The sequence below is a fragment of the Salmo salar genome, chromosome 04, assembly GCF_965601325.2.
Source record: "Salmo salar chromosome 04, fSalSal1, whole genome shotgun sequence".
Taxonomy (NCBI): domain Eukaryota; kingdom Metazoa; phylum Chordata; class Actinopteri; order Salmoniformes; family Salmonidae; genus Salmo; species Salmo salar.
In genome coordinates this window covers 46,280,769-46,417,951 of record NC_138294.1, presented here as the reverse complement: position 1 = coordinate 46,417,951, position 137,183 = coordinate 46,280,769, and the positions used below count along the sequence as shown (strand labels likewise).

Here is a 137,183-nt window from a genome sequence, read left to right as displayed (position 1 = left end):
CTGTTGTATTTATACGTTCCAACTGAGTTATGTGTATTCATTAATGTTTATTGAATGACTCTGTAGAATTCGATGCGGGCCATAGTGGAGCTTCATGAGAACAGTAGTGCTGGACTCCCCCCAGTGAAGGCCATGGTGACGCTTGGAAAGGAAGACCTCTCGATCAAGGTCTGTTACTGGCACGGACACCGGTCTGGTGTTTTTAGATGACCTCATGGTTGTCACACGCCTGTCCTCTCCCCTCAGATCAGTGACAGAGGAGGGGGCGTGCCCCTCAGGAAGATCGACAAGCTCTTTAGCTACATGTACTCCACCGCGCCCACCCCGAGCCTTGAACCAGGAAATGGAACTCAGGCTGCACCACTGGTAACACATCCCAAATAGGTGTATAGAGACATTTTTTGGTTTACAAGCAAGCATCACGTTCGAGTGATAGCTAACACTGATGCCGGGACCTTGACAAACTTAACAGGGAGTGAGTGATGACCATGAAAACAGACCAGACGGATGGCTATAGCTATCTATATTCAACAAGTATATTATTCTTCTGGCTTTATCTAGCTCTATTTGTGACATTTGACCTTGCTTCGCTGGCTTGGTAATCAATCCTCTGATGACATAGCGATGTTATAGACGATAACCATCTGATAATGTGTTTGTTAACAAGCACAAGCTGCATTTGAAGTTGCATGTTCTCGTATCCACTGCATAGTAGAAAAGAGCTGGTTTCTGACGAGGAACTGCGCCCGCAACTTTTCATGACGCGGCCAGTCTACTAACCCGCAGTTTGTAGTATGAACCACTCTTTCTTCTCCCTCCTTAGGCTGGCTTTGGGTATGGTCTCCCCATTTCTCGACTTTATGCACGTTACTTCCAAGGAGACCTGAACCTCTACTCCATGGAGGGGGTGGGTACAGACGCTGTCATCTATCTGAAGGTGCGTTAAGGACTTGCGTTTAGTTAAGTAGCATACTGTCGTTATCATCTGGCTGTGGTTTCATATTTGTTTCTCTCTGACCTCCAGGCTCTGTCCAGCGAGTCCTTTGAACGTCTCCCCGTCTTCAACAAGTCAGCGTGGAGACATTACCAGACTGGCCCTGAGGCAGATGACTGGAGCAACCCTAGCAGTGACCCACGTGATGCAGCCAAGTACAAGATCAAATAACTCTTGAGTCTGGCCTTCAGGCAACGCTGCATGCCATAGGTCATGACTAGTCACCTGACAAACAAATTAAGTTACCTTCCACTCCTACAGTGAAGCACAGAACTAAAGCACAGCACTGACTGAAATATTGTCTGAACAGGTAACATATTTATTTCCATCAGGCAGGTAAAGCCAAAACACAGTTTTAATCCAGATCATCTTTATTTCCTTGTTTGCTGGTATGTTATTATTGACCACAGTTTCCATGGTAGCAGATTGCGATTGGTGACCTCCTTCGTCAGATAGCATGACTCTGTTATTAGGTTTAATAAGTGTCACGTGAGAGTGACACCACGGGAAATAATGTACTTTTCCCCTTAATGCAAATAATGGCCTTGCGTAACAGTATACTGTGTCAAACAAGAATATTAGTTTATAATCTTATGGCAGTGTGCAATGGTTTTCAATAGATTCACCCAGTGGGCATTTTCCCAGCTTAGAAAAAGGGATTAGGTTAGTATGTATGTGTTTGTGACATGTGACATGAAATGTTACTCAGGATGGTATTTGAATGCATGATGATGCAATCTGGTACTGTATGTTTATAAGAGATTATGATCACTTTGGATGCTTATGAAATGCATGGAACAATATCTAAATCATTTGAGACATATCTTACTTTAGATTACTTATTGCATGACAAAATACTCTCCGAAATGATTGTTTTGTATTTAATATTTCATAGAAACAGTGTATTATTTTAAAAAGAAAATGTCCGAAATGTTTTGTTTTACTGCATATCGTAGACAACTGAATGCAAATTTGAGTGTTTCGCTAAGTATTTCTAAAGAAAACTAAAGCCTGGTTGATGCAAAATGCAGACAGTGAAATAGTGGTATTATTTTGATGTATTTGTGTGGTACAGGAATCAGAAGTGAGAATGGAGTGAGTCAACTGATTGAGATACCACAGTGCATTCAGTTACCTTAACAACATACACAATCAAATAACACAAATATGGTAAACTGTGGGCGACATCTTACATACACGAAGTGCACAAAGTAACCATGTACACTGAGTGTTTGTGTCTGTGTTTGTTTGGGAATGACAGTGCCATCTCTACTCGTCGTCATCCCCCTCACTCGTGCTGCTGAGGGAGGTTAAGGGATGGGCAGAGGCACCCTTGCGAGAGGAAGGGGAGGTGGGAGAGGAACGAGGGGATCGGGAGGAAGGGGATGTGGGAGAGGAGGGGGGCGATGGGGAGCGCCCTCTGGTGGGGCTGCTACTGGGGGAGCCACGGGGCGAGGCAACGGGTGACGCGTAGGGTGACAGGGCCTGGAGCATGCGCCCACTCTGCTCCTGGATCACATGCTGCTCAGAGAGGGAGAGAGAGAGTGCAGGACAGAGAGAGAGAGAGAGAGAGAGAGTGCAGGACAGAGGGAGAGATAGGGAGGGAGAGAGAGGGACAGAGAGAGAGGGCGAGACAGAGAGAGGGAGAGATAAAGAGTGAATGAATATTTTTTTGTTGCTTTACTAAACTACTTGTTCATAATGAGTGGTCACTTGCTTAGAGGAATGAGATCAATACTAACTATCTTCCCCTATTGACCGTTAACACTTCCTACTATAGTATCTATTGTGGGCTAAAGGTAAACTCACCCACGCTCCATCTGGACCAAACAACTCCAGGAAATTCCCAATGAACTCCCGTGACTTCTCCTCCCACTTCTGGATGAGGTCGTGGCTCTTCTCCTCCACCTTGAACACAAAGTGCTTGGACTTCTCCTCCACTGTCTTCACCGTCTCCTTCATACGATCCACCTGGTTCTGCAGACGGATTTTCTTCTCCTGCAGAATAAATCAAATGTGTAGCCTTTACTCGAAATGCTTACTTATGAGCCCATTCACAACAATGCAGAGATAGAAAGTAAAGTTCCAGAACTGAGTCAATGTGCAGAGGTACGAGGTAGTTGAGGTAATACAGTGTGTACACGTAGGTAGGGGTAAAAGTGACGAGGCAATCAGGATAGATAATAAACAGAGTAGCAGCAGTGTATGTGAACTGTGAAAGTGTGTCTATGTGTGAGTGTGTGTGTACGTAGCTTCAAAATACGTGTGTGTGTGTGTGTGTGTGTGTGTGTGTGTGTGGAGTGTCAGTGTAGTATGTGTAAGTGTGTGGGTAGTGAGTGTGCATAGAGCCAGTGCTACAGTCAATGCAAATAATAAGGATTAAAAATAAAATAATAAAGTCAATGTAAATAGTCTGGGTAGCTATTTGATTAACTGTTCAGCAGTCTTATGGCTTGGGGGTTGAAGCCGTTCAGGAACCTTTTGGTCCCAGACTTGGCGCTCCGGTACCGTTTGCCGTGCGATAGCAGAGAGAACAGTCTATGACAAGTCAAGTGGTCAGCTATAAGGCATCAACTAAAGGTGGTCTTCTGTTTATCAACCACCAACACTGTAACAACCACTTCACTTCCTCAAATACAAACTATTGTAACAAATGGTTATTCCAACTTAATTCATTGTTCTAAGTTAATTAGGTGATGCCGTTCATACCCTGATGAAGCTAACGTTGAGGTCTCTGGCTGTGTAGCCTCTCTGCAGGTTGCGTCGGACATAAAGGTCATAGTCTCTCACTATCCTGGTGATGAGGTCGGATGTAGAGATACCGTCTGTCCTCTGTGTGGCCACAAACATCCCTGAGACCCAACAGAGAGAACACAGCTCAGCCAAGATGGCACAGGTAAGGGAATAGGCGGTAGGTAGCTCAGCAAACACACAGAGACACAATCTCAAATGGCTACAAGTTCATGTCTGTTTCAGAGCAGATTTGTTTACCTGCTTCCTTGATGTGTTTGTAGACATCCTCTGATCCTGCAGAGCTGTATGGGATATCGTCATGGGCCACAAAGTCAATCTGGTGAAATCCCAGAATAGCACTAAAATGATTTTATGTGGAAGAAAGCGACATGGGCTATGTACATCTGTATCATATTTTAGGACTGATCAAATCAAATATATTTATGAAGCCCTTTTACATCAGCAGATGTCACAAAGTGCTTATACAGAAACCCCAGCCTAAAACCCAGAACCGCAAGCAATGTAGATGGTTTGTAATATTGAGTGGTGTACTGTATATGACCCAGAAGTGCTGACCTTATGTTTCTTCAGGAACTCAGGGCTGAGGGTCCAGGGAGCGTCCCGTACCACCTCATCCACATAGCGACAGTGTATCAGGGCTTCGTAGCGCTCCGACTCTGTCATCACCGTGTAGCCCTTATACTTGTGTGTGAGTTCGTCACTGCAGACTGCAAGGACAGACACACAATGACATTCTCTCTGTGTGTGGTTTATGTACATGCTTGTTTGTACAGTCTTTGAAAGGCACTTGAAATTCAAAAGATATTATTTACCTCCGACTATAAGATGTGTGTTGGGGAACAAGTTCTTTGCTTGCATCAAAGCACGCGCGTGTCCAGAGTGGAAGAGGTCAAAGATCCCATCGGCATAGACTCGCACTGGCCGGATTGCTACAAGAAAAGCAAAAATAACTGTATCTATGTCTCACTGCGTTCTCCTTGTCTCACCTCTCACGTTCACATCCCTCTCTCTCTCTCTTGACTGGCCCTTATCTCTTCTCTTCCGCTGCCCATCCTTCAATATTCCCAGTGAGGATTGATAAAACTGGTGGTGAAACTGACCTATGATCAGTCTGACTGGTCTGTGATTGGTCTGACCTGTGGAGACCTGTAATGAAGACTGACCTGGCGTGCCTCTCTTGGCCTGGGCGATGGTCATCTTTTCATGAGGAACTTCTGACTCATATCCTGTTTTCTTGGCAAATAATGCTGGCTCCCTCAGAGTCTGAGATGACACAGAAAGAGTTAACCGACCTCATGGGAGGGGATATTGGTACATAAATGATTTGGGGATAATAAATACTCTATAAGTAAAGTATTTTATGTTTACAGTGATGGAAATCATCGGGGCTGTGATAAGTGTTTGGATATGTGAGGAATTTCTGGCTTCATTAGTGTTTATATCTGCATGTGAGGGCTAGTGGGTGTGTACATGGTTGCTAGGAATAATCTGTAGAGTTGTCAGTATACTTTGAACTCTGAGCTGTTTGACATCTGTACATGATTTAAGAATTGACTTCAATCCCTGCGGAAGAAAAAGTTTTCATTGAAGGTAGAGATCAATTTACCATGCGAAGAGCTATACCACAATGCTTTAACATTACGACATTTACAGCAGTGACGGTACCATGACATTTATTGAGGAATCGTTTGTAGCTGCCTATGTTATACAATATACTGGGGAACAGAGTCAGGTATAGCCTACCTTTGACGCATGCACTCCCATACTGTACACAGATTCACTAAAGCGTACAATAAGATCATATTACACAAGATTTATTTCCAGAGCAACATAATAATTGACTGCTGTTGGCTTCACTAGGCTATGGTATGATTATTAGTAATGATAGATCAAATATAGAATTGTAGAAAATGCAACATTTGCTGAGTCAGCAATGCTGGCTGCATATAGGGTTTGTCATTGAGAATGAAGTACTGAAAAATAGGCTGAAAATGTGGATCAGTAGTCTCTGACTGTAAATCACCTCAGTCCTGGCAGAGATTAGACATTATATGCTACATTTTATTTTTATTAACCGTTTGATAAGCCTCCTATAGGTAGTCTAACTCACCTTGCGGGGTCCCCCACTGCGTTGCTGTTGGGGCTGGTGTGGTCCGCCGTTGGCTCTGGAGCCACGTCTCCTTCCCACCATGCTGGATATTCTGTTGCCTTGTTTACCTGTCGACTGGCGCCTCGTCCGCTTGCTCGTACTCCAAGCCTGTCAGTGTTGCACTCCTGCTATCTATGAGGGAGTTTGAAAGTTTGCATGTTGCTGGCTGGTCTGACCCTGGTGACAAGAAAATCTAATGTGCAAAGTTCAAGGCAAAGGGTTGTTGATACTTCAGGCTCTGTAAAGGAAAGGAGGTGGACCAAGGGTTCCCCATGTAGGCCTAAACAGACATTTACAATCTGACTGCCCTCTTATTTTATGGTCTAAGCTTATAAATGATATGCAAATGTAATCATGCTGTTATGAACTTTCTTACACGTGTAAAGTAATAAGTGGCGTTTTTGGCGTGTCTACTGGAAACAGTCGTTCAACTTGGTCTCGTGGAATACTATAATTTTATTTTTAACATGATTTTTCCGAGTTTCATGAATAGAAACTGCTCCCAAAAATTATCTGACTGGGGCGACCTTTGGACCCAGACATAGTAGTGGGACAAGCTGTTCCAGTGGGTCAAGAGGAAGCTTAAAGTTGCCTGTCTATGTACTCCACTGCAATGTTTACTGAAAGCTCAATCAATCAAGCAACGTCATTAATGGCCCACACGACACATCAGTGACTGTCATTCCGCTTGATCATGATTTCCAAATCACCCCATGGACATTGACACTTTGCCCTTATGCCTGAATCAGCCCATGGACATTTGGACTATAACGTAAGACTGTATTATCCCACTGAGCTATAGGCTAGGCCTTCCCTTGCAAAAATACACATGACAAATGAGCAATTTTTGTAAATATAAACGTACACTGCTTAGCCTAAAAACATGGTTAAAACTATCATTTGAATATCATGGACGGTCAGTCCCTGCATCCGTAGTGTAGTCTATGGATTTGAGACTACACTACTACTACGCAACATTCTTAGTATTGCAAACCAAAATAATTAAAATTGAAAGAAAAACATCAACCCAAAATAATTGATTATTATGAATGGATCACATTTTATGATACTCAATGAAATAAAACGACTCCCTCTTTCCTGTCTTTGGTTGTGTTACCTTGGCCTTTGCTTTCGCTGCCTTTTTTCTAGTTGGAAGTTTTTTAACATTTGTTCCAGCACCCTGCACCCCACTGCTGGTTTTCCTCTGAAGATAAGCAGGGTTGATCCTGGATCGGAGGATGAGGACCAGATATCGTTGGAAGTGGTGAATTGTTTTATTTAAAAAAAATCACGTTATTTATTCACAGGTGTGTTCACGTGTCTGAAAAGCATGTGCTTTTTTAAACGTTTTTTTTTTTGTAAGGGTGAACTCGAGAAGCAAGATTGGGGAAAGCCTGATGATCTGAAAATAATATTTGAGTGGTAGCAAATCATTGGCAATAGTGAGAAGTTTAAGGAACTGTTACCCAAAGCCTTTGTTTTGACCTACTCTCCGCAACAAGTCTGTGGTCAATTCCATTTCTGTTGTCAAGCATGTTATTTATCAGTAAAGACTTTCAGCTGTTCAGAATAATGTCTAGGGTGGATGGTTATGTGGAATCAGAAAGTATGTCATGGAGGTAGACATTTTTTTTTACAAGCATTTCGCTACACTCGCATTAACATCTGCTAACCATGTGTATGTGACAAATAACATTTGATTTGATTTGATGTTGTGTCCTGATCTCCATCATGCTGTAATACACACCATGGCGTCATACTTTTCCTTGAGAGTTTGTAATTCAGTGTTTATGAGACGGTTGATAAAATAACAGTTTCTGCAAAGTGCAGACCATATTATGTATCTGTCACAGTTAAGCACACTATTCGCTGTGTTGAATTAAATGTGCCAGACGTAAATCGTGTTTTATTCCCTTGGAGTTTCAAACCAGTGGAGGGCAGTAGAGTACTAGTTTATAGCGCTGCAAAAAAATAATGCTTTCCAAAATATTGTGCCGACTGCGCATTGGAAACATTGGAAAGACTGGTTGAATGCTCATTGAGACTGGTTTAACATTCATTGAAATTTTGAGATCTCAGAAAAGACATACTGATGGGTAATGAAATAAAGCAACTGGTAAGAGGTCCTGAACATTTGCGCTGGTCCCTGCTGCCGACATAACCGGGTTGTCAGTCAGTCTTGGGGTCTGTGGGGGTGACATCACACAAGTGAACACCTGTTCTGTCGGGGACGGTGGGTGGGGGGAGGGGGGGGGGCATGCGGTAATACCGTGAAGAATCCTTTTATCTGCTCTATTGGGTTGGGGGGCCCTGAGAGGGAGGAACGGGGGTGTCAAACAGCTGCGCGTGTCTCCTTGATTAATAGATGGCTTATGGGGGGACAGACAGTACTGGGGCTGTTGCGCTGGGATCAAATGGGACAAATCAAGTGCTCTGGGCCTCATTATGTGACTCATTTGGAACGCTACTGGTCACCCTCTGTTAGTTCAGTGTTCTCAGCAAAGCGTTCTGTGGTGTTATCAGATCATATAAATGAACACTGTCCATCGTTCCCAGCTTTCCCAATTATCAGCTTAGCACTCAAATCAACAAATTATATTACCTTAACAGCCGGGCCATTTAGCTAGTGTTCTGAAAGGATACCAAATCAAATTCTATTAACCTTTTACTGCAGTGGGATAAATCAGGGTCACAATCTACTTGAAAGAAAAGAATACAACTCACACACATGGTTATGGGCCAAAAAATATAGATATTTTAAGTTTGCATCCCAATATTACACTTTATAGACTTCACAGAAGACTGAAATATAACAAAACCGTTTAACATGGAAACACCGGATTTTCTGCAGTTTAAAAAATAATAATGTTTATTAATTATGAAATGATACAAAAGATGAATAACATTTCAACCATGAGGCCACTAGGTCATTTGACTGCAGGAAAGGGCTACTAGGATATATCTTAACCAATTAATAGCCACTGCTCAATGAGATGATTGAATGGGTCCACTCCTCCACAGTGTCCCCGCAATATCCCATCCTGACATACAATAGTCACGGAGAGGTACTCACGACAGGACCTTTCTTGAGAAATGTGACACTTCCAAACTAGACAGCACCCAGCCGCCAAGCTCTCAACGACGGTTCTCATGTATCGGCCAGCCTTGTTCACGGTATGGCTTAATGGGTCCTGGGGAAGGGGATCTGTCCCTCAGGACCAATGTGTGATTGTAGAGAGGGAGATGTTGTTGAAGGAGATGCTAGGCTTCAGACAGACTGTAGGCCACTGTGGCATGTTGGCCATCAGCTGGCTGTCAGAGTGGCATTAGGTCTGTACCTCTGAGGATAGTAAGTATGGGTTATCCACTTCCAACCCTTAACCACATGAATCCTTTTCATTGTATGGTATTGTATAGAACGATTTCTATGTGTTGAAGGAACGATGTGTAGAAGGAAGTTTTTTTTGTGGCTATGTACTCATATGATGGTTGGCATCAGTGAGTGCACGGCTACCCACATGTTCTGGGCATCAGTGATTGTGTAGTGTGGCATAGGGATGTGCATGTACTATTTGTCAACCAGATGGTGCCCATATCTCAGAGAGAAAGAGTTAGTTACATGACATGGCGTTGGCAAAGGCTGGTTTGTAAAGCAACATTCTTCCGGTGTGTGTTTTAAAATGGAGAGAATATAGACCGTAGGGCAATAGGGTTGGCTCTAGCATGTCTGGCTGGTGTTCCAACAGTGTTTGTCTTCTAAGAAGGCCTGGCGCCACACACACATGATCTGTGGCCTTGTGGAGTTTCTGAGTGGAGGTGGCAGGATGCCATGTCCCTGTACCGCTGAAGTATGCCCGTAATGTTGGGCATGCAGGGCAGCAGATTATCACACTTACCTTCTATTGTTACTCATGAACCAAATCTGTTCTGGGTGTTTAAACCAAAGCGGGTCCCTTATTTTATTAATGGTGGTGCCACTGGCTTCTTGGAAACAGGTTAAATGGTAGCCTGCCATCTAAGTGAATTGAGTGGCCTCTTGCCAGGGTGGGGGGGTCAGCTGACGTGCAACAAACACCTGCGCTATTTGGAGGGGGCTGCAGATGGAATTCCTTCTAAGAATGGCCAGGTCTTCCCCAGAACTGAATGGTTCCCCGATGACATGGCCTACTTCTGAAGGCCAAAGGTCTGTTTAGCAAAGGCCAAGAATACAACACAAACAACAATGATTATTGAGGCATTGTGACCATGCTCCAATTTCTACTGCTTAGAAAAGGTTCCGTATGACACAACTAGCACCTGATAGGATAACCCTCTCTGACCCAGCAACACAAAGCTGTTGAACTAGCCCACTGCCTAATTAGATACAATAACCATCCATGAGCACTCCCTGTGTTGCAGCACACAGCCAACACCCCCAGGATCTACTTCACCACGCCAGGCTCTATGTACCCTGATGTCTCCAGATAAAGGGATCAAGCATTGACCTTTATCTGGTAGACTTGGTCTAGCACCCTGGTTGAGTGTAATCCCTCCAGGGTAATGTGGGTCAGAGTCATTTCTTCCCATAGAGGGCAGTTTGGTGAGGCTTAATTGAGTTAAGTTACCGACTAGTGGCTCTGTGCCACTGGTTTGTGGAACACTGTGAGGAGTCTGATCCCTGGCCTCTTGGCAACTGGCCACCGGCCTCAGAGTTAAATTAGACCCATTATCTGCTCCGTGGATCCGCCTCGTGTGAAAATGTGGACCATGCCTGTGGCCGTAACTCACTCACCCAGGGCTGGGAGAGAGGGGTCTGCAGGGATGGAGCCAGAGGGTGGAGAGGGGTGGAGGAGAGATGATCTGAGTAAACATTCTCCCCAGCACATGCTCGTCTGCACTCCCAGATTATGTACTCTCAGTTGTCAGAACCACAAAATGTGTCCTTTGATTTTCCAGGAATAAGACATAATGGGAGAGGTGCATGCGTTGCATTGTGACAGCCTCCCACCTTCAGCCCTTTCCACCAGTATTCATTGGAAGAGGGGGGGACTGGAAAATCACGGTGCCAGTATGTATTTGACATCTCTGAGATACACTACTACAGAGGAATGGGGTCAGACTCATTAGGGATCAGGCTGTCGCTTAATGGGACAAAATAAAATAAATAGATTACTTTTATAGATTAAATAAAGTGTGATTTACAACTTGATTGTTGTCAGGTACGTATTTTAGAGGTTGTAATTAAGAGTTATTGCAGGGATAGTATTAATGGGGGACAAACCTGAAGAGCAATACCTCTGTTGAACAGCACTGCACGGTGAAATAAAGACTGCAATTAAACTAACTCAAATACTTTATTTGTTTATGATAACACTGAACAAAGCCTGGCAAATGGGGGTTTGGGGTGATCAATAATGTGGTTGTAAATGGCTGATGGTAATTGGATAGTGCTGGTGCTTGTATGATATGAGGTGGATGTATAGGTTATACCACATTGGTAGGTGATGGAGTGATGGTTGTGTGTGTCTCTGATGTGTTGGGGTATGCACCAGACAGCCCCAGCATTGTCAAGATGTTTGTTCAGCGGATAACAGGCCAGGCCAGGAGAGGGGTATGTTTAGGATGGGGATGAGGTAGGTCTTGATTTACAGAAGTGTCAGGTCCAGAATGCTGCCCTCACAGGCTTCTGAAGTGATTTCAGGCAGTTGTATTAAATAAGAGGTGAGATTTCTGGGGACTTAGGGGTGCAGAGCAGGGTGAGTCTCCGTTCCATTACCACAGCACTGAGGCATGCGCCTCCCGGCCTGGTTAGTGACCTTCAAGTGACATCAGATTGAGAGAGCCATGCTCACAGAGGCTCAACTGCAAATGAGACAGAAAGGAGCAAGAACGAGAGCAGTTAAAATGGGCAAAAAACATGCACATTTATTTCCACAGGGCTGTGGGGTGTGACAGGGATGCAGATTGAGCCCCACCTTCTTCAACATACAGTACAAGTCGAAAGTTTGGACACACCTACTCATTCAAGGGTTTTTCTTTATTTTTACTATTTCCTACATTGTAGAATAATAGTGAAGACATCAAAACAATGAAATAAGACATGGAATCATGTAGTAACCAAAAAAGTTACTTCTTCAAAGTAGCTACCTTTTGCCTTGATGACAGCTTCATGAGGTAGTCACCTGGATTTGTTCAACACTTTTTTGGTTACTACATACATTTCATATGCGTTATTTCATAGTTTTGGTGTCTTCACTATTATTCTACAATGTAGAAAAACTACAAATATAGAAAAACCCTTGAATGAGTAGGTTTGACCAAACTTTTTACTGGTACTGTATATATCAACGAATTGGGGAGGGCACTAGAACAGTCTGCAGCACCCGGCCTTACCCTATTAGAATCTGAAGTCAAATGTCTTCTGATGATCTGGTGCTTCTGTCCCCAACCATGGAGGTCCTACAGCAGCACCTACATATTCTGCACAGATTCTATCAGACCTGGGCCCTGACAGTAAATCTCAGTAAGAAAAAAATAATGGTATTCCAAAAAAGGTCCAGTTGCCAGGACCAAAATACAAATTCCTTCTAGATACTGTTGCCCTAGAGAATACAAAAAACTATACTTACCTCGGCCTAAACATCAGCACCACAGGTATCTTCCACAAAGCTGTGAACGATCTGAGAGACAAGGCAAGAAGGGCCTTCTACACCATCAAAAGGAACAGACAATTCTGGCAAAAATACTTCAATCAGTTGTAGAACCCATTGCCCTGTATGGTTGTGAGGTCTGGGGTCCGCTCACAAACCAAGAATTCACAAAATGGGACAAACACCAAATTGAGACTCTGCGTTCCATCCAAGATGGAGCAGCAGTAAGACGTGTTTGTTTTCGTCCCATGTAAATATTGTCTTTTTCATTTTTTTTGTATACATTTCAATCTCTTTTTCCATTTTCAAAATAAATATACATTCCTGCAACCCGCCTCACCCTTTGTGGTATGGGTCAGCTATTTCTTTTAGACCTTATAACTGGAACCTCCATCAGAGGCTAGCCAGCTAATTAGCTACTAGCTATTTAGTCATTTTTAGCCTCTGCTAGCGGTCTTTACCTTTAGCTCGGACTCTTGCCGCTTTAGCCTAGACAGCCCGGATAATACCTGCCAGTCTGCACAGCGCGATACCAGCCCTGAGCATATCGGACTGCTCTTTTCCACTACATCACCGGATTCCTGCCGCAAGCTCTGGACCATTAGACCAGATCTTCGCAGCTAGCTAGTTGCTACCGAGCAGCTATTGTGGCTAACGCCCTTGTCCAGAAGCATGCACCAGTTAGCCCCGAGCTAGGCCCATCTCCCAGCTAGCAAACGAAGTACACCAACTACAACACTTCTCTTGCCAATTCGCCTGGACCCTTTGTCGTCACGGAGCCCCTCCGATCCATCACTGCTGGTCTGCTGACGTAACTTGGCCGATGAGCTCTCAACCGGCCTCTGCGTCGTGGATGTTTGGTGATGATCCATCTGCTAACCCCGGCCTGCTAGCTCCCTGAACGCCGTGTCTCCCGCTTGCTCAACGTAGTAATCGACTACCGAACTCTTCCCTGTTTATCTAGTGCTGCTCATTGGACCCTATGATCACTCGGCTACACAGCCGATGGCTGCTGGACTGTCCATTAAAACGAACCGGAACCCCCAACAGAAGCTAGCCAGCTAACTAGCTACTAGCTAGTAGTCAGTTAGCCACTGCTAGCAGTCATCAGCTAACCTTAGCCCGGTCAATTCCTGCCAGTCTGCACAGCGCGATTCAACCCAGAGCATACCGGACTGCTTTTTCTCCACCAAATCTCCATATCTCCTGATTCCTACTGCAAGCTCTGAACCTTTTCACCTGGATCAGCGCAGCTAGCTAGCTGCTATCCGAGTGGCTACTCCTGGCTAACGTCTCTGTCCGGAAGCAAGCACCAGTTAGCAGAGAACTAGACTCGTGCTAGGCCAATCTCCCGGCTAGCTGAAGAGGTCCATCTGCCACTCCTTGGGCTACAATACCTATTTTGCCAATTGGCCTGGACCCCTTTCACTGCCGACACGGAGCCCCGCCGATCCATCACGACTGGTCTACCAACATAATCCACCCGAGGGGGTTTCAACAGGCTCCTCCGTCGCGACGTCCCCTGAAGGCCCATTCGCTAGCCTGCTAGCCGTGGCCCGCTAGCTGTCTAGAGCATATCATACTGTTAACTGAAGAGGTCCATCAGCCAATTTCTTGGGCTACAATACCTATTTTGCCAATTGGCCTGAACCCTTTTACTCCCTACACGGAGCCCTGCCGATCCATCTGCCGACGTAACCGTCAGAGGGGGCTACAACAGACTCTTCCGTCGCGACGTCCCCCTAAGGCCCTTCTGCTAGCATGCTATCCCCGGCCCGCTAGCTGTCGGAATCACCGTGTCTCCAGCTCGCCTAGCTACTCACTGGTCCCTATGATCACTTGGTTACGCATGTCTCTCCCTAATGTCAATGTGCCTTGTCCATTGTTGTTTTGGTTAGTGATTATTGTCTTATCTCACTGTAGAGCCTCCAGCCCTGCTTAATATCCCTTAGCTAGCCCTTTTGTTCCACCTCCCACACATGCGGTGACCTCACATGGTTTAAATGGTGTCTTTAGAGACAAAACCTCTCTCATCGTCACTTAATGCCTAGGTTTACCTCCACTGTACTCACATCCTACCATACTCTTGTCTGTGCATTATGCCTTGAATCTGTTCTTCCGCGCCCAGAAATCTGCTCCTTTTACTCTCTGTTCCGAACGCACTAGACGACCAGTTCTTATAGCCTTTAGTCGTACCCTGTCCTACTCCTCCTCTGTTCCACTGGTGATGTAGAGGTTAATCCAAGCCCTGCAGTGCCTAATTCCATTCCTATTCCCCAGGCGCTCTCATTTGTTGACTTCTGTAACTGTAAAAGCCTTGGTTTCATGCATGTTAACATTAGAAGCCTCCTCCCTAAGTTTGTTTTATTCACTGCTTTAGCAGTCCTAGCCGTGTCTGAATCCTGCAGAGATAGCCTGCATACTATCCAGGTCTGTGCCCAAACAATTCAAGCTTCTACTTCTAAAAATCCACCTTTCCAGAAACAAGTCTCTCACCCTTTGCCGCTTGTTATAGACCACCTTCAGCCCCCAGCTGTGCCCTGGACACCGTATGTAAATTGATTGTCCCCCATCTATCTTCAGAGCTCGTACTGTTAGGTGACCTAAACTGGGACATGCTTAACACACCGGCCATCCTACAATCTAAGCTAGATGCCCTCAATCTCACACAAATTATCAATGAACCTACCAGGTACAACCCCAAGTCCGTAAACACGGGCACCCTCATAGATATCCTCCTGACCAACCTGCCCTCTAAATGCACCTCTGCTGTCTTCAATCAGGATCTCAGTGATCACTGCCTCATTGCCTGCGTCCGTAATGGGTCTGCGGTCAAACGACCAACCCTCATCACTGTCAAAAGCTCCCTAAAACACTTCAGCGAGCAGGCCTTTCTAATCGAACTTGGCCGGTTATCCTGGAAGGATATTGACCTCATTCCGTCAGTAGAGGATGCCTGGTTATTCTTTAAAAGTGCTTTTCTCACCATCTTAAATAAGCATGCCCCATTCATAAAATGTAGAACCAGGAACAGATATAGACCTTGGTTCACACCAGACCTGTCTGCCCTTGACCGGCACAAAAACATCCTGTGGCGTACCGCATTAGCATCGAATAGCCCCAGCGATATGCAACCTTTCAGGGAAGTTAGGAACCAATATACACAGGCAGTTAGGAAAGCAAAGGCTAGCTTTTTCAAACAGAAATTTGCATCCTGTAGCACAAACTCCAAAAAGTTTGGGGACACTGTCAAGTCCATGGAGAATAAGAGCACCTCCTCCCAACTGCACTGAGGCTAGGAAACACTGTCACCACCGATAAATCCACAATAATTGAGGATTTCAATAAGCATTTTTCTACAGCTTCCCATGCTTCCACCTGGCTACCCCTACAGCAACTTTCCCAAGCCTCCCCCATTTCTCCTTCACCCAAATCCAGATAGCTGATGTTCTGAAAGAGTTGCCTGAGGTAGGACCCCTTTCTAATCAGCTTCGCTAGACAATCTGGACCTCTTTCTCTTTCTCTCTCTCTCTCTCTCTCTCTCTGTCTCTCGCTCTCTCTTTCCCTCTCTTTCTCTGTGTGTGTCTACCGCTCTCTTTCTCTCATTCATCCTCTCATTCACTTTCTATCTAAAATTATCTGCCGCAATTGTTGCAACCCCTATTACTAGCCTGTTCAACCTCTCTTTTGTATCGTCTGAAATCCCCAAAGATTGGAAAGCTGCCGCGGTCATCCCCCTGTTCAAAGGGGGAGACACTCTAGACCCAAACTGTTACAGACCCATATCTATCCTACCCTGCCATTCTAAGGTCTTCGAAAGCCAAGTTAACAAACAGATCTCCGACCATTTCTAATCCCACCATACCTTCTCCGCTATGCAATCTGGTTTCAGAGCTGGTCATGGGTGCACCTCAGCCACGCTCAAGGTCCTAAACGATATCATAACCTCCATCGATAAAAGACAATACTGTTCAGCCGTATTCATCGACCTGGCCAAGGCTTTCGACTCTGTCAATCACCATATTCTTATTGGCAGACTCGACAGCCTTGGCTTCTCAAATGACTGCCTTGCCTGGTTCACCGACTACTTCTCAGATTGAGTTCAGTGTGTCAAATCGGAGGGCTGTTGTCCGGACCTCAGGCAGTCTCTATGGGGGTGCCACAGGGTTAAATTCTCGGGCCGACTCTTTTCTCTGTATCCATCAATGATGTCGCTCTTGCTGCAGGTGATTCTCTGATCCATCTCTATGCAGACGACACCATTCTGTATACTTCTGGCCCTTGTTTGGACACTGTGTTAACTAACATCCAGACGAGCGTCAATGCCATACAACTCTCCTTCCGTGGCCTCCAACTGCTCTTACATGCAAGTAAAACCAAATGCATGCTCATCAACCGATCACTGCCCGCACCTGCCCGCCCGTCTAGCATCACTACTCTGGACGGTTCTGACTTAGAATATGTGGACAACTACAAATATCTAGGTGTCTGGTTAGACTGTAAACTCTCCTTCCAGACTCACATTAAGCATCTCCAATCCAAAATTAAATCTAGAATCGGCTTCCTATTTCGCAACAAAGCATCCTTCACTCATGGTCCCGTGTGGCTCAGTTGGTAGAGCATGGTGTTTGCAACGCCAGGGTTGTGGGTTCGATTCCCACAGGGGACCAGTACGGGGGGAAAAAATGTATGAAATGTATTCACTACTGTAAATCGCTCTGGATAAGAGCGTCTGCTAATTTACTAAAATGTAAATGCTGCCAAACATACCCTCGTAAAACTGATTATCTTACCGATCCTTGACTTTGGCAATGTCATTTACAAAATAGCCACCAAAACTCTACTCAGCAAATTGGATGCAGTCTATCACAGTGCATCTGTTTTGTCACCAAAGCCCCATATACTACTCTTCACTGCGACCTTTATGCTCTCGTTGGCTGGCCCTCGCTTCATATTCGTCGCCAAACACACTGGCTCCAGGTCATCTATAAATCTTTGCTAGGTAAAGCCCTGCCTTATCTCAGCTCACTGGTCACCATAGCAGCACCCACCCATAGCACGCGCTCCAGCAGGTATATTTCACTGGTCACCCCAAAGCCAATTCTTCCTTTGGCCGCCTTTCCTTCCAGTTCTCTGCTGCCAATGACTGGAACGAATTGCAAAAATCACTGAAGCTGGAGACTCATATCTCCCTCACTAACTTTAAGTATCAGCTGTCAGAGCAGCTCACAGATCATTGCACCTGTACATAGCCCATCTGTAAATAGACCATCCAACTACCTCATCCCCATATTGTTATTTTTATTTTTTTCTCCTTTGCACCACAGTATCTCGACTTGCACATTTATCTTCTGCACACCTATCAATCCAGTGTTAATTGCTAAATTGTAATTACTTTGCCACTACGGCCTATTTATTGCATTACCTCCCTAATCTTACCTCATTTGCACACACTGTATATAGATTTTTTCTATTGTGTTATTAACTGTACGTTTGTTTGTTCCGTGTGTAACTCTGTGTTGTTCTTAGTGTTGCACTGCTTTGCTTTATCTTGGCCAGGTCACAGTTGTAAATTAGAACTTGTTCTCAACTGTCCTACCTGGTTAAATAAAGGTGAAATAAATTTAAAAATTAAATAAATAAAAAATGCTGAATTCTGCAAAAACGTCCTCTGTGTTCAACGTAAAACACCAAATAAAGCATGCATAGCAGAATTAGGCTGATTATCAAAATCCAGAAAAGAGCTGTTACATTCTTAAACCACCTAAAAGGAAGCAATTCCCAAATCTTCCATAACAAAGCCATCACCTACAGAGAAATTAACCTAGAGAAGAGTCCCCTAAGCAAGCTGGTCCTGGGGTTCTGTTCATGAACACAAACAGACCCAACAGAGCCCCAGGATAGCAACAGAAACACAATTAGACCCAACCAAATCATGACTAGAAGATAATTACTTGACACATTAGAAAGAATTTGAACTGAGCAAACTGGAATGCTATTTGGCCCTAAACAGAGAGTGGCAGAATACCTGACCGCTGTGACTGACCCAAAATTAAGGAAATATTTCACTATGTACAGACTCGGTGAGCGTAGCCTTGCTATTGAGAGAGGCCGCCGTAGGCAGACCTGGCTCTCAAGAGAAGACAGGCTATGTGCACACTGCCAACAAAATAAGGTGGAAACTGAGCTGCACTTACAAACCTCCTGCCAAATGTATGACCATATTAGATACACATATTTCCCTCAGATTACAGAACCACAAAGAATTTGAAAACAAATCCAATTTTGATAAACTCTAATATCAATTGGGTGAAATACCCCAGTGTGCCATCAGCAGCAAAATGTGTGACCTGTTGCTACAAGAAAAGGGCAACCATTTATTTTCCTTTTTGTACTTTAACAATTTGTTTACTGTTCATTTTTTATTTTTTTATTTTTTATTTATTTTTTATTTCACTTTTGTTGATTATCTATTTCACGTGCTTTGACAATACAAATATATGCTTCCCATGCCAATAAAGAGAGCGAGAGGGAGAGAGAGAGAGAGAATTAGAGATAATGTGCAGGGGGAAACTGTACCTCAGCCCTTTCGGATATCACTGATTGGGATAAACCAGGTATTACAACTGACATACTAGAGAAAAGCAGAGATTGTGGCAGTTATGTCAGAGTATAAATGCAGTATATTTCATACATATGTAGGAAAAACACACATAATGTATATAGTTGGAAGGCCATACAGTATGTTAGCGTCTGAATATCCCTTGTTTTGGAGACAAGGGCATTTAGTTCTCCCATTGGATTTTGTGTTTTGAAGGGTATTTCCTTGTGTGCTCCTTGAGTGGTCTGAACAGGGTGACAGATTAAGTGAGTGCAAGAATAGAGTGCAAATCTTCTTTGTGGTAGAAACCTGTGGTAGAGCTCATGTGAGTATCCAGGGCCAGTATGAAGAGGTCAGTCTGTCTTCTTAATGAAGTAACACAAAGAGGGGTATCTGTGTATGAGCTTGTGTTCCTACATGAAAAGGTGTGGGGGGGGGGGGGTCAACGTCGCAAGGGTTATGGGACACGTGTAGATACTGACATCATGCCGTTCTATGTTTTGATTGGCTTGGAATGTGTCAGTTGGTATGCGTTTAAAGTTGAGCCCCACCAACCTCTACCCTGGGGAGCATTCCTAGGTCATGGTCAAAGTGCTTGTCTTTCACCGATCCCCCCCCCCCACACTCCCAGCCCATCAGCTGTCAGTCCTGTCAAAACACTGTCTCACCCTCTGGCCTCGGGGTCAAAGGTTAATGAGCTCTGTGACAAACTCAACACAGAGAGCAGCACTGAGAAATCTAATTAGACAAATGGAACTGTAGCCTTGTAGTCTTCACTTCTCTCTCATCACTTCCTATTCATTAGAGGGGGTAGAGATGTGTTTCAGTCATATCTCTCTCTTTCTCTGTATGTGTCTACCGCTCTCTTTCTCTCATTCATCCCCTCATTCACTCTCTATCTATATATCTGTCTGTCTGAATATCACCTCTTAGACTGCACCACGTGATCATGCTAAGATGGTGTGGAGAGGCAGTAAACCATGAATGAGAGAGCTGTGTGGAGTATGTAGCCAAACGGTTTCTGTAGACAGGTAGTAAAATCAGGAGTAATCAGGAATAATAACTCACAGCTCTGCTGTGGCGGTCTCCCGCCCCCCGGGGAGGTCTCCTAGAACAGTGTTCAGAGACTGTGCTCTGAGGTGATAATAACGGTGCTAAGTCAGCCCACCTGTTGGAACAGCAACAGTCACACAGATCATTCAGTTCTGTTCATGACCCCAGACCACAGTCACTTATCACAAGCTGAGTAGGGCCCCGCCAGATCACTGTGCAGGCAGCAGTCTAATGAACTCTGGGCATGTTTGCACAAAGTTGATAATGATTCATTTAGATTGGAATCTGCCTCGTTATTTATGGAGATTGTATTTTTGCAGTTTTCCCTGTAATCTCTTTAAACTGAGACTCATGACCCCCCCCCCACCCCCCCGCCACTATGACCATCCATATCCTCTCGCCTAACCTCAGAATCCATGCTAACCTTGCGAGGAAGAGCGACAAGCAGTGCGAGAGGGCTTTTCTGTCATTAGATAAGACCCCTCCTCCCTCCCTGCCCCCTCCCTCCACTTCCAAAAAATTTGTCACCTCATAAAAGGGACCCATAAGCCGTTCTGTGGAGTCTCTCCAAGATGAGATTCACACAGAAATAGCTGCTCTGTGTCCTTGTCTCAGGTGGAGGGGCTGAGGGGTGAGCTAGGGGTGGGGCTTGGCAGATTGCTGTTGACAGGACGCAGAGCGTCCGCGTCTCCGTTTGCAGGCCCAAGATTAGCGCCCTTATTTCTGAACCACAGAAACCATGTCACCCACCTGTCCACATCCCTCTGCTGCAGAGGTCACCCCCACACACACGTACACACACCATGACACATGCTCTCACACATACACACACACACACAGTACACGTACTGTACGTAAATACACTCACGTTACACAGAAAATATTACGCCAAATTTTGACACACGTGCTTATCATGTGCACCAAGAGTTACACACCGCACACTTTGTAAGCACATTATGTACACACACATACATACACTTTTCCACCTCTCCTGCCACTTACGTACGTGTCATCACATGTATCATACAGCTGAATATGAGCTTTTTAGTCAGCTTTCTTACATGTCTTAGGTAGTGGTCCATTCTATGATTATAACCCATATTTAACTGCATAGTCGTATTGCTGCCCACACATTATAATGGTCAAATGGTGCAGTCCAAAATTAAGTTACGTGAATTTATCTTACAGTCAGAGTTCCCATCATCAAAAGTCTCTCTGTCTCTCTCTCTGTGTCTCTCTCTCTCTCTCTCTCTCTGACCCTCTCCTCCCTCTCTTCCTCATATCTCCCTGTGTGTCTATCTCAGTCTCTCTCACTTATTGCAGCTGTTGGGGTAGAGAGGGGGCCCTGTCTGCCACACAAGCGTCTCCTGATTAGCAGTCATTAGTGGTTATTATGACTCCTCCTGTGTGTGGATCTGAAGTCCCATTTAAATGCTGTTTATAACCCTCTCACTCAATTATCCTCCATTTAAAGGAAATCATAGTGGCTTACTCTGATGCAGAGTGTTGAATTACTGAATAAATTTGCTAATTAAATGTGTTTTTCCTGAGGTTGTCATGAATCCTGGCAGCAAGTCTCTCTCAGCAGCTGTTAGAGTTCGCCACAGTGCACACCATTTCCCAGTTTCACGCAGATACAGAGAAGTTGGAAAGTTGTGTGTGTGTGTGCGTGTGTGTGTGTGTGTGTGTGTGTGTGTGTGTGTGTACATGCGTGTATGCGCTGTTCAGGCCCCTCATGGATATCTTAACAAAAATGCTGTTGTTTTAACCCCACTGCGACACAAAACCCAAACTGCACCATCTGTCTCACCACCACTTTAGCACAGGCCCATTACCCGTTCATAGAGAATGATGTGTAAACATTTTGGAATTCCTCCATCCAATTAAGAGAGCCCTTTGCAAAACAGTGGATTTAGGTTTCCTCTGCACTAACAGCAATGATAATGAAGACAGCTCTAAATGTCCACTAATTAGCCAGAGAAATAGAGGCATCTGGGAGATAAACGCAGTAGCCCACTGAACTTGGTCTGGCACACAGCGGAACACGTCACTGATCTAGAGGATTACACGACACTCATAAAAGGCTGTCAAATCATGTAGTGGGCCCGGAGTTTTTCATGACCACGTGACCGGACCCACGGGATCTAAAAACTTCTGACCCTACTTAAAGAATATCCAGGAATCTACAAAGAAGACTAATGAAGCTCTCGTCAAATATCTGTGTTTTTCTGCATCTCCCATTACATGGACGACAGTGATATATGTATGTAACTTTACAGAGACACATACCCCCATGTATGAGCCCTGTTTGCATTGTTGTCTGTAGATGGTGCTATTAATAAGCACTAGTTTACTTGGTGGCGTCTTGCGCTGTAAAGGGGTTACTGTGAATTTGACAGTAGCTTACAGGCAGCTCGGTGGTAAGTAAAATAATGTATTTCATATTGCAGTACACCTGCTGTAATATGAATATGGTATCAAAACAAGCACTGTGTAATGACACCCAGTACAGTACTGTAAAATTGACTGAGTTATACTGTAAAAAAACGAAACGCTACCGTAATCGGAAAGAATGAATAAATGAATACACGGACAAATGAATTACAGTTATTGAAGGGAGGGGTTTGTATTTCACAGTAATTTACTGTAATTACATGGGATTGGTGCAAGCAGGTTGGCTACTAAGTGTCTACACATTAGAGTATATTCATCTTCCAGAGGCCTTAACAAAGACTTTCAAAATGGCAGCGACTACAAGGCACAATGCTTTAACCATTTAAGGTTTAAGACTTTCTACCTCTCCAATCTGTCCCCTGTACATGTTCTCACTCACGGATTCAACAAATCTTACAAGGCACGCCTCAAAATATGTTAATTACCCAGAAACAACAATACCAGGCACCCAATAGTCTTCAAAAGGTTTTTGGCGCGCTGAAGATACAGTATGGTACTGTATTCTGTGGGGTAGAATTACAGTGTCATTCAAAATACAGCACTTTCCCCACAGTGTACCATAATTTACAGAATGCTGCAGTAAAACGTTTTCAAGTTTTTTGCTGTGGATAATACCTAAAATTACCATATAAATTACAGTTTTCTGTTACAGTGTATCACATAGCACCCTGTAAGTCCATCTACTCCTGCACTTTAAGTACAGTATTTTTTTGAATAAAATATACACTTGCTGCATAATCCAATGTCTACTATTACATCCATTATTACTTTGTTCACAATAACAAGAGCACACATTATAGGGATGCCAAAGGACGCTCAGGACAATGCCTTGAGCGTTGAAATTATTCATGTTTAGCCCACTTTTTGGTAAAGCACCCTTAATAAGAGTCTAGTTTGAACAAATACATTGTGGAAAACAGAAAAAAACACCTTAGAAAGCTGGTTGTAACCCAGGCCTCACCTGTCCAAACTCCTCCCAAGCCATTATTGTTTGGAATGAGTGAAGCCCCCAATCCCCACCCCTGTAATAAAGAATTCCTCTTAGCAATAGAAGACTGGACAAATACAGTGGGGCAGTTTGTCTTTTAGTAGATGGAGGAAAGTAAAGATGGGGGGGTGGGAAGGGGGGTTGAAGCTAACATGGCTACAGATAAGAAATTGGTGTTGTTTGTTGAGAGTCCTGTCCAAACAGAGGCATTAATCAAGACGAGAGATGAAGAGTCTCGGACACCTCGCTACTGTTCTCATTAGCAGGCTTACATTCTCAGGGGGCAAAAGCAAATATACATTTACACATTCACTCCCCAGTCTGGCCCAGCGTCGCTAGCAGAAATAACAGTGTGGCACAAAGACCTAGTAGGCTATTTACCCCGCTTTAATGGAGGTTGCCATGGCGCTTCACAAATTATTGCAATTACGCTCACCACGCAGGTCGCCCATGGTAACCGGCTGGTGGAAGGCTAGGATGGAGGGGGGAGTGATAATCTGTGATAAACAATAGGTCAAATTGCTGAATAGAAAGCCCTTGATTAACCAGAGCATGTAAAAGAAGGCTTATTTGGTGCCTTTTCTTTGGACTAACCCCTCATCGCTTAGAGCCAAGGTGGGAGACGGACGTTTACAGCTGCACAAAAGACTACCAAGGGAGAGAGAGACATATAGAGAAAAGAGCAACGAGAGACATTGTAGGTTGGTTGCTTTAAATGCTGTGCCCATGGAGCTTTGCTCTGTTTTGTTAAATGACCTAGAATTCATTGCGGAGGTGTCTGTGTTCATCACATTAGAAATTGACTGGTATAATTATGCAATTGGGAGAGCTTTATATCCTTGGAATGAGCTGTCAGCTGCTAGAATAGATGTATTTCCTTTCCCCACCTCTCTGACATCCTAATTTCTCCCCATAATAACTGACTAAATAATGTAGGCTGCAGTGCCGTCATACGGCATCTCTGCATTTAAGTGTTCCCTTTATAGTAGCCATGAAGAATTTCCACAACAACAACAACAAAAAACATGTCAAATGTATAATATACTCACAGCCTGGACTTACAAAGGTAGAGTTGAGTAACCGTTTTCTAGAAGAAGGGACGCGTGAGTCCATTATAGGCAGTGGGATTGTAGCTGGTGGTCAGATATCCAGTACACTGTAGGTGATGACCCAGGTCAAATGAATGGCAGAGGAACCTGTCAGATTGTCTGGGAGTTGAAGAGATCATCATTAGATACGAGCGAGAGATTCATTCCTCATTTCGCTTCATTCACATGGAGTGGCACTGACTTCTCCTCCGCCGAGTAATTTGCCTCATCAGATATTCAAAAAAAGGACAAATATTGCTCAGATCAATTTGCGTTTCTTCCGCTGGTTAACCATGAAAGGTGCATGCTGCTGCACACATACCTGTCTAGGCATAGTGATTTATTAGTGCGGTGGTGTGTGATAATGTCATACCAGTGTGACTTTAGCTTATTTCGCCAGGGGAAAGGCAGCTGCCAATTAAGTCTGAGTAGGAACTGAGTAAAGGTACCGCTATACATGCACTTCTGTTATGAAGGAAAGTAAATTAAACCCCATCACAGTACAAACAACCCCACCCCCCGTCTGCCCTGCCCACTATCATGATGGACCAAAATTGCTCAAAGTAGACGGGATTGATTCACTGGTTCCAACTGATTTTGAAAGAAACCTCTGGTTTTATAATGATTCTATTCAAGCTGTTACAATGGATGCTGATTTGCGCTCGATAGTTGAGAGAGAGAGGGAGAGAGAGAGAGGGAGAGAGAGAGGGAGAGAGAGAGAGAGCGAGAGAGAGAGGGAGAGAGAGAGAGGGGGGGGAGAGAGAGGGAGAGAGAGCGAGAGAGAGAGCAAGGGAGAGAGAGCGAGAGACTGATTTGAGGTCGGGTTATGGGGTCGTTGAGCTGCATGTTTGTCCAAGAGGGCTGGGATTTCGTGTACAGTGACTTTCCACCGAATTTTTTTTTGCTCTCCCTCCTATATCTCCCCCTTTTTTTTTATCTCCCCCTCACTTTTCCCTTTTCTTCCTCAGTTGTATTGATGTACATTCAGGCGTCCATTATAGTTTCCTTTTTTCTCCCGTTCAAATTGCAGCATGTTATTTCTCCCACAAATTACTGCAATAGCAGGTATCTCTCTGTGATACATTATAAAGGGGAGCAATCAGAGATAATTGAGTGCCTTTCAAATGGAGCCCAGCACATTCACTCCATTTCAAAGACCATCCATTTATTGCCTAATCGCTCTTTAAGCACTGAATTTCTGGAACACAAATTCATGTCATAATTTTGCATAAGTGTATTTAGGAATCACAGTCTTTTGAGCAAGGATAATTGAAATCAAATCCCTTTCATGAGAGCTGACATTTCTACATTTCCCAATTGAAATTAATTTCTAAAATTTAGAATGAATAACTTCAAATTGCAGACAATTATAGCTTTCAATGGGAACAAATTATGCGCAGCAAAAAGTGGAGACATCAACTGGTGCTTCAGTTAAATGTCTTTGTTTCCCACAGTGTTTGCCTTGTAAAGATTTACATATTGACTCAGGAGGCGACCCTGCTCTGTGGATTGCTTTTCATTCTCATTTTTGCCCATCAAATTAACTCAAATTGGCTCTTCTTGTTAAGCTTCATCAAACCTGTTTGGGATTTTATTTTTTCAACGGCAGCTGCAGACATAACTGTTGAAGTCTGTACAATGGAAGTTGGAGGACCAGAATCATGCTGCTTGAGCAACAAGCTCTCACAGTCTCACTGCAGAATTAGACGTTCATCCACGTTCTCCAAACGTCAAATTTCGAAGTTGCTCCAAACGTCAAATTTCGAAGTGTTTTTGTTGCTCCTGCTGCTCTGCATCATTCCAATTCTCCAAACATCAAATGTTGAAGTTAAGGGTTAAGTTTAGGTACTCATTCTGAATGGTTAAGGTAAGCGTTAAGGTTTGGGATAGGGTTCAAACATTATGTTTAGGCACTCATTCTGAATGGTTAAGGTAAGGGGTAAGGTTTGGGATAGGGTTCAAATAAAAAACTAGTGTCCTTGACTGGGATCAAACATGCAACCTTCCGATCGAGAGTCCACAACACCCTAGCAATACCCAAGCCTACTTGATGGCAATAGCTCTCACTCTTGCCCCTAGTGGCCGGTTTTGAAGGCATTTTCCTCAGGACATGGATAGATGTATTATTTCAGTTTCAATCCCGAACAACCTGGCTGGATGGAGCTCTAATCATTTGCTTAACTGTTGATTTTAGGTGTAGCAAAGCATTCTGTTTGAACTACTAGACTGGACACCAATGTGGACTGAATAATTTCAGGTATTGGACAGTAGTTTTAAGGTGTGTCTTTTCCCTGTTGGCCATTGTGCATGTGTGTGTGGGTGGGTGGGTGGGTGGGGGGGGGGGGGGGGGGCTTGTAGAGGGGGTTGCAGTCAAAGGAGGGGGAACATTGAATTGCTCTGATAAAGAAGTAATTTCACAGATGGTTTAGTCCAGCGTTGCTCAGGCTGAAAAATCTGCAACTTTGTGGTGAAATGGCTTTTAGCCTTACAACAAAATAAATCAACAAAGAGGAGTCATGGGGTGTCATATTGTGTGTGTGTGTGTGTGTGTGTGTGTGTGTGTGTGTGTGTGTGTGTGTGTGTGTGTGTGTGTGTGTGTGTGTGTGTGTGTGTGTGTGTGTGTGTGTGTGTGTGTGTGTGTGTGTGTGTGTGTGCGTGTGTGTGTGCGCGTGTGTGTGTACTTGGTTGGAGGTGAAGGGTTCATTATAGTGCATTGTGCATTACTGAATTGACAGGCTACAGTGCATGGGTCAACAGTTGCCAAGCCAAACGAAAGTATTGAGAGCAATTAAAACCATTCCCATATCTTCTTAATTCCCCCCCTAAGTGTTATTCATGCGAGGATTGCATGACTTCTATGGTGACACACAGTGGCGCAGGCCCAATAATGACAATTAACAGAAAGAATAGCGCCTAATCAAATTGACAGTCACTGCTCATCAGCTCCGCACACAATGCCTTATCAAAACAGACTATTATGAAGGAGGTACTTTCTCCGCTTTTCTCCGTGGCTCGTGTGTATGACCGGAACAACAGTGGCAGGTGTTGTGTTGGGTTAGGGCAATTACTGACACATTTACAAACAAAACAAAAGGTTTCCACAGCTCTGTTCCAATCTCTCACAGATAACACAGGGAACGGCGCAGGATACATCTTTGCTCCTCCATAACAATATTTCTCATGATACATTTCTCGTGATCTCTTTGTGGGTGGCAGTTTTGATGATGAAATACTTTGGAGGCTAGCTCTGATAGAAGCCCAGCTATTTGTCCAGTCACTCCTGTAGAATCAATTTCTACAATTCCTGACCCCCTCAGACTGTCAAAAAAAAATTCTCCAGTAAAGCCAGTTGAAATATTTTCAATAGGGAGGGGGTAGAACAAATGATGTTCCTATATATTCCTCTCAGGTCAAGACATTTTGACAGCGCTCGTTTTAGCAGTGGATGCAATCAAGACGCATCCACAATGCAAAGTGGACCAATCACTGTCCTAGGAGCCGGGATGAGGGCGACCGAGGGAAGGAGGAATACTCTGCACCATCGCGGTGCTTGGACGGCCCATGTTGATTGAAAACAGTCCTCAGACTCAGGGAATTGATAGGGAGAGTAATTGACGAGAGGGCAAAAGGATAGCCCTTCATAAATAATGGGACATGGAGCATGTGTTTGAGCTGGCAGGCTAGGCCTCGTTTGGAACGCTCACGTCCAGCTCCAGGCCTGGTATTTTCATCTGGAGCACTGAGGGACCTAAGGGATCGTTATCATCACACGTTGCCGTGATTGATGTCACTTGATTGAAAAAGGGGACCCTCTTACAATGGATTCGTTTAAATGTGAGTGAACACTTTGGGAGTTTGGAGTGAAAGGCAGGGAGGCTGGTTGGTTGTGTAATCAATAGATGAACGCTCATCTGTCTAAGCCGGAGTCGAGGGGAGAGGCTAACGTGATTATGTCTTCGTCCTCCGTTCTTCAGACACCACTTAGGCATTCATGAACTATTGCTGTATATATTTATTCATCACTTTATTTGTATTCCCTCAGATTCAGGGGCCACTGTTCAGCGCGCGATAGTTCACCCGTATAATTTTGTGAAAACACACACACATCAAGACAAACAAACACACACCTCTACTGACAATAAAATCCATTTGCATGTTAAACTCCCTTCAATAAGACATTGTAGTGATTCCCTCATACATTTCTACATAACTGAAAGCATGCAATACCCTATTGCAATACCTACTACAGAAATATGTGTAATCATGCAGTACCAAACACTATAAGCTGCTTGGCTAGAATTAATGATAAATACATTTGCATCTTTTTTCAACCACTACACTCAAAATGGAATACACAACTTGGTCCAACATGAAAGGCAAGCCAGTTGGAAATTTGATTCATTCTTCCCTATGAATATTTCTGCCAATGCTGTACGGATGAGACCATAGAACAATGATTGGACTCAGTTCTGTGGTTCACTGATCAGGCCCCTGTAATTTAGTACCTACCAGATTTGGCCCCTGGTCATCTGCAAACAGACCTACAAAAGCATAGTTCCCTGAAGAACGTGTTCTCTCACCTGCATCACATAGAAACCTTCTAAACCAATTTCCCCTTAATCATTCACAGGCACATTTGTTCCCTTTTCCTCTTAAAACACAATTGCTCAGGAATAAGCTCTGATTTATGAATAGGACGGGCAAAAGCGAAGAGAGAGGGATAGAGAGAGAAGTGGAGGAAGGAGTAGAGGAGTACATATGATTGAGATTCAGGGGACGGCGTTCACAGCTGATCTACATGTAGACCACAATCCTCTCTGCCTGATTGCTGGCTACCAAGTTAAATGTGGAGACAATTTGAAACACAGTGTGAGCTATTCAGTGAAACATAAAAACATAGACAACTGAATATCCGATATCAACAGATTCTCGTTAGACTTTGATTCTATTCTTATTAGAAGAACTTTTCATTTCCCGTCTCGCTACTGCTCTCTATTTTCTCTCATGCCCTGTATCTGTAACTCCTCATGTCATATAACGTGGTCTGTGCGATTACATGCATATTTACGTGTAATTTACCACATTGATAACTTAAAATGGTCCTTGATCCGCTTTGCTCATTTTCTCTCAGCCTTCATGTCTACCCGGTACTCACTCAGCCCACCTACCACCCCCTGAGCCCTGCAGCATTGTGAATCCACTGGTACAATTGTCAAATTAATTATTCATTCTCTGCAATTACCCTTGCACAAAGAACTTTCCTCTGCTCGGAGTGATGATTAAATTAACAGCTATTCCAGCTGCCTAATAACATCTAATAGAATATTCATAAGCAGCTCAAATGGAATGTGTTATCTCCATTAACTTCATCATGCTCACTTAATTACATGCTTGTTATTGTATTTACACCTTGTTAGCACTCACTGAAGCTGATACACTCACTGACTGGCTGTACGCCTGTAGAAGAGATTATCACAGCATCTCTCTCTCACTCTCTCTCTCTCTCTCTCCTCATCTCTCCCTCCTATTTTCCTGTCTCCTTTGGTGGTAGTTTTCTTGAGTTCTTATGCAATCTTCCGTTATCTTTTTGTTTTGCTATTTCTCATTTTTTGGCCCAGTCATTTTAGGTCCCATTTAAAAAAAAAAAAAAAAAAAATCATTATCTTTTCTCTTCATCTTTCTCTTCATCGTCCTGTGCTGTAAGGCATGCCATTTGACTTGTGATACGACCCCTGCTGTGCTCGAGCGGTTCTCGCAGGTGAAAGTGTTCAAGGGAAAAAGATGCCGCATACAGCCCCTACTGCTTTAAAGTGATCTATCTACCTCTCCACTCCTCACATCGTGAAAATACAAATCGGAGAGAGCGAGAAAGGAAAAATATCTCATCTTGAAGAATTGATGCCATGTTTTCTTTTAGGTTGATTACCTTTAATCGTCCTCTTTATTCTTTCCTGCATTCTCTTGTATTGGGATTGGTTGGGGCACTCATCATGTGCTCATCTCTCAGGTTTCACCCCTGACCCTCAATCCAGTTGAGCAGTATTTGTCCAACTCTTGGTAAAAGGCCTGACTGTGTGATGGCCATTGTCACAATCCCTGTTACTCAGCGAGGGTCATTAATAGTGTGTTTGAAATGATAAACAATGATCATCTTTGAATAAAAACTGATTGTTAAACGTGTTATTACGTTTTCAATTTACACTCCTATACTTACACTCTACTTATTCTTTGCAAATATATTTACCTCTTTCCGTATTTTTCTCTTTCCTTAGATTCTCTCTCCCTCTGTCCTTTACCTCATTTCCCCCTCTATTCATCTCATCTAATTTGTACCTTCAGAATACATAAATGGAAGAATAGGCATGAAATGGTCTTCCATGGGAAGGTTTGAATTATGTCGGGAATACTCAAGAAAATGTTTTTCTATAGCAGAATTATAATGATGTTTTGTAAATCTCCCTCTGTCTCTGAGCTACCTACCCAATGCCCACCCTTTCTCCTATTTTCGCTCCCTCTCTCCTTTTTCTCTTCTAGTTGCCCACATGGCAGTAAATCAAAGTTTGGTTATCACTCCCCTACAGCTGTGCGGTGGAGTAAATGGTCCCCTTTTCTCCAGCACGGTGGGAAAAGTCAATAGCCCATCTACAGAGTGGGTAAACCCTCTCTCTGTCTCTCTTACTCTCACTCTCTCTCACTCTATTTTCTCTGAATTCCAAGGATGGGCTTTCCACTGCAGTCCTATTATAGTGCACTATTGTCCATTTGATAGCGAGTTACTTTTTTATGTTATTGATGGACTAATTTGTAGAGCCAACAAAATGCCTGGCATCTGAGGCAGAAGTTGCCCAGTGACAACTTCCACTTGGTGGCTGACGCTGGCTAATGCTCATGCTGCATTTATTAGCCCCTGTTGATCCAAATTATAACGTTCCATTATTTCATGGCCTGTGTGGCCTGTTGTCCTATTGTCGGAAATAACACAACTTGTGTGTGGTTACCCAAATGTGTTCAAATGCGTCTTGGCATTCAGATGAGTGTTTTAGCAAGGCCTGTTTTCCTCTTTGAGGCTACGCCAAAGACTGTCGAACAACCGTCACAATGTGACAGGTGTTTGGCTCTTCTTAATTTTCTTCTTGCCTCCCCGTCTTTTTTTAATGCCTGGATTAGGCTAGGCCTACTCAGTGAAATTCGATGTATTATGTTGCTGATAGGCCTTTGAAGGGGGATTGGTGTAGGCCTAGTCCTGCTCTATGATTCTCTCACCGTTATTCATTACATTGTCGAATATGTAAGTAGCCTACTTCAGGGAAATAATGGAATCCCCAGCCTTTTGACAGACAAAGTGATTTCCTTGTTGCTCTGAATGGAAAGCTATGAGATGACAAACCGCTTAATAAAGTCGTCTAATTTGATGCAGGAGAAGGAGCTGCAAAGGAATTAACGCAAGTCACACAATATTAGTGCCAGATTTAAGTCATTTAATGCGTTTCAAACTCTTATCAGTCCTTATCCGGGGACAGGCTTCGTTAATCGGTTTATAATCTATTTTTAAAGATTCTTTCTCGAGATGCAGATGAGTGGCTTCTATGTTACTTTTGGAAAAATTATCAATTTTATACATAGAAATTGACGTTCTAGGTAATTAACCAATCACAACCGTCCTGCATGATTGCACATTCAGCAAATCACGAGCAGAGGAAGTTCTCTTTGAATCCAATTTCCCATTAACTCTGTTGGTGGTGCTCATAAAATATATAATAACTTTAAAAGTAGCAGAGAGCCTACTCTGGGCTCGTACTTGTAGACTATATTGTTTAAAACAATATGTTTAAAAATGAACAAAATCAGAAAGGGTGCTTTTGAGATATTAATATGAATCGTTTTAATGTTAAATAAATGAATGTGTAAAATTGTATTTCAGAATGTAGGTCTACTTGATATTTCAGAGCACACTATTAGGAGCATAGTGACACCAAGCAGTTGTCTGTATCATGTATGGTTCATGAATCATTGGGTCTTATAGGGGGCATATATAGGTCTTAAAACTTAAAAGGGCCTAAAATGGCCACTTTCATCGTGATTTTTTGTGTTACAAATGTAAAAAGCATATCAAACATCCTTGTAAAAACGGTAAATGTAATAACAACTATAAATGTAATAACTTTTCGATTTGTAATAACTTTTCGATTATGTAATAAACCCAGTAAATTAAATAACTTACCTGGAAACGTAATACAATGTTGAACGGTAAAATTAACTTTTCCGCTAACTGTAATAAGATATTACATCAACCAGTGATTATTACATTAGCCAGTGAGTAACAACTTTTTATGAATAATGTAATCTGATATACCTTTCTTGGCCTTTTATAAACACATTTCATGCAATTCTACTAGACTTTATATGACTGGAGACAATAGCGGAATCTTTTTTAATACTACAAACATTACATTGTAGCCTACACTCTAAGAATTAGATGTTCAATAATGAACCTTGAAATGTAAAAAAGGTTATTTTCATCTGGAGAATTCCTCTTTCTTATATTAAATGGTTCTTGGAGGAACCTCAGGGCGAAAAGGTTCCTCAGGAAACGTTCAATATGCTCGCGCCCTCTTATTATCAATAGCTTGCGCACAACTACTGTCAACAAGAAAAAAACGTACACTCAAGTTTATGCACACTTCATTATATCATGTGGTATAACGTCCACTGAAGACACCAGACGCAATTTTATGGAAATTCAGTTATTCATGTACGAGTGCAATTCTCATGGAGTGCATTCAGAAAGTATTCACACCGCTTGGCTTATTTCACATTTTGTTATGTTACAGCCTGAATTTAAAATAGATTAAATTGAGGTTTTGTGTCACTGACCTACACACAATACCCCATAATGTCAAAGTGGAATTATGTTTTTAAAATTTGTACAAATTAATTCAAAATGAAAAGATGAAATGTATTGAATCAATAGGAATACAAACCCTTTGTTATGGCAAGCCTAAATACGTTTGTGTGCAATAATAGTGTTTAACATGATTTTTTGAAAGACTACCTCATCTCTGTACCACACACATACAATTATCTGTAAGGTCCCACAGTCAAGCAGCGAATTTAAAACAGATTCAACCACAAAGAGGGAGGTTTTCCAATGCCTTGCAAAAAAGGGCACCTATTGGTAAGACATTGAATATCCCGTTGAGCATGGTGAAGTTATTAATAACACGTTGGATGCTGTATCAATACTCAGTTACCAGATAGGATGGAAACCGTTACGGAATTTTACCATGAGGCCAATGATGACTTTAAAACAGTTACGGAGTTTAACGGCTGTGATAGGAGAAAAGTGAGGATGGATCAACAACATTGTAGTTACTAACACAATAGTAACCTGACTGACAAAGTGAAAAGAAGGAAGCCTGTACAGAATAAAAATATTTAAAAACATGCATCCTGTTTGCAATAAGGCACTAAAGTAAAACTGCAAAACAATTGATAAAGAAATGTACTTTATGTCCTGAATAGAAAGCATTATGTTTAGGGAAAATCCAACACAACACATCACTGAGTACCACTCTTCATATTTTCAAGCATGGTGATGGCTGCATCATGTTATGGGTATGCTTGTCATCGGCAAAGACTAGGGAGTTTTTTTTAAATCATAATAAATGGAATAGAACTAAGCACAGGCAAAATCCTAGAGGAAAACCTGGTTCAGTCTGCTTTCCAAAATACACTGGGAGACAAATTCACCTTTCAGCAGGACAATCATTTATCATGACAGGATGACAATGTGAGTGGCATAGTCACTGTTTTGACTTAAATCGTCTTGAAAATGTATGGCAATACTTGAAAATGGCTGTATAGCGATGATCAGCAACCAACTTGACAGAACTTCAAAAAAAATGTAAGAATAATGTGAAAATATTGTGCAATACAGGTGTTCAAAGCTCTTAGAGACTTACCCAGAAAGACTCACAGTTGTAAATCACTAGCAAAGGTGATTCTAACATGTATTGACTCAGGGGTGTGAATAGTTACATAAATGACATATTTCTGTATTTCATTTTCAAAAAATGTGGGTTTCACCAAGGGATTTTGTGTGTATGGGAGAGAGAAAAAAAGATTTCACCCATTTTGAATTCAGTTTGTAACACAACAAAATGTGGAATAAATCAAGTTTATGAATACTCTCTGAAGTAAGCATTATATCACAATGATATAGGAAAGAAGATCCAACTAAAGATTGCAACAGAATATAAATTATTGCTCTAATCTGTCACATGCACTTATGTTAGCTTTTTCAAAAACTTTAAAAATGGCAATAATGATGTTCAAAGTAGACCAACCTACAGAATAAACCAACAGCCCACAACAATAACATTCTCAGTAATGGTTACATATATGTTTTTGATATTGCTATGACTGTGATATGTTGTTGTTTATCTACCTTAGTTGATTGCACTGACTGTCAGTCACTCTGGATAAGACCATCTGCTGAATGACCAAAATGTAAATGTAAAACCAACACTTGCAAAGCATGTTGGGTATTGTTCTAATGAACCATGCCCCCAAACAAGTACAAATTCGGTTGGTGCTGACCAGATCCAAATCTGAACGAGTCATAGACTTCTAGGCTATGTTTCACACGTTTGAACATCACATTACAGTATGGCAGTTTAGTACAGTAGATCACAGTTGAGCACCGTAGAGTATATTACAGTATGGTACGGTATGGTATGGTACAGGACAGTCACGCTTTATTCAGTAGAGTAGAGTACAGTAGAGTATGGTACAGTACAGTAGAGGTTAATTCAGTAGGGTAAAGTGCAGTAGAGTACAGTACGGTTTAATTCAGTAGAGTACAGTTTAGTTCAGTAGAGTAGAGTACATTATAGTAGTAGGGTACAATACAGTACACTATACTTTACTTTATTGTACTCTACTGTGCTCTACTGTACTGTACTCTACTGTAGAGGACAATATAATGTGGTCCTCTGTTGCTCAGTTGGTAGAGCATGGCTTTGGTGCTTGCAATGCCAGGATAGTGGGTTTGATTCCCGGGACCACCGATATGTTAAATGTATACACGCATGACTGTAAGTTGCTTTGGATAAAGGTGTCTGCTAAATGGTATATGTATTATAATTTTTTATTTATATTTTATTTCACCTTTATTTAACCAGGTAGGCCAGTTGAGAACAAGTTCTCATTTACAACTGCGACCTATTACTGTACTAGGTTTCTTTACTGTACTGTGTACTGTAATGTACTGTACTCTGCTGTGTTCGGCTGAACTGTACTGTACTGTGCTGTCCAAACTTGTGAAACATAGATGTCTATGATTGGTTCTGATTTGGTCTGGACCAATTATAGGCGTCTATTTTTGGGCCAAATCAAGACCAGACCAAAAAAATACTTCCAAAAGATGATTTGCCTTATTAAATAAAGGTTAAATAAAAAAAATACAAAGAAATGGCAAATGCTTAGTGGGTTAGGCCTATAGGCCCTATAAGAAAGTGCTCCTTTTATCTAAATTATTTCCTCAAAAATCCACTTGATTGTGTCATTAAAATGAGACGAGCTTAGCAAGTAAAAGAAATTAGGGGTTTTCAATGAAGAACAATACATTAATTAATTAATCCAAGAGGTCATTTCACACGATTTGGTTCAGCACCATGGAAGGGGTCAAATGGGGGAGAAGATTACTTTTTTTTGCAAGGAGTAGTAGGCTAACTGCTATCGAGTTAACTTTAATGGGAGGACTCGCGGATTAAGACGTGAGCTACGCACTGTTTTACCGGACCCACCCACAGGCCCCGCAAGGCCCACGAGCTCTGGGGGCCATTGCGCCTGTCATCGATGTCTATATATATATATATATATATATCATTTGTACAGTAACCCTTCCAAAAAGTATTTGATAAACCTGTTTAATGTCCACATGTACTAGGAAGTTAAGTGTTTGTTTCTTGGGCTTCAAGAATGTGACGAATGAAAGTGCCTCAAGCCTTGTAAAATAAATAATTGAACTGAAAGTAAGGGGATAGCGGTGAACAAATGCGTAGTCAAGGTTACGAAGGCCCCAGTGCAATGAGTGGCATGAGTCCTGTGTTAAAAAACGCATATCAGAACTAGAGCCTAATGCTTCTTAGGTAGTTCTTTATTAGTTTTAGTTCAGTTAACGATATCTTCGCAGAAGCGACAGTTACCAGGATGGTTAAAAACGGCTTGATTGCCGTAGCAACATCAGGGAAAATGGTCAGAAGGAGTGGTGCTTCAAATAAGCCGTTCTGCAACATATTTAATTCAACCTCTCGTTCTCCTTAATTGCCGGCCTCAACACGTGAACCAACCAGCGTTTGAGTTGTGTGGTTGCAGTATCAACAGCCCCTTTTCTCCTGAAAACATGCATCATTCAATATTAACTTGAAATGGTGTGAAGCGCAATGGACATATCATGCAAAATGTCTCAGGAAAGACTGTATGGGTTATCAAAACTTAGTATATAGAAAACAGTCGGCCCCGCAACCTTAGGACTAGGCCTTCACACAAAAATGTACAGCCCCCTACATATAAAAAGGAGAGAGACAACAGACACAGATACACTTTTTTTAAGAGAAAGAAAGAGAGAAAGAGACAGACATGGAGAGAGCAAGAAATACTTCAGGAGAATTGTTAGGCTATTTAATGTGTAATGTCTATAGAAGAAAAGTGTATAAATAGCAGCTACATAGCAGCTTAGTACTATCTATATATGGCTATAGATAGCATTGGCTACACTGCACAATAAAACAATCCCTTGTAAGACAGTGTTTTGAGGGTGGACTGGCTCTATTATTTGGCATCCAACAAATGTAAATGCCAGGGGTTTGCTAAATGGCATTGGCTTTTGGATTGAAACCGGTGCTTTGGTTAGATGACTTGAAAATAGAGCTCTTTGGCCACACCAGTGGTGGGTTTGGTGTCAATGAGAATGCATGAGCAGAAAATAACCCACTTTCTACTGTGAAATATGGTGGTTGATGTTATGGGGCTATTTTGCTTCCACTGGTCCTGGGGCCCTTGTTGAGGTCAACGGCGTCATTAACTTTACCCAGTACCAGGACATTTTAGCCAAAAACCTGGTTGCCTCTGTTAGGAGGCTGGAACTTGTGGATCTTTCAGCAAGATAATAACCCCAAGCACAAATCAAAATCAGCAAAGAAATGGTTAATTGGCAACAAAAATCTACATTTTGCAATGGCCATCTGTCTCTGGACTTGAAACCCATTGGGTTTGGATTAAAGAGGGCAGTCCATAAGGACAGACGAAGGATATCAAGGATCTGGAAGGATTCTGTATGGAGGAATAGTCTAAGATCCCTCCCAATGTTGTTCTCAAAGTCATAAAACATTTAGGAAAAAGGTCTTGAAAATAGGGGTGTCAATCATTTTTACCCCTACCTTTTTGAGAAAAAAAGTATTACTTCTTAAACAAAATACATTTTTCTGAGCAACTGTATTAGTATAAAAGAATATCATTTCCCAAATGTTTTTAGCATAGAATATAGCTCAGTATTTGAACTATTTATTTTATACAGTAATTTTTCCTCATCTTTATCAAAGTTTAAATCATTTCGAACTCCACTGTATGACCATATAAATCCTTAATCCACACCTTTGTCCCTGAATCCAGCTCTTGAGATCCATCAGTGAGACTGTAGGCTACACCAGTATTTGGAGAGACCACTGTTTATGTCGTCTGTTGCAAGCTTGTTATTATATTGCTTCATGCTGTTGAATACACCTCTCAATTCTGTCCACAGAATTATTTCACTTTTAATTTTTTATTTCACTGCAACACAGTTAAAAGCAACGAACGGTGAAACGTTTTCCATTTGACAGTTTATTGTCTTAGCTCTTTTCAACTGATTCATCTGAAACCAGGAAATAATCTTTAAAATAAAATTCAATTTTCCTCCTGAAGACTTCCTTCTGGCTCATACAGGACTGATCATAAATACAAACTTGAATAACCAACTAATTTAAGAAGACTGCGAAAATCTATCAACAGACACCATGTTATCAATACATGAAATGTACATTATATGATATTTAAACTTACACAGTCTGTAGTCTACTGCATTTCTCTCCATTTGAACCTCTCCAGAGTCTAGATCTATCCCTTTGGTGGCTTGTAGCACAGTGTTTTTCCAACTCCGGTCCTCGATTATCCCCAACAGTACATGTTTTTTTGTTGTGGCCCCGGACAATCACACCTGATTCTAGTTGTCAACTAATCGTGAAGCCCTTGACAAATTGAATCGGGTGTTTTTGTCCGGGGCTACAACAAAAATGTGTGCTGTTGTTGATACTGGAGTTGGTAAACACTGCGTAGCACCCTGTGAGAAGCTGCTAACGGGTCATTCCTGAGGGTCAAAGGGCAGGGAGTCCACTTTTTATTTAATTTCTTCTCTCTTCTTCAGTTGATGAGAAAAGCATGTTTCACTGTTGTGGAGAGTGTGGAGTAACAGAACTTTGGGACAACTAACTGGGGAGGAGTTTAGACAAGGTTAAGTTGTGCTATACCACTTCTAAGCTGCTATTCCTTTGGTCATGACTCATGCTCCATGTAGGGGGAATTGGAGGGAGTTTGATGTCTCTCAACACACCTCCTTCCCAGTCATGCTGGAAGGTAGGATGTTGAGTTGTGTCAGCTGAGCTGAGTGCTCTTTAGCTTTGAGCCGCAGTGCTGCGATGCTGGAGGCCCGGCGGTCCACAGGCGAGGAGGGGGAGGGCTCTGACAATGCCATCGGGGGCTGGACTGGAGTCTCTACAGCGGGTATGGGCTGGCGTAAGAGTGTCAGAGGACCCATGCTAGAGAAGAGTCTGCCGATGGAGGAAGAGAGAGTGAGAAGGTTGGACGAGAGAGGGGAGATACAGAAGATGACAGAAGGGAACGAGAGAAAAGTGAGAAATAGTTCATTAGACATACAATCCAGATGGCACCGATCCAATCAGATGCAGCCTTACTAATGTAGAGCTGTGGGCAGTGCTCACCTTCCAAAGGAGGGGCTAATAAAGGTGGGGTGTCTAAACATGGCTGCTCCCAGAAAGGGGCCAAATCCCAGGGGGGAGGCAGAGCTAGCAAGGGGCTGGGTCAGACCCTGGAACGAGGTGGCTGCAGCAGTCCAGGCAGACTCCAGGGAGGGGTGAGAGTGGGGCGAGAAAGGACTTCCCTCCAGGTAGTGGCTCAAGTGGTGTGCTGCACCCAGGGGTCCAGAGAAGGGGTGTCCTGGGGGGTGAGTCTGAACCCCGGCTTTCTCCCGCTTCCGCCACTTAGCTCGCCGGTTTTGGAACCACACCTTAGAGAGAGGGAGGAAGAGAAAGACCATTAAGCCTAGGATTGGGGTTAGGTTTCATTTATTTAAAAATGTTTGGGAACAGTTGTCTATTTATTAATTGTTTTACTTATTACAAATTGGGCATGACAATAAAGCACATTTTGTGCAAATTGAAAGTAAATCAACTTGTGTGGAGACAGTGAAGAGAACAGAGAGGGAGAGAATGTGCAACCAGGTTCCCCCTCCCATTCAGACTTGACACTGGCTATAAAATGAAACATATGGAATTTACAAGGTTTTATCACCTCTCCAACGAGTGATTTGCTCATCTACATCTGAAGTGAGTGACATGTGGGAGAGGTAAATGCGTAGTCTGGTGTCTAAGGTTGAGACTCAAGTTTCAAAATGTAAGCAATGTTCTAAATGAGGATGGTAGGGCAGCTAACCTACAATGGCGTTTATCTCACTTAAGGTGTGAGAAATCCGATCAATGCGCGGCTATTATAATAAGAAGATGGGAAATCAAATAGCATTACCCCGCCACGGCTATGCAAGGAGTTCACTTCCGTCAATACTGGCTCTGTTTGCGCTGTTAAGATCATGATACGGTCATGAACGCCCTGAAGCAAATTCATTTTTCTGGTGTGTTTGAATAATTTCACCTCTCGCTGCATGTCTAAAGTGAACTGTATTACACATGTATTACATATGTATTACACTTGTAGTAATAATACTCCTAATGTATAATTATGTCTATAATATACAATGTTATTATAATTAACGTTATTAAAGGCTACCCTTTAATTTTGTTGCATGTAATCGAAATTAAATATGATAGTAGAATGACTAGCACTAATAGGCTATTGTAGCCTGGTCACAATAATGTAAAATATAAACTAATAATAATTGACACTCACTTGCACACGAGCCTCAGTGAGATCCAACCGCATCGCTAACTCCTCCCTAAATCGAAAGAAGAAAACAATTGCACATGATATAATACAGTTATCATCACAGATTTCGTCGTACAATTCCAAATCCAATGATGACAATAACACAAGCCTAAATGATAACAATACAAATGACATTATATTAAATCAATATCGTCGTTGGATTAGGCTATGTGCGTAGGCTTCTTTGAAAATAAATAATATAAATTGTGCCTACATTATCTCTACCAATAGCCATAAATCTTCTTCCAAACGTGCTTTTGAGAATCAAGCAATAAATATCCTATCTCACAAATATGTTTTTGTAAAGATGCAATTATGCCAACAACATTTGTTATCTGTAGCAGCCAACTTCAATTGACATCAAGAATTGAAACGTTTTGTAAAAATCTTTTTGGGAAATCTTTTTGGCAGCCACAATTAGGCGATCAATAATAAAAATCCACAATAACAATTCATAATAATTCAAATGAGAACGACTATGTGCAGATCAACATTACAATTGGTCTCAACTGTTATTCTATTCCTTGATAGGTATTGTTGCGCGCACACTTCTTTTAATATTTCGTTTTGTTGTGTGTGATTTATATTGTTAGTGTATTACATGTATTATTATTATTATTGAGTAATTATCATAATGAATAATAATAATGTAATGAATAATATTACTCTTCTGACAATGCTCAAATATAATAATAAAATATGTTTCATATTCTTACATTTCTAAGCCAAACAATGTCCATATTATAATATTTTTTTAATCACCTCAATGCAAGAATTGACTATTAAGAAAGGCTCACTTTCGAATCATATCTCTAGACTTCCTATTTGTATTATCATTTTTTAAATTTTATTTAAGAGCACAGTGTTTATTTTTATGACCATAAACCTATAGGCATATATGCAACAGATTTTCAGAGTGTTCAAATAACTGATAAGTGCAGGCAAATGAGACTTCTACCTCGTGAACACATCGGGGTAGTGCGTCTTCTGGAAAGCTCTCTCCAACTCCTCAAGCTGATAACTGGTAAACGTAGTCCTGTATCTCCTCTGTTTTCGCTTTAGCATCCCCTCCTCTGAGTCACTGCCAGCTGAGAGGCACACGCTGTCCTCTCCGTCTTTTACATCTCCATTGATGTGCAAACTCTCTCCGTTCTTTGGGGACATTTCTGTGTCTTCGCAGATAAGCTCATTGCCGGTGTCCTCCTCGAACTTCAGTGCGCCAAGTTCCGCGTGCTCCTCTGTCCGTCGCCCGAGGTTCCTATCTTCCTCGCTCTGACTGTGGGACGCGTTTTCCCTATATGATTTACTGCGGCTGATGCTAACTTGTGGCGCCTGAGTGATTTTCAGATTTTCGTAGACTTTGTCTAGAGGACGCTCCCTCTCTTCTTGCTCCTCATTCAAGTGAATTCCCCGTCTGGAATCCATGAGCTTTCCCCCTGGGCCATACAGACGTTGCAATTTGGGGGGCAGGTGCATGTCCGCATCTTTCTGAGAGGCTGCAAAGAGAGATAGTTTATTTTAAGGAATTTATAAATAATCAACAGCGCAACACGCAATATGATACGTTTCATCACATTATAATAGCCCTTTTTACAAGGCAATGTTGTTTATAGGACATAGGCTTCTTTAAAACCCCTTAGGCCTAATGAAATGTACTTTAAATGCAAAGGACATTCGCCACATTAAATAAAATGCAAGTGTGTTTAGCTGCAAATGCAGTATACATGTGGAGCTGTTTTCTATAATTGCATATGGGTTACAGAGAAAGTTAGCTGTCAACCTACAATATATTGTCTTACCTTCCAAAGGCGCATTATGCTCCGCACTCCCAGTCAGTAGCATTGGTAAACTTTGCATTCCTGTGAGTCTGACTTTGAGGGGACTTCGTCGGCCGAGAATGCTTTCGATGCAGTATGATGAAAGCATGGGCGATTTAGGTTTACTTTCGATTGTGCCCGAGGCATCTTTCTCATTTGGATGGCTCATGTCTTGCGCCTAACAGGTGAGCCTCTAGTCTGGACAGAGCTTGAATTCGTAAACGCCTACTCTTCGACCGCCCTGCCTCCCCTCTCTCTTCCTCTGTCTACACTGACATCTGAATGCTACTTTACTTACCACAGTTTCCAAATCTGTCGCATCCACGTATCCTTGGCTTCCTATTGGTTGCCAGATGAGAAGAGAAACATCATAGCCCCGGATTAATTGTCAGTCAAGTTCAATTTCAAGAATCAGGCAGATCATAGCCTATCTTTTTTCAAGAGCTGTTTCCATACATTTCCATGTTTAGATCAGATGGCACTTTGAGATATGGATACAATTGTGTTATAGAGCAAGGTGAGGAGGTGCTATCTAGAACCTACAAGGGTTCTAAGGCTGTCCCCATAGGAGAAACATGAAAAACCAGTTTTGGTTCCAGGCAGAACCTTTTTGGGTTCCATGTAGAGCCTACAGAGGATTCTACATGGAACCCAAATGGGTTCTGCCTGGAACCAAAAATGGTTCTCCTATGAGGACAGCCAAATAAAGCTATTTTATAAGAGTGTATAGGCTATAGGTTATAGGACAGGTAAAATGGGGGACTGACATTTGAATATGCAGAGATCAGTGCAAAAGTGTGTGTGTGTGAGAGAGAGAGAGAGAGAGAGAGAGAGAGAGAGAGAGAGAGAGAGAGAGAGAGAGAGAGAGCTGTTAGGCTGTGTGTCGTTGAGCGGTCCTATACATGTAGCATCAACTGCGAATTGAATATGCCACCTGCTGTATTTGTTTTGCCATTGCAGGTTCGGAAATGAACAGTTCTCGTTTTCTCTCTCTTTAATTTCTCTCTCTCCATTCAATGTGCTATATTTGCTGTGAAATACACAGACAAATAATGACATTAAAAAATCACATGAAATACATTCACATACGTGTCAATGACATTAGATATGGTTTATTTATATATATTTTTTTATTCGCGGGCCTCATGTGCGTAATTGTTGTAGTTGAGGAATAAAGGAGAGGGAAATGTAAGTATTTAAAAAAAACATTTGATTCAAAATCATCCCCATTGCTCTAGCGGCCTGTAGGCCACGTGTGAAACTCATTCCTCAGCGGCCCTGTGTCTGCGGGTTTTCGCTCCACGCTTGTACTTGATGGATTAATTAAGGTCACTCATTAGTAAAGAACTCTCATCACCTGGTGAATTAATGAATTAATGATATTTTATTTTCTCGTCAAATCGCCAATTTGCAACTCATCCCTTATGAGATTAATTGACACATAAACAAACATTACAATAATTCAATGATAATTCTTCTTCCGGTGTTCTCTGCATTGCGCATCGCATAAAGACTGAAGGTAAAAATCAATACATAATAGTAAATAAGGTTATCCAAACAATAATTATATCCCTACAGCAGTAAAATAACATACATACATACATACATACATACATACATACATACATACATACATACATACATACATACATACATACATACATACATACATACAGTACCAGTCCAAAGTTTGGACACACCTACTCATTCAAGGGTATTTCTTTGTTTTTATTTTCTACATTGTATAATAATAGACATCAAAACTATGAAATAACACATATGGAATCATGTAGTAAACATTTTGTTTTTACACAAATCAAGATAACTGTTATATTTTAGATTATTCAAAGTAGCCACCATTTGCCTTGATGACAGCTTTGCACTCTTGGCATTCTCTAAACCAGCTTCACCTGAAATGCTTTTCCAACAGTCTTGTTAAAAGTTAATTTGTGAAATTTCTTTCCTTCTTAATGCGTTTGAGCCAATCAGTTGTGTTGTGACAAGGTAGGGGTGGTATACAGAAGATAGCCCTATTTGGTACAAGACCAAGTCCATATTATGGCAAGAACAGCTCAAATAAGCAAAGAGAAATGACAGTCCATCATTACGTTAAGACATGAAGGTCAGTCAATATCGAACATTTCAAGAACTTTGAAAGTTTCTTCAAGTGCAGTCGCAAAAACATCATCCACAGGTACACCTCCAATTGACTCAAATGATGTCAATTAGCCTATCAGAAGCTTCTAAAGCCATGACATAATTTTCTGGAATTTTCCAAGCTGTTTAAAGGCACAGCCAACTTAGTGTATGTAAACTTCTGACCCACTGGAATTGTGATACAGTGAATTATAAGTGAGTGAAATAATCTGTCTGTAAACAATTGTTGGAAAAATTACTTGTGTCATGCACAAAGTAGATGTTTTAACCGACTTGCCAAAACTATAGTTTGTTAACAAGACATTTGTGGAGTGGTTGAAAAACGAGTTTTAATGACTCCAACCTAAGTGTATGTAAACTTCCGACTTCAACTGTACACACGTACTATTTACCACATATAAGATTCATATTTTTACAATGTAACTGGTTGTCTAGGTCTTAATTGAAAGGGGAAAACAAAAACCTCCAGACACTCCGCCCACGGTGGAATGAGTTTGACACCCATGCTGTAGGGCTATCACATTCCATGTACTGTCACGTTCTGACCAGTAAAGGGGTTATTTGTTATTGTAGTTTGGTCAGGACGTGGCAGGGGGGTATTTGTTTTATGTGGTTCGGGGTGTGTGTTTAAGTAGAGGGGTGTTTGGCTAGTGTTTTCCGGGGTTTTTGGGCTATGTTCTATGTTAGTATATTTCTATGTTCTAGTCTAGTCTTTTTAGTTCTATGTTTAGTTTATTGATTTGGCCTTCAATTGGAGGCAGCTGTTCCTCGTTGCCTCTGATTGAAGGTCCTATATAGAGGGGTGTGTTTTGTTTAGGTTTTGTGGGAAGTTGTGATTGTATAGCTGTGTTTAGCCTGGAATCCTGGTCGTTCGTACGTTTTCTTTTCTTTTCTTGTTTTGTTTTCTTAAGTGTTCTAAATAAATATATAATGAGCACTCAACCCGCTGCGCTTTGGTCCACTTACTACGACGACCGTTACAGAACTTCCCACCACAAACGGACCAAGCAGCGGGGAAAGGAGCAGCAGGTGGACTATCGGGAGTTTTGGACTTGGGAGGAGATAATAGCCGGAGAGGGACCATGGAGAGAGGCTGAAGAGGACCGGGAACGCTACAGGGGAACACGGCTGGCAAGGAAGCCGGAGAGGCAGCCCCAATAAAAAAAAATTGGGGGGCACACGGGTAGTTTGGCTGGGCCAAGGGTGAGCCCTAAGCCAACTCCCCGTGCTTATTATGGGGAGCATGTGTTGAAGAGGGCGCCGGTGTATGCGGAAGTGCACACGATCTCGCCCATGCGCACGCACAGTCCGGTGCGAGTGATCCCAGCCCCTTGCAAGTGCCATGCTAGAGTGGGCATCCAGCCTGGAAGGAGGATGCCTGCGCAGCGCATCTGGCCACCAGTGCGCCTCCTAGGCCCAGGCTATCCTACGCCTGCTCTACGCACGGCAACCATCAGGCCTCTGCACAGCCCAGTTCGCCCTGTGCCAACACTCTGCTCGTACAGGGCTACTATGACCATCCAGCCCGGACGGGTTGTGCAGGAGGTGCGCTCCAGACCTCCAGTGCTTACCCATGGTCCAGTGTATCCTATTCCCGCTCCACGCACTAGCCCTGAGGTGCGTGTTTCCAGTCTGGCACATCCAAAGCCAGCACCACGCACCAGGCCTCCAGTGCGTCAGCCCAGTCCAACTCGTCCTGTTCCTGCTCCTCGCACTAGCCCTGAGGTGCGTGCCTCCAGTCTGGTACCTCCACTACCAGCCCCACGCATCAGGCTTTCAGTGCGCAGTCCCCGTCCAGAGCTTCCGACGACAGTACCCCGTCCAGAGCTTCCGACGACAGTACCCCGTCCAGAGCTTCCGCCGACAGTACCCCGTCCAGAGCTTCCGACGACAGTACCCCGTCCAGAGCTTCCGCCGACAGTACCCCGTCCAGAGCTTCCGACGACAGTACCCCGTCCAGAGCCTCCGGCAACAGTACCCCGTCCAGAGCCTCCGGCAACAGTACCCCGTCCAGAGCCTCCGGCAACAGTACCCCGTCCAGAGCCTCCGGCAACAGTACCCCGTCCAGATCCTCCGGCAACAGTACCCCGTCCAGAGTGTCCGGAAACAGTGCCCCGTCTAGAGACGGCCCACAGTCCGGAACCGAGTGAGACGGCCCACAGTCCGGAACCGAGTGAGACGGCCCACAGTCCGGAACCGAGTGAGACGGCCCACAGTCCGGAACCGAGTGAGACGGCCCACAGTCCGGAACCGAGTGAGACGGCCCACAGTCCGGAACCGAGTGAGACGGCCTACAGTCCGGAATCGGCGCAGCCAGAGTCGCCCTACAGTCCGGAGCTCCCAGAGTCGCCCGTCTGCCCGAGGTCTACAGCGAAGTGCTTCAGCCCGAGGTCTACAGCGATGCGCTTCAGCCAGAGGCATTCAGCGGGGGTGGACAAGTTAGGTGGGGGACTAAGGCCAGAGCCTGGGCCACCTCCACAGTAGGAGGATTGGAGGGGGGGGGGTGTAGCACGGAAACCGTCGGTGACGGCAGCCACCCTCCCTTCCCTCCCTTTAGTTTGGGGGGTTTATTTTGTGTTTATTTTTTTGTGTGAGGTGCACCCGGGGTCTGCACCTTTGGGGGGGGGGGGGGGGGTTACTGTCACGTTCTGACCAGTAAAGGGGTTATTTGTTATTGTAGTTTGGTCAGGACGTGGCAGGGGGGGTATTTGTTTTAGGTGGTTCGGGGTGTGTGTTTATGTAGAGGGGTGTTTGGTTAGTGTTTTCCGGGGTTTTTGGGCTATGTTCTATGTTAGTATATTTCTATGTTCTAGTCTTTTTAGTTCTATGTTTAGTTTATTGATTTGGCCTTCAATTGGAGGCAGCTGTTCCTCGTTGCCTCTGATTGAAGGTCCTATATAGAGGGGTGGGTTTTGTTTGGGTTTTGTGGGAAGTTGTGATTGCATAGCTGTGTTTAGCCTGTAATCCTGTTCGTTCATACGTTTTCTTAAGTGTTCTAAATAAATATATAATGAGCACTCAACCCGCTGCGCTTTGGTCCACTTACTACGACGACCGTTACATGTACACTGTGCAGACTTAGGGTGTGTTCGTAAATTCAATCTGGAGTGCCAGAGTGCGCTCTGGGCGTTCATATATTCCGAGTGTTGTCAGATTGTCCGTTCGTAAATTCATCAGTTATTCTTCGTGTCTGGCACACTCAGACTAGAGTCCTCTGAAACCGTAGTAGATAACCAAAGGGAATTTACGAACACACCCTTAATGCTGCGTAAATTCGTGACCATGGAGAAGGGTAAACAAATGCAGAAAGGGGTTGTTGGAAGAATGGCTGCGACAAATGAAACAACGCAAGAATCTGTCGATGGGCCATATTACCTAGAAAATGTGTTGATACCAGATGACAAAAGACGATTATCAATATGAGGAAGTTCTGGCCTATGAAGAAAGGAGCATGGCAGAGGGGGATGAGGATTTGGAGGCTGCGATAAGAGCATTGCGCGATGCCTCAGATGAAACGGGGTCCGTGTTACAGAGCAGAGGCTCAGCTAAGCAACCCATCTCCCACATTCCAGAAGTGGTGGATAATTTTATCCGCAACTTCCTTGTCAAAATGGGCATGAGCAGAACTTTGGATTGCTTCCAAGCAGAGTGGTACGAAATGGAGCTGAGGGGGTTGTTGAATACCGAGCTGGTGGAGTTTGTGCCTGACGCATATACGCACAACAAATTTATAGACAATGAGCTGAAGAATGTGCAGAGAGAGTGGGACAGCTTAAGTCAGGCAGCTTTCAAAGCTAGTGAAAGACTGGTCAAGCTTCAGAAAGAGAGGGATTTCCATCGCCTGCAGCATAAGTGTCTTGTCCAAGAGAAGAGCAGGCTTGTTTAATACATCAAACAACTGAAGAAGCACTATGGTTCATATGAGCCTGCACTGAAGCAGCTGAGTGATAGGTACCAAGTGGCGCTGAAACAGAAAATGCTCATCAGTTTAGAGGGACAGAACATGTGGCCAACAGCCTGGAAGCCACCCTGCGTAATACACACTGGTCTTCCCCCAGAATAGGAGAAATACCAGAGTCTGGGGAAAGAGTCCGACTACAGAATGATGGAATTGCCCTCAATGACCAAGACAAAGACCCAACCAAAAACACAGCTCAGAAACACCCCAAAGACTCTTGAGTTTCCTGTCAGCAACTGTGTGAACCCCTACTTGGGCCAAATTAAAGCTCTGGCATCACAGGGCACCAAAGCATATGAATTCCACCTCACCAACTCACTGAAGGCCCATACCCTGCCTCGCCCTGCACCCCGCAAATTTATTGAAGCCTCCTCCAGTGATGACCAGCTCTGGAGGTTGTGGGGTATGTCTGTCGGGGAGATGATCATGACTGGGGAGGGTCAAAGTGATTGGCTCTTTGACTGCAGCTTTCACCCAAATGGTGGAAGCCTGGGCCACCTCCAGTGGAGACACAACAGTAAGGATCTGGGATTTCTCCCAAGGCCACTGCATCCTGACTCTGGATGGCCACACCCATGCCACATGGTGCTGCTCCTTCCACTCATGTGGTGACTTTGTTGCCTACTGCTCAAAGGACAATACTACAAAGGTGTGGGACCTGAAAAGCTGCTGATAAAACCCTGTCTTTGTGGGAAGCCCTTTTATGGCCACCAGCATTCCTGCAACCATGCCACCTTTAATGCACTGGGCGACACTGTTGCCTCCTATGAATTATACGGTGTGGTCAAACGATGGGATATGAGAAAAGTAGCAGTTATGATAACCATGGAAACTGGGCCACATCCTAGCAACCAAGTGGCCTTCCACCCATCAGGCCGGACACTGGCTATCGCTAGTAATGATGGCTCAGTTAAACTGGTGGAGCTGGCATCAACTCAGGTGTCCGGTTTATTGTCCATAGCGTAATCTATGATCACAAGGGGGAGTACTTATTATCAGCAGGGTCAGATTCTCACCTGGTCATGAAATTAATAAATGCTAAAAATGCTTTCTTGCTGATTATAAATGTCAAAACGCCTTCTTATTGCGGACATGTGTTTTTGACATGTGTTACATTGTTTGATTATCTTATTTGTGAAGAACATTTACCACTTTTCCAGAATAAAATACGATTTTTAAAATAGATTACTCATTTATTTCTGAATTGAGGCATAAATAAATAAGCTTTTAACAACATATTTTATATAAATAAACCTTATTTGTCTACATGATGCACTTTTGCAAAAAATATATCACTAATTGACTTCATACAAGTAGCCTAGCAGTGGGCCAAAAAAAAACCGATTAATTTATCTAGAATGGCCGGGAGAGGCGCTATGATTTTAGAGGCCATTTTGAGTGGAGGGCGGGAGTCTAGAGCGGAAGTGGGAAGAAGCACACGACAACATCAACAAAACAAAACAAAAGGTGCACACGAGATACAATTCGATTTTTTTTTAAAGGTTCACCGTGGTTAAAGCTTGGTATCAACCCAGATCAACGTTGTTTACATATGATTGTGCGCATTTTTTTTTTTAAATTAGCATGTTCTGCATCTCACATTAGCTAATTGCTAGCTAGCCAGCCAGTATTGCCAACGTTATTTAACGTTTATTTGGACTGTTAACTTGACAACACTGCGTAAACAACAATGGAAAGCCTGTACAAGCGTAAAGTGTTCGCAACGTTGCGAAAAAATAAAGCTGAAGCGTCGAAGAAAAGGGCTCAAATCGGTTTGCCGTCGTCTATCCTTGATGACAGTGACGAGGAGTCCTGCGCGAGCACGACCAGCATCAGCGCTTCAGAGAGTGACTATCAGAATTCGGACAGTGGGAGCGAAAGTACACCTGCCAGTGGGGAACAGAGCCCTGCCAGCGATGGTAGTAGCTCCAGCGAAGGTAGGTCCCGTCCTCGTCGGAAGCGCGTCCTCGCAGACAGCTCCAGCGACTCTGACAGCGACGTAGGAACCAAGCCTAAAAGGAAAGTCGTTCCCAAAAAACGCGTAAAACAACAAAGCCACGATTCCGATTCGGAGGACGAGAGTGCTGCAGAAAAGGACAAAAAAGTTGCCGAAGCTAAACAGACCGCAGCTAAACGAAAGCAACGCCAGTCTAAACTCCTGGCATTATCCAAGAAGATGAAGTCCCGCGTTCCGAAACGTAGGGGCACGTTGGAGGTATCTTACCACCATATCATGTAAACGAGCATGGCATAAGTGTTGATCCTTTGGGCAGAATCATGTTGCATATACCCACAATAATCTGTCCATATATGGACTGAGGAAACATTCTTTGTTGTTGAACATTGTTTTACAACCCATGTATTGCTGTGGTTCTCTTGTAAATATCCAGGATTCAAGTGATGAAGACAAGGGTAAAGTAGCTGAAGGTGTTAGTGGCGATAATGATGAAGAAGAGGATACCCCCGAACTATTGCTGGGCAGCAGTGAAGAAGAGGCAGCAGATCACAGCGACAGTCTGAAGGACTTCATAGTTGAGGATAAGACAGGGGACAAGAATGAGGAGGTGTCAGATGAAATAGCTGTTTCTCTTCCACGCCAGTGTGAGTCAGCTGACACTTTATCATGGGTCAATATTCACAGGTAAAAGCACGCTGTGTTGTATGATTCTTTTGCTTCTTTCCTCCTTTTGCTAGTCATCACTGGGTCTCAGCTCAATCACTTTCAAGTGGTCCTCAAAGCCCTTATGATCAACGTCCTGGATGAAACCTTTCTCAAGTCTCTTTATGGTAAGTGTTTTTAAACAATAGCGGTCTCAAAAACCATCCCCAATCAACTGCATGATCCAAGTGTAGGGAATCTATTTGGTTGATAACTGTGAGCAGGCGGTGATCGGACAAAGCGATATGCTCAGGAGATGAAGGCGTCGCTGTTCCACTTTGATGAGCGGACAATCCTCCCTCGCTTGGAGAACCTGAAACAGCGGAGCCGCTGGACCGACCGGTACAAGGTGAAGAACCATTTCACAGAGAACTTAGACAGGAGTTTGTGTGTAGTCATTCGACGTTGGCTTCATATTCACTGATCTCATCTGTATACAGCTATGCTTGTACTTTGGCTAAGTCGTCCATTCTTATAATATGTTCAAAAACAGTATATGCAAACTGGTATGTGTTTTTGTGTGTCCACGTGCAGGAGCGTGTGGAGTGTTACCCCAAGGTCCGGCTTTTGAAGTTAGGATTGCATCGGAGTGTTTGTGAGGCATGCAAGCTCCAGAGACAATGCAGTTTCAGTGTGCGTCTCTCAGGGCAACTGTACGACCTCAACAGCCTCGAAGAGGACCAATTCATGCCCGATGACACACAGGTACTACATCTGAGAAGAAATCAACACTGTCTTTGTTTTATCCATCTCGGTCCCTAGAAGAAAGCATACAGTACGTGTAACATTGGCTTCCCATAAAATCCCACTAACAAAAAGTACATCATCAGATGAAATAATTTTGTATGGGACCTTGCACCAATTTTGTGAAATGTCAGGTTTGTTGTTTGAGTGTTTTCAATGACAGGTCACCTTGCATGTGTCTTTCCTAAATGGCAGGCTTTCAGTGTGGGCTCCGTTTGTGCCAGCCGAACAGAGGTGTATCATGCTCTGAAACACTTCAAGTACCACTTGTTTCAACACTGCCGGACAGTGATGGAGGAGGAGGAGAAGAATGGAGAGGAGCCAGTGAAGGAAACAGTGAAAAGGGTGTTCACCAAACTGGAGGAGAGGGGCTGGATCTCAGAGGTATGTACCCCACTTGCCCTCCATAAAATAACAGTACCCCTCATTGAATTACCATCCACATCTGTCTGTTTCAGAAAACCCTCTGATTTGTTCCCCCACACTGTCATTTTGTGGAATAGAAATCAATACTCTGATTTTTCTCACTGACACTCCCTCACCACTTCACTCCCACATTTCTCTTTCAGCAATATGAGAAGTTCCAGGACCATCTCAATGATGCAGACTACTTCCAGGAGGAGAAGCTAGACTGAAGGATTACGACAAACAGGATAAAAGATCCATATCTACATCCTATTATAGGCATCCATTTAACAGTTTTATGGTTTATTCTGCACATTGTTAGGGAAGAAGTATTTGATTTATATATATATATATATATATATATATATATATATATATATATATATATATATATATATATATATACTGTTTATTTGACTTCTTCAATTCAATGTTAACGTTTAAGATTAGTGAGAAGCTTTTAAAAACCATTGCCTCTTTTTGTTGTTACCATTTAAGAAGACATCTATTACATCTGTATTATATCAACCATTTTATATCATGCTCATAACTCTTACAGTATATACTATACGTCTGCACTAAATGTATCTGCAAAGTTTGAGAGATGAAGCAGAATACTCTGGTACTGCTGTAAATCAAAGAAATGTTACTCCTGAGTTCTTTAAACTATCCTGGTTACCTTCCCTACTTAGTTGAAGCAGTGTTGTCCGTCCAATAGTTAAGATAATGCCAAATGGAGTTTGCAACGACAGATGACCTCAAATGACATGAGTAATGTTCTATATTGCGGATTACACTATCTAGTGTAGAAAGATGGTATGACTCTTCTGAGTTTTGCTTCATTTCTATTAAAAAGCTTGTGTGATGCTTCATAAAACAAATAATAAAAACTCCATTAAACAATATCTTGTCCAACAGCGCATAATTCAGTATAAAATATGATTGTCTTTAAAGACATGCAAGAAGCCAACCAAAAGTATTTAAAAAAAAAAAAAAATAAATAAATTAAACCACATACATGACAAATGTAACATAGGAGACTTCCTTTTTCGATTCTACCGCACCTGCTGTCTCGACCTCTGAATGTTCGGCTATGAAAAGCCAACTGACATTGACTCCTGAGGTACTGACCTTTTGCCCCCTCTGCAACCACTGTGATTATTATTTGACCCAGCTGGTCATTTATGAAGAACAATCTGGCCTTAATGGCCATGTACTCATAATCTCCACCCGGCACAGCCAGAAGAGGACTGGTCACCCCTCAGATCCTGGTTCCTCTCTAGGTTTCTTCCTAGGTTCCTGCCTTTCTAATGAGTTTTTCCTAGCCACCGTGCTTCTGCATTGCTTGCTGTTTGGGGTTTTAGGCTGGGTTTCTGTATAGCACTTTGTGACATCTGCTGATGTAAAAAGGGCTTCGTAACTAAATTTGATTGAAAATAAATGTTATTGACCCTCACATCCCAACTTGTACTGCATCATGAAATGTGGCTCTCCCATCAATTCACATTGGGCTTGATCTGCAAGAAAACACATATGACCACAACGTTAGTTACACACCCAACCTTTTGTAAAACAGCTGAATGACAGCAGTATTCAAATACTCACCATTAAGAATGTCCTCGAACCCAAAGCTCTCATCCCTCCCTCTGAATGTGTCAAGAGCAAGTGCTGAATCAGAGAATAAGATAAAAGCAGAATAACTACACAGTAAATGGGAAAGACTGATATTACCACATGCCTGTGTAGTCCATTTCAGTGAGTGGATGGTTTTACATGTCTTATTGCCATGTACTTCATTTTTAGTTTAAGAGGGGCATGGAGGCCCTGAGTGTACCTGAGAGTTGGACAAATTCTTCTTGTCCTGGTTTAGCTGGAACTGTATTTTTTTTAATTAACGTATAATCAGGTTTATGCACACTTCATTTTATCAGGAGGTATAGTGTCCACAGAAGACATTAGATGCAATTTTATGGATGTTCAGTTATTCATGCATATCTCTTGGAGCTACAGTGTCTTCAGAAATTATTCACACCCCTTGACTTTTTCCACATTTTGTTGTGTTACAGCCTGAATTTAAAATGGATTAAATTTAGATTTTTTTGGTCACTGGCCTACACACAATACCCTATAATGTCAAAGTGCAATTATGCACAATTTGTACAAATTAATTAAAAGTGAAAAGCTGAAATGTCTTGAGTCAATAAGTATTCAAACCCTTTGTTATGGCAAGCCTAATAAGGTCAGGAGTAAAAATGGGCTTAACAAGTCACATAATAAGTTGCATGGACTCACTCTTTGTGCAGTAATAGTGTTTAACATGATTTTTGAATGACTACCTCATCTCTGTACCCCACACACACAATTATCTGTAAGGTCCCTCAGTCGAGCAGTGAATTTCAAACACAGATTCAACCACAAAGACCTGGGTTTTCCAATGTATCGCAAAGAAGGGCACCTATTGGTAGATGGGTACAATTTTTCAAAAGCAGACATTGAATACAGCGGTGGTCAGTGCCATTTAAGATGAGGGAGAACAATTTATTTTTTCATGAGCATGGCCTTGTTTCTATTACAGCATATTGGATGACTGTCATTCATATTTCATTCACTCAGTTTAATGTAACAGCGATAGGTTTAGGCTACTACATGATACTCTAATTTTCCCTATACCCATCATGAGGTTGCTAAAACCTAGCCTAGGAATGACAGTTTACATCGTAGGTGCACGCAGGTCGAGAGACAAATTTGAGGTGACACTCTTGCCTGCATCTAGCTGAGTTAGTGTGTAATCATTAGTCCAACAGTTGCAAACGAGAGTTTCTATTGGACACATTCAGGTATGTTTATCCTCGTTTTGTTCCGTTTGCTTGCGTTTAAGAAACGTTTTTCAACATAATCGGCGGAATGAATACACCCGATCACGCGCAAACGCAGTTCACTTTCATAGCAGCCACATTGTATTCCTTCTCTCATCTATGTGCTCTCCTCCTCTCACCTTGTCCCTTCGCATCGTACGACTCTTCTGAGTTGCTTAATTTCTATCAAAAAGCTTCTGTGATGCTTCATAAAACGAATAATAAAAACCCCATTAAACAATATGTTGTCCATCAGCATATAATTGCAGTGACACATGGACAGACAATACTGCCTTGCACACTCTTGCCTGCATCTAGCTGATATAGGGTGTAATCATTAGTCCAACAGTTGCAAACAAGAGTTTCTACTGGACAAATTCAGGTATGTTTATCCTTATTTTGTTTTGTTTGCTTGCGTTTAAGAAACGTTTTTATAACATAATCGGCAGAATGAATACACCCCTAATCACGAGCAAACACAGTTCACTTTCATAGCAGCCTATTGTATTCCTTCTCTCCTCTATGTGCTCTCCTCCTCTCACGTTGTCCCTTCGCATGTGGACTTCAATGCACAACACATCAGCTGTATGTGACCAGGCGAAAAAACCTTTCCAAGCTAAACTGCTACACACAGCCTACATCATTGTCACCCTATATAAGTAATGTCATAGTCAGCATAGCTAATAGAACTAACGTGTTAGTAAACCCGCTACAATCATGCAGTAGAGTGTACAGTCAGTAAGCAGTTACACCGGTGGCAAAACATTTGTAAAACCAAAAGCTTACCTTGACTTGGAAGAGTTCCAGTGTTGTGTTGGAAAGTCATAGCCAGCGAGCTGATGTAACATCCCTCTGTTTGAGCAGGGTGTTTCAGTAGGCTAAACTAGCTAAGTGAAACTGAAAGTTTAAAAAATGATGAAATCTCTCTCTATTTCTCTCTTGCTTCTCCTTCATTTTGGAAGAAATGTATTTGTTAAACTGTTCAACTACTGTGTTTCTCTCTCTTTGAGTCAACTACTCACCACATTTCATGCACTGCAGTGCCAGCTAGCTGTAGCCTATGCTCTCAGTACTAAATACATTTTCTGATTGTTTGATTGGGTGGACAACATGTCAGTACATTCTGCAAGAGCTCTGGTAGGTTGAAGGACATCCTCCGGAAGTTGTCATAATTACTGTGTAAGTCTATGGAAGGGGGTGAGAACCATGAGCCTCTTAGGTTTTGTTTTGAAGTCAATGTACCCAGAGGAGGACGTAAGCTAGCATTCCTCCAGCTACACCATGGTGCTACCCTACAGAGTGCTGTTGAGGCTACTGTAGACCTTCTTTGCAAAATAGAGTGTTTAATCAATTATTTGGTGACGTGATTATATTTAGTATAGTTTAATCTAAAAGGATAACTTTAATGTTTTACTATTTTTATTTTGATGAAATTCCCTGAGGAGGATGGTCCTCCCCTTCCTCCTCTGAGGAGCCTCCACTGATTGAATATCCCTTTGAGCAAATTACACTTGGATGGGTATCAATACATCCAGTCACTACAAAGATACAAGCGTCCTTCCTAACTCAGTTGCCAGAGAGGAAGGAAACCGCTCAAGGATTTCACCATGAGGCCAGTGGTGACTTTAAAAGGGCTACAGTGTTTAATGGCTGTGACAGGAGAAAACTGAGAATGGATCAACAACATTGTAGTTACTCCACAACACTAACCTAATTGACAGATACAACACATTACGTAGTACCACTGCATATTTTCATACATAGTGGTTGCTGCATCATGTTATGGGTATACTTGTAATCATTAAGGACTGGGGAGTTTTTCGGATAAAAATGTAACGAAATTGAGCTAAGCACAGGCAAACCCCTAGACAAAAACCTGGTTCACTCTGCTTTCCACCAGACACTGGGAGATGAATTAACCTTTCAGCAGGACAACAATCTAAAATACAAGGCCAAGTCTACACTGGATTTGGTTACCAAGAAGACAGTGAATGTTCCTGAGTGGCAGAGTTACAGTTTTGACTTAAATCTGCTTAAAAATCTATGGCAAGACCTGAAAATGGTTGTCTAGCAATTTGACAGAGCTTGAAGAATTTTGAAAAGAATAATGGCAAATGTTGCACAATCCAGGTGTGGAAAGCTCTTGGAGACTTACCCAGAAAGCCTATAATCCCTGCCAAAGGTGATTCTAACATGTATTGAGTCAGGGGGTTAAATACATATCTAATCAAATCAAAATCAAATCAAACTTTATTTGTCACATGCGCCGAGTACAACAAGTGTAGACTTTACCGTGAAATGCTTACTTACAAGTCCTTAACCAACAGTGCAGTTCAAGAAGAAGAAAATATTTACCAAGTAGACTAAAATAAAAAGTAATAATAAAAAGTAACACAATAAGAATAACAATAACGAGGCTATATACAGGGGGCACCGGTACCGAGTCTGTGTGCGGGGGTACAGGCTATTTGAGGTCATCTGTACATGTAGGTAGGGGCGAAGTGACTATGCATAGGTAACAAACAAACAAACAGCGAGAAGCATCAGTGTACAAAGGGGGGGGGGGGGGGGGGGTCAATGTAAATTGTCCTGTGGCGATTTTATGAATTGTTCAGCAGTCTTATGGCTTGGGGGTCGAAGCTGTTGAGGAGCCTTTTGGTCCTAGACTTGGCGCTCTGGTACCTCTTGCCGTGCGTTAGCAGAGAAAACAGTCTATAACTTGGGTGACTGGAGTCTCTGACAATTTTATGGGCTTTCCTCTGACACCGCCTATTATATAGGTCCTTGATGGCAGGAAGCTTGGCCCCAGTGATGTACTGGGCCGTTCGCACTACCCTCTGTAGGGCCTTACGGTCAGACGCCAAGCAGTTGCCATACCTAGCAGTGATGCAACCGGTCAGGATGCTCTCGATGGTGCAGCTGTAGAACCTTTTGAGGATCTGGGGACCCATGCCAATGACCCACATCTAATCTAGATATATTAACATTTAAGAATATATATATTTTTTTAGTTTCTTCCACTTTTACATTACAGAGTATGTTGTGTGGGTCCTTGACAAAAAATGACAATTAAATCCCACTTTGTAACAACTAAATGTGAAAAAATGCAAAGGGTGTGAATACTTTCTGAAGGCACTGTATGCGTGTTTGTGAGCAGGTAGGGCCAGTGTGGGTAGGGCACCAGCCCACTTTAAACCAGCAAGTCTCATGTTTTTCTGGGGAGCTGCTCATTCCTTACGCTGGAAAACCTGTGGGTACAGCAACACAAGACATATCGTGCTTATCACTGGGTGTCAGTAAATGGGCTTTGGCCGATACTTTTTAAATTGGCATCAGTAAAAAGGTGTCCCTGAATATGTGTGTGTCCTGGACACCATAAGGTCCTGCATGGGGACATAGACCTGTGACTGGAACAATGTCCTTTAGTTGTGCATATAGTCCACGACAATTCTGCAATACAGAGAAGTCTTTTCATTGTCATACAGACACCAGGCTGTAGAAAATGTACTTCAATGTAGTTGCCTCTGAGTGCTGATTAGGTTACGTTGCTAGTTAATTAGCTATTGTATTGAAAAATAACCCAAGATCTGTGTTGTGTTTAGAGGCAGCCTGCACCTCTCTACTGTACAGACTCCATTCCTTTCCTATGTAGAAAAGGAGCACAATGACTTTCTCAATTTCTCCATCTTTGGGGAACAGATAAGGACAGTCCCGTTACAATCAAATACATTGATAACTTAACTCAGCAAAAAAAGAAACGTTCTCTCACTGTCAACTGCATATATTTTCAGCAAACTTAACATGTGTAAATATTTGTATGAACATAACAAGATTCAACAACTGAGACATAAACTGAACAAGTTCCACAGACATGTGACTAACAGAAATTGAATAATGTGTCCATTAACAAAGGGGGGGTCAAAATCAAAAGTAACAGTCAGTATCTGGTGTGGCCACCAGCTGCATTATGTACTGCAGTGCATCTCCTCCTCATGGACTGCACCAGATTTGCCAGTTCTTGCTGTGAGATGTTAGCCGACTCTTCCACCAAGGCACCTGCAAGTTCCCGGACATTTCTGAGGGGAATGGCCCTAGCCCTCACCCTCCAATCCAACAGGTCCCAGAGGTGCTCAATGGGATTGAGATCCGGCTCTTCGCTGGCCATGGCAGAACACTGACATTCCTGTCTTGTAGGAAAGAGTACCACATGAGGGAGGAGGATGTCTTCCCTGAAGGACCCTCCACCTCCAAATCGATCCCGGTCCAGAGTACCGGCCTCGGTGGAACGCTCATTCCTTCGACAATTAACCCGAATCCAACCATCACCCCTGTTGAGACAAAACCGCAACTCGTCAGTGAAGAGCACTTTTTGCCAGTCCTGTCTGGACCAGCGACGGTGGGTTTGTGCCCATAGGCGACATTGTTGCCGGTGATGTCTGGTGAGGACCTGCCTTACAACAGGCCTACACGCCCTCAGTCCAGCCTCTCTCAGCCTATTACGAACAGTCTGAGAACTGATGGAGGGATTGTGCGTTCCTGGTGTAACTCGGGCAGTTGTTGTTGCCATCCTGTACCTGTCCCGCAGCTGTGATGTTCGGATGTACCGATCCTGTGCAGGTGTTGTTACACGTGGTCTGCCACTGTGAGGACGATCAGCTGTCCGTCCTGTAGCGCTGTCTTAGGCGTCTCACAGTACAGACATTGCAATTTATTGCCCTGGCCACATCTGCAGTCCTCATGCCTTCTTGCAGCATGCCTAAGGCACGTTCACGCAGATGAGCAGGGACTATGGGCATCCTTCTTTTGGTGTTTTTCAAGATCAGTAGAAAGGCCTCCTTAGTGTCCTAAGTTTTCATAACTGTGACCTTAATTGCCTACCGTCTGTAAGCTGTTAGTGTCTTAACGACCGTTCCACAGGTGCATGTTCATTAATTGTTTATGGTTCATTGAACAAGCATGGGAAACAGTGTTTAAACCCTTTACAATGAAGATCTGTGAAGTTATTTGGATTTTTACAAATTATCTTTGAAAGACAGGGCCCTGAAAAGGGACGTTTCTTTTTTTGCTGAGTTTATATGTGTGTGTGTGTGTGTGTGTGTGTGTGTGTGTGTGTGTGTGTGTGTGTGTGTGTGTGTGTGTGTGTGTGTGTGTGTGTGTGTGTGTGTGTGTGTGTGTGTGTGATGTATGTATGTATGTATGTATGGACCTATGCCATTTAACTAGATGGTAACATATAGCCAGCTGGCTGTAAGCCCCCTTGTGTTCTCGAGAGCTAGTATGGACCAAACAAAACTCGCTTGTGTTAGCTGCTAACGTTAGTTGTGTAACATTTAATTAACCTTTATTTAACTAGGCAAGTCAGTTAACAACAAATTCTTAGGACTCCCAATCACGGCCGGATGTTATTAACAGTTAACTTAACTAGATAGCTAACTGCAACATTGTCGTTGACCTCTCAAAATGGGGTCAATATAGAACGTGTTTTCTATAGTAATATGCTATATGGCACTGGGTTCGAATAATTGTAAATAACAAAGCTAGCAAACTACTCGAAATACGCACCATGATTTCCACTAGTTACCACAGCCGCAAAATTGGCCATATTGTAAAAAGGCTGTCTATTCATTCATGATGGCTAACGTTACAGTACTTCCGGTCATGGTGCCGAGGCTCTGAGTCGTAAGCTACAACCAAAATGTCTCATCGATCTATCTGTGCTACTACTAGCTTCCTGCTAGATAGCTACTTGGTTTATGGTTTGTCTCTTAACTGTAGCTATTGACTACAGCCAAAACCAAAGTACGTTGTCTAGGAAAGCTAATCACAAGCAGTCGAAAGTGACGCACGTAACTATATATGTGACTGTGACGCACATAGCTATATATTCTAAAACATTCCCGGTAACGAACAGAAGGGGGTATAGCTCAGTGGTAGAGCATTTGACTGCAGATCAAGAGGTCCCCGGTTCAAATCCGGGTGCCCCCTCTTTTTTGTTTTATGCCACACGTGAATTTGAGCCCTAGTTATAGACATTTCTGGTCGTCCATCAATGTTTCAATAACATTTTATTTTTTTCACAACAGTACCGTCCGTGAAAATAGGTCGTTAAATTGCACAATCATAGTGGCTTTAGAAGAATCCAAAAAGAAACCAATCTATACGGCAACAACACATTTATAATATTGTACCCATCCAATATATATTTTTAAAGTTATGGTAGTGAATAACAAAGAAAGGACATGATCATCTTGGTCAATAAAAGGTTAACGCAACATCAACAGCAATCTTTTATACAAACGTAATAATGGTGACCATCAATGATCATACAATTACACCAAATTCAGTATGAAATATCACTCAGGTCAGTGAAAACAGATGATTCTGCATAATGGTCTTGTCGATAAAACAGTCATATTCCAGGCCCAGTAAAGTGAGCTGTGACAAGGTCTGTCTGGCTCAAACCACATTTTATATTTGATCGTCTATATGAGTGTTGGTACATCCACTTAGAAGTCCTGGTCACACAGTACTTCTTCATTGCATAGAATCTCCATCAACAAGCAAGCAGAAGTCCAAGGCACTTTCTGTATTGAAATAGCTAGTGTCTCTTCCCTTTCTTTTCACAGTGTTGATCAGAGTTCGTCCTTCTCCAGGCTGGGATCATCTCTTTGTGGCTCTTGCTGACAGCTGCAAAGGGCACTCTGGTCGGATGGCTGGGGCACCAGCTTCATGTCTGGATGCAGTGTGGGCTGGTTGGTCTGACGCTCAGAGTACATCTGTTATGGAAAGAGACAACTTTCCTAGCTGGGTTTCTTTTTCTCATACACAGTACAGTATCTGAGTTGACACTGCAGTAAAAGTATCAATGATAATGAGAGTACCTTCATTTATCTGAGCTGATTTAGCATTGGCATGCATAGCAAATAAAGACAATTACCTGTAGCGCACTGTAATAGTAACAGCACAATCTGTTAGGTTGTACCAGCTGTCGTACAATCATCTGGCCTGCTTTAGCTATCCTTTGTGCTTCATCATCATTCCCCTGTAGGGAAAATAAAGAAATCCATATCTTAATCAAATATCCACAAAAACCTGGCTAGATCCTATTCATTACAACATGCATTTGCATTTCAAGTATCCAAAAATGTACATGGTAGCAAATACATATTGACACAAACATTGGCACTCTTTCTCTTTCATACTGTTGCCCACTCAATCTTTTGGATTAGGTCAGAGACTCCTCTTCACAGGGATGTAGTGGGTGCCTGGCTTCAGGTGGGTGTAGAAATGTTTGTAATTTGGTGAATTCTACTTCAGCACCAGGCTGTTCCCCAGTACCAGCTAAGGGAACCTGTAAGGAGCCACTGTGCCATCCACGTTCACCTGATACTTATACTGTAAATGGGAAAGGGCCGTATATTACCCCAAGGTGTGAACGTTTAGAATTCACTTTTATTTTATTGTGGTTACCAATTTTTTATTTTGGGAACCTGCTGGCTTTGGGTGGAATGTTCAGAATGTTCCCCCACCTTGAAGAAGTCAAAGAATCCAACAAGATTTGCTTTGCCCAGATCCTTCTCCCTTTCCCTGAAAAAGAACCAGCCAGTGATTCTGGCGTCTCGCAACTCTGGGTTTTTCTTGGACAGAGTGACCAGGTGTAGGCGCTCTTCACGACTGTCCCGGCCACAGAATAAGGCCTGTTCTGTTTTGTTGGACCAAGGGGGACCTAGAGGCCAAGGAAACAGAGTAATGTGCATGTGAGTAATGAGGTGTAAGAAAGCAGAATTAGCTCAAGGGAGAATGTAAGAAGTAATGTGTCTTACCTGTGTTGCCCTGGACTGACAGCAGGTCATTGGAAATGCCACTCAGGGTCTCCAGGGTGGAGTGAGTGTTGTCATAGGTGGGGAGGATGATGTCTCGGGTGTCTGTGGAACCGCACCAGGAGATGATTGGAACAGCCCCAGGAATGTCACCTGCTTCCTTGTTTCCATTGGCCAGTCTCCCACATTGATGTAAAATTCCACATCAGGAAGCCTCACCTCATATTGAAAATATGTTATTATGTGAATTTCTGGCGAGGGGCAAATAAGTACCATCGGACAGTTAAGAAAGGACCATGATCATACTTATTGATGAAAGGACAGAGACCAGCACACACAAACTCACCTACAACTAATAGTGCACATATACAATGACACAAAATTCTTCAATCTCTTGAGGATGAATAAATGTGTCTTGGCCCCTAAGACCCTCATGAACTTCTACAGATGAACCATTGAGAGCATCCTGTCAGGCTGTATCACCACCTGGTAGTGGTGACAGTCTTCCCTGAGGCTCAGTTGGTAGAGCATGGTGTTTGCAACGCCAGCATGGTGTGTGCAACGCCAGGGTTGTGGGTTCGATTCCCACGGGGGGCCAGTACAAAAAAAAAAGTATGAAATGTATGCATTCACTACTGTAAGTCGCTCTGGATAAGAGCGTCTGCTAAATGACTAAAATGTAAATGTAAATGTAACAAAAAAGACAAAGCAACGCTTTACCTTCCTGCATAGTGAGAGGAACATTTCAACAGAGAACTAGTTAAATAAAGGTTAAATTTTTTATTCGAAAAAATTATCTTGAAGTCAATGTATTTTCCCAGGGAGCAGCGGTACACCTGGTTGTCGATTACAGCGGGAACCTCCTGTAGGAGGCGCTGCAGGTCAATGGAGGGGAAGGCACTGAAGTCTGAACAAATATTTATATTGACTATGTCCGTCCTAGCTCGCTCATTAATGTCAATCGAAATTATTGATTGCCTCTTATCTATTTACTCGTCCCCCCCCCCCCTTATGCCATAGTTTGTACATCTCAATTGTCAGTAAAAACCACATTTGTTTAAGCAAATCAGCCATGGTTTTTTTTAAAGGCAGTAAATGAGGCTGAATTAGGGTTGCCAACTTTCTCACTAACAAATAAGGGACAAATGGTGGCGTGCCAGTGCACGGTCACACGGCGGTGTGGGTATGGTGTTATGGGAATGAATAAACAGTGTATATTCATAGTCTTATTCAATTGGAAAGGCAAAAGTCATTATGAGTTATGTGAGCTGGGCAATTAGCTTTCAGAATGCGATTGTTGTCACTGCTCAATAACTGGTAAACGGAGTGGTGTATTCCAAAGTTAACATTGGCATTATCTGCTGCATAGGGCTGTGATGTGTCTAATATCAAGTTCATGATTTTCCAGACAGTTCATCAGAGCTTGATGTATGCCATTTGCAGTTTCATCACTGTCGTCATAAAAGTCAAGTAACTTGCACTGCACTCCATCAGACACAGAGAAACGCACACTGGAAACATTTTTCTATTGCCCTTGTTTGAGGCAACTGAGAAATACACAGGCTCACCTTCCATAGGAGGCAGATCATCATTTTCCGCAGTAGACGTCACGAAGAATGCACCGATATTGCTAGCACCTTTAGCTAGCGTGGCCTTCTTGTGCATTTCTCTGGATGCATGCTGAGTTTGGTCACTCTCCCCTCCATGACCAATTGTGAATTCCGGACAGCATAAAGTACAGAAAGCTTTCGTCGAGTCACCACTGACAGCCTTAACCCACGTCTTGTTTGCTTCCCATTGTTTGTTGTAGCTGCACAGTCTTTTCTTTTTTGCAGGTTTATCCATATTTCCATGATATGCCAAACCGACCGAACAACAACAGAAATTACTTTGCAGGAATTGGCGCGTTTACGCTATACTGTGATTGGATGAATATACGAGACAAGGGAGATCCCGTATGGGACAAACCAATTCAGCCCAATATAAGGGACATCCCAGCTAATACGGGACAGTTGGCAACCCTAGGCTGAATGAACTGTTTCGCTGCCAGACAAGGCTCCGCTGATAGCCAGGTGTAGCAGTGGTAAGACGTTAGGACTGCTGTTGGGACAGCTTTATGTAGGCCCTGTATATCACTGTTATAGTGCAATTAATGTATTGTTTAGTGTTGTGTTGTGTAGTGGCTTTGCTGGCATGCATATACAAAAAAATGTGGGGGCACCGAGATTTACATTCTAAAATCGCCACTGCGCCCTGAGCAGTCACAGTACTCATGATAGGCCGGGCCTGAGGACATAAAACCAACAGGATGCAGCATCACGTGGAATCAGTGAATAGATAACAGATCAACATACTGACATCTATATTATTCAAACAGGCAGACTTAGATGATGAGTTAACTGATATTTTCTCTCAAGCGATCACACTAATCTGCCAATGCAGACGGTACCTCATCAGAATGGAACCATCGCCTCTGTCCTGGGGAAGGTGGTTGTGGACGCGGACATGCTGCTTCTGAACGAGTCTTTACCTGCATGTAAAGAGGAGATCAAAAGTAGTTAAATCACATCAATTATAGGAACAAGAACATAACCGTAGGGACAATTGGAGTAATGTTCAGCCCGCAAATATTAGGCTCTATAGGGGAATAAAGGGGTGCCCAATCGTGGACATTGTTTAAGACGTTAAGAGTTTGATTTTGTGCATCAATTTAAGACGTTAAGAGTTTGATTTTGTGCATCAATAAAACATAGGCTACAGCAACAAAAACAAGTAGTTTATTTGATGACAAACTCCCCATTGTATGAGATCTCAATTGATCTTGGGGTGAAATGCCTTCAAAGGGATGGGTTACTAAACAGTTTCCCCAAAGATAACTTCAGTAAGGGACTGACCAGCGGATGAAGAAATTAAATTCATGAAATAATTGACATAGACAAAGAGCCTCATCCTCTCTGCTTTAGACAAATATTAATATTATCACAAACACTTACCTGGAGAGAAGTTTTCCCGAGCTGAGTTGACAGCCTGGATCGAACGGGCAAAACGACTTTAGGGTCTAGCCCTGGACCCCAAACAAGACATTTTCAGGCCTGACTTCACTAGCTTGACAAAACGGAAAGTTACTACAAGTAAATAATATTAAAACTATACAAACTAACGGAAATACACTCTGTATAGGGTTGAGTAGATTATATTTAAGAGTCATAGTTAGCTCCTTTCTAAAAGTAGCTACCTAACTAATACTTATTTTTAGGGTACCAATTTTACATGCAGCATCTCATCTTCAGAAGGGAATGAATTTGTGATTTGGCCTAATGCGATTGCACAATGTATGGACTTGTGTGTATTGAGGAAGTTTGATGAAATACACACAGGAAAAACGATTTGTTTACAGAGACCAAATATCGATGGTATAATACAGAAGAATGCCGTATATTAGTCCCTTTTAATTTTACCATAAATCCCTTTTCTTCTTTCAGGGTCCGTGTTAATCAGAATCCTAGGGATGTCCCCACCCCCATTGAAGTTGAAAGTTACCATTTTTATAAGGGTTACGCAAAGATAAACCAAGTTAGACCACTACATGTCGTTTCCAATGGGAACAAATGAGTCATAGTAGGGAGAACAAGCAAGAGCTAGCGAGATCCTATTGGAAACGTTCTAGCATTAGCTTGGTAACGTTACCTAGCTAGCACCAATACAACCAGCCTGAAAACAAAGACCAGTACAAACTGCAGTCATTTTCATTATTCTTAGCAATTATTTAGGAATCCTTGTGAGTAAGTATTAGCTAGGTAGCCACATGTTGTTCGCTTATTTAAATTGAACTTCAGTTAGCTAGCCAACTACTTAACCCTGTCGCCCAAAGCTAACGTTATAAGCAGTCAGCTAGCTTCATCTGGCTACTGAGGCTCGACCGGACCAGGTTATGTGTTGTGACGCTAGCCACAATAAGGATTAGGCACAATAGTGGAATTTGCGGCTTGCCTTCAAAATAAAAGTACCTATTTGAAAGTGATGCAGAAGGTTACAGTTGGTGGAATCATGCCATATTTAGAATAGATAATGTTAAACAAGGTTGGAATGTGAAATGGGGTATCAGTCTACTCGGTGACACCCACAGAACACAACTGTAAAGAGTTTACGCAAACATTAGTGTTGTAGCTCTTATCGCGGGACTGTGACAGTGTGAAATCACCTCCCCAGTCAGCCTATTGTGTGTATTGACATTCATATTGCACTGTACAGCATTACCTAAGGATTGGGGATCAATGAAATGGGGTATCAGTCTACTCAATACCCAATATATTTTTTCCCAATGCCCTCCTCAGTGTTATCAGACTCCAAAACATCCACTCAGTATTGTTTTCCCTCAGGAATAATGTTCAATACACACAGTAGGTTGACAATAAATGTGGCTCAATTCAGTTGTTTCAGAGTCTTGCGATTAGCGCTACGATGCTAATGTTCTCTGGGTGTCAGTGAGTAGACTGATACCCTATGTCATTGATCCACAATCCATAGGTAAGGCTGTACAGTGAAATAAGTATGCCCCCAATGCAATTCTAAACTCTAATACATCCAGTGTGATTTCAACATATTTTTGTCAAATTAACAAATTATTGTATTTTGTTGATTTTATATAACAATATTCCAACCTCGTTTATTATGATCTATTCAATTATGGCATAATTCTATTATTTGTGGTCATTTGCATCACTGTCAATGACATACTTTTATTTTGAAGTCTAACTGCAAAGGCCACTATTGTGACTAATCATTATTGTGGCTAGCTTCACATAGATGGGTCAGACCACCATTAATCAAATAAGAACTGTTTTATAAATTAAGGTTATTTTAGATGACACCTAAACAGATTATGTCGTTTTGCTATGTTTTGGGGGAAGAACATTGTTTGCATCCATGAGTTAGCAAGCTTTTTTTTATGAACAGCACTGTAGGTGCGCGAGACAACTTCACCAGCATCATAGCATACGTAGCGATGAATCATTGTGACATATGAAATACGAGTGATGGTGTAATCAATGTGTAATAACTATGTAAAAAATTAATGAACGCGTTAAATTATTATGTGAGGTGCAGTCATATTCAGGTCCTGATTGGGCAACAAGCTTATTTGACGCGTCAAATAGTGTTATTTGACATGTATATTTTTTTTGACACGCAAAGACCCAAACGGCGTTCCATATTCGTCTGCATATTTTCGTTAGGGAACGCCTACTCTGTGAAATGCGAGTGTGCAATAACAAAATTAAACAACTTTGGCAAAGGGTAAAGTCTACAAAACTTAATCCACTCTGTTCATAAAATAAATGTTTTATCGATAATAAAAGTTGCAGAATGTCGGCCAAAATCCATCTCCTTCCATCTTCTCCCACTGCCAACCACTGAGCTTCCTCTCACCTACAGTATATTACCATATCATCAACATGGAATCAATAAATGTACAGATTCATTATTTGTTTTATTAATGTTTTTCAACTATAAATACATAGGCCAATAAGAAATGATTTTTACAAAAATGTTAAATATCTGCACAATGTTACTCAAAACGGTCGTCGCCCTTTGCTAGAGTATTGACTCTTTCTCCCAATCATCACTGCTCAAGTAGTACTCGCCATCTGTAGTTGTATCTGAGTCATACTCCTCAAAGTCTGACAAACTGGAGCTAGAGATGGGCAATAGTTCCATGGGGCCTTGAATGACTTGCAACTTCTGATCAATGATAAGTGAGTTTAAAATCTCTGTGGGCAAAGTCGATGACTCATTGAACCGTAGAGGCAATGTCAGGCTCTTAGGGCTTAAGATGCTGTCTGTTTTTATTAGACTAAAATAGGTTTTCTGAGTGCTAGAGAAAGCTCTGGAAAGGGTCCTGGGTGTGCGATCAAGGTCCCCTGGCACTCTGATATCCTCCAGACTCCTTAGGTACCTTGTGGGGGCCATATCAGTTCCTGTGGAGATGCGCCTGTTTCTTGACGTTCGGTTTGAGTAAATGTTGGTGACAGAGATGGAGCGGCCATGTTTCAGGCCAAAATCAGTAGTGGTTGGAGAGTTGTTGGAGTATGAGAGCTGTGTGGGTTTAAAACAGGCAGTTCTACTCCTATCTGATCTACTGTCCTTACCCATTGAGCTAGAGAAGACATCTTCATTCTTTGTGTTGAGGCTAAAATGACTGGTTCTAGAACTTCCAGAATCCTTATGGGATTGACTACTAAAATAGGGTGAATGTGGATGATTTGTTCTACTTAATTCTTCTTTTGACAGCGATGGGTTTCCATTTTTCTCAGTTGATATTGTGTTCCTCTCTTTGTCATGAATATCTAACTGTGCATTCTTGGATGCTAATTTAACTGTGGAAATTGTCAGCCCATTGCAGCCTCTGTTTTGTTGTCTTAGATGACATGCCACATTACGTTGAAGGTCAATGGGTTTCAGCACTTCTTTGACCTCTGGAGACCTCTTCCCTGTCCGTCTATTCTCACTGATGACACTAGCTCCCTCAAGTGTTGATGGCACCGTTTTCCCCTTTCTACCAAACAACACACTCTTTTCCTCAATGCGTTTGCTACTGAATATCATTCTGAGGCGATTCAGTATCTGATCTACTTTCCGGTTGCTTCTGTAACCAGTGGGCTCTTTTTCAGTCCTATCAGAGATAAGAGTTGCGTCCTGAGCAGGCAGACCCAAGCAATTCTTTCTAATCTGAGATTCAAACAAATCCTTATTTGAAGTCTGACATTTAAATTCACTGATATTATGTATTTCACTATCAATAATCTCTGAACCAGTCACTTTTATTTTGTCCCCTATCATCAACTGTTTTGTGTCTGCTGGGGCACTGTGTGTACCACCATAGGATCTGGTGAGATCAGTCATATGATCTGGTGAAACTGGGGGGCTGTGAAGATGTGACTGAAGCCCGTGAGAGGCCCTGGAGCTGAGGCTGGAGAGAGAATGAGTCTTAACTGCCAGACTGGGACCTGTGTCATATACACCTGAATCATATGCATGGTGCTTGAACATTCTTTGGTTATTAGATTGAACGGAAGCATTCGTCTGCAGAATCCTCTGTTGGCTGATGGCTTTTGATAAACCAACCTGGGCTGCTAAGTTATGCTGCTTCGCCAACATGTGGATTCTCTCAGAAGATGACATCCATCTTGTGTTACTGGGTGGCGAGTAGGGGGAGTGATTGTCACCAGTGGTATCCATAGATACAGCCTTGGTTAAATGTGTATCAAGTGACTTGGACCTGTTAAGGTATTTTGGACTCTCAGTTGCTGTATCTAAAGTGTTCTTAGACATGGGGAGAGAGTTAAATATCAAAGATGAGCTTAATCTGGTCTTATATCCAAGAGGGTAATGAGACAGTGTAGTATGAGGCAGGATTCTGTTGAGGCTCTGGGGTGGGAAACATTGTAGGTCAGAGGCAGGGAACAAGGTGAGATGACTACTTGAAATGTGCTGTCTCAAGGTGACTGGACTCTCTCGGTGGCCAGAGGAGGAGGGGAGGTTGGAGGGGAGGTTGGAGGGGAGGTCGGAGGAGAGGTTGGAAGGGAGGACGGAGGTGAGTTTGGAGGAGAGGCCGGAGGCTTCAGCCTGGGTCTCTGCATAGTGGGAGGTGGGCAGTGTGGTGGAGCTGCTTGGTCTTAGCAAGGAGAACATTCCTGGTGACTTCACACTCCATGGCCTGATCAAGGACAAATGGCGAGCTGGTGTTACGGCCCGACCAGAGGCCTTCTGAAGCTGGCTCCTCTTCAAGATAGAAGACTGAAGTTTTGGTGGTCGATGTGGGCTGTGAAGGGGAATGTTCGTAACCTCAGGGGAAAGACTCTCCACAGTGTCAGTCCTGGGCAGGGACTGCTCTTGAGGTACAAGGAAGGGGGAGGAGATGTCAGAGTGGTGGGGGCGGATGGGGCAGCAACGTATGTTCCGATTTGGGCTAAAGGGAATAGACGTTTTCAATTCAGCTGATGGTTGGATGTGTTCTCCTTTCCGAGGGTTAGATGTAGGATTCTCATGCTTCACTGGTGGGTGGCTGGCTGACTGTGGTGCTGACGCTGGTCCAGTCACTCCAGAACTTTCTTGGTCCTCTCTCTGATTCTGACCTATGGCCGGCCATTGAAGAGAACAAGATTGGTACATTGACCTTTGACACAGTTGTTTACATTTTTATTAACCATTTATTTGCTTGGAAACCAGCCTCTTTGAGAGACAATCTTATTTCTTTATTAAGTATGTTTCTACTTTATACCCCTCAATTTGTCAGGCATGGACTCTACAAGGTGTCGAAAGCGTTCCACAGGGATGCTGCCCCATGTTGACTCCAATGCTTCCCACAGTTGTGTCAAGTTGGCTGGATGTCCTTTGGGTGGTGGACCATTCTTGATAAACACTGGAAAATGTTGAGCATGAAAAACCCAGCAGCGTTGCAGTTCTTGACACAAACCGGTGCACCTGGCACTCACTACCATACCCCGTTCAAAGGCACTTAAATGTTTTTTTACCCTCTGAATGGCATACATACACTATCCATGTCTCAATTGTCTCAAGGCTTACAAATCCTTTAACATGTCGCCTTCCCTTCATCTACACTGATTGAAGTGGATTTAACAAATGACATCAATAAGGGATCATAGCTTTCACCTGGTTTCACCTGGTCAGTCAATGTCATGGAAAGAGCTGGTGTTCTTAATGTTTTGTACACTCAGTGTATATCAAATCAAGGATAACAGAAGTAACCACATCTAAACATATACGGCTCCATTTGTGTGTACATGGGTTACAGAATGCTCAAGTGAACTGTTTAAGTGTCTGTTTCACTCCCCGTCCAAACTAGGAGCCACCATAGCTGCAATCATAACACACAGTTTACTATCTGTCCTTTAGTAAAGAACCAGAGGAGGACTGGAGCCATTACACACCTGTGGAGCTCTCCTGCTTTCCACCTGTTTCCAGTAGATCTGTTCTCCTCTTCTCTGTTTCACCCTCAGGGAAGGCAGCAGGTCCAATCACCTGTAAATGAGAGAGAGAGAGAGAGAGAGAGAGAGAGAGAGAGAGAGAGAGAGAAAGAAAGAGTTTAAGATTGCAAATCATGTCTATTTTTAGACATCACCTGCTATGCTTGGCGCAAACATACAATAGAGGGATTTGAATCAATATTTGCATTTAACCTTTGATCCATGAGTTCATCAGAAGCTATGGACCAATCTCATAATAACTCAACAATAAGTGCAACTCCCAATTAATCAATATTTTGGTTAATCAAATAAACGTGGTTGTGAATGCAAACATGCTATCAAGCTAAATTACATGACAGAGAGATATAGGAGAATAGGTTAGAATATGTTCTCAAGAACTGTCACAAGCCGCTGAGTTTACCCAAGCGTGTGTCATAGGCATGCAAACCTGCTGAGGGTACACCCAAGCTGTTGAAAAGACTCCCTGAAGGGGGGAAATACGACAACTTTGATGCAGTGCGGAAAGCAATACTTTACAAGGAGATTATAGGCCCAAAGGTGAGGGGAACACCCAGGCTACTGGTTACTACACACCTACTTAGGGCCATTATGCACTAGTCTGTACCTTATTAGACTCCACTGAGTGATCCTCAATGGGCTCCTCCTTTGCAGGTCCCTCTGTGTGCACCTCCTTGGTGAGCTCCTCCTCTGTGTGCACCTCCTTGGTGAGTTCCTCCTCTGTGTGCACCTCCTTGGTGAGCTCCTCCTCTGTGTGCACCTCCTTGGTGAGCTCCTCCTCTGTGTGCACCTCCTTGGTGAGCTCCTCCTCTGTGTGCACCTCCTTGGTGAGCTCCTCCTCTGTGTGCACCTCCTTGGTGAGCTCCTCCTCTGTGTGCACCTCCTTGGTGAGCTCCTCCTCTGTGTGCGCCTCTTTGTTAGGCTCCTCTGCAAGCTCACCTATTTGCTCCTCCACATGCTTTGCCTCAGTACTCTTGTCTTCGCAGCTTTGTCCTCCAGAAGAGTGGACGTTGCTAACCCTAGGGGGTGGGGATAAGCCTGCATTAAAATATCACTGTACCCTAATTTCATCCTCTGAAGGCTGTTGTAACAGTAATCTGCATGTTTCCACCATGTTTGTAAGTGTACTAGCTACTTATTTGTTACAAAGGCTCACCCATTGTTATGGCTGTGGCTGTTGTTTTTCCCTCCCGGGTCTCTGCTGCCCCTCAGAGGGACCCTGAGGCTGAACATGGAGCTGAGACGGGCTCGTAGAGTTGTATGTCTTCCGCTACCGTCATCCCTCCCTTTTATTGGTTTACTTCTCACAGTTTGCTGCTCTGTAGAATGACAACGTGTTGAAATATCACTCAGGACAAGCAGCAGTGAGTTACTAACTATTATAGCCAAAGATAAAGAGTAGGACTGTTTGGGCTTGACTGACTAACCTGACCCTGCAAACCTCATGAGTAGCAGCAATATCTACAGTTAGGTCACCAGTAGTGACCTAGTCATGCTCTCATTGGAGGAGTAGCGATCAGATTCCATCTCTTACATCTTATTAGTCAGCACTTGTCCTAAGGGCAATTTCAGGCCATTTCTGGGTCAATGGCTCACCTTACATTTGGCATTTCAGTCATTTAGCAGACGCTCTTATCCAGAGCAGTTAGTGCATTCATCTAAAGATAGCGAGGTGAGACAACCACATGTCACAGTCGTAGTAAGTCCAATTTAACTCAAAAATGTAGTTATTAGCAAAGTCAGCGCTAGTAGGAAAGTACAAGTGCAGATTAGTTTTTTTATTTTTTTGTGAGATTTATTTAAGATATATTTATTTGAAGAGGTAGGGTTTCAGGGTTACAGTTCATGTTAACAGTTACATGTAATACATTACCGGTCAAAAGTTTTAGAACACCTACTCATTCAAGGGTTTTTCTTTATTTGTACAATTTTCTACATTGTAGAATAATATTGAAGACATGAAAAATATGAAATAACACACATGGAATCATGTAGTAGCCAAAAAAGTGTTAAACAAATCAAAATACATTTTATATTTGCGATTCTTCAAATGGCCACCCTTTGCCTTGATGATAGCTTTACACACTCTTGTCATTCTCTCAACCAGCTTCACCTTGAATGCTTTTCCAACAGTCTTGAAGGAGTTCCCACATATGCTGAGCACTTGTTTGCTGCTTTTCCTTTACTCTGTGGTCCGACTCATCCCAAACCATCTCAATTTGGTTCAGGTCGGGGGATTGTGGAGGCCAGGTCATCTGATGCAGCACTCCCTTACTTTCCTTCTTGGTAAAATAGCCCTTACACAGTCTGGAGGTGTGCTGGGTCATTGTCCTGTTGAAAAACAAATGATAGTCCCACTAAGCCCAAAACCAGATGGCGGTTGGACCCAAAAAAACAAAAACGCAAATTTGGACTCCAGACCAAATGACAAATTTCCACCGGTCTAATGTCCATTGCTCGTGTTTCTTGGCCCAAGCAAGTCTCTTCTTAATATTGGTGTTCCTTTAGTAGTGGTTTCTTTGCAGCAATTTGACCAAGAAGGCCTGATTGACACAGTCTCCTCTGAACAGTTGATGTATGGACTTGGTCTTTTCCAAACAGGGCTATCTTGTCACAACAAAAATGTTTGGCTCAAACCCATCAAGAAGGAAAGAAATTCCCCGAATTAAGTTTTAAGAAGGCACACCTGTTAATTGAAATGCATTCCAGGTGACTACCTCATGAAGCTGGTTGAGAGAATGCCAAGAGTGTGCAAAGCTGTCATCAAGGCAAAGGGTGGCTATTTGAAGAATCTCAATATAAAATATATTTTGATTTGTTTAATACTTTTTGGGTTACTACATGATTCCATATGTGTTATTTCATAGTTTTGACGTCTTCACTATTATTCTACAATGTAGAAAATAGTACAAAATAAAGAAAAACCCTTGAATGAGTAGGTGTTCTAAAACGTTTGACCGGTAGTGTACATAATAGTGATTATTCTCCCTAACATACGTCTAGCCAGTCATAGACAGAGCAAGTTAACAATTAACCACAAGTACATATTTACAGATAATTACAGTATAAGGAAAGTCATGTTATGAGACATCTGTTAAGTTATGAGGACACTTTTAACCCTGTAGAACCAGAGCAATTCCTGGCGTAAGGGCCAGGAGCTTCATAATTTATAATGCAACATATGAAACACAGTGAGCACATTTACATACACGCAAATCATTTGATATGAAGCTGATTATGGCAGTAGGCCAGTTATAGCATTAGTCATGTAAACAACGTTTATTTTGATTTGTGATTTTCTGCATTTATCAAAGTTTCATCAGGTATTCTGATTTCAGACGTGTCCATGTTAACAATATTATTAAGGATTTGTTCTTCTTGCAAAGCATGTAAACATTGAAATCAAACTATTATACTAATCTGACTATTCCCAATAATCGTGATACTATACAGGTTTCTGTGCCTCTGGGAATGGAAGTTTTCTCCATCTCAGGTAGGAATACAAGCCTTCTCATTTACTGTGGGAAAAGCTCTGTGTCCCTTCCCACAGGCAAAGCTGAAACTCTATAGCACTGTGTTCTGCCACACATGTGCATACACAGGGGCGCAACTTTGGTTTTAGAAGTGGGGGGGACATAATTATTACACAAGAAAAATGTTATCCAGTCGGATAAACACCACAAACAGCCTACCCGACCACTTGGAGGCGTCCGCATGGTCCTAAAGCACACCGTCGCCCGTTTTGTATCACATTCCAATTATAAAATTGGGGGGGGGGGGGGGGGGGGGGGCAGAAATGCAATTTCAGAATGTGGGGGCAATATATCCATATATCAAATAATCATACGCATAGTTTACATTGAATTTGCACCGTTCCGGTATTATTATGAACCGTTCTCCCCTCAGCAGCCTCCACTGGTGTAGACAGTGTATCTGGTGGTCTGCCCTCACCTATGTTAGTGCTGTGTGGTGCCTGGGATGGGTGGACACTGATGTTGTTAGTCTGCTGGTTTCTCAGGTTCTCCGGCCATCCTAACACAGACTTTCTGTCCCCCCGCTGCTCAAGCAGACGTCTGGTGAGCACACAAGTATAAATGATTAGTTGGACATAAAGTATGTAGCTACACACACACACACAGAGAAAAACAGACAGAAACCCACGATTCAACCAGCTTGCCTTTTCATCTCAAATCCAACTTTTAAAAATCAAATGCAGTTATTTTTTACGCTAAAGTATACGATCTCTCACTTACCCAATCCTCTCCTTTTCAATCTCCTTTAGACGCTTGTCTCTCTCTAGAACTTCAACAACAGCATGTGCCTCTTCATTGCTTAGGAAACCTAGATCCAAGTTCAAATTATACACTGTCATAGTTCCTAACTTGGCAGCAATCACTAACTGATTCCACTACAGGTGAGGTGATAAAGGAAATAGAACGTAAGTTGAAAGGAAACTGAAAATCAGACATTTAGATAACCAAACCACTGATGTTCTCCAGTCTGCGTCTTCCCATTGCAGAGTACTCAGTGTTTTAGTCTGTCCCTCCCTTCATGCTAGAAGAACAAACATAACTCTATGCAGGTGGATCCACGTCGCTGGTCAGCTGAGAACAGAGCAGGTTACACCCTCTCACTGCCAGCACTCTATTTGTCTCCCGGGCAGTTTGCTGATGTTATCTACAATCTGCCAGATCCTTGGGCGTGTCGTCTAGCCGTGGCGAGAAGCATAGGACACATAATCCCTGTATTTTGCACCTGACGTGCAAGGCACTCCTCTCTCAGAACAGTGACAACATACACTGAGAATACAAAACATTCACAACTGCTCTTTCCATGACATAGACTGACCAGGTGAATTCAGCTGAAAGCTATGATCTTTTATTGATGTCTCTTGTTAAATCCACTTCAGTCAGTGTAGATGAAGGGGATGAGACAGGTTAATAAAGAAGAATTTTTAAGCCTTGAGACATGGATTGGGTATGTGTGCCATTCAGAGGGTGAATGGTAAAGACAAAAGATTTAAGTGGCTTTGAACGGGGTATGGTAGTAAGTGCCAGGCAGATTTGTGTCAAGAACTGCAATGCTGCTGAGTGTTTCACGTTCAACAGATTCCCGTGTGAATCAAGAATGGTCCACCACCCAAAGGACATCCAGCCAACTTGACACAACTGTGGGAAGCATTGGAGTCAACATGGGGCAGCATCCGGGCGCTTTCGACACCTTGTAGAGTCCAAGCCCTGACGAATTGAGGCTGTTCTGAGGACAAAAGTGGGGTTGCAACTCAATATTAGGTGTTCATAATGTTTGATACACTCAGTGTATACAGTACATGAGCATTCTAATTATTCAGCCCCAACTTTAACCATTCAGTGACTTGAAAAGGAATAGGAAATATGTAAACATTTATTGACAGTAAGAAGGTTTGTCTCTAGTGTTAAGATCAAATGCATACAATATCACTGTAATTCACACGGCATTGTGGTGTGAAAAAAACATATAATCTCCAAAACATAATATGCAAGATACTGCCATCTTGTGTCATAATTTCACAACATTTAATTTATGCTTCAGGGCCAGCCAAGGGAAGTCTCATTTGTGTTGTAGGCACAGCCACTGATTTTTTCTTCAGGCCCAGCCATGGGAAGTATAAGATAGCATAGATTTGCAAACAATTTTTTTTTTTACAGATTTTGAATATCCCTGTAAAGCTGTGTTACACCACTGTACTTATTCAAACGCATTGATTGATTTAGTAACCAAGACTGCATATGATCCTAATTCAGGACTGAATATTCTGTTTCCCTGGAGTCTGTAATCCCAGTGTCCCCCAGTATCAGTAGAGCCGTCTGGTCTGGACGACCCAGTCAGCGAACTGGGAGACCAGGGCGTACACACCAGGGCGCTGGGGGCGGCCACACCCCACACCAAAAGAAATCACGCCCACCTGCACCCAGTGGCCATCCTCCTCACACATGAGAGGACCTCCAGAGTCCCCCTAAAACAACAGGAAGACACAGTCAGTGGACATAATTCTCACACACTGTACATGCATACTACTAACTGTGGATGGCATTGCGTACAGCTAGCATTGTACTGTACAATACACAAATACCCACAAATACACAAATACCCAGTTCTTTCACAGACATGTAGCGTGTTCTGCCCACAGAGGGTTACGACCATTGAAATCCATGTACCTGGCAGGAGTCCATTCCCCCCTCAGAGTAGCCGGCACACACCATCCAGGCTGTAATGTTGTATTCAGGCAGCAGCTTCTGACACTCAGAGCGGCTCACCAGGGGCAGCACTGCCTGCTGCAGCACATGAACTGCTGTGCCTGGAGGGAATAACAACATTTACAGGCACATACATCAATTATAATGATCAATTTCAATTGTATGGCGCTTTTCATCAACCACATCCTCAGATTAACCTGTTCATGACAACTAACTCAGGAGGCTGAAGAAATTTGGCTTGGCACCTAAAACCCTCACAAGCTTTTACAATTGAGAGCATCCTGTCGGGCTGTATCACCGCCTGGTACGGCAACTGCACCGCCCGCAACCGCAGGGCTCTCCAGAGGGTGGTGCGGTCTGCCCAACGCATCATTGAGGGCAAACTACCTGCCCTCCAGGACACCTACATCACCCGATTTCACAGGAAGGCCAAAAAGATCATCAAGGACAACAACCACCCAAGCCACTGCCTGTTCACCCCGCTAGTACAGGTGCATCAAAGCTGGGACCAGGAAACTGAAAAACAGCTTCTATCTCAAGGTCATCAGACTGTTAAATAGCCATCACTAGCACATTAGAGGCTGCTGTCCTATACATTGACTTGAACTCACTGGCAACTTTAATAATTGGAATGCTAGTCACTTTAATGATAATGTTTACATATTTTCCATTACATCTCATATGTAGATACTGTATTCTATTATATTCTACTGTATCTTAGTCTATGCCGCTCTGACATTGCTCGTCCAAATATTTATATATTCTTAATTCCATTCCTTTACTTTAGATTGGGTGTATTGTTCGACATTACTTGTTAGATATTACTGCACTGTTGGAGCTAGAAACACAAGCATTTCGCTACACCTGCAATAACATCTGCTAAACACGTGTATGTGACAAATAACATTTGATTTGATGTGATTGAGTGACACCAGAGTCCTAACCTTGCTCTTCTTCTGCTCCCCAGCCTGCAATGAAACACTTCCTCCCAGCCTCAAACTGCTGGTCACTTCCTGGCAGACAGATGGGTTGAATGTAATCTGTAAAAGAAGGATCTGTGTGAAGATTAAATCCTGTGTGTGTGGACCTGTGTGAATATTATATCCTGTGTGTGTGGACCTGTGTGAATATTAAACCCTGTGTGTGTGGACCTGTGTGAATATTATATCCTGTGTGTGTGGACCTGTGTGAATATTATATCCTGTGTGTGTGGACCTGTGTGAATATTAAACCCTGTGTGTGTGGACCTGTGTGAATATTATATCCTGTGTGTGTGGACCTGTGTGAATATTATATCCTGTGTGTGTGGATCTGTGTGAACATGTGAGGTACATCTACTTAATAATCCACTTTATAAGTCGCTCTGGATAAGAGCGTCTGCTAAATGACTTAAATGTAAATGTAAATATGAACACAACATGACATGGCCGCACGATTGTGCTCAGTGCCAATCTGACATAAGGTCAAACTCTCAGGCTATGTAGAGCAGAGGGGTGTTTGACTGCACACCTGTGAAGTTGATGTTTGTTTGAAGGTGCATCATTGCGATGTCAGCATCCTTGGTCCTTCTGTTGTAGTGTTTGTTCATGATGATGTGGTCAACCTTTCGGGTCTGTGATGGGAGGACATCTACACTGTCCCGGGAGTGAAGGCCCAAAACTGCCTCCCAGTTGGAAAGGTGAATATTTTTCCTGCAGGATAAAAAGACAACCGTCAATGTAGACATGGGCTGTAAAACTCCAAATGTATGGACCAAATAAACAATGGTAGAGCTACTCTGTATTCAAATAGGTCAAACTCAGTTGAGGGTAAATGCACAGAAACATGTGACATGTTGTGTGCAGAGAAAGGTGAGGCTCAGGTGTATACACAGTGTATATTTACATCGTACACAAAGTAAAGGTGAATACAGGAGCATAAACAAACAGTATAAATGCAGAGCAGGATTCTTCACCCATAAACGCAGTGTGCAGCAGTGATCAACCACTCGTTGTCAATCAGAGTAGCTCCACACACATGGCGGCCCCTAAAGTACAGTGACACCATCCATGGCCACGCCCCCTTAGGAGAGTCTGTCCCTCCCACCACTCTGACAGTTCCCCTCTCCTCTGACTCCTCCTCTCCTTTCTCCTCCATCCTTCGTTCAGTGGACCCACTTTGATCCATCTTCTGGGAGACCATACGAACGCCACACGCTAAAATGCACAGTATAGTGTTTTTCAGTGTATTTTGTTCATTTGTCAAAACGTGTCAATGTCTATCTGTGAATGAGTACTTACAGTATGTATCATGTTACTATGTTGATGCTTTATGCTTTTCATACTCACGTTGGTTGTCACATTCCAAAGATATAACCTTTTCACCCGTACATTTTTCACTATGGGAAATAGAAACAAACAGGTTAGATGTTGGTATGACTGTGGAATCAAAGTTGAATTATTAGAAACAGGTAGCCTAGCGGTTATGAGGGTTGGGCCAGTAACCGAAAGGTTGGATTTCCTCAATCCCCGATCCGACTAGGTGAAAAATCTGTCGATGTGCCCTTGAGCAAGGCACTTAATTTCTCCTGTAAGTAGCTCTGGAAAAGAGCGTCTGCTAAATGACTTTTCTTTTTTTTTAAACGTAAATGAAAGCTGTTTGTTGAATGTAGTGTACCTGGGGGTCAGGTCCAGGGTACCGTTGGCTGCCACACTCACGGTGGTGAAGGGAGAGTCTTTCTCTGTGGAGGGTATGAGCAGGGCACTTCCTGATCTAGAGTACATGTTAACACAGTGACTGACTCCCTGTCCTTCACTCTGTCAAACATACAAAGAATGACTGTTTCTCTCTCTCTCACACACACACACACACACACACACACACACACACACACACACACACACACACACACACACACACACACACACACACACACACACACACACACACACACACACACACACACACACACACACACACACACACACACACACAGCAGAGGTCTCACCTGTAGCCCAGGTAACGACACATGAAGTGGGAGAGCTGAGAGTTCCAGTGCTGACCACAGGTTGTGTACCGGGTGGTCTGGACCTGGAGCTGCAGACGTCTGATGCTCGTACTGTCCACTGATACCTGATGCACTAGAACGCACAGAATCATGGAGAACCACTTTACCAGTCGTTTGGCCCACGTGCCTTTTACTGGCATGAATTGCTGTATGGGTGTGAACAGGATCACAGCTTCATTGGTTTTACTCACCACAGTCAGCTTCGTCTGAGGAGTCAGCGCAGTCTGGTTGGCCGTTACACACACTGACATTGGAGATACATTCTCCAGACTGACACCGATATTGCCCAGTGACACAAGGCTCTGGAATTTGAAACGACAAAGGCAGTTTGGTTACTTGGCTATTGAAGAACAAAGAGTACATCAGGTAAGGTTCATTCAGAACTACTAATTTTGGACTTTAGAATGTTGAATTGGTTACTTAATATAAAATCTTACTTGGCATGCCCAGTGCTAATCCAGATGTGAAGTTGGCACGGAACCCTCTGCCATACCCTGTACTGTCCGTAAAGAACATCACTGTGATCTGATTGGCTGTGGAGATCACATCTGGAAAGGTAGCATCAGTACCAGTGAAGACACCTGACAAAGAAACACGCATCAATTCACCACAGTAAACCTCACCTGCATTTTCAATAACAACTAACAGTGTCATGGTAACATGACCGAGGCTCGTGTAGGAAGGACGTCACAGTAGGCAGAGGGTCAGAGACTCACCAAGCAGTTCAGACTGTGGCCCCGCCCCATCCCGCACCTCCACCATGTCATAGGTCGACTCAACGTCAAAATCCAGGAAGTGAAGCAGGATGTTCCATCCCTCCCTGGCATGAAGAGTCCACAAACCTTGCCCAGGATAGACAAATGTATGAATACCACATTTCAACCAATTAGAGGAAAAATGAACAAAAAACTAAGTTCATACAAGAAGCCTTGTTTCCATATGAGTGTGGGTAGTTGGGGGAGCTGAATGTAGAGTTGGGTTCCCAGAGGTCAAAAGGTCCTCCACAGTCAGCTGAGGAAGAGGAAGGAATACACGCTTTAGATGCTACCATGGAAAACAAGGACACATGACATTAACGGACAAAGAACAGTGATTGTCAGGTGAGAGAGGGCGAGTCGGTGACTCAGTGGTAGTGGATGAGTGTGCTGGTTAACGATGAAGGGGTGGTTCTGTTCGGAATGGACGGCCTGTGTCAAAGTGTTCCATGTGAAGACTATGTGGTTAAGAGTAACATACGAGGTATTGGAGGTGGTGTTGTAGGGGTGGGAACCACTGTTGGGTCTGGTGGGTCTGCCCCACAGGGACCATTTGTCAGACTGATGTCATCCAGGGCGATGTCATTCTTCATACCCCCCTTCTTCTGAGCCTCAAAAACCACCTGGAGAAAAACATCACAGCGAAGAGACAGATCCTTATAGACCGACGTGACATGCACAGCCAAGTATAACAGCGTGGCAATTACATAGTGTGGGATTCAGAGCGCTCTGACCGTTGCATCAGCTGTGCTGTTCAGGGTGACCTGGCCAAAGTTCCAGCTATCTCCATAGTTCCCCTCCTTCTGGAAGACCACAATGACTGAAGCTTCTCTGACCACAGAAGTTGTCTGTCTCACTACCAACACCCTCAGCCGATGCACATTCTCTCCATACATGTGGTACCTGGAGCAACAAGTAGCATAAATACACATCTGGTGAGAGGCTATGTGTTTAGAGATGGATATCCACAGACAGTACATGAATAGAGGGAGAGGGGGTCACTTACCAGAACTTCAGACACATCGGTTCCGTTGAATGAGCTAATCGGAGGCTGCGGATCTTGAAGTTCTTCTCCCACTGGCCAGGGCTTCCCGGTGTGACAATGTAGTAGCCTGTTTCGTCAGAACACAATAACAGTCACAGAACAGAAACAGACTGCAGCTTCGAAATAAAATCATAAAGTCTCAGCTAAGTAAAGTAATATCTTGTCACATAATGGCACACCTGATTGGTTACCAAATGTATGGTCAAAGTTTGGGCCTGTGAAAGGGGGGAATGTGGGGATATTGGTGCGTATCCAGTCCCCTTCATCCTCAGGCTCCTGCCTCCAGAAACACAGGCCCTCCTCAAAGGAGCAGCTCAGCCTCTCCTCATCTGAGAGGGCAGAGAGGAACACTGTCACGGTCATTTCACAGAGAGACCCAAAACCAAATCATATTGCAATCTTCCTTCTAGTTTGTTTTGATAACTTCAAAGGAAATCTTTTAGTCAGGGTTTCCTAAACTCAGTCCTCGGGACCCCAAGGGGTGCATGTTTTGGTTATTGCCCTAGGACTACACAGCTGATCCAAATAATAAACTAATCATCAAGCTTTGATCATTTGAATCAGCCGTGTAGTGTTAGTGCAAGAACCAAAACGTGCACCACTTAGGGTCCCGAGGATCGAGTTTGGGATACGCTGCTTTAAGTTTACTAGAGAGGTTGCTGATGTCTTCTGCTGAGTAGGTGGCGTTGAATCCTTGGAAATTGTTGTAATCGTCAGAAGAGAACTCAACAGTGGCCTTGTCAGACAGCAGCCACACAGTGCCTGGGGAAGGACCTGACAGCAGGTCTGAAACACAGCCATAGCGGGTGGTAGGTGTGTTATTACTGTAGTTTATATAGATATTTTGCTGAATAGCAATTCGTACAGTGAGGGGAAAAAGTATTTGATCCCTTGCTGATTTTGTACGTTTGCCCACTGACAAAGAAATGATCAGTCTGTAATTTTAATGGTAGGTTTATTTGAACAGTGAGAAACAGAATAACAACAAAAAAATCCAGAAAAACGCATGTCTAAATTGTTATAAATTGATTTGCATTTTAATGAGGGAAATAAGTATTTGACCCCCGCTCAATCAGAATGATTTCTGGCTCCCAGGTGTCTTTTATAGAGGTAACGAGCTGAGATTAGGAGCACACTCTTAAAGGGAGTGCTCCTAATCTCAGCTTGTTACGTATATAAAAGACACCTGTCCACAGAAGCAATCAATCAATCAAATTCCAAACTCTCCACCATGGCCAAGACCAAAGAGCTCTCCAAGGACGTCAGGGACAAGATTGTAGACGTACACAAGGCTGGAACGGGCTACAAGACCATCGCCAAGCAGCTTGTTGAGAAGGTGACAACAGTTGGTGCAATTATTTGCAAATGGAAGAAACACAAAAGAACTGTCAATCTCCCTCGGCCTGGGGCTCCATGCAAGATCTCACCTCGTGGAGTTGCAATGATCATGAGAACAGTAAGGAATCAGCCCAGAACTACACGGGAGGATCTTGTCAATGATCTCAAGGCAGCTGGGACCATAGAAAACAATTGGTAACACACTACGCCATGAAGGAGTGAAATCTTGCAGCGCCCGCAAGGTCCCCCTGCTCAAGAAAGCACATATACATGCCTGTCTGAAGTTTTCCAATGAACATCTGAATGATTCAGAGGACAACTGGGTGAAAGTGTTGTGGTCAGATGAGACCAAAATGGAGCTCTTTGGCATCAACTCAACTCGCCGTGTTTGGAGGACGAGGAATGCTGCCCATGACCCCAAGAACACCATCTCCACCGCCAAACATGGAGGTGGAAACATTATGCTTTGGGGGTGTTTTTCTGCTAAGGGGACAGGACAACTTCACCGCATCAAAGGGACGATGGATGGGGCCATGTACCATCAAATCTTGGGTGAGAACCTCCTTCCGTCAGCCAGGGCATTGAAAATGGGTCGTGGATGGGTATTCCAGCATACAATGACCCCAAACACATGGCCAAGGCAACAAAGGAGTGGCTCAAGAAGAAGCAGATTAAGGTCCTGGAGTGGCCTAGCCAGTCTCCAGACCATAATCCCATAGAAAATCTGTGGAGGAAGCTGAAAGTTCGGGTTGCCAAACGTCAGCCTCGAAACCTTAATGACTTGGAGAAGATCTGCAAAGAGGAGTGGGACAAAATCCCTCCTGAGATGTGTGCAAACCTTGTGGCCAACTACAAGACATGTCTGACCTCTGTGATTGCCAACAAGGATTTTGCCACCAAGTACTAAGTCATGTTTTGCAGAGGGTTCAAATACTTATTTCCCTCATTTTTGACATGCGTTTTTCTTGATTTTTTGTTGTTGTCTCTCACTGTTCAAATAAACCTACCATTAAAATTATAGACAGATCATTTCTTTGTCAGTGGGCAAACGTACAAAATCAGCAGGGGATCAAATACTTTTTTCCCTCACTGTATATATTTGCTCAGGAGTGTTATACACTTACATGTCAGATTTTTCCCCTGTCCTGTGCCCTCATACAGACTGAGAGTATCAATCTCTTCTTCTGTGTCGAATGAGTGGAAATTCATCTTTATGGCCAGTCCTTCCTGAACTCTAAAAGTAAAAAATATACAGTACCAGTCAAAAGTTTGGACACACCTACTCATTCAAGGGGTTTTTCTTTATTTTTTACTATTTTCTACATTGTAGAATAATAGTGAAGACATCAAAACTATGAAATAACACATATGGAATCATGTAGTAAGCCAAAAAGTATTAAACAAATCAAAATATATTTTATATTTGAGATTCTGTTGCTTTTCCAACAGTCTTGAAGGAGTTCCCACATATGCTGAGCACTTGTTGGCTGCTTTTCCTTTACTCTGCGGTCCAACTCATCCCAAACCATCTCAATTGGGTTGAGGTCGGGTAATTGTGGAGGCCAGGTCATCTGATGCAACACTCCATCACTATCCTTCTTGGCCAAATAGCCCTTGCACAGCCTGGAGGTGTGTTTTGGGTCATTGTCCTGTTGAAAAACAAATGATAGTCCCACTAAACGCAAACCAGATGGGATGGTGTATCACTGCAGAATGCTGTGGTACCCATGTTGGTTAAGTGTGCCTTGAATTCTAAATAAATCACAGACAGTATCACCAGCAAAGCACCCCACACCATCACACCTCCTCCATGCTTCACAGTGGGAACCACACATGCAGAGATCATCCGATCACCTACTCTGCGTCTCACAAAGACACGGCGGTTGGAACCAAAAATTTCCCATTTGGACTCATCAGACCAAAGTACAGATTTCTACCCATCTAATGTCCATTGCTCGTGTTTCTTGGCCCAAGCAAGTCTCTTCTTCTCATTGGTGTCCTTTAGTAGTCGTTTCGTTGCATCAATTTGACCATGAAGGCCTGATTCACGCAGTCTCCTCTGAACAGTTGATGTTGAGATGTGTCTGTTACTTAAACTCTGTGAAGCATTTATTTGGGCTGCAATTTCTGAGGCTGGAAACTCTAATGAACTTATCCTCTATAGCAGACTCTGGGTCTTCCTTTCCTGTGGCGGTCCTCATGAGAGCCAGTTTCATCATAGCGCTTGATGGTTTTGCGACTGCACTTGAAGAAACGTTCAAAGTAATTGACCTTTTCCGGGTTGACTGACCTTCATGTCTTGAAGTATTGATGGACTGTTGTTTCTCTTTGCTTATTTGAGCTGTTCTTGCCATAATATGGACTTGGTCTTTTACCAAATAGGGCTATCTTCTGTATACCACCTCTACCTTGTCACAACACAACTGATTGGCTCAAACGCATTAAGGAAAGAAATTCCACAAATTAACTTTTTCCAAGGCACATCTGTTAATTGAAATGCATTCCAGGTGACAACGTCATGAGAGGATGCCAAGAGCGTGCAAAGCTGTCATCAAGGCCAAGGGTGTCTCCTTTGAAGAATCTCAAATATAAAATATATTTGTAACACTTTTTGGGTTATGACATGATTCCATATGTGTTATTTCATAGTTTTGATGTCTTCACTATTTTTCTACAATGTAGAAAATAGTAAAAAAAAAAAAAGAATATGTGTTATTTCATAGTTTTGATGTCTTCACTATTTTTCTACAATGTAGAAAATAGTAAAAAAAAAAAAAGAAAAACCATAGAATGAGTAGGTGTGTCTAAACTTTTGACTGGTACTGTGTATATATATATATAGATATATAATTAAAAAATAGGTAAAAGTATATGAAAGTGAGCAGTGTGTAGTTAGTGTGAGAAGCAGGACTACCTTATGACCCAGCGGCAAATTATGCCATTGTTGTAGGGGAGAGGGAAGTTTTCAGAATGGAAGGAACCCGTAGGACCAAGAAGAAGGAATTGGCCATCACACTTTGTTGCTATGAAGATTTGAGAGATATCCACACAGTTCAAGTCTATTATACTACCAATGCACTCATGACCACATTACCAGACCCCACATCATGCGTTGACATGGCATTCTTGTTACTCTGTACCATCTATACATTCAAGAACAATGTTTATCCACTTAATTATTAATCGTCCACCAGCCGGATCTCACCTAGAGGGTTCTAAATGGAACCCCAAAAAGGGTTCAACCTGGAACCAAAAAGGGTTATCTTATGGGGACAGCCGAAGAACCCTTTTGGAATTATTTTTTTCTAAGAGTGTAGGGACGAGGATACATAATCAACAAACACTGAGTCTCAAACACTCACCACAGAGAGTATGGTTTTCATCTGAGCCATCAGGACAATTGTCTACTCCATCACAAAACTGCATGGTGGCCATACATGTAGTGCCATCCCCACAGGCCATATGATAAGGTGGGCATTTTCCTGTGGACATTAATCATCATTCGCCATCATCAATGAAATGTAAAAAAACATTTAAAAAAAAAATGGTACTGGGACAGTACTACAGTACGACTAATCTACTGTAAGTGTTTCCTATCGATTCCATTCTCACCTGAAGAAGATGTAGTGGAAAGATGAGGTGTAGTGGTCGGTTTGGTTGAAGAGGTCGGCTGGTATCTAGTTAGGTCCTCTTTCACTAAACAGAAACATCATATAAGTTCAAATTCTCAATGCTGCATTTCAGACATGTCTTCTGGATGAATAACGTGGTAATAGATCTAGATCCCATCCTCTTCCCAATACTATGATCATGTACTGGTATGTAAGGTGTGTTTTACACCTACAGTGGATTCAGAAAGTATTCTGACACCTTGACTTTTTCCACATTTTGTTATGTTACAGCCTTATTCTAAAATGGATCGAATAAAACCTTTTCCTCATCATTCTACACACAATACCCCATAACGACAAAGTGAAAACAGGTTTTTAGAAATGTTTACAAATGTATTAAAACTAGAAGACAGAAATACCTTATTTACATAAGTATTCAGACCCTTTGCTATGAGACTTGAAAAATTGAGCTCAGATTCATCCTGTTTCCATTGATCATCTTTGAGATATTTCTACAACTTGATTGGAGTCCACCTGTGGTTAATTAAATTGATTGGGCATGACTTAGAAAGTCTATATAAGGTCCCACAGTTGACAGTGCATGTCAGAGATAAAACCAAGCCATGAGGTCGAAGGACTTGTCCGTAGAGCTCCGAGACAGGATTGTGTCGAGGCACAGATCTGGGGAAGGGGACCAAAGAAATTCTGCAGCATTGAAGGTCCCCAAGAACACAGTGGCCTCCATCATTCTTAAATGGAAGAAGTTTGGAACCACCAAGAGCTGGCCTCCCGGCCAAACTGAGCAATCGAGGGAGAAGGGCCTTGGTCAGGGAGGTGACCAAGAACCCGATGGTCACTTTGACAGAGCTCCAGAGTTCCTCTGTGGAGATGGGAGAACCTTCCAGAAGGACCACCATCTCCGCAGCACTCCACCAATCAGGCCTTTATGGTAGAGTGGCCATACGGAAGCCACTCCTCAGTAAAAGGCATATGACAGCCCACTTGGTGTTTGCCAAAAGGCACCTAAAGACTCTCAGACCATTAGAAAAAATATTCTCTGGTCTGATGAAACCAAGATTGAACTCTTTGGCCTGAATGCCAGGCGTCACGTCTGGAGGAAATCTGGCACCATCCCTACGGTGAAGCATGGTGGTGACAGAATCATGCTGTGGGGATGTTTTTCAGCGGCAGGCACTGGGAGACTAGTCAGGATCAAGGGAAAGATCAACGGTGCAAAGTACAGAGAGATCCTTTATGAAGAACTGCTCCAGAGCACTCAGGACCTCAGACTGGGGTGAAAGTTCACCTTCCAACAGGACAACGACCCTAAGCACACAACCAAGACAATGCAGGAGTGGCTTCGGGACAAGTCTCTGAATGTGCTTGAGTGGCCCAGCCAGAGCTCGGACTTGAAACCGATCGAAAATCTCTGGAGAGACCTGAAAATAGCTGTGCAGCGAAAATCCCCATCCAACCTGACAAAGCTTGAGAGGATCTGCAGACAATGGAAGAAACTCCCCAAATACAAGTGTGCCAAGCTTGTAGCGTCGTACTCAAGATGACTCGAGGCTGTAATCGCTGCCCAAGGTGCTTCAACAAAGTACTGAGTAAAGTGTGTGAATACTTATGTAAATGTACAATTTTAGTTGTTTTTAATACATTTGCAATAAACTATAAAAATAGAGTTGCACACTCCATATATAAACTCCCAGTAATTTATTACATTTGCAAAAAATTCTAAAAACCTATTTTTGCTTTGTCATTATGTGGTATTGTGTGTAGATTGATGAGGGGGAAAAAATAATTTCATCCATTTTAGAATAAGGCTGTAACATAACAAAATGTGGAAAAAAATCAAGGGGTCTAAATACTTTCCAGATTCACTGTGTACCTGTGAACTGGATGCTATTTTGGTTAACCACCAGGCCCCCAGTGCTCTGAAGCCCAGCCACCAGCTGCTGCTCTGCCTCCTTCACTTCCACACTCCCACGAAACTGCAGGTCAAAGTTCACCACCACACTGCCATTGCTGTCACATGGGGGGATTCATGGTCAGAAATGGTATAACGACATTGTCACTTTCAGTATATGTAACTATGCTATGAGGTTGTCATTTGTAAACGTCATTATACACATACTGTCTCACCTGAATTCTAAAACTTCACAGGCCTTGAAGTCATTATTGAGGGAGCCACGGCCGAAAGCGTCAGATATCTGTGAGAAATACAGTATTTATAATACAAGGCTAAAGTGTGTAGGGGAGTGGACAGAAGAATGATACATGTGTGTATGGTACCCCGACATACCAGATGCTCTGTGTCGAAGGCCAGGGACTTGAACTGCAGACTGCTCCTGTTTCTCAGCTTCTCAGTAAACACAGCCCCCCTCGTAATGACCAGCCTCCCACTGAACACAGACTCAGTCCCACTTAGTCCACACTGGTCCACTGGGACAAACAAACATACTGTCAGTGACTGACACCTGTCACACCATACAAGACCAACAGATCAAAAACAAAACTATGGCAAATGGATATGTTTTACCCATAACTTATACGCAGCACAGAGTAATACGTTTGATTTCTATACAAACATACTGACCGTTTTAGTGACAGAAATGGGAGGAAAGAAAACAAAAGTCTGGAGTGTTTTTTCTCACGGTCAGTCTGCATGGCGAGCCAGGTGATGATGATGAGGCTGACACACACCGCCAGTAGGGTCAGACACAGGACACTCAGCAGCACCTCCGTGGACGACCAACGTCGCTTCCCACGCCACATGGCTCCCTGACGTCCTCACACGCTCTTCTTGTCCTTCAGCTGACACCTCACCCAGAATTCCCTGTGATTCAATCACTTTCTCTGTCATGAACTATTACAGGATTCTGCACTGTGGAGTGAGTGTCCAACTACCTCCTGCGTTTTCTGTTGTATCTACAGCCTGTTTCTTTGACTCTCCGCCGAGGAGAATTTCTCTGCTCTCCATGAGCAGGGCTACTTATTCATGAGAGCTTGGCCCTTTATCTCTGTGAGGGGCAGCAGTAAACCTTTTATTGTGCAGTAACTGGAACAACAAAGTGATAGCCAATATATGCTGCATCACTGGTGATATCATTCATGAGTGGGCTTAATAACAAGAGCCCTGAGAACGACAAAAGAAGTAAGTTGGTCTAAAGGACGGGGGTTGGGACAGTCCCTTCACCCCCGAACCCATATCAATCTGACCATTCTGTCAGCATGTGATACGATGAAATAAAAGAATACAACTTCCAAACGGACGATACTCCACACACATGTAGGGTGCACTGCGTATACCAAACATTATGAACACTTTCCTAATATTGAGTTGCACCCACCCCCTTTTGCCCTCGGGGACAGCCTCAATTCGTCGGGGCATAGATTCTACATGGTGTCGAAAGTGTTCCACAGGGATGCTGGCCCATGTTGAATCCAATGCTTCCCACAGTTGTGTCAAGTTGGCTGGATGTCCTTTGGGTGGTGGACCATTCTTGATATATACAGGAAACTGTTGAGCGTGAAACACCCAGCAGCATTGCAGTTCTTGACACAAACCGGTGCGCCTGGCACCTACTACCATAACCCTGTTCAAAGGCACTTAAATATTTTGTCTTGACCGTTCACCCTCTCAATGGCACACATACACAATCCATGTCTCAATTGTCTCAAGGCTTAAAAGTCCTTCTTTAACCTGTCTCCTCCTCCTCATCTACACTGACTGAAGTGGATTTAACAAGTGACATCAATAAGGGATCACACTGCAGATTTCACATGGATTCACCTGGTCAGTCTGTCGTGGACAGAGCAGGTTTTCTTAATATTTTGTACACTCAACGTCCACGCACAAACTATCAAACACATACACACTACAACAAAGCTATATTCTACATAATATCCATCGCAGAAACATAAATCTACTCCCGTCTTTAAGTAGACTTTGAACACTGATATGTGAGTGAGCTATTAATGCCACCTTATCACAGAAGGTACCCTCTGATGGTGACCTCACTGTCGCCCTCTCTGACATGGAATTCCTTCTAGAACATCAGACAACATGCATCCTCATAGTAAATGACTAAGGCTCAGATATTGCCTAAGTCAGAGTTCGCTACTTATTTAATCTATGCGCTAAATTCAGCTTTCACTAAAGCTGTCAATCAGAGTTCATACAGCATTGTTTATTACCAAAGCAATAAAGTGAAGGAGAACCATACCGGAAGTCCTCCGTCATAAACATTACATCAGAGCTAAGGTAATCCTATCTAAATAGATCAAAGGTCATTCCAGCTGAAGAGAATATTTAGATAGAATCTAAGTGTAATCATGTGCAAGTATCAACACCAGATTTGTTTAAGCCCTATTCTAAATGAGCTACATGATGCAAGGTCAGAAAAAGGAATCGTTTCTGCTACTAGAAGTGACCATCATCCTTGAATCTTTCTACACATCCAACTTAAAACAAAGCAACAGTAAACATCGTCCCCCACGAATAATGCAGCCCCCCCTTGGTCCAGTTGAGATCACATGTGACTATCACATTTCAGTTAATTACTACACTGGGCCAATCAGTGTAATTTTGTAAACGCCAGATCTCTATGGCAAGACACATCATTCACCCAAGTTTAGTCAAAATCGGGCCAGTGCTGTCTGAGATATTGCGTGTAACTAACGTTCTAACGGATAGAGACAGATCCACAGTCCCCTCCCCGATTTCATGGTGGGGACAATGAGAATGATGACAGTTATACCTAATTCTGTCACACAGTTAGAAGTGCTGCTCACTTTCCAATATTCTGTGGTTAAAATCACTTGAACTCAAATCAAATTGCCAAACATTTAAGTTCCTTTAGGAAATGTGCAATTTATTTGGTGTAAACACACCAGACGATCAAACAGAAAAACAGTCAGAGCATATGAAACAAAACTGCGTAAACAGATATATACATATATTTGTACAGGAATATTCAAAGGAATACTGTGGGCTATATTTAAGAGCAGCCGGTCTTTAATAGTTGTACAGTGTTTGTGCATTTGTAAAGCTGAGAAAATAACCATCCTCATAACCACACAGCGTGTGGGCATCTTAGTATATTAGGGTCTTGTCTCTTGAGCGTATGCTACACATTTAAACTTGTATGTGGATGATCAATGCTAATTGTTTATTTGAGCGTATGTGCTCACTTTTTGCATCTGCTCCTGTGCCTCTGCAGTCTGCTCTCCCTGCTTCTTCTGTGTTTGCGTAGCTTTGCAGGCTCCACTTCTCCTTGCTGAGCTGTCTGCCTCTTTGGCCCTTCACTTTGGTGAGCTGTCTGCTTGTTGGGCTGGGTAGAGCTGGGTGGCAGGGGGAGCATGAGGGCCTGACCCTGGCTGGGACAGGGGGGTCGTGTAAGGGCCCATTGGGGATATCCTGGCATTGGCCAGGGCAGCAGGGGGGCAATAGGGGGACACAAGGGTGACGGGGGGACATAGTAGTGAGGCTGGGGAGGGGTGATACTCAGAGGGTACTGCTCAGAAGGGTAGCCACGCACCTACAACACACACAAAAAAAACTGCTAGTCAAGCACCTTGTTTTACAAGGAAAGGGGGATACCTAGTCAGTTGCACAACTGAATGCATTCAAAGTACTGAACGTTGAAAACATCTCCCTCTAATTCCCAGTGAGTCCTCACCATGTTGCTCCAGTGTAACTTGTCCTGGCAGGAGACGCTGCCATCAGCACGCCCTGTGAAGTGGAACACAGATGACTCTGGGAGGCCTACGTTCATACTAAGAAGAATAAACAGACGGTTAAGCATTAGATACAATCTGTTCATAACATTAGCCAAAACGAAGATGCTCTGATATGACATGGTCTGGCCCGATTCACCTGGGTGTGTCATGTGAAGGGTCATCCCGGTCATCCTCTGTGCCTTGAGGTCCAGATCCCCCATCCTGGTGGGAGCTACCTACAGGGGGGCAAGGGGGAGGGCCTAAAAACCTCCACCCTACCTATCTACAATGCACTAATACCCCTAAGTAGCTGAAACAACAGTTACTTTAAGAACACAACCTGCTTCATGTACAGAGCAAATTATGAATTAATAGGTTTTGGAAATGTCCTGATGCTAAATTGCTGCTCTGCAAACTTCATAAGTCCAAATGGGTGAGTTGAAAGCTGCTATTCTTAATGATACAAAACACTGGCCTACCGGTGCCGTACTGCAGCCTGATTTGACGGCCAAAGAGCCAAGTGCCATTCAGCAAGGCAATGGCATAGGGTACAGCTTCAGCATGCTTGTAATACACAAACCCATATGACCTTTGGCGACCCTCACGGTCTCGGGCGATGGTGACCTTCTTCAGTGGCCCAGCCTGGTGGTATGAAACAAGGCACATGTAAACGTGAAACGGCAGACACAGATGATGAATTATTTTTTACAGATAAGACATTATATTGCTGTGCAACTACCTTTTTGTTGCATTTCACCTGTGGCCACCAACATCACTGGATGTGGCCTTATCCTGATTCTCAATCTTATCATCTCTGCATGTTTTTCACATTTAGTGTAAAAAGTGCTTTGGCTTGATAGAAATCAAACCAATGACACTACCGCATGAAACACGACAAACGAATTTGTCCAACATGTATTTTAAATTGAAAACACAAATTAATTTCCACCCAAAGAGAGAGCCAACTGCAAGACCTGCTTAGTTGGGCTGCAACCACTGTCACCAGGGGTGTATTCATTATGCCAATTCTGTTGCAATCGTTTCTTAAACGGAAGAAAACAGAACGAAACGTTGAATGACATACCTCAATTTGTCAAATTGAAACTCTCGTTTTAGTTGCAACTGCTTGGACTAATGATTACACCCAGACAGGCAGACAGCTCAGCTGGAGCAAACGCTAGTGGTTTTATTTCACCCACACAACAATGCCATTTATTTCGTCAAGTTTTAGAGCCTGTGGAAAATAGGAGCCTACCTGCAAAAATAGCTCGAAAAGAATTTCCTCATTAGCTGAACTGCCTAAATTAGCCACAAAGACAGTTTTGTCTGCCTCTTTTTGGATCTGCATAATGGTCCTCGGAACCTGTTGAGTTATATTTCACCAGCTCTGAAGACCCCTAACCTGCTGCTAGATCAAAATTACATTGATCAGCGTTTGCCGTAAAAAGGATGCCAATAACAGTACATTGCGACATCTGAGGTACACATTTTGTAACACTAGGGGACGCTGTTGCTTATCCGAAGGTCCAGGTGACATGCTGCCCATTAGTAGCGAAAGTCTTCAGAGTGCAAAAGGTCTGTCCTGTGCTAAACATTAGATTATACTTTATTGATCAAAAGTGAAAGTTGATTGCAAACAAAAATTATAACAGAAAACCACAGAATTACTCCAGAATTACTCTGTGTTCAACTTTTGACAAGAGTTTTAGGATGTGGAAAATAGAACTCAACAACAGCAGTAGAAAGGCAAGTCAAAATGTCAAGAACAGTTCTGATTGTTCTACTACCTGCTTGGAGAATAACTGGTTATCAGCCCAGCCAGAGTAGGAATTTGTCATTTAAATGCAAGATGTCCTGGGGCAGGGAGGTGTGGTCAGGCCTGTGGGAGTAGAGAGAGGCGAGGAACAGTGGGAGTTTACTCTGATGTCTCTCTCACCTTGTTCACTTCCTGGAATGAGCACCGGCACACAGCTATGCAAACATGAAGAGTCCGGACCTCTTGACACACTGAGTCCGGGGAACTAGTGCTCTCAAGGTAACAAGGTAAGACTTCCACAATGTCAGTTCTTCTCTGCTTGTCTCTCTCCCACTCTCCATATTTCTCCCTTTATAGCTTCTTCTGAAGTATTCTTGTGTAATAGAGAAGATTGTTGGCAGGCGACAGCCTGTACAGTATGGAGAATGGCATTTTCTCAGTGTTTTTATTCCTTTGTAAACACTTGCAGTCTAATAATAGAAATAAAGATGTGTCTGTGAGCAACATGTGACAGGGATTCGTCTTCTGCTTGTGTGAATTATTAACTTTTTGTTTTGATGATAATATAGCTCAGTGCCAGTGGAGGCTGCTGGGGGGGGGGGGGGGGGGGGGGGCTCATAATAATGGCTAGAATGTGAGTCAATGGAATGGTATCGAACGTGGTTTCCATGTTTGCCGCGTATGACAAATACATTTGATTTGATACCATTCCATTGAATCCATTCTAGCCATTGCTCTGAGCCGTCCTCCCCTCAGCAGCCTCCATGCGCATTTCCATGCGAGTTTTGAACACACCCACAAGGATTCACACTGATAACCAAGCAATCATTGTCACAGGGTCAACGGTGTCATTGTCGGAAACCTGTTTTTCCTCTCTCGCTCTCTCTCTCTCTGTACGATTCTATGGCATTCTCATGCACACACAAAGTGAAACTGTATAGGGAGGGTGAGGCAACTTGGAAGAAACTGAGTTCCAAAGAATGCAATGATAATGTGCATGCATCCATGCTGCTAATTGGGAAGGTGTCTGTGCTGATGTGTATGCCAATTAGTGGTGGGCACCAATATCAATAATTGGAGATGATATCGATATTGTTTGAGCATGGCATATCGTGATATCAGTTTATTCTTGCTGTAGAAGACTGCCTCTCTCGAGCTGTTCTCACTCTAGATGTGACGTCACTTTATGCACAGCACACACACTTCCGACATCCATAGTTATAGATCAGTGGTACAATCTGTAGCCTTCCTAGCGATCAAGCCATATCCCTGTATATACTGTACCTTTATCAGTGGGGCAGCTTAGCAAATCAATCATGCACTTTGTGATAAAAGCACCAAATTTGGCACAAATGTAGATTTATATACCCTGAAAATATTTAGATATGGAGCCACCCCAGATTTGGCCCCTGGAGTGGCGTGGCAACTATCTTTCAAAATAGCTGCCGCAGTACCATTATTTTACAATTCAGAAGGACTGTTTTGAGATGATGGCACCACATTTGGAACAGAGGTAGATTTATGAAAACTTAGAAGATGTAGGTATCGAGAAACCCAGATTTGGCCCCTGGGGGCCAGTGGTGGCCATTTTACAAAATGACAACTCTGTAATGCAATGTTACATTTTTTAAGGCCTTTTTGTTTTTTAGATAAATACACCAAAGATGCATCAGGTAAAGGTGTACTATATACCCTTTCAAAAGAGATGAGTACAACATCAAAAGCCCTGGAATTAACCAGCTAATTTACTAGTGGCTACAAAGCAAAGGTAACTCATGGCCTTGGATCAGATCTGACATCCTGTATTCATGTACATAAACCAATGCTGTACATCAACCAATGGCAGGCATGTTATAAAAACGTTAGGATATGTACACAAGGGTCTCTAATCTATAACATACATTATAACATCTAGCCTAATTGGGTGTCAATGGCATTTTGTAAGATGGCTGCCATGGTCCCCAGTGGCCAAAGCTATGGTGGCTCCATGTCTAAAAAAATGTCAGGGTACATACTGTACATACACTGAGTGTACAAAACATTAAGGACACCTGCTCTTTCCATGACAGACTGACCAGCTGAATCCAGGTGAAAGCTATGATCCCTTATTGATGTCACTTGTTAAATCCACTTCAATCAATGTAGATGAAGGGGAGGAAACAGAATAAAGAAGGATTTTTAAACCTTGTGACAATTGAGACATGGATTGTGTATGTGTGCCATAACAGAGGGTGAATGGGCAAGACAATATATTTAAGTGCCTTTTATTGTGGTATGGTACTAGGTGCCAGCGTAGGGATGTTGCAGTGACCGAATTACCGCCACACTGGCGGTCACGAGTCATGAAGGCAGTCAAATTCCATGTGACCATTTAGTCACTGTAATTGCGCTTTTCCAAGCTCTGATGCTGCTGATGGTCATTAGTAGCCAACCAAACTTGCTAACTGCATTGTACTCAGCACTCTATTGTCCCTCTAATCACTCTGACATCAATGCAAATGTAATCGATGAGCTCATGTTGCGCAGAATTTCTATAGGCTATGCAATTGTGCGAGAAAACAAAGTGATGGCCTCTACTAAAAATAGGAGGATCCCATCAGCTTTCTATAGAATAGGATAACTATATTTATTTCTCAACTTTCCTAATATTAAGCACATTGTTTATCTTTACAACAGGAGTATAGCCTACCTGGCTGGCATGAAAATTAACCACAGGAAAAGCAACTTTTTCTAATCATAGTCGCACACCTCATGTAGCCTAGCCCAAAGTGGCCAAATAACTTCTTACAATTAAGCACATTAATCCGCTTACAAGGGGTTTAGAGCCTAACTGGCATACATAAGCAGCACGTGAGTTTCAGAATTGGGAAATATAATTTTCACCCTAAAAATTCACCTTTATAATAAACGCATTACATGCATAATCGCATTTGCAGTCACTTTTGATGATGGTGTTTTGGGACAATGGAACATTGGCCCTTATAGCCTACTGCTATGTTCGCATTGTTGTGCTTGTAATGTCAAGAAATAGCCTAATGGTTTATCAACATTTGAAGCTAAATGTTCGGATCTGTTGCGTCGGCCACCTTGCTTAAAAATGTTTTTTTTTTTAATGCTAGTGGTTGTCTCAGACTATGTTTGGAATATTTCTTTCTCGCACAGAATAGAATAGGTCAACTTTTGTACTATGGGGGATAGTATATCGACATAGGCTAGTGCTTTTGCTGTTCGTTAGGCCTTGAAATCTTCAATATGCACCTCGGAATTGGATAAGGACGTGCGCAGTTGCATCCCCGATGTGTCTGTCTTCACTTGTAGCCTGTGAGAACGACCCGATCATGTGACAGAACCACATGCGTGAGAGGCGCTTCGAATTGTGCAGCACTGAAGGAGAAGGGTACAATGCAGTACTCTGGGCCGCAAAAGGCATGGATTTTTTAGGGTGCATTATGGCCACAAAGGGGATGCCGCCGTGAAATTCAAGGCATTATCAAGTGCTTGTAAAATTGTGAATGAGAGACTATCGGAGTGTTTACATCCTGCACAAAAAACAAAGCAGAGTTCATGCCTTTCAAGCGACTTTAGAGTCTCATCATGCAGGCTTATAATGTATTAAAAATCAAAACATATAGCCCAACCTTTGTAGAACAACTAAAGTTACATTAATAACTCAAAATTAAGTATATAGGAGTATCTATTTATTTGTTAACCGCTCAACACAGAATAGCCACATGTGCACACTCCCTCAAATCGTTTTGAAAATATTTATATTTTATTCAGCTTCGTTCAATTGTATTCTTCAAACTATAAAATAATATAAAATAATGCCACGGAATTATAAGCAAATCCTGTCTGCTAAACTAACAAGTATACCCCACAGCCATTTGGCATAGCCACATCAGGACCAAACATAAGGACAACTCAGAGTATGCTATTCTTTTCTTCTGAAATAGACTACATTTTCTTCATATCATGCTTCTTTAGACCTGTCTAAAATAAATAATGGATTTATTGTGAAAATGTAGGCTATATTACATAGATTTATTAGACTTTTTAACATGCAGATGTTGCAAAGGTCGTCATCAATGGCTTGTAGGCCCTGTGTGGAAGCCAGGAGATGCTAAATGTGTTTATGTTAATTCACGGTCAATTACCGTGAGACCGACAGTTATTTGCTTGACAATCACCGGCTGACGAAATTTCATGACCGTCACACCCCTGGCCCGGCGTACTGTGGCCATTTTGTAAGATGGCTGCCACGGCCCCATGGGCCAAATCTGATCCCCTGCTGATTTTGTACGTTTGCCCACTGACAAAGAAATTATCAGTCTATAATTTTAATGGTAGGTTTATTTGAACAGCGAGAGACAGAATAACAACAAAACAATCCAGAAAAACGTATGTCAAAAATGTCCGAAAATGATTTGCATTTTAATGAGGGAAATAAGTATTTGACCCCTCTGCAAAACATGACTTAGTACTTGGTGGCAAAACCCTTGGTGGCAAAACCCTTGTTGGCAATCACAGAGGTCAGACGTTTCTTGTAGTTGGCCACCAGGTTTGCACACATCTCAGGAGGGATTTTGTCCCACTCCTCTTTGCAGATCTTCTCCAAGTCATTAAGGTTTCGAGGCTGACGTTTGGCAACTCGAACCTTCAGCTCCCTCCACAGATTTTCTATGGGATTAAGGTCTGGAGACTGGCTAGGCCACTCCAGGACCTTAATCTGCTTCTTCTTGAGCCACTCCTTTGTTGCCTTGGCCGTGTGTTTTGGGTCATTGTCATGCTGGAATACCCATCCACGACTCATTTTCAATGCCCTGGCTGAGGGAAGGAGGTTCTCACCCAAGATTTGACGGTACATGGCCCCGTCCATCGTCCCTTTGATGCGGTGAAGTTGTCCTGTCCCCTTAGCAGAAAAACACCCCCAAAGCATAATGTTTCCACCTCCATGTTTGACGGTGGGGATGGTGTTCTTGGGGTCATAGGCAGTATTCCTCCTCCTCCAAACACGGCGAGTTGAGTTGATGCCAAAGAGCTCCATTTTGGTCTCATCTGACCACAACACTTTCACCCAGTTGTCCTCTGAATCATTCAGATGTTCATTGGCAAACTTCAGACGGGCATGTATATGTGCTTTCTTGAGCAGGGGGACCTTGCGGCCGCTGCAGGATTTCAGTCCTTCACGGCGTAGTGTGTTACCAATTGTTTTCTTGGTGACTATGGTCCCAGCTGCCTTGACATCATTGACAAGATCCTCCCGTGTAGTTCTGGGCTGATTCCTCACCGTTCTCATGATCATTGCAACTCCACGAGGTGAGATCTTGCATGGAGCCCCAGGCCGAGGGAGATTGACAGTTCTTTTGTGTTTCTTCCATTTGCGAATAATTGCACCAACTGTTGTCACCTTCTCACCAAGCTGCTTGGCGATGGTCTTGTAGCCCATTCCAGCCTTGTGTAGGTCTACAATCTTGTCCCTGACATCCTTGGAGAGCTCTTTGGTCTTGGCCATGGTGGAGAGTTTGGAATCTGATTGATTGCTTCTGTGGACAGGTGTCTTTTATACAGGTAACAAGCTGAGATTAGGAGCACTCCCTTTAAGAGTGTGCTCCTAATCTCAGCTCGGTACCTGTATAAAAGACACCTGGGAGCCAGAAATCGTTCTGATTGAGAGGGGGTCAAATACTTCTTTCCCTCATTAAAATGTAAATCAATTTATAAAATTTTTGACATGCGTTTTTCTGGATTTTTTTGTTGTTATTCTGTCTCTCACTGTTCAAATAAACCTACCATTAAAATTATAGACTGATCATTTCTTTGTCAGTGGGAAAATGTATAAAATCAGCAGGGGATCAAATACTTTTTTCCCTCACTGTACATATCTAAATATTTTCAGGGTACAAATTTGGTTTATATATAAAAAAAAGGTCTTTAAAACTGTACCATTATATTACTGACAGTAGCCATTTGGTAAGATGGCTCCAACGGCCCCCAAGGGCCAAATCCGTGGTGGCTCCATATCTAAATATATTTTATTTATTCAGTGGAGCCCAATTGAAACCAGGGTCTCATTCACAATGGTGCCCTGAGAAGAAACAACTCACATGATGATGAATCAATAAAGCAGCAAAAAAGTAACTATAAGATACAGCAGATACAGACACACCACATCTCAACAACACTAATAAATCACCACAATCAACCAAAACACTTGCAGGTCTCAGTGAATTCATCCCTCATCAGCATTCTAAACTGCTCTATTGACACCAGGGATTCAAGATTTAATGAGGTTTCTAAATTATTCCAAACATGGGGGCGTTAAAACTAAAGGGTTGGTAGAGACCTCAAAAGTTTTTTATTTATTTAACCTTTATTTACCTAGGCAAGTCATTTAAGAACAAATTATTATTTACAATGATGGCCTGCTGGGGAACATTGTCTTGTTCAGGGGCAGAATGACAGATTTTAACCTTGTCAGCTCAGGGATTTGATCCAGAAATCTTTTGGTTACTGACCCAACACTCTAACCACTAGGCTACCTGCCACCCCTAACAGGGAAGTGAGATATGTTGGAAGCTTGTGCAAAAGATCTTTGTAAACAAAAAGGAAGAAATTGGGTGCTCTACGGGAATTAAGAGAGGTCAAGCTCTGTGACAAATTTGGTGCCTTCTTCTCAAAACAGTACGCCTTAATTGTAAAATAATGTTATTGCCTGCGGCCATTTTGAAAAATGTCTGCCACGCCCCCAGGGGCCAAATCTCAGGTGGCTCCATATCTAAATCTTTTCAGGGAGCATACATCTACCTCTGTGCCAAATGTAGTGTTTTTATCACAAAATGCACGATTGTTTCAGATTTTTCAGCTTAGCCCCCCCATGATAGGCTACTGTTATCCTTCAAGTGCCTTGCCATCATTGCGTTCTGACCAACTCCAGAGGCAAACACACCCAAACCACAGCCACATAGAAGTTGATTGACACTCAAAGCTGTCAATCAAGCCATTAACCCTTAAGTGCCTATTAGACCCATGTTACATCCTACACTGCGCTGTGCTGTGCTCTGCCCTATGCTGTGTGAATCCTTGTCTTAATTAAACCCAACTCAACGGTAATCCACCTGTCTTTCATCTGTGCCCTGATCAGCACCTGGGAGCGAACACATTAAGCAATCCCAAACCTAAGAATATACAGTCAACCAAGTCAATTTACATTTGAGTAATTTAGCAGAAACTCTTATCCAGAGCATCTTAAAATAGCTAGGTGGTAACAACCACAAATCTCAGTCATAGTAAGTACATTTTTCAGTCCTCCATCACAGTTAACCTATGCTTTTATGTAAAAGAGCATACATGACTGTTCCTGCGGGCACAAATCCTCTCAAAGGCTCTTAATTTAGTATTTTTAACTGCCTGCTGATGGGCCATCAACAGGCTTCCCATTGTATTCCAAATGATTAGGAAAGTTAGGCCTCCAGAACATTTGATACCTGGCCCAAAGGGCAATTAGCAAACAGTTGTCTGAACTTCACAAGCTGTAGATGTGAAGTCTATAAGGGTTGTATAATGTTATTCATTCAAACCGATACGATCAAGAAAATTCTACTGATATATAGATTTTCCTTATCATTCCCCATCACTATTTATAAAAAGGGTTGAATGCGGGATGAGTCTGAAAGAATGCCTTCCTTCTCTTAAGTCTTCCCTGTGGCTCAGTTGGTAGAGTGTGGTGTTTGCAACGCCAGCATGGTGTGTGCAACGCCAGGGTTGTGAGTTCGATTCCCACGGGGGGCCAGTAGAAAAAATATAAAAAATGCATGAAATGTATGCATGCACTACTGTAAGTTGCTCCTGATAAGAGCGTCTGCTAAATGAATAAAATGTTAAGTCATTTTATTGTAACAACGAGGAAAGCCACACTCTGATGGTGATCACACACTACAGAAGACAACCTAGTAAATGACCTAATCTAATCTGTAGTCAATTTACATGACCAGAGTACTGATTTGCTAATATCCATGAGCTTTTCGGATGACAGGGTGACTTTCCAAATCGAGGATACTTTTCATTTCTCCAGTTCCAATGAAAAACAGCTCACTAGCATTAGAGAACTCCCCCATCTTGAAATCTGATCTCCTTTGCATAGACTATTAGAAGAAGAAAATGCTATCTAGAACCTAAAAAGGTTATTCCGCTGTCCCCATAGGAGAACCCTTTGAAGAACCCTTCTCCCTGGAACCAAAAAGGATTCACTTATGGGGACAGCTGAAAAAAAAAACATTTTGGAACCATATTTTCTAAGAGCTTACTCTATGAGTTCAGACATGCCCTTACGCACCTAGTAAGTACTGCATTGACGCAGTGAAAGAAATGCACCATATTGTGTCCAGTAGTACACAAACACACCATAGTCACCCAATGGGGACACAGAGAGGGACAGAGACATTCAGCTAAGCCAACTGGTCTCAGAGCATAACCCTCATGTCAATGTACAATCAAGTAGTGTTGCTTTAAAATAGTTGGAGAAAGAGATTCACCCTGTTTTTGTAACATTTTGTAACCACTAACCATTGTAACAATAGTCTTATAACTGGCTCGTTGCAGGTCTGAAGGATGTCCTTTTGGTGGTGCCTGGCACTGCTGCTGGGATCTGTTGCAATATACAGTGGTATGGTGACCTTACACACACACACACACACACACACACACACACACACACACACACACACACACACACACACACACACACACACACACACACACACACACACACACACACACACACACACACACACACACACACACACACACACACACACACACACACACACACACTTTAACTGCGTCAAACATAGGGTGGGGACATCAAATAATACTCCCCCAGCTGTTGGAAGATCTTTTGGAAACTTTAAGACATCACAAAAATAGGTTGTTTAGCAGGAGTGGTTTTTGGTGGTGGTCATACACACAGTGAAAGCAGTCACTGACAGGAAATACTACTTCTGGAACTTCTCATTCAACAATGACCATGATTTTTCCTTTCTGACTCTTTTTTTTCTCTCTTTCCCTTTGACTTACTCCGTCTCCAGCCCAAGAATGTGATGTGTTCACTGATCTGGACCTCCATCACTCTATCATCGGGACCAGCCTGTATGTGAAGCTGTTGCTGTACACCAGAGCTAATCTTATCTGTGGTCAGGAGCTGTCCCACCACAACCTGTCAGCCCAGCCCCTGTTCAACGTCACCAAACCCACCACCTTTATCGTTCATGGCTACCGTCCTACGGGCTCTCCGCCCGTCTGGATCCATGACATCACACAGCAGCTGCTGGCCCGCGGAGACATGAACGTCCTGCTGGTAGACTGGAACCGTGGAGCTACCAATGTCAACTACCTGAAAGTTGTGACCTACACACACGATACAGCAGACAACCTCACTGCCTTCATCAAAAATATGCAGGTAAGAGTGGGTGCTTAGTCTGAGTACTGTATCTCACATACTTATTTAGGGACATACTTGGGGCCACATGTATTACTATGTAATAACAGCGTAATATTTATTTACTTATTTATTTATTTTTCAGGAGAATGGTGCTTCTCTTAGTTCCATCAATATGATTGGAATCAGTCTTGGAGCCCACATCTCGGGCTTTGTTGGAGCCAAATTCAATGGAAAAATTGGGAGGATCACAGGTTAGAATCAGTGGAATAGATTTTCTGCTCGTTCTTCCCCGCTTTTATTATAAATACTGCAAGCTAACACATTTATCCTACAAATGTACTGATCTGATGTTGACCTGATCAGCTCTAGATCCAGCGGGGCCTATGTTCACTGGGAACCCCCCAGAGGACCGTCTGGACCCCACAGATGCGCAGTTTGTGGACGTTGTGCACACAGACATGGATGGTTTGTATGGGTCTCTGCTTACATGTTTGGCTTTCACTGAATACCAAGGGAATCGTGTATTATTGTGTTTTCTGTTGTGTATCTTCATGTGTTCATTTTGGATTACCAGCATTTGGGTTCAGGAACCCTTTGGGCCACATTGATTTCTATCCTAATGGTGGAGCCGACCAGCCTGGCTGTCCAAAGACCATCTTCTCAGGTAAGTCTCTGTGTAAGACAGACATAACAATCAAACTGGTTAGCCAGAGAGATCATTCAAAAATCCCATTTGCACAAGATGTCGTCCTTCAAATGAGACATAGGACATGTGTATCACATAATTAATATGTTTACCATCACAGGAATTAACTATGTCCTCTCCCCTTCCTACTCTCCAAGGGTCCAGCTATTTTAAGTGTGATCACCAGAGATCAGTGTTCCTCTATCTGGGCTCCATTATTCGGACCTGTAACATCACGGCCTTCCCATGCTCTTCCTACACTGAATTCCTGGATGGACGCTGCATGGACTGTGATCAATTCAAACCTGCCGGATGCCCAGTCTTTGGTTGTTACTCTCTGACTCCCATTAGATTCATGACTTTCTCCATTAGATTCATGAGTTTCTCCATTAGATTCAAGCTTTTTTAATCACACGTAATCACAAAAAGTTTGTCAACTCGCCAAAATCAGTGCCCTGATTAAGCTAATGTACATTCCTGAATCACACATAGTTCTTTCAGGTGAAGGCCAATCCATCTTTGGAAGACAGTGTCCCTTCACATTGACATAACATAGCTGTTTTATCTGTTGTTCCAGGGTATGATAGCATTGAGTGGAAGGACACTCTTGTGCCTCTGAATCAAACCAGGGCTTTCTTCACCACCAATAAACAGACTCCATTCTGCAGTAAGTGGACAATCATTGGCTTACATACACATTTGACCTCTATAAAGAGAGACTTGCTGGGAATATTGCTTTGGCCCGTCTTTTTTAATCTTCTAACCACTGATCAATGATCAGGCGAAATGTACAAGATTAACTAGAATGGAAACATAATGAGATCTCTAAGTAGGCCATTGGTTGGAGGAAATTCCGCTTCTCTCTCTCTAAGGGACGAACTACAGGGTGGACGTTGTAACATGGAACCATAATACTCGCTGGGGCTACATCACCATCAAACTACACAATGGTACTGAGGTGACAGAGGCAACAATAAACCAGTAAGTTACAATTTTCTCACCGTATCATTCTCAAAACTGCACATTTACACACTCTGGGGGAAGTAATTAACATTTCATTCTCTTGCCATCTTCAGTAAAGCATCCAAGTTTGAGAAGTACTCAGAGACCAGATTATTGGCCCAGTTTGATAAGGACATACAGAAAGTCTACAAGATCTCAATCAAATTCTCTACAGGGAATGCATTACAGCCTAAACTCAAACTACGAGTGCTCCGCCTCCGTCTCACACACCTGGAGCGCAAAGACAGGTCAGTGTTCGTTTGCACTCTCTTTAGGGCTTCTCTCACGTGTCACTTATTCACAGTAAGTACTATACCTTCAGAAAGTATTTATATGCCTTGACTTATTCCACATTTTGTGTTACAGCCTGAATTCAAACTGGATTGAATTGTTTTTTTTTTCTCTGTCAGTGAAAACATGTTTTTAGAAACATTTGCAAATTTATTGAAAATGAAGTAATCTAATTTATGTACATAACGATTAACACCTCTGAGTCAATACTTTGTAGAAGCATCCATTCTGTTGCTTTTTTATCCTAAAAAACTCCTACGTTCTTAATGATTACAAGCATGCCCATTGGGCTCCCGAGTTGCGCAGCGGTCTAAGGCACTGCATCTCAGTGCAAGAGGCGTCACTACAGTCCCTGGTTTGAATCCAGGCTGTATCACATCCGGCCATGATTGGGAGTCCCATAGGGCGGCGCACAATTGGCCCAGCGTCATCCGGTTTTGGCCAGGGTAGGTCGTCATTGTAAATAAGAATTTGTTCTTAACGGACTTGCCTAGTTAAATAAAGGATATATATATATATATATATATATAATGCAGCAAGCACTATACTTGAAAATATGGAGAGTGGTACTCGGTAATGTGTTCTGTTGGATTTGCCCCAAACATAACACTTTATTAAGGACAAAAAGTGAATTGCTTTGCCACATTTTTTGCAGCATTACTTTAGTGCCTTGTTGCCAACAGGATGCATGTTTTGGAGTATTTTTATTCTGTACAGGCTTCCTTCTTTTCACTCTGTCAATTAGGTTAGTGTTGTGGAGTAACTACAATGTTGTTGATCCATCCTCAATTTTCTCCTATCACAACCATTAAACTTTGAAGTCATCATTGGCCCTGAGCAATTACTTTCCTCTCTGGCTGCCTGTATCTTTGTAGTGACTGGGTGTATTGATACATTTTAGATGGTGTAATTAATAACTTCACCATGCTCAAATGGATATTCAATATCTGCTTTATTTTTACCCATCTAGCAATAGGTTCCCATTCTTTGGGAGGCATTGGAAAACCTCCCTAGTCTTTGTGGTTGAATCTGTTTTGAAATTCACTGCTCGACTGAGGTACCTTACAATTATCTGTATGTGTGGGGTATAGAGATGAAGTAGTCCTTCAAAAATAATGTTAAACACCATTATTGCACACAGAGTCCAAACTCTTCTTCCTAAACGTTAGGCTTGCAATAACAAAGGGGTTGAATACTTGACTCAAGACATTTCAGCTTTAAATTGTATATAAAAGGTTCAAAAAACATAATTCTACTTTGACATTATGGGGGTACTATGTGTAGACAACAAATCTCAATGTAATCCATTTTAATTTCAGGCTGTAACACGTGGGAAAAGTCAAGGGGTGTATACATATGCCATCTTCACTTAGACTTTGCCCTTTGTGACTGTGTGTCAAGTCACTGTTTCCTTGTGTAATTTTGCATGAAAGTTTCACCTCTTATCAAACTTCTCTTACACCTTTACTGTCACCTTCTCACACACAGGCCTCTCTGCCGTTATGACGTCATCCTGGAGGAGAACAAAGAGTTGACCTTCAGACCCATCCCCTGTGAGGAGTCCAACTTCTGAGACAATAGCAGATCTATGATGTACAGAATCAGCAGCGGCCATATGATGGCTCTCTGGGTAAATAGTGTGATGCGGTTGACCGGGATAGCTACTCACTGTCAACTCCTTGTATTCAGTGGCTTAAGTCTAGTAAGAGTCCAGAGCATTGTAAATAAGTGCAAGTGTGATTTGTATTTATTACAAGAATATTGAAAGTACTATGATTTGTGTCTGTATCACTGTGTGGAATGATATCTGTAGAGGAACCATACTATAAAACACAATATTTTAGCAATGTCAATAAAAAAAATGTAAAACAATGGAAAGAGCCACATCAATAGAAATGAAAATGTACTATAAACCACTTGACTTAAAGAACATGATTGTTTTAATTTTATTTAAAAAAGTAAAATAAGCAAATATAAAATGTCTGTACAAGATGCTCATGAGTTATCAACTTCTCAAATAAACAAAGATTGTTCATTATTATTCATATTTCAAAAACATTCACTATAGTTTTTCCTGTTTCATAAATTATTGATCATTCATTTTGTGGACCTTGGAGGGCTGTGAGGCTTCTTTTCAATCACCTGTCCACCAACGCATCACAACAAACTGGTCAAACAATTGATAGTCTTTAAACCAACACAACAGAGACTGAGACAGATTACCGCTTGTTCAAACTTTGTTGGGGATGTCATGCTGTTTGAGCCTGACAGCTCATTTGGACTTGTGCTTCTTCATCTGGGCCACCTCCATCTGAGACACAAGAAAACACACAGACATGAGACCCAGAGGTAACATCAATTGGACAACAGCAAGCAAGCACTGCACAATGATAAGAAATCATGACGACCATTTACATCAATCTGGACTGTAATAAACAGAGGTCGTCTTAAGTCAGGAAAAGTTGCGGTCATCAAATGTATCTAGAATACAATGCCTACACATTGTCTTAGGTGCTATCTAGAACCTAAAACAGTTCTTCGGCTGTCCCCATAGGAGAACCCTTTGGAAAAACTACTTTTGGTTCCAGGTAGAACCTTTTTGGGTTCCATATAGAACTCTTTCCACAGAGTTCTACACGGAACCAAAAATAGTTCTACCTGGAACCAAAAAGAGTCATGGGCACAGACGAAGAACCCTTTCCCCCCCCCTAATTGTTTAGGTAAACATCTAATCTCTGTTAGGTATATGTCCAATAGAGTGATATATTCAGTACTTGGATCATATGTAGATGTCTGCTGACAGACACACAGTACCTGTACTGACAAACGAATCCTTTTCTCCTCATCCAGCTCATTCATCAGCAGTTGAATCTCTTTGCTAACAGAGAAGAGAAATCCTAAATCAGAGGCACACTTGGAAAATACAATACAAGACATACTGTAGTTACACGCAAAGATAAACAAAGACTTACTTGTGCTGGCTCTTCATCATTTCTACCTCGTCCCTCAGGTCCCGGAGCTCTGTCTGCAGCTGTTCTAGGGTCAGTGGGCCTTGGGCACTTGGCTCCCTCCTGGGCTTGGGGTTAGAGGTGAGGTGAGGGGGCAGGGTCACACGCAGGATAGCAGAGAGAGCCCCAGGGAGGAGGGTGGAGAAGGGGTGGGGAACACTGGCAACAGTGGATGATGAAGAGGAGGAGAGCTTTGTGGGCCTTGGAGGGCGGTGAGGCTTCTTTTCAATCACCTGTCCACCAACGCATCATAACAGCACAAACAATTGATAGTCTTTAAACCAACGCAACAGAGGCTGAATAAGCAATTCTATATACCACATCGACATTGGGCAGCAGGCATAGTAAGGTGAAAATGGACTTACAGGTAAAACAGGGGTGTTTGTAGGTGCTGTCTGGGTGCTGATGAGTGATATGACAGAGGAGAGGTCCAGCTCCTCTTTCTCTTGTGTCTCTCCCTCCTGTGTAGGGGCTACCTGTACATCTTCCTGTAAGTCAGAGTTAGACTGAGCAGCCTGAGAGGACAACAGCAAACAGAGAAAGAAACATGAGTATTGAAAGGAGACGAGAAGGACTTCATCATTTTTTTAAATGACAGATGTCCTGTTATACGTACAGGTGGTTATTGTAATTGTGTCCCTACAGAATATTGAATACTTCAGTCCCTTTATGAATACTTACGAGCACATGTCAAATTTACATGTGTGCATGCATGCTTGCTCGCGCATGGGTGTTTGGGTTGTCTGCCAGCTTAAATGTTAAATTTAACTCAAGGACAAATGGGACACAAACAGATCTGTGAGTAGTTGACAAGTTCCTCAGAGACTCAACAACCCTATCACATGCTGCACTACTCTACAATAATAACCATATCCGATATCGGTGTTCAGAAATATACTCACCAATGACAGAATCTGTGACTGAAATCTTTCGTCTTCCACATGTGCTGCCAATTCATTCAGCGTCTCTGTGACCGAAACGATAGCATCAAAATCTTCAATGTCTTAGGGAGAAAAATAAATAAAACAAACCAAGATGGCATTAGACACAGTTTATTGGATTTAAAGGCTCAACTGAAGGTGGGGTCATTGAAGTAAAATAACAGAGTATCATAAAAACACGTCGTCAGGCATTCAATTCTTGAGCCACTAAATCATTAAAAGGAGTTAAAAAGGAAGGTAAGACAAGATTGGAGAACGGTTGATTGGCTTACCCGCGGTGAGGGCAGAGCTGTAGTTACCCATGGTGACAGAAGAACCCCAAGGTGATATGTAGAGTAACAGAATGAAAAGAGAGAAAACAGCTCCAGAAGCTAAGAAATACTATCTAAAATGATGACAGAGTGGAGTGAATAAAGTCAGTGGAGTCTGGTATTTCTCCAAGCACATTTGTCAATCAGAACATACACTTGCACGTGTTCAAGCCTATTTTGGAAAGCATCACAATTTTACTTATCAGATACCAAGAGGATAAGTAAATGCATGAATCATTCTTGCTCAAGAAAATAAACAAGGCTGCTAACAGTAAGGGACAACTGTTGTTTCAAATATAACGTAATTGTAGATACTGTGCACACTGAAAAATCTAAATGAAGAATCAGTGCAAAACATTAGCAGTAACCGCTTGCTACAGAAAAGAGACACCAATCAATTGACACGATTGCCATCTTAGTAGGTGTTCAAGTTAGGATTTTATATTGTACATGCTCACCTTGTTTGGCCAGTGTTCCTATCGCAATACAGCTCCATTGGTGGTAACTCTACACCATTCACAGGTTCCATTGTAACCCAAAAGCATGGGAGTGTGTTAGTGTGATGAGAGGAGGTATTGTCAGGGCTAAGTTTAGCACAGGATAGTGGAGCACTCAGACATGCTCACCACCAGTATCATTGGGACTGTCCACAGGGGCCGTCCCTGAGGATGACAGAACTACTGATTGCAGGGCTAAAGATTTTGGAGCACTTAAAGGGACAGACTACAGGGCATTTGACACTCACACAATTATCCAGTATCTTCAGAGTGGAGAGCAGGGTGGAAAGATCAATACAGCATGCCATGAAAACCCAAAGTCAGTTTGCATGGGAAAAGTCAAGAGGAATCTTCATTGTATTTTGAATTGGGAATATGAAGCGCTACCAGTTTATCATCACATTTTTTTTTAAGTTATATTATTCAGAGATTAGAAGATAAGTGGAATTCCTGTCTGCCAAAATGTGTGAAATGTTGATTCAAATAATCAAAGCTCGAATCAGCTGTGTAGTGCTTTTGACCCAGATCACTACATTTAAAAAAAAAAACTTGAACAAAGTCTCTTTCTATGAGAATTAGTTGTATTAGTATAAAATACATTTCTTTTGGAGTATGCAATATAGCTCAGTATCTGTATTATTTATTTTATAGTGGTTTTTGCTCCTTTATCAAGGATGCCAATAATTATGTACTTTTGTCTCCTTTATTTATGGTTCTGTCTCACTGTCTTATTCTTACTTTTCTACACCGGTTATTCCCCCAGGGCTTCCTTTAGCTGTCAAGCCTTTGTGACAGTTCTGGAATGCAGCTGGACCCCTGCAATCGCCTCCTTTTAAGGTGACAGCTGTAACCAATCACAGGAAAGGACATGGCTAGCCCACACTGAAGTGGCAACAGCTCATCTGACTGGTGATCTCCAAGGAATGCAAATGGCACACCCAACAGAACAGTTCTCTCCACCTCTCAAACTAGTGCAAATCTTCCTTCTGACTCCCCCCTCCCCCCCCCCTTCTTTCCGTGTGGATTTTTTTTGTCTTTCACAATGTTTTAAATGGTTCTTTATTTTCTTCAGATTCTTCCCCTAAATATTTTCTATTCTACAGTGTTACAGGAGTAGGGGGAAGCTAATTTGGCAGAGATTAAATTACCTACTCAGCCATAACACACAAGCCAAAGTATCTCATACAAGCCCCATATAACTTTCAGCAAGACTCAATTTACATACAAACCAGCAACACTATTGCATCCATAAATGAGAATAAGTCTAGAATTTCCCATCTATAGTCTGTTCACCGCTTATTCATGTTAAACTCCTTTTGCAGTAAACAGACACTGTTGAGCAAGCCTCTGTCTTTCACATGAACCTCAATACTATGAATTGGGTCACTTCAGTTCAAAAGGAATTTTAATCAATGTGAAATGCTAACTAGATCACCCCAGTCCCATGGAAGGTACATCCCAAAAATGTCCTACGGGGCCTCCTTCGGCAGAAGAGAAAACTCCACACAAGGCACGTCCAGCCAATTATTTGAAATACCTTAAAACAAATGAGCAGGACATGCAGGGGGCATCAGTAGTTTTTACAGGTTGAGAATCATAAAAACTTGACCACACACTTTTGACAAAGCATCATATTCAACAGCCCCTGTGGAATAGTCTTTAAAAGGCCACTTTACAATAAAAGCATACAAAAGAATCTAAGCATCGGGGAAAAAGTGGTGCTGGAAAATATAAAAAGAAAAGTCTCATTTACATATTATGAGAGCTGTAACACAGTTGTGAAATCACAAAACCATGTCCATAAAAACTAGTCCGGAAGAATAGAAACAGACGGCCTATTCTCTATATTTAAAACACAGCGTAATAAAAATAAACATTTTATGTCTGGTTTTTCTGATGGGCACAGGGACAGTTCCATCTGGGGACAATCTCTCCAAGACAAAGAGGCAGCCCAAAGCACAAGGCCAGGGCACGTAACCCCGATCTGTGCAGTCAGTCCCTCTAGTTTGATCACCAGCGGCGGTAATACGACCCTCTGTTGGGAGGTACACGTTGACGCATCGTCGGCATGTTGCGGTATTTTGACAGGATGCTCTGGCTCTTCCTGAACACTGGCCTCTGAGAGAAGGGACGTGGCACAAAGCCTCCCTATAAAAGGAGGAAGAAATGATTTCAGCCAGACTAGTCGGAAATGCAGTCTTTAAGTGACATACAGCTTAATCCACCTGACACCACTACCGATATTTTCAAAAGGCCAAGTAGGCCCACAACACAGTCAGTGGGCTAAGAGAAGTCATACTGGCCATAAGTTATAAGAGCTGTTAAATAAAAAAAAATAAAGCTTCATACCATGTGTGGCTTCCTAAAGGGACCGGGCAGTTCAGGGCCTGGCTTTCTCTGGGGAGGAGGACCTGGTTTATGATTTGGGCTGCTGGGACGGAAGCTGGGTCTCTGTGGGACATAAAGAGTAAAGCATGTGCATATATGGTGCAATGGAGTTGATCAAGAAATGGAATTGCTCACTGAGGTTTCCAAAATTATGGGAGGCAACATTCAAGGTATTGGCGTCCCTTGACAGTTTACGCTCATTACAGTAATAAGCATGTTAGCACTCCAACACTAAAGCTATGAACATTCAGTTTTTAAGAGCCCAGTGAAAACCAGGCAGTGCTCCTCACCTGCGGTGGTCTTGGATTCCTGAAGGGTCTTTCAGGTGTGTGTTTCTCCTGTGGAATGTCCGTTTGCCTAAAGTGTGAAATAAGACAAAGTGAATTATCTGGCTAAATAACCCTGACTGAAACCACAGTTATTGCTGTGTGAAGCCACAACCATTGTGTTTTGTGTCATACCATGTAACCCATAACCACAGATTTTACAACAACAAAATGGTTCCAGTTATGTTCCATTCATAACAATATTCACTTTATATCAACTCTTACAATAATCCTCATCCAGTTTCTTATATCTGAATTGGCGGGTTACCTTTCTGCATATCTCCAGTCTCTTGGAGAAGGGGAAGGACTGGAGTCCTGAATTTTAGAGAAGCGTTCATTCAGCGTAAGTTGTTCATCTGAATTGTAATAGGGCTCTGAAAAGTCAGGCGAGAGTGAGTAAGAGAAGTCGCATTCTCACAACGATTCATGAATTATCTTAATTCGCCAAGAGACGTCACATTCCTGTCGAGGGGCATCAACCAAACTGTTAGCCGACAGACATGACTAAACAAAATGTCACAGTTCACTTACCTGTTTTGTTCTGTGGTGGTCTACTTCTATCCCTTGGGGGGCTGTCCTTTGAGCTGGAGTTTGTCCCAGGTGCTTGCCACTGGGACACGACGACTAGGTCACGAGCCAACCGTCGGTCTATAGAGGAAGAGCTGGAGAGAGACCAGCCGAGGTAGAGGATGACAAGAGATGAGCATCCTATTCAGTACAGCCTGAGAGGCCAGGTTTGGTAGGCAGTCAAGCAGAACATTATTACTAGTAGCCTCATCGTTAGATGTTGCCCCGTAAGGGAAAATTCCGTCAGTCTAAGTAATGCCCTGAAAAGTTGAAATGGTGTCATTCTGTAGAACAAAAAATGTAATATGCTAGAATAGAACAGATATTGGGAGACATGGAAAGAAAGGAAGTTACATGGCGGATGAAGGGAGTTAAAGGGCAGGCGGCTAAAGATTCATTTATAAATCACTGAGAGTGGAATAATGGTCATAAAAGCTGATCGTCACTCGGGTACTTACAAAGAGCATGTAATGTCCATGGTTTCCTAACGCTGTTTTTCAATGAACCCTTCACTGTGTGAAAACTGACGTGTATGAAATGGACAAGTGATGCTGATCGCTTTGATGACCTGGTCTCTTGCGGTCCACATTTTTACTTGAAGTTAAGCTCAAAGGCTGTCAATCCTCTCCAGTTGATTACTATTAAAATAATGACGGGGAACGGGAGATTAAAGTATCTAATTAGTTCAGCGAAATGAGCCAGTCGTCTAAGATCGGTGATCTTCAGTTGATCCTTACTTCTCTTCGTTAAGTTCAGTCTCACTTTCCAAATCGCAACTCTCCTGCATTCATTGGACATTGAATTTCAAAAGGGTATGTTATTGTGATCTTGGTCTCCTGTCTGGTACAAGTAGTGTGATCAAGTCAACTCGAGATCGTCCGTCTTCGGTCAGAATTCAGCAGTACACTTCAATAAGCGAGCAAACTGCAGAGCACGGTGTGAAGGAGCTTGCACTTTGTAGGAATGGATTCCATTGTTTACGTGTAGACGTCCAATTGTACTTGTAATGCAAAATTGCTGTGATGAGTGGGTGTAGTTTACAAAACAGTTCCCCACTGCATATGTTCCGCATAGATGCAGATTTGATGTATTCTTGCATGCAGAAAAAGTCCACTGTTCACTGGCTTAGCCAGATATGGTCCCGTGTGATGTTAATGTACAGAGGTGTGGTCCATTATCGCTTCATTTGTTTCTCGTAGGTCTATTGTACATTTCATGAGTAATGATTCTAAATCACTTTTTCAAATAGTGAGTCAACTGCATGGCTGCATTCTGTCTAAGAAATACAAGTAGTATTGTATGCATCTATGTATTACCAGAGCATAATAGCAGCCAAAAGTTCAGGAACAGCAGCACACGTTGACCTCATCTTTAGACCATTGAGTAAATATTGATATGGAGATTCCTCAGTGGTAGTGTCCTCTCCTCTTGACGCTGTACAGCCTCAGAGCTTCTGCCGCATGTTGTCAGTGGCTGTGTACTATCCCCAAAAGTCCTCTGGATGGCATCTTCAAGGAAGCTGCTGCATATTCCAATGCCATTTGAATGTTATTGCTCAAACTGACTTCCTGCGGGCCAAATATCCCTTTGTCAACTGGCAGATCGTGTTACCCGAATTAGTATGACAGCTGTCCGTTTCAGAGTCTCCTCCTACATAGGTCACTGCTCATCCAGGAAAAGAAAAGCTTCTAATTTCCTACGAGTCATGTTGGTGTGCAATGACTGTGGCATTTCAGCGGATTTAAGGGTATGGTCTTGTCCTCCGCAGTCCTCTTCACAGATGAACTCTTCTGAACTTCTGTTCTGTCTGGGGGGGGGGGGGCGCTTGCTGCGTGAGTAAGTTTCTTCAACTCTTCCACTTGATCAGAGGGGAACAGCACCACTCTAGCTTCTGACCCCAATAGCATCACAGAGGAACAGGCCACCCATCAACACATATGGATATGGCTTTTCTAGCATCTTTCAATCACATCTGATATTAATGAACAGGCTGATATTAATTCAACTTTGAATGACTGGCACCCAGAAGAAAAAAATAATTGAAAAACCACTTGTGAATTATTCTGTTCACTGCCAGCACACTTGAAAGTGCAACCCCAGAGGACTTTGGACATTTGATTTCAAAACGTAACGGATTCAGGACATCGCCGTAACTCCATTTCCTCCAAATATTATCACGCCCCAGCTCCCAGAGTGAGAAGGAAGATACCGTACCTGTGTGTGCTCAAGGCGCGCTGAGAGTCCACATGTTCCTTGTGTGACTCAGAGTTCCTGGAAGACTTGGCAGGTGACTGATAAGGTATGGGCCTCTTCCTCAGTGGCACAGCCTTTGCTTGGAAACGCTCCTGCCGAACAGCGAACTTGGATCGTGCATATGCTCTGGACGCATGCGGACCTTCCTCTTCCTGGTTCTTGATATCTGCTCCTCTGGGTCGAATTGGAGGTGCTTTGAGCTGCATCACCGACTCCGCTCTAATTGTACGCCCCTTCATCAAGCGACTCTTGTCCATGAGAGACAAGGGACGGCCGCCAAATCCCCTAGAGAAGTATTGTGGGATCTCTCTTCGAGGGCACTTTGGATGACCATGCTCCAGACCAAGGCCTGGTCCGCACTCCTGGAACTTCCGCTTGTGTGGTGGACCACTTGGTCTTTCCTGCGGGTTGTTCTGGTAGAAAGAAGATGAAATGCCTTTCCATGCGGGGGATCTGTGGGGAGGGTGGTGAAAGCTGCCTTCCTGTGCCCACTCAGGGCTGTGGCGTCCGCTGCCCTCCCTCTCCCTTCCCACCACTCCATGCTGTTGCCTGGGATCTCGCTCAGCAGACCACCTGCACAGCCATCACAAACAATACAACAAATGATTACATTGGAAGCTCCATTATCGGGTGAAGCAGGAAACGGAGGTTTAGCGTTTCTTTATGGTACCCCTTCACTTTAATGCCATGATACAGGTAGGCGTAAAACCTTCAGTGAGCATATACAAACTCTTTCCAGTGGCAGGCGACCAGCGCATTAACACCAGATCACCACATTTTACAGTTTATTATCACTGTAACACTGAACGATCATTTTGACCTCTGTGGTGTAGAGGACTACGTGAGTTTACACTTTCTCTCCATTTATTTTACCCAGCCCATACTGCCTCTTCACTCCTGTACCTCTCTGGATATGGGCCTCTGCCATGAAACTCCCGTGGCTTTTTCTGGGTGGTGCCAGAAGGTCCACGTTCACTATTGTGTGGGTGGGGAAAGGGCCCTGGCCCATTCCAGCGCTTCCGCCCACGAACTGGGTGCTCAAACAACCTCTTCCCGGGGCTATGGTGCGGCCGGGCACCCCAGCTCCTATCCTCTTCATGGGAAGGACCTGGGTGCTTGTGGGGGCCCATGAAGGAACTGTGGGGGGATGGTGAGGGTGGCAGCCTCCTGTCAGGGGGTTGGCTATGGTAATGGTGTGGTGAGGGTGATCTGTGACCTGGGTGTTGTCCATGGATAGGTGCTCCCCTCTGGCCCTGGTGCCATTGTGCAGGACTGTGTGGGGAGGACCTATGCTGGGCTTGGGGAGGACGGTTAGGCCTGGAAGGAGGTGCCCTCCTGTGGCCATAATGGGGCTCCGATTGAGAGGGGCATGTGTTGAAGGAATCCTGGTTTTGGGACCTCCCCTGATTGAATTGTCGCTCCCGCCGTTCTCCCATCAGTGTGGGACTTTTGGCAAAGTGAGCGTGTCCTCTGCCTCTGGAATCTCTCCAGCTTGGAGGGGCATTTCCTGGGTGGCCCCGGAATCCTCTCTGACTCCTGAGATGAGAGCTGTAATGCTCTTCGTGTGGCATGTTGTTGTAGCTATCCGAGTAGGACCTGTTGAATAACAAAACAGTCTTAAGAAGCCATTCACACAAGTCATGTTCTTTTATCATTAGCCATGTCTACACTTAAAATGGTGTTACTTAACCTTCTCATACAACAGCCGCCCCAGCGTGAGTTGTTTTATGCACGCGATGTCAGAATGCACTCACTGTTCCAAAATGTGATTATTATGCAACAGGACAGTTATCACGCACTGCCTGCAAATTATCTACAGGCTGTTTCAACGCGCCAATTTCAAAATATTTTCGAACAAGTTGTATTTTTTTTAGTTTGAATTGGGGTGTGATCCCACCTCATTGATTCACATAGAAGTAGCCCATTTCAGCGCTGCAGACAACATTTGAAGATTTTTCGAGCCAGACAAACTTCTCGCCGAGGAGAGCCCACGCACTTCAATATGTTTGCGCAGATCAAGTACAAATTTTAACATTTTCTGGCTGACCCTCGCATTGCCTTGTTTTCCATACAAATAATAAACTTGACATTAGCAAGTTCCTTATTTTCTGTATATCTTGTCGTTTCTACTGTATGCATGTTTGGTGCATAATGCATTTACAGTTTCTCACGTTTTTAAGTACATTCCGATTATTGCATAGATTGTAATGGACAACTACGAGGTGTGCAAAATACTTTTAAAAGGTTGTACTGATTATAATGAGCTAATACTAAGCTATTTGCCAGCTATGTGTGGCGCCATGTTTGTTGACATTATACAATACAATGCATTCTGGGTGTCAGACCAAAGACATAATGCGGTGAAGGAATGGTTCACCCATCTTTCGGGTAAACCTCCAGATGTGAATGATTGTAGATGACACACCCACTTCAACATGCATACTATAAACAGACCTAACTCCTCCAATTATCTTTGGTTGATGTGAAAAGAAAAACTATGGTGGCTCGCACAAACTACTTCGGATAACTTTCGATTTTTAGAAAGTAATTTTTAGAAAGTGTTTTACTCAATTATATTGTATTGGGGGGGCAGGTAGCCTAGTGGTTAGAGCGTTGGACTTGTAACCGAAAGGTTGCAAGATCGAATCCCTGAGCTGACAAGGTAAAAATATGTTGTTCTGCCCCTGAGCAAGGCAGTTAACCCACTGTTCCTAGGCCGTCATTGAAAATAAGAATATGTTCTTAACTGACTTGCTCAGATAAATAAAGGTTAAATAAAAAAAATCTAAATAAGTGTTCTAATTATACCGGTTTCAGCATAAGCTGCAGGGATGATCACACCCGATTGTTGTTGGTACGTGTTAAAACCAAATATGTTAGTTTACTATTAGACTAAACCTTGTTTGTTGCATTATAACTAATATTCTGCAAATACCTGGGCTTCAACCGAGGGGGTCCGGAGTGATGTCTGACCATCTTTGGCATACACCGAATAATCTGTAGAAAAGAAACGTACTTGAATTGACAGAAATGACAGCGAGTTTTAAATAATAAAGCCTAGCTAGCGGACTTGGCGAAACCACAGGTAGCTAACGTTAACCAATTTGCAGATTTAGTTACTACCAACACAAAGTTTTGAACCCCAGAGACGTAACATGGCAAGACTTCCAGGAACCCTTGCGAAGAAGACCAGGGTTTCATTTTGACGGCCTGCACATGCTCAGTTCGGCGTGAGACCTCTGTTAGACCAAATTACGTATTTCTGCGTTTAGCCAGCCAACGTCGCCATGACACCTACAAGCGTGACCGGAGACTTTTATTGGAGAAGCAGTTTGTGCCTAACGTCATACTGTCTTTGCTACAAACTACACCATCGAAGAAATAAGTAGCTCGCTAAATTAACAAGCTAAAGCATATCGACCTATGCAGCCATTTTAAAAAGGCAAACATGTTGCTTGAAGTAGTTGGTAGATTAATGGGTTTGTCAGAACAATGCGACTAATAGTTACTATAAAAAGTAGTTAGTTGTTAGCAGTGCAGCCTAACTGTGGGTAAATGTGGGATAACGTTGACTAAACGCAGCGTGCCAAACAACCTCGACTAGCTAGCTAACAAGTTGTTCGCTTGTTAGCATTGGCCAGATACACTAACGGGTTACCTAGCAATCTTTTAAACGATATAGATAGACAAGTCCCGCCAAACAAGTCGATCAAGCTTGTTAGTTAACATCTAGCTAAATAACCAACACGGTGCAGTTGAAATTATTTGGTTATTTGTACACTAAACTGGCTAGTCTAACGTAATGGTGTAGCTATTGTAGGCTAGCTAACACGTTATGCTCCCAAATTTTGTGTTAACGTTAGCTATGCCGCTTAGAAAGTTGACCTATTCTTGGATACATCCACATACGAGTTGTTTTTAAATGGGACATTACAATAAAAAAAAAAATAATAATAATAGCAATAACTTACCTTTCAGTTTGTGTTCAAATAACGTTACTTTCAATCGCCTTCGTTCTGCAGTCTGGTCCGTCGAATCTGTCCGGTACAGGGAGGGCAAAGATTTTCTAAACCAAAGATAGACCAAATATAGACCACAGCCTTTCGTTTCAAAGGGAACAAATGACCCAAAGTGGGCAGAACAAGCAACTAGTGAGATCCGATTGGCGCGTTCTAGCGTCATCGGCATATTTCCGTTAAGGAACGCCTACTTTGTGAAGTGCGCGTGTGCAATAACTCCAAACAACGCGATTTTAAACAACTTTTACAAGGGGTAAAATCTACAAACCTTAGTCCACTCGGTTCATAATATTTTAGTTTTGGGAACAGAAAACTGTATTGAGATCAAATGTTTCAGCAATGAGAACATTTGCAGAATCTCGTTCCATCTATGGTATATGGTAGTGAGAGGAAGCCCACAGGCGGGCAGTACAAGAAGATGGAACGAGATTCTGCAAATGTTCTCATTGCTGAAACATTTGATCTCAATACAGTTTTCTGTTCCCAAAACTAGAATATTATGAACAGAGTAGTGAGTGGAAACACCAAGCGGATGCTTCACATTTAAACATCCAGTGAAATATCTGTCTCATTGTCTCATTGTTCTATATATGGGGAGGGTGTGTTGCTGCAAACACTTGAGCTGTCGCTCAGAACCGTCTTCTTCTATGGTATTATGGCGGTCCCGTGCCGCCACCTTCTTCTTTTCGGGATTTGGTTGGGGGATCGCATCCAACTTTTAGGTGCATACACCACCACCTACTGTACTGGTGTGTGAAGCCATTCACATTATATTATTAGATACAACAATCCAAAATTGGAGTTAAGGAAAATTACCCTACCACCTATTAGCCCTCTCTAAAAACCCACCACCAATTCAACACCCCCTGCAGCTGCTCTGCAGTAAATCCTCTCAACCCCAAGTACTTCTCTAGCGCTGCCACTACAAGCTCTATTTTCTGTGACTTTCGATTAATTTCTGCAGTACAATTAACAACCATGGCTATAAATGCTAAAAAGCCTACCTTACTTAAGCACATATTCTTCCCATCACTCTCTTGCTGGGTACAAGGATCCCTCACCTTGTACTCATCTTACTCTACCACTCTCATTGTAGGAAACTGGGAAAAACTGACAACATACAAAAGAAAAAAATACACGCACACAAACAGAAATAACATCGCATTCCTTCAATCATATTCCAATTCAAGTAACATCCCTACACAGGCTCAGGGGCCTGTGAGGGCAGAACATACTTTAACAGGATTTCTTGCAATGCCTCGGCTGTAGCCCAAGATGCACTCTTAAGGGGCCTGCCAATACTCATTAAGGTCCAAGGATCCAATATACAGTGCATTCGGAAAGAATTCAGACCCCTTGTATTTTTCCACCTTGTTTCGTTACAGCCTTATTCTGAAACTGATACAATTATTTATTTAAATTGTAATTATTATATATTTTTTTACAGACTAGTTAAAAGTATGTGTGAAAATTGACAAATTATCCAATAGATTATGATAATTTTCTGGTAAGGAAAGTGGATGTGGCTTCCCGAGTGGCGCAGCAGTCTAAGGCATCACATTACAGTGCTTGAGGCATCACTACAGACCTGGGTTCGATCCCAGGCTGTGTCACAGCTGACCCATAAGGTGGCGCACAATTGGCTCAGCGTCGTCCGGGTTAGGGGAGGGTTTGACCAGCCGAGATTTCCTTGTCCCATCTCACTCTAGTGACTCCTTGTGGTGGGCCGGGCGCTTGCAAGCTGACTTCAGTCGCCAGCTGGACGGCATTTCCTCCGAGACATTTGTGTGGCTGGCTTCTGGATTAAGCGAGCAGTGTGTCAAGAAGCAGGGCAGCTTGGTAGGGTCGTGTTTTGGATGATGCATGGCTCACGACCTTCGTCTCTCCCGAGTCTGTTGCAGCGATGGAACAAGACTGGAACTACCAATTGGGGAGAAAAAGGGGTAAAAAAAAAATACAAAAATTAATTTGGGTTTGGCTCATCATCATGAAGAGGAATAACTTTGTATATTAGTCAGAAATAGCTGCAATGCTATGCTGGAGAGTGGTAACTTTCAAATAAATCCCAACCCTTAAATGAAACGTAGGCTGAAAAAAATGTGTATGTCATATCATAGGAAAAGACACCGCATTCACATGGATTTGCACGAAGTGGCCAGTTCAGATTTGTCACTTAAAGCCTAAATATATCATACTTTGACTAAAACAATGACTTATTGACTTAAATCGTTATGCAACATTATGGGTAAGCTCTGGCCATCTTCTTTCAGCTCGAAAAAGTGTATTTTTAATGGTGGGGACGTTTAAGATCCAGGAATGTTTCTTTAAGACATTAGCATTTAGTATTGTTTTGGACATTTCATCTTCAGGTTTCTATCAGATGTTTTTAAACCTCGCTGGACGCACCAGTGCATCAATCTAAGTTACATAACAAAACATCTGCATCAAAAAAACTACAATTTTCCGATTTTTTGCATTGGATGCTTCTCAATCCACCACACTTCCGCATCTGCGTTGAAAGGTGTCAGAGCTACAGTAGAGTGGTGTTTGTCAGGCCATCAGACATCCCGAAAATCTGTCCTCCCACAAAAACGTCTGAACAGTTTGACCTAGAAACTATTACCACTCTATGGAAAGGGTCAGTGTTGCCAACTCCTCAGTAAGGAAAGTAGCTATTGGCTGTCATAAAAGTCGCTAGAAGTCGCTAAATGACGTCATCACCTAATTTGCATAATTGGCCATGTGCATGTAATTGTGATGGACGCTGTAGTAGAGAGGAATAACGTCGTGGGAGAGACAAAAAGTGAGTAAAAAACACCCTAAATATGTTTAGAACTACAAATGAACTTTCTTCTGTCGATTCTTGTTTTTTTTAATGTCACAATTCCAACCCTCCTCCTTTATCTGGGCTTGGGACCAGCAAAAGTGACCCAAAAGAGACACTCTGGCGGAGTTACTTAGTTTTAAAAATATATATATTTTTTTGTTTTTTAGTTTAGTTTTCTTAATTTGGTTTGGTTTTTAACCTTATGGTCCACTTAGGAGCCAACAACAAGTCACAGTAAAACATTAACATTTTTAACCATAACATAAAAATTTTTTTTGATACAATCTACCTTAACAATCTAAATGGACCAAAAAGAGACAATAGAAAAAAACTCAATGGCAATGTGAGAAAATTATGGTAACTAGTCTGGACCTAATTCAGGTTAATTGTTTTTTTTTCCCCAGACCCCCTCCACACACACACAGGCTGTGCTGGCTCACAGAAAGAGTGTGTCATCGTCATTTTGGTCAAGGCTCTCTATGGCAGGTTCAGCAACTGAGGGAGCTGACTTAAATGAGTAAGCAGCTGATGTGCCAAAAAGCTGCAAAACATTATCAGCCAGCTGGTGCTCATAGCAAGCCTCACCAGACAGCTTCAGTCCATATCGAATGTACAGGATGGAGTTAAGGGTCTGCAAGGACATCCCATTTCTAAGTTTGCTTTTTACCACACTCATCTGGCTGAATACTCTCTCGACTTCAGCATTCGAGTGTGGCAAGGACAACACAGGCACAGCAGCCATGGCAAGTTCTTGAAACGGGTTGATATTAGCTGCATCCCTGAACTTCCAAATCTCACTCCAGAAGCCCAGTGTGTTTTTTTCTCATACCATTTACTAAGATGGATGGCACGCCGTTGCTGGACAATCTTGTCTATCTCCGCAGTATTTTTTCGATTTCTCCAGGGCTCTTATTGTGCTTTAGAGTTTCCTCCACATTGAAAACTGACATGTACTGCAATGCTTCAATGTTGTCCGGCAGTCTTACCCTCAACTCATTAGTGAGGGAGATGGTGAAGGCTACACACCGCTTTCGGACATTGTTTTCATCCTCAGGTGCAAGGTGAAGCTCAGCTGCCTTTGACTCAAAAGGGTAACGAAGGTACGGTTTGGCACTGATGTATCCATCTATTGGCCCTTTGAGTACATCAACATTTGCCAGTGGATTCAGCTCCCTGCTGCTCACAGACTTGATCAGGCTAACCAAACTGTCAAGTAGCTTAAGAGGATCTACTTGCTCTCCCTCAAAAGCCTTGACGGCCAACTGTACCTCACCCAGCACTGACGTCAAAAAAGTCAGATTCAATATGTTTTGAGGATCACTGTACATGGAGTATAAAACCTCAGCCATGTAGCAGTGTTCACTGGACTTGGTGACTGCGAAATGCAGCCTAAGCTCCTCCCACTGGTCCAAAATGCGTGAAACCGCAGGTTCAATGGAGAGCCAACGTGTGGCACACACCTTGGTTATCTGTAAAGGTTTCTCCCCACAGTTGATGGTCTCACATATGGCCTTGTAGGCCTCCCTGCGCTTTGGAGACACTGAAAACCAGTTATAAGTCTCTCGTACCAAGTACTCCACACTACGGGGGATGGTTTCATTGGAAGCATGACTTACAGCAAGCTGCAGAGAGTGGCACACACAGCGAATAAGAACCAGATATGTGAGGCCATACTCCTCCTTCAGCACTTTATGGACCCCATTGTTGATCTCCGTCATAACAGAGGCATTGTCAGTCCCTATCCCCAGGAGTTTCTCTTTTTTAAGACAACACTTCTCGAGAAAAGCCACAACAACATGGGCTATAGATTTGGCATCTCCTCCCTCCAACTCAACAAGCCCCAGAAATGTTGATACAATTGCCTGCTTGGTGTCACTAAAGTACCTTATCACAACCCCCAGGTACTTAGAAGCACTTACATTCGTGGACTCATCGAGGAGGAGGCTGAAACGCTGGTCACCCACATCTGAGACCAACTTTTTCAGAAGGTATGGTGCTAGAACACCATTAATCATTTCTGTGCACTTTGAAGTGGTTAGCAGCAGTGGAGTCTGAGCTGCACTACCTGAGCCACTTGTGTGGGTTGTAGACTCTGTCTCATGCTACCACTAGAGTGAAAGCACCGACAGTATTCAAAAGTGACCAAAACATCAGCCAGGAAGCATAGGAACTGAGAAGTGGTCTGTGGTCTCCACCTGCAGAACCACTCCTTTATTGGGGGTGTATTGCTTATTGCCTATAATTTCCACCTGTTGTCTATTCCATTTGCACAACAGCATGTGAAATTTATTGTCAATCAGTGTTGCTTCCTAAGTGGACAGTTTGATTTCACATAAGTGTGATTGACTTGGAGTTACATTGTGTTGTTTAAGTGTTCCCCTTTTTTTTGGAGCAGTATATATATATATATATATATATATATATATATATATATATATATATATATATATATATATATATACATATACACACACAATTGAAGTCGGAAGTTAACATACACCTTAGCCAAATACATTTAAACTCAGTTTTTCACAATTCCTGATATTTAATCCTAGTAACAATACCCTGTTTTAGGTCAGTTAGGATCACCACTTTATTTTAAGAATGTGAAGTATCAGAATAATAGTAGAGAGAAGGATTTATTTCAGCTTTTATTTCTTTCATCACCTTCCCAGTGGGTCAGAAGTTTACATACACTCAATTAGTATTTGGTAGCATTGCCTTTAAATTGTTTAACTTAGTCAATCGTTTCGGGTAGCCTTCCACAAGCTTCCCACAATAAGTTGGGTGAATTTTGGCCCATTCCTCCTGACAGAGCTGGTGTAACTGAGTCAGGTTTGTAGGCCTTGCTCACACACGCTTTTTCAGTTCTGCCCACAAATTTTCTATAGGATTGAGGTCAGGTCTTTGTGATGGCCACTCCAATACCTTGACTTTGTTGTCCTTAAGCCATTTTGCCACAACTTTGGAAGTATGCTTGGGGTCCATTGTCCAATTGGAAGACCCATTTGCGACCAAGCTTTAACTTCCTGACTGATGTCTTGAGAAGTTGCTTCAATATATCCACATCATTTTCTTCCCTCATGATGCCATCTATTTTGTGAAGTGCACCAGTCCCTCCTGCAGCAAAGCACCCCCACAACATGATGCTGCCACCCCCGTGCTTCACGGTTGGGATGGTGTTCTTCGGCTTGCAAGCTTCCCCCTTTTTCCTCCAAGCATAACAATGGTCATTATGGCCAAACAGTTCTATTTTTGTGTCATCAAACCTGAGGACATTTCTCAAAAAAGTGCGATCTTTGTCCCCATGTGCAGTTGCAAACCGTAGTCTGGCTTTTTTATGGCGGTTTTGGAGCAGTGGCTTCTTCTTTGCTGAGCGGCCTTTCAGGTTATGTTGATACAGGACTCATTTTACTGTGGATATAGATACTTTTGTACCGGTTTCCTCCAGCATTTTCACAAGATCCTTTGCTGTTGTTCTGGGATTGATTTGCACTTTTTGCACCAAAGTACGTTAATTTCTAGGAGACAGAATGCGTCTCCTTCCTGAGCGGTATGACGGCTGCGTGTTCCCTTGGTGCTTATACTTGCGTACTATTCTTTGTACAGATGAACGTGGTACCTTCAAGCGTTTGGAAATTGCTCCCAAGGATGAACCAGACTTGTGGAGGTCTACCATTTTTTTTCCTGAGTCTTGGCTTATTTCTTTTGATTTTCCCATGATGTCAAGCAAAGAGGCACTGAGTATGAAGGTAGGCCTTGAAATACATCCACAGGTACAAATCCAATTGACTCAAATGATGTCAATTAGCCTATCAGAAGCTTCTAAAGCCATGACATAATTTTCTGGAATTTTCCAAGCTGTTGAAATGCACAGTCAACTTAGTGTATGTAAACTTCTGACCCACTGGAATTGTGATACAGTGAATTATAAGTGAAATAATCTGTCTGTAAACAATTGCTGGAAAAATGACTTGTGTCATGCACAAAGTAGATGTCCTAACCGACTTGCCAAAACTATAGTTTGTTAACAAGACATTTGTGGAGTGGTTGAAAAATGAGTTTTAATGACTCCAACCTAAGTGTATGTAAACTTCCGACTTCAACTGTATATATAGATACACACACACAAACACACACACACACACACACACACACACACACACACACACACACACACACACCCACACACACACACACAGATAATATATGTACAGTACCAGTCAAAAGATTGGATACACCTTCTCTTTCAAGGGTTTTTCAGTATTTTTACTATTTTCTACATTGTAGAATAATAGTGAAGATATCAAAACTATAAAATAACACATATTGAATCATGTAGTAACCCAAAAAAGTGTTAAACAAATCAAAATAGATTTTTTAGATTCTTCAAAGTAGCCACCCTTTGCCGTGATGACAGCTTTGCACAGTCTTGGCAATCTCTCAACCAGCTTAACCTGGAATGCTTTTCCAACAGGCTTGAAGGACTTCCCACATATGCTGAGCACTTGTTGCCTGCTTTTCCTTCACTCTGCGGTCCAACTCATCCCAAACCATCTCAATTGGGTTGAGATCGGGTGATTGTGGAGGCCAGGTCATCTGATGTAGCACTCCATCACTCTCCATCTTGGTCAAATAGCCCTTACACAGCCTGGAAGTGTGTTGGGTCATTGTCCTGTTGAAAAACAAATGATAGTCCCACTAAGCGCAAACCAGATGGTTTGCTGAATGTTGTGGTAGCCATGCTGATTAAGTGTGCCTTGAATTCTAAATTAATCACAGACAGTGTCACCAGAAAAACAACACCACACCATTACACCCCCTCCTCCATTCTTCACAGTGGGAACCATACATGCAGAGATCATCCGTTCACCTACTTTGCGTCTCACGAAGACACTGCAAGTCATGGCTCGACAAAGGTCAAGTTCGGAAGTTTGGGCTTTCCGCAGTGTGGCAATAGTATTGGGCATTTGTTTGAAGTGTTAAATGACCGCTGAACATCGATCATTTGAGTGAACTTGGTGACTTCCCTGCCATATGATTACAATTGGACATTTTATCAGTTAAACCTGAAAGGCACCCAGGTTAAACATACACTGACACTGCAGTTGGAACCAAAAATCGAACATTGGGACTCATCAGACCAAAGGACACATTTCCCCCTGTCTAATGTCCATATTTCTTGGCCCAAGCAAGTCTCTTCTTCTTATTGGTGTCCTTTAGTAGTGTTTTCTTTGCAGCAATTTGACCATGAAGGCCTGATTCACACAGTCTCCTCTGAACAGTTGATGTTGAGATGTGTCTGTTACTTGAACTCTGTGAAACATTTTTTTTGGCTGCAATCTGAGGTTGGTAACTCTAATGAACTTATCCTCTGCAGCAGAGGTAACTGTGGGTCTTCCTTTCCTGTGGCGGTCCTCATGAGAGCCAGTTTCATCATAGCTCTTGATGGTTTTTGTTACAGCACTTGGAGAAACTTTCAAAGTTCTTGTCATTTTCTGGATTCACTGACCTTCATGTCTTAAAGTAACAATGGACTGTCATTTCTCTTTGCTTATTTGACCTGTTCTTGCCATAATATGGACTTAGTCTTTTACCAAATAGGGGTATCTGTATACCACCTTGTCACAACACAACTGATTGGCTCAAACTCATTAAGAAATTCAACAAATTAACAAGGCACACCTGTTAATTGAAATTCATTCCAGGTGACTACCTCATGAAGCTGGTTGAGAGAATGCCAAGAGTGTGCAAAGCTGTCATCAAGGAAGAGGGTGGCTACTTTGAAGAAGCTCAAATATAAAATATATTTTGATTTGTTTAACACTTGTTTGGTTGCTACATGATTCTATATGTGTTATTTCACGTGTTGACGTCTTCACTATTGTTCTACAATGTAGAAAATAGTGTAAATAAAGAAAAATCCTTGAATGAGTTGGTGTGTCCAAACTTTTGACTGGTACTGTGTATTTGTTTTATACCTACAGGGGTCCTAAAATTCAAAATCAAATAGCTAAATGAGCCATAGTATGACCATCTTAAAACAATTCCATATGTCAGTTTAGCACCCTCCCCCCAGTTCCCCACAGTCTTAGACGCTAAATATTTAAGTGGCATAGTGGCCTTCAGATGCAACAATATACAAATCACACCATACATTATTGTTTGAAGGTTTATTAAATGGTACATCTATCATCTTATGCTAATGACCCATGCACAATGTTTACAATAGTTCCATTTTTTTTATTAACTGCTATGTTGCTTTAGTTAGAAATAAGACAGACACACTACAATAGGTTTGAACTGTTAAAATGTGTTCTCTATAAACCTGATTTCTAAATCCCTGGTTGCTTAGTCTTCCAAGTACAAATCTTGCCTTCTTTTGGTGCATTATTTATCAAAACACAATACAGTCCAAGTGGAACCAGTGACTGACCACTCACATCTGTGCATATACACACCGAAATAAACGTAAGTTGGACAACACAGCATCCTGCAAGCCATGATAGGTTTTGTCCTTGACTTGTAGCAATCCAAGTCACCAATCTAACATAGATACCAGCTCAGAGGTTTCAGACTTTTGAGGGATCATGCATAGCTCATCACTTTGTAGATCAAGGAAGAAAAGATACCACAAAACTTGCAATGCATGGGTTGATGGCAATCTGGATTATAATGAGGAACGTTATTGTACAGATACTTTATGTTGACTTTTGAGTTGCAGTACTATTTGACCTGGGTTCAAGTATTATGGCACACATGCTACAAACCCAATCACACAGCATGTTGGAAACATACACTGTGACAACAAGCTTGAGTCTCCTGGGAGTTAATCATGTCCAGGGAGATACGAGCTAGCCTGAGGCATCCACAGCCAGAATTGGAAACCGTAGACTTTTCAGTGGAACAATCGAATTGAATGATCAGTGCATACTAAACTACATTAGGTGGATTCAGAGCAATATTAAACTTTCAACCATTAGAGGAACAATACTGCAATAGCAAAGGCAACTTACTAATATGATATTCTACATCTGTATATGTGGGGTCTTTCACTATAAAACAAATATTTAAGGAGACGATATCACCAGTTTGTGCTTCTACCCAACTACAGAATAAAAGCTTTGGTTTTCAAATGAGATTTAACTAGCTTACCTAACTGCTTTAGATCATAACAGGCAGTCAAGAGTCAATTACTTCATGGGCACTTCCTTTCATTGAGACGTACACACATACACCCACGTTTCAGACACCACACTAACAACTGCTCTAAGCGATACATGGCATGACACCGATATCTATGACTATCATTACGATATTATTTGACAAGTATAGTAAATCTATTAATATTACTGTCACTTAGGTTCCATTGTCCAAGGCTATGAGGACAGATGTATTGTAGGAGAAGGTTGAAGGTTAATGGACATTCAAGGTTGGAGACCAACAAAGGAGGGTCAAAACTACATTCAGAGTGCTTTCTCTGTCTCATCTCAAGAGGTGCAGAGACTTCCATCCTCAATAACATTAGACAACGCAGATCATTTCCCTCTGCTCCTTCCATCATGGCTTGCCAGTCCAGGGTTCTGAAATTAAAAAAGTCATCATAAGATTCTGTGTGTTTGAGAGAAGCTACCCACAAGGCACAAACTGGTTGAATAAATGTTGTTTGAAAGTAATTTGTCAACGTATTGTGACTCGGACTCCACGTGGAAAATACATTGGATTTGAAAAAAGTCCTCAACTGTTGTTTTGAGGGTGAAATTTCAACCACAGGATATCACCATGGTAACCAAATTTCAATGTAGACAAACCATGTATAAAATATGATGAATTTGTACCGTTAAAACAATGTCAGATCTCCAACGTTATATTCACTATCAGAAAAAAACTATAGGCTGGGCAGCACCTCCTACTGGAGAGTTGATCTACCTACAGCTACCCTTTGGTCTCCCACCCAGGGCCTATATAGCATTTTCAAAGTCATCAAAAGCTATGGTTTCAATTCAACCCAGAATTCAACTAAAAATAGACAACATAATAGGCCCAGTTTCAAGCTCTGGTTGATTTCAAATGTAATGATATTGAATTGTGTTTTGTTGACAACACAACCAAATATCAACTTTTAAGGAGAGGTACAGTATCTTCTGCTTGGATAGTTCCATCTGCCACTGACGTAGTCTGGCTTCAATTAAATTTTGTCTCCATCACAACCAAAAATAAAAGTTAAAGAATACGTTTTTTTCTATAATTTGTAGACAAATTGGAATTAAAGCAAGACTAAGTGAGTGGCAGATGGAAGTATCCAAGCAGAAGATAAATCTCCTTCAAATGTTGATATTTGGTTGCATTGACAACCAAACACAATTCAATTTAACTTTTGAAATACAATAAACAGCCTATTAACTTGTCTACAAGTTAGCAAATAATATGTTGGATTCACACCTCTAACACAACCAAAAATAAAAAAGTTCTAGAATGGGATTAAGCCAGCGGCTCAGATGTACCTATGGATAGTTCTATCTCCTTTAAAATGTTGATATTTGGTTGCATTGCCAAGCAAACACAATTCACTATTACTTTTATAATACAGTAAATAGTCTAGAGTAAAGGCTCTTTTACAAACTAATGTAAAATTCAACCTTTAAACGAGTAACAGATCCATGGCCACATTGAGTTTACTGTAAATATAGATGTATTCGTACGTAATCCTATAAAGTGTGTATGTTCAATATAGCATGCAAAGGTCATAGCAGGTCTGTGGATATCTTCATAACTGCTGTAACAATCTGCGCAGTATCTCAAACGCCATTGATCACTTGCACGATGTACTTTTATTGTAATCTCAACTGCAATCCAGGTCATGTGGTTCTGCTATTAGATGAAGCACAGTGATAACCCAATCTGTTGCATAAATAAACAAAATATCTGACATTGTATTCCCACTAGAACTTTGCTGTGCTTTTAGATGGTTGAAAGCTTAGTGGTGACACATTGGAAATTCAACTAACTTTTGGCAGTCTTTTTCAGTGGGTGAATATAGGTTGTAATCTCATTGATCAACGTCTCAACCAAATATTACCCAATTATCCACTTTGCAATGACGTGATGTTCCCAGTGTGTAGTGTGAGCACTTGAGATGCTAGAATGAGAGAGGTATTGTGGCAACTTGAGCGGTGTGTATTTGAACATGTGAGCATAAGATATTATTCTCATTCTCACATGCATTTATACCTGGCGACTGGATGTTGTGCTTGTGTGAGGGTGGAGGATGAGCTTGGAATCGGCGCCGGGACTGCAGAGCCCGTCGATCAGGTTCTTGTTGCAGTCTCCGAGGCTGTCCATGGGCGGGAGTTTGGGGTAGGCCACATGGCCCGTCAGGTCCAGCAGATCTTCCAGGGCTCGGGCATTACTCGTGGCGTTTTCCTGGACCTCATTGACTGGGGAGAACTCTGGGATGGAGATAAGTTCCTCCTTGGAAACTGGGCTGAGAGGGGAAGAGGGAGCAACATTTGTGAATATCATAATGGTTATTCCATTGATCGAATACTACTATGACCATGTCTGAACATCTATGGGGCATGCTGTCCTTGGGTAATCAAGGGCTGATATGAGGGGAATAATTTATTATGCAAATAGTTAAACACAAAGCCATTTTTACTATCAATATTCCTCAGGGTATGAGGAAAACGCTGTGGTAAAGCTAAGGGTCCAAATAGGATTCTGATGAGACAATATCACTAATACTCTAAGAATAACAAACATAGATGCGGTAAAGAGGTCATTGGAACTCGACCAAAGCAATGGAAACGCGTGGGGGAAAGATCCCGAACATCCTCATTGCCCCCCAGCTATTGTTTATGTGTATTTCACACTAAGTTGAGGTAAAAATCTGAGTATAATTCTTGTATGGATGTCAACCCCAATACATGTTCATGTCATCATCACCAATCAACTCCATTATGCTTAAAAAACAACCTACTACCACCACTGATTTCTGTATGCTAGCACTCCTGGCAGCTTATATGTGGCTCCCTGTGGCTCAGTTGGTAGAGCATGGTGTTTGCAATGCCAGGGTTGTGGGTTTGATTCCCACGGTGGGCCAGTATGGAGAAAAAAAAGAAAAAAAAATGGATGAAATGAAATGTATGCATTCACTACTGTAAGTCGCTCTGGATAAGAGCGTCTGCTGAATGACTAAAATGTAAAAAATGTTATATGAACAGGTGTTTGCATTTATCAATCACTTCTTCTAAACCTGAAAAGGGACAACTTACAAATGTTATGCAGCAAAAATAAACGTGTATCCCAATCTGACTTTAGTAACCCCATTGTGGGCCTGTTACAATACATCAATCATGACGGATTTTACAAATATCCACTTTGTTAGATCAGTTTTGTTGACTGTGTGCCAATCCAGCATCCTTCTTCTATCACCCACGGTCTGCTTTCCATTGACGTCTTTCTCGCATTTATAGCTAGGTTTCTGGCATGGTGGGCAAGTGTATGCAAATGTTCATACTAACCAGTATCTCTAGAATTTATTGGTTCCCCATCATGCATTCCTGTAGATAGAAATGGCCTTGCTCTGATGGCTTACCTGACCTCCATGGACTGCACCTCATCATACGCCCCACTGCTCTTCACATCCAGAAGCTCCAGGTTAATGAGTGGAGGAGAGGGTTGGCCCACTGGTAGGAGTGCCAGGGACAGTTTGTTGGGCTGCACCCCTTGTCCGATAGTCTGTGTGTTCAACGTCACATTTACTTGAGTACTCTCCTCGGTTTTGAGCTGAGCAGTGGCTTGGCTGCTCACCTGGGTACCCTCCTGTTTCTTCACCTGTACATTCACTTGGGGAACATCCGGTCTCTTTGTATTATCCAGCTGATTCATTTGGTCAGTGGTCTTTGCATTCTCCTGCTTGGTCATGTGGGAAGTGACCTTTCCCTTCACTAAGACACTCTCTTGCTTGAGAGCCTGGGCTGCACCCTGTCCATTTACTTGTTGAGCGTCCTGTCCCTTTTCCAAAACATTCTTCAGTGGGGTCACCTGATCAGTGGCTTGCCCCCTCACCAGGGCAGTGTCCTGCTTGTTGACACAGGCAGCGACCTGCCCATTAACCTGAGACTCAACATTTGGGTTTTCGTGCACATTCACCTGAGCATTAGCTCCAATGTTCATCTTTGAGTTCATCTGCATTTCCCCTGTAGAGAACAGAAATATCACATTGCACAGGACTATTCCCTGAGAAAGAGCACCACATGACCTGGCCAAGGATGGCTTAAATTAAAGAGATGCTAATTATACACAAATCCCATGCCTCCTCTAAAATCATGTCAGGCTATTTAAGCGACTTACTGAATCTTACTGCGACAAAAGCATTGTCACATTAGTTAAGTCCATGGCCCTAACCCTAACCTATATGCACCACTTTGGGAACATTTCATGAGCTACCTTTGCGAGCCAGAGGGGCTTCCAATATCTTGTAGACAGGCAGATTTGCTGATGTCCTCTGTTCTACATCAGCTAACAAAATAAAGAAATGCATATTGGTCCTTCTCTTTAATTGCATTACATTTTCTAAATATATAAAGTTACATGCTGAGGGCTGCATTGTGGCAGGGACAGAGGAGTTATAAATAGCCAAAGACCTTGAATGGATGGCCTTGAATACAATCTAGGATGCAGAGGGAATCTGATCCTCTCCTGAGGACAGGTATTGGAAGAACACTGCTACATCACAGCCATGCAGGAGTCTCCTATATTGATGGAAAAGTACTGGGATCTCTCACCCACCAGACTACCCACTGCTGCCACTGGGTGGGACTCCTACTTGCCTACCTGGTTAAATAAAGGTGAAATAAAATCAAAAATAAAATGTATACATTCATAGTGTCTTTCCTGCTGGGGTGAGCAGGCAGGCAGAGTATCAGTGGGTGAATGGAGTGGGTCACCTACCTGGTGGTGAGACAGGCTGAGTCTCCACCTGCCCCTCCTCCTGCTTCAATATGGAACACAGATGGAGGCAACATCTATTATTCCACAGCAAATAAGAGGACAATTATGTATAGTATTGTGTGATTAAGACCTGTGGTAATCAGGACGCATAAACCAATGTATCAACAATGATACAATTTAATCATGATAATGATCACAACATAGATATAAAAACAAAAGCTCTTGGGTGGGGTGGGGTGGGGGGTGGGGGGGGGGGTACAAGCCGCAAAGCGTATCCTGTATTGGTATGCAATACCTGACAAGATCACAAAACATCACGTGGGTAATATAGGAGTCAGCAGGTCTCTTTGCTTGAGGCGTGCAGAGCTATGAGAACGGCAGGCATCTCTACAGTACCTTCATCTCTTCCTGGTTCTCATCACTCTTCCTGGTTCTCTTCATTATCTCCTCAATTCTCTGTGGAGATGTAGCAACATACAGACTTTGATATGTACTGAGTGCTGCAGACTGGGTATCAGATATACTGATTAATTCAATCATAATTGAATTTGGAGTCATAAAAACCTTCTTCCTCAGCTGTCTCTCCTCCTCCTCTTGTAGCTTCAGTATCTCTCTCTCCTGACGCTGACGCTCCGTATCCTTCTGAGCCTGAAACTCGCCCTCTTCCTTCTGTATTGATAAAGACGCAGGATTTATGCTTGGAATAATGTAAGACATGTACTGTGCATATACACAACGTTACACACAAACATGCACATACACCA

At 42.7% G+C, this 137,183-nt stretch overlaps 12 protein-coding genes and 1 non-coding gene across 23 annotated transcripts in view; 4 read left to right on the top strand and 9 right to left on the bottom strand.

The window, feature by feature from the left end:
* The window catches only part of pdk3 (pyruvate dehydrogenase kinase, isoenzyme 3), an 8,262-nt gene extending 6,238 nt beyond the window's left edge, over positions 1-2,024 (top strand). Inside the window, 4 exon segments of the mRNA NM_001139694.1 lie at positions 67-168; positions 247-366; positions 824-937; positions 1,025-2,024. Coding sequence (NP_001133166.1) covers positions 67-168; positions 247-366; positions 824-937; positions 1,025-1,165 — 477 coding nt within the window. The 3' untranslated portion in view covers positions 1,166-2,024.
* On the bottom strand, positions 1,293-7,033 carry LOC106603074 (choline-phosphate cytidylyltransferase B). 2 transcript variants are annotated; one of them, XM_014196234.3, is made up of 9 exons: positions 7,015-7,033; positions 5,859-6,029; positions 4,912-5,011; positions 4,561-4,677; positions 4,304-4,455; positions 3,986-4,064; positions 3,704-3,846; positions 2,804-2,992; positions 1,293-2,515 (listed from the first exon to the last, which is right to left on the bottom strand). In XM_014196234.3, exons 2-9 carry the CDS (start codon positions 5,937-5,939, stop codon positions 2,264-2,266), a joined length of 1,113 nt encoding a protein of 370 aa, XP_014051709.1. In that variant the 5' UTR covers positions 5,940-6,029; positions 7,015-7,033; the 3' UTR covers positions 1,293-2,263. The 2 variants fall into 2 exon arrangements, with proteins under 2 accessions (XP_014051709.1, XP_045572877.1); XM_045716921.2 differs by lacking the exon at positions 7,015-7,033 and having other exon boundaries at positions 5,859-6,147.
* A 31,540-nt stretch (positions 7,034-38,573) lies between these two features.
* Positions 38,574-43,220, bottom strand: LOC106603073 (aristaless-related homeobox protein). Its single transcript, XM_014196233.2, has 5 exons — positions 42,785-43,220; positions 41,944-42,481; positions 40,950-40,995; positions 39,749-40,053; positions 38,574-39,577 (listed from the first exon to the last, which is right to left on the bottom strand). Exons 1-5 carry the CDS (start codon positions 42,969-42,971, stop codon positions 39,352-39,354), a joined length of 1,302 nt encoding a protein of 433 aa, XP_014051708.1. The 5' UTR covers positions 42,972-43,220; the 3' UTR covers positions 38,574-39,351.
* Positions 43,221-50,320: 7,100 nt separating this feature from the next.
* On the top strand, positions 50,321-53,628 carry ccd82 (Coiled-coil domain-containing protein 82). Of its 2 annotated transcripts, none has more exons than XM_014196127.3 (7): positions 50,321-51,132; positions 51,308-51,518; positions 51,612-51,704; positions 51,801-51,925; positions 52,111-52,281; positions 52,516-52,704; positions 52,890-53,628. In XM_014196127.3, exons 1-7 carry the CDS (start codon positions 50,608-50,610, stop codon positions 52,953-52,955), a joined length of 1,380 nt encoding a protein of 459 aa, XP_014051602.1. In that variant the 5' UTR covers positions 50,321-50,607; the 3' UTR covers positions 52,956-53,628.
* A 7,865-nt stretch (positions 53,629-61,493) lies between these two features.
* Positions 61,494-61,565, top strand: trnac-gca (transfer RNA cysteine (anticodon GCA)). Its single transcript has one exon. It is a non-coding gene; the product is annotated as a tRNA-Cys (tRNA).
* Positions 61,566-61,626: 61 nt separating this feature from the next.
* Positions 61,627-65,065, bottom strand: LOC106603072 (protein O-glucosyltransferase 3). Its single transcript, XM_082973807.1, has 5 exons — positions 64,969-65,065; positions 63,404-63,598; positions 63,110-63,306; positions 62,518-62,622; positions 61,627-62,356 (listed from the first exon to the last, which is right to left on the bottom strand). Exons 1-5 carry the CDS (start codon positions 65,063-65,065, stop codon positions 62,213-62,215), a joined length of 738 nt encoding a protein of 245 aa, XP_082829933.1. The 3' UTR covers positions 61,627-62,212.
* Positions 65,066-68,869: 3,804 nt separating this feature from the next.
* LOC106603071 (uncharacterized) lies at positions 68,870-77,515 on the bottom strand. The gene is made up of 6 exons (XM_014196232.3): positions 76,656-77,515; positions 76,354-76,475; positions 73,559-73,721; positions 73,010-73,421; positions 72,349-72,439; positions 68,870-71,532 (listed from the first exon to the last, which is right to left on the bottom strand). Exons 1-6 carry the CDS (start codon positions 76,772-76,774, stop codon positions 68,993-68,995), a joined length of 3,447 nt encoding a protein of 1,148 aa, XP_014051707.3. The 5' UTR covers positions 76,775-77,515; the 3' UTR covers positions 68,870-68,992.
* Positions 77,516-77,787: 272 nt separating this feature from the next.
* On the bottom strand, positions 77,788-91,452 carry tmprss15 (transmembrane serine protease 15). The gene is made up of 25 exons (XM_014196499.3): positions 91,091-91,452; positions 90,739-90,878; positions 90,579-90,646; positions 90,325-90,461; positions 88,435-88,518; positions 88,185-88,304; positions 87,737-87,845; positions 85,947-86,056; positions 84,133-84,270; positions 83,664-83,813; positions 83,446-83,551; positions 83,174-83,342; positions 82,921-83,062; positions 82,606-82,695; positions 82,401-82,526; positions 82,122-82,265; positions 81,876-81,986; positions 81,625-81,757; positions 81,294-81,389; positions 80,966-81,015; positions 80,593-80,833; positions 80,148-80,329; positions 79,583-79,678; positions 78,600-78,739; positions 77,788-78,397 (listed from the first exon to the last, which is right to left on the bottom strand). Exons 1-25 carry the CDS (start codon positions 91,209-91,211, stop codon positions 78,236-78,238), a joined length of 3,165 nt encoding a protein of 1,054 aa, XP_014051974.2. The 5' UTR covers positions 91,212-91,452; the 3' UTR covers positions 77,788-78,235.
* Positions 91,453-93,289: 1,837 nt separating this feature from the next.
* On the bottom strand, positions 93,290-95,620 carry rbm11 (RNA binding motif protein 11). Its single transcript, XM_014196498.3, has 5 exons — positions 95,413-95,620; positions 94,637-94,799; positions 94,315-94,393; positions 94,118-94,214; positions 93,290-93,976 (listed from the first exon to the last, which is right to left on the bottom strand). Exons 1-5 carry the CDS (start codon positions 95,503-95,505, stop codon positions 93,626-93,628), a joined length of 783 nt encoding a protein of 260 aa, XP_014051973.1. The 5' UTR covers positions 95,506-95,620; the 3' UTR covers positions 93,290-93,625.
* A 374-nt stretch (positions 95,621-95,994) lies between these two features.
* lipia (lipase, member Ia) lies at positions 95,995-109,368 on the top strand. 2 transcript variants are annotated; one of them, XM_014196226.3, is made up of 11 exons: positions 95,995-96,200; positions 104,512-104,575; positions 104,997-105,367; positions 105,492-105,600; positions 105,713-105,814; positions 105,924-106,013; positions 106,193-106,360; positions 106,612-106,701; positions 106,907-107,015; positions 107,111-107,284; positions 108,816-109,368. In XM_014196226.3, the coding sequence occupies exons 2-11, from the start codon at positions 104,521-104,523 to the stop codon at positions 108,898-108,900; spliced, it is 1,353 nt and encodes a 450-aa protein (XP_014051701.1). In that variant the 5' UTR covers positions 95,995-96,200; positions 104,512-104,520; the 3' UTR covers positions 108,901-109,368. The 2 variants fall into 2 exon arrangements, with proteins under 2 accessions (XP_014051701.1, XP_014051702.1); XM_014196227.3 differs by having other exon boundaries at positions 96,070-96,192.
* Positions 109,250-113,135, bottom strand: si:dkey-71d15.2 (uncharacterized). 3 transcript variants are annotated; one of them, XM_014196231.3, is made up of 7 exons: positions 112,046-113,135; positions 111,549-111,661; positions 111,238-111,338; positions 110,701-110,850; positions 110,300-110,568; positions 110,142-110,205; positions 109,250-109,638 (listed from the first exon to the last, which is right to left on the bottom strand). In XM_014196231.3, the coding sequence occupies exons 2-7, from the start codon at positions 111,577-111,579 to the stop codon at positions 109,600-109,602; spliced, it is 654 nt and encodes a 217-aa protein (XP_014051706.1). In that variant the 5' UTR covers positions 111,580-111,661; positions 112,046-113,135; the 3' UTR covers positions 109,250-109,599. The 3 variants fall into 3 exon arrangements, with proteins under 3 accessions (XP_014051706.1, XP_014051703.1, XP_014051705.1); XM_014196228.3 differs by having other exon boundaries at positions 111,549-111,565; XM_014196230.3 differs by having other exon boundaries at positions 110,701-110,823; positions 111,549-111,565.
* Positions 113,136-113,471: 336 nt separating this feature from the next.
* LOC106603068 (uncharacterized) lies at positions 113,472-121,759 on the bottom strand. Of its 2 annotated transcripts, XM_014196224.3 has the most exons (9): positions 121,590-121,759; positions 120,554-120,615; positions 118,522-119,214; positions 117,580-118,191; positions 115,330-115,460; positions 115,067-115,172; positions 114,763-114,829; positions 114,434-114,535; positions 113,472-114,232 (listed from the first exon to the last, which is right to left on the bottom strand). In XM_014196224.3, exons 2-9 carry the CDS (start codon positions 120,601-120,603, stop codon positions 114,095-114,097), a joined length of 1,899 nt encoding a protein of 632 aa, XP_014051699.3. In that variant the 5' UTR covers positions 120,604-120,615; positions 121,590-121,759; the 3' UTR covers positions 113,472-114,094. The 2 variants fall into 2 exon arrangements, with proteins under 2 accessions (XP_014051699.3, XP_082830572.1); XM_082974446.1 differs by lacking the exon at positions 120,554-120,615 and having other exon boundaries at positions 121,590-121,756.
* Positions 121,760-130,622: 8,863 nt separating this feature from the next.
* Positions 130,623-137,183, bottom strand: part of LOC106603067 (MAP7 domain-containing protein 2) — a 19,498-nt gene continuing 12,937 nt past the window's right edge. For 4 of the 5 annotated variants that reach the window (XM_014196217.3, XM_014196219.3, XM_014196221.3 and 1 more), the window contains 6 exons: positions 136,984-137,088; positions 136,816-136,875; positions 136,420-136,462; positions 135,062-135,665; positions 133,696-133,948; positions 130,623-132,047 (listed from right to left, as the gene is read on the bottom strand). In XM_014196217.3, coding sequence (XP_014051692.3) covers positions 132,003-132,047; positions 133,696-133,948; positions 135,062-135,665; positions 136,420-136,462; positions 136,816-136,875; positions 136,984-137,088 — 1,110 coding nt within the window. In that variant the 3' untranslated portion in view covers positions 130,623-132,002. The remainder of the gene's footprint in view (positions 132,048-133,695; positions 133,949-135,061; positions 135,666-136,419; positions 136,463-136,815; positions 136,876-136,983; positions 137,089-137,183) is intronic. The other variant, XM_014196218.3, reaches the window with a different exon arrangement.

Excerpts from the sequence above, each read along its gene's own strand:
- ccd82 (XM_014196127.3), top strand. The coding sequence starts at position 50,608 with ATGGAAAGCCTGTACAAGCGTAAAGTGTTCGCAACGTTGCGAAAAAAT. Across the intron at positions 51,705-51,800 it reads CTTTCTCAAGTCTCTTTATG|GCGGTGATCGGACAAAGCGA; the intron begins GTAAGTGTTTTT and ends AACTGTGAGCAG. Across the intron at positions 52,282-52,515 it reads TCATGCCCGATGACACACAG|GCTTTCAGTGTGGGCTCCGT; the intron begins GTACTACATCTG and ends CCTAAATGGCAG.
- si:dkey-71d15.2 (XM_014196228.3), bottom strand. The coding sequence starts at position 112,116 with ATGGAACCTGTGAATGGTGTAGAGTTACCACCAATGGAGCTGTATTGC. Across the intron at positions 110,206-110,299 it reads ATGATGAAGAGCCAGCACAA|CAAAGAGATTCAACTGCTGA; the intron begins GTAAGTCTTTGT and ends CTTCTCTGTTAG. Across the intron at positions 109,639-110,141 it reads GGATTCGTTTGTCAGTACAG|ATGGAGGTGGCCCAGATGAA; the intron begins GTACTGTGTGTC and ends CTTGTGTCTCAG.
- LOC106603073 (XM_014196233.2), bottom strand. The coding sequence starts at position 42,971 with ATGAGCCATCCAAATGAGAAAGATGCCTCGGGCACAATCGAAAGTAAA. Across the intron at positions 42,482-42,784 it reads GCATAATGCGCCTTTGGAAG|CCTCTCAGAAAGATGCGGAC; the intron begins GTAAGACAATAT and ends CTCTCTTTGCAG. Across the intron at positions 39,578-39,748 it reads ATTAGCCCCTCCTTTGGAAG|ACTCTTCTCTAGCATGGGTC; the intron begins GTGAGCACTGCC and ends CTCCATCGGCAG.
- tmprss15 (XM_014196499.3), bottom strand. The coding sequence starts at position 91,211 with ATGTGGCGTGGGAAGCGACGTTGGTCGTCCACGGAGGTGCTGCTGAGT. Across the intron at positions 86,057-87,736 it reads ATTTGCCGCTGGGTCATAAG|AGTTCAGGAAGGACTGGCCA; the intron begins GTAGTCCTGCTT and ends TTTTACTTTTAG. Across the intron at positions 83,063-83,173 it reads ACAGCACAGCTGATGCAACG|GTGGTTTTTGAGGCTCAGAA; the intron begins GTCAGAGCGCTC and ends GTTTTTCTCCAG.
- rbm11 (XM_014196498.3), bottom strand. The coding sequence starts at position 95,505 with ATGCAGATCCAAAAAGAGGCAGACAAAACTGTCTTTGTGGCTAATTTA. Across the intron at positions 94,215-94,314 it reads CCTTCACATGACACACCCAG|TATGAACGTAGGCCTCCCAG; the intron begins GTGAATCGGGCC and ends TATTCTTCTTAG. Across the intron at positions 93,977-94,117 it reads AGTTACACTGGAGCAACATG|GTGCGTGGCTACCCTTCTGA; the intron begins GTGAGGACTCAC and ends TGTGTGTTGTAG.
- lipia (XM_014196226.3), top strand. The coding sequence starts at position 104,521 with ATGTCCTTTTGGTGGTGCCTGGCACTGCTGCTGGGATCTGTTGCAATA. Across the intron at positions 104,576-104,996 it reads ATCTGTTGCAATATACAGTG|CCCAAGAATGTGATGTGTTC; the intron begins GTATGGTGACCT and ends CTCCGTCTCCAG. Across the intron at positions 105,368-105,491 it reads CCTTCATCAAAAATATGCAG|GAGAATGGTGCTTCTCTTAG; the intron begins GTAAGAGTGGGT and ends TTTATTTTTCAG.
- LOC106603072 (XM_082973807.1), bottom strand. The coding sequence starts at position 65,065 with ATGCACAAGAAGGCCACGCTAGCTAAAGGTGCTAGCAATATCGGTGCA. Across the intron at positions 63,599-64,968 it reads TGATCTGCCTCCTATGGAAG|TTTTACATCAATGTGGGAGA; the intron begins GTGAGCCTGTGT and ends CCTGATGTGGAA. Across the intron at positions 63,307-63,403 it reads GTCAGTCCAGGGCAACACAG|GTCCCCCTTGGTCCAACAAA; the intron begins GTAAGACACATT and ends CTTGGCCTCTAG.
- LOC106603074 (XM_014196234.3), bottom strand. The coding sequence starts at position 5,939 with ATGGTGGGAAGGAGACGTGGCTCCAGAGCCAACGGCGGACCACACCAG. Across the intron at positions 5,012-5,858 it reads GCAGTGGGGGACCCCGCAAG|ACTCTGAGGGAGCCAGCATT; the intron begins GTGAGTTAGACT and ends GTGTCATCTCAG. Across the intron at positions 3,847-3,985 it reads CAAACACATCAAGGAAGCAG|GGATGTTTGTGGCCACACAG; the intron begins GTAAACAAATCT and ends GTTGGGTCTCAG.
- LOC106603068 (XM_014196224.3), bottom strand. The coding sequence starts at position 120,603 with ATGCCAAAGATGGTCAGACATCACTCCGGACCCCCTCGGTTGAAGCCC. Across the intron at positions 119,215-120,553 it reads CCCCCTCGGTTGAAGCCCAG|GTCCTACTCGGATAGCTACA; the intron begins GTATTTGCAGAA and ends GTTATTCAACAG. Across the intron at positions 115,461-117,579 it reads CGCGCCTTGAGCACACACAG|CTCTTCCTCTATAGACCGAC; the intron begins GTACGGTATCTT and ends GTCTCTCTCCAG.
- LOC106603071 (XM_014196232.3), bottom strand. The coding sequence starts at position 76,774 with ATGACAGTGTATAATTTGAACTTGGATCTAGGTTTCCTAAGCAATGAA. Across the intron at positions 73,422-73,558 it reads AGCCACAGCCATAACAATGG|GGTTAGCAACGTCCACTCTT; the intron begins GTGAGCCTTTGT and ends CCCACCCCCTAG. Across the intron at positions 72,440-73,009 it reads ACTCAGTGGAGTCTAATAAG|GTGATTGGACCTGCTGCCTT; the intron begins GTACAGACTAGT and ends TCTCATTTACAG.